Below are 144,179 nucleotides of genomic sequence, written 5' to 3' on the forward strand. Positions count from 1 at the left end.
GGCCCGGGGTTTCAGGTCAAAACAATCACTTGGGGTGCCTAACATTTGGGCATTTTGCTTCTGGTTATGAACAATGGCAGCCAACTACCTGCAAACATTGCTGGTGACAGGGAGCTGCCATTCCATTCATCTTTTCCCAAGTGGAGAAACCATCTGGTTTGTCCGGAGTCTAAAGTTGTTTTTTTGTTTTGTTTTTTGTCTTTTTTTATTGGCAGCCAAAGAAGCTGACAAATACTGGAAGAGCTTTTGTTTGTGAGTTCATAACCGTCTGCGTGAAGTCAATTGTGCAACCTTGCTATCTGTATCTGAGGACTACAATAGATTTCTTATAGCCCAAGACTGACATTGCCTAACTCAACCAATTCCCACTTCCCATAATCCGCTATATGAAATGCGGTGCCTGAAGCTCATTTAGCACAGAAATTCTGCAGTGACGTTTTTGGTGAAGTGTTTTATGCTACATCTACTGCTGCCATCATACAGTATGTCCATAGATTAATTTGTGGTCTTTTACCAGGATGAGAGTGGTGTCTTGACCACCTGATAATGTCGGCAGTATGAAAATTCTTATACAGATATTGAATTTGTTTTAGATGGGATTTATTGAGGCAAAGGGGCAAAATAAAAGAGAAGGAGTTGCACCGCGCAGGGTTGCACATGCATTTAGATTTTTTTTTTTCTAATTTCACAGGATAGATTCTTTTCTTTCCCCATGAGAGAACAAAATGAACCTTTGGAGAAAAAAATGAATGTTATCCAGGGAAGACTTTTGGGAGGTGGCATCAGAAATCTGCATGTCTTTTTTTTTTTTAAATGAACACATGATGACAAAACCTTTATTACTGATGGTGTTGTTAAAGGTGAAGTGAAGGGTTTATCACTGGAGGCCCGTGACCGGAATGTTGCTTTCTAGAATAGTACGTACACTACATAGACTTCCTGTGTGGTTGGATCATTGTGCCATATGTTTGGATCTGCTCAGTTCTGTCCACCATCTATGTGAATGAATCAGACAAACATTTGGTAACCTGGCCTGAGTCCCCTCATTTGTTTTAAATTAAAGGGATACTGTCATGGGAAAAAAAAATTTTTCAAAATGAATCAGTTAATAGTGCTTCTCGGCAGAATTCGGCACTGAAATCCATTTCTCAAAAGAGCAAACAGATTTTTTTTTATTCAATTTTGAAATCTGACATGGGGCTAGACATATTGTCAATTTCCCAGCTGCCCCAAGTCATGTGACTTGTGCTCTGATAAACTTCAATCACTCTTTACTGCTGTACTGCAAGTTGGAGTGATATCACCCCCTCCTTTTCCCCCCCAGCAGCCAAACAAAAGAACAATGGGAAGGTAACCAGATAGCAGCTCCCTAACACAAGATAACAGCTGCCTGGCAGATCTAAGAACAACACTCAATAGTAAAAACCCATGTCTCACTGAGACTCCTTCAGTTACATTGAGAAGGATAAACAGCAGCCTGCCAGAAAGCATTTCTCTCCTAAAGTGCAGGCACAAGTCACATGACCAGGGGCAGCTGGGAAATTGACAATATGTCTAGCCCCATGTCAGATTTCAAAATTGAATATACAAAAAATCTGTTTGCTCTTTTGAGAAATGGATTTCAGTGCAGAATTCTGCTGGAGTAGCACTATTAACTGATGCGTTTTGAAAAAAACATGTTTTCCGATGACAGGATCCCTTTAACTATACTACAAAGACTTTCTTTTGCCACGGTTTTTTTTCATATTTTATAGAATAAATGGTGATTGAGGAAGCAGTGGTTTTGGCAATTCCTTTTGTTGCAAAATTAAGATGAAAGCTAAGGATTTCTATTCCGCTATACTAGGGTTGCTAGGTCAAGCAGGACAGAAATACCAATACAGGATGACGACTTCGGTTAAATGTAATTACAGACTCATTGCTTATAAATGTAATTTCATATTCTGGAATGAGGTGTATTAACCATAATCTCCACGTTGTCATTTAATCCTACAGTGCCTGTCTCAAATGTAATGAAATTTAGGATTCAAATGTAAAATATCAATCTGTATAATAAATAGGTCTTTAGGTTCCATTTACATTCTGAATCAATTCCTGAGCCCAAAGCCCCAATGTTCCTTGGAAGCCATGGATATTAAACATAATAATCAAAGTCCTGGGTCTGGAATGTAAGTGATATGGATAGTGGTTCCAGCCTTTGCATTCCAGAATATATTTCAGAAAACACCATCAGGGCCTGTAACAAAAAACATGGCAACTGAACCCTCCCAAATTAAATGATCCTGGTTGTACTGCTCAAGTGTGGACTGTCGAGTGAGCTTGAAAATTGCATCTTAAATTACCGTATAGGAGCATTTATCTATGTGGCATTTTCTTTTATTGCCTAACCGTTATTGAAGCTTGATAACTAGTAGCTTTGACTGGTTCCATCATGTTTAATAACTGTTGATTTGGCAAAAGTTTCAACAATGTCACTTGGGACTTCAGAGGAATAAATGGTTTCTTTGCCATTGTCAGAATTTGCCCCTATTTTATAGGGTTTGAGACCTTTGCTATTGATTTTAAGATGAACAATTATTTGCAAGAGGTCAAATAAATGTGTTGCGAATCTTCTCTAATAAACATGTTTCTGCTCCCATTTAGGGCATCACAAATCCCTTTGCTGACTATCTTTTATGGTCTGTAAAAGATATGTTTTTTTTTTTTTAAAAAATGTTTAAAGCACTTGCAGTTGTTTATAGCACCATGTCCTCTTGGGCGCTTTCTTCTCCTGGAATTCTTCAGCCTATTGTGTGTGGCCAAATTATACAGTGTTGTACTGGATTCAGTGGGTTAGTCATGTTTAAGACTATTGTAACTTTACTACTTAAGTTTTTATTTTTTCTTCTCCAGTGCTTTTTGATTTAGGGTTGACGTAGAAGATTTTGACATTTTTAGGGAGAAATATATTGATCAAAACAACCTCAATAATTGTGGGCTCTCTTCCAGTGAACAGGTTTAGGAGGTGACGTGAGCCCCATCTTTGAAGGAATAAATAAGTAATTATTGTTTTGTCCATGTTGTCCAGCAGTGGTTTCAGCTATGACTTCCAGCAAACACCGACCGAAGAGGAGGAGGTCAAAATATGGTCGTAAATGAGCAGGTATGCCTGAGATCTATGCGTTTGGCATGAGGAAGACAAGTTATTGTGGTGGTTACTACTAAATAATTTGGTCCAATGAGCTGAATTGGGCTATACTTACAGGTGCATGGATGGGACGGTCTGTCTCACCATGTTGGCCTGGAATCAATGGGTCAGGCCCAATACAGGGACAGATTTGCAGATACCACCAGATATAATAAGACCATGTGACATCTGTCACAGTTGATCTGTTTTATAAATTCCACTGTACTTTGAAAAACTGAGCAAAATGCAATCTCTATAGATTTCCAGCCATGTCAGAGAGCTTTTCTGCTTTGTTACTAGGTACTAAGCTTGTCCTTCTTTTGTAGGTCACTGGATTAATATCCGAAGTTTTTACCTGTTCACCCTAAACATAAACCACCAGCCAGCATGTTTGCTGACAGTACGAGAAAGGTGAGTCCAGTGCATTAAAGTCTTCAGGGGAAATGCAGTGAACGTACCTGTATGAGAGTTCCAGATGACCTGTCGCTGTACATGGGTGTCCTGTTTGGATAGTTATGTGCAGCAGTTGTGGGTCTGGTTTTGCCACTTTTAAGTGCCTAGAAAAAAGAGGAATCAGATACTTGTGCTAGTTTATGCATTTTGTACACCTGTTTATACATGGCTCTTTCATTTTATCATTGGCTTGTGTAGTTTAGGCTTTCTTTAGCAGTGTAGCCAGCAGGCTTGGAAATGATTGCATAGTTGAGCTTCGGGAAAGATAAATATATGGTGCTCCTATACTAGTCGTTAAAGTGAACAAAAGGGCAGTCGGCCATGAAATAATAGCTACAATTAGTCTCCTTGGCTACCAGATAGCCCTTTGTTTATGTATTTGCACAGCACCCTGCAGAAGTGAAGTCCACTAGAAAAGGGGAACAAGGAAATATCTGCCCAAATACTTGTTGATTCCATCACAATCCTATCAACCAGCATATGACCCAACACTCTGACCTCACCAATGGGACTGATTCGGAAAGTAAAGTGTTAGCGACACCTTCCTCCAGTTCTTTAGTACAAGCCATTTGTCTGGCCTCTAGTCCTCCTATTGGGTCACAATTGCATTTACAGCAAGTTGCAGCCCCTATCTCTCCCTGCCTTGGTAGTTTTGTGCCCACAAAGGTCAATGAATTGGCAATTCAAACTTTTTTTTAACTGAATTGTCAGACTATATTGTTCCATGTATCGTAGAACCCATAATTAACGTTTTTCAGGGGGCTAGAAAAAAAAATTGTGTAAAATGTAAAATCAGGAAAATGTTTTATAAATAATAAGATATATAGGTTGGACCACAAAAAAAAAACAATGTAAAATGAGGAAAAACTTTAAAATCAGGTGAAGTAATATTGATTCCTGTATCACAGAGGAAAAAAAACTCTAATTAGAATCTATATTTAAATACATGGAAACTATGACACAAAGGACTTGAGAAGTCAGTGGGCCTCAAATATATATTCTGGGGATCCTATCAGGCCCGGATTTGTGGCGAGGCCACAAAGGGCCGGGCCTAGGGTGGCGAAGTTTTAGGGACGGCGTGCCGCCCAGCTGCAGTAGGAAGTCGGCGTTCCTGTGCTTGCGCGCGGATCGCGGCACTAGGATCGCAAGGCCTCAGGGCGCTGCCCCTGGATCCCATAACTGTGCAAATAGAATTGTCTGCCATTGCTGCCTCCCTCAGAACCTACTTATCACAATTAGCGTGTGTTTTACGGTAATAAAGTGTGTGTGTGGGAGTTAAAGGAACAGTAACACCAGAAAATGTAAGTGTTTTAAAGGATCAGTAACATAAAAAAAATGTTTTTACAGAACGAAAAAAAACCCACCAAGACGCATTTAACTTTAAATTCGCAAAGTCTTTTTCAAGAAATAACTTACTGATACTCCGCTTGCGCTGCTCTTCAGAAAAGGCAACAGGGTGACGATCCATTGTGTGCCGATTGATTTCTCCTCCCTGCTTTCCTTATAGAAGAAATCGAGCGCCGCACGATGGATAGTCACCCTGTCGCCTTTTCTGAAGAGGAGCGCAAGCGGAGTATTGGTAAGTTATTTCTTAATAAAGACTTTGCGAATTTAAAGTTAAATGTGTCTTGTTTTTTTTTTTGTTATGTAAAAACTTATTTTTAAAAAAAAAATAATTTATGTTACTGGTCCTTAAAAGTAATGCAAATATCATGTAGTGTTGCCCTGCACTGGTAAAACTGATCTGCTTGCTTCAGAAACACTACTATAATTCAATTAAGCTGCTGTGTAGCAATGGCGGAAATTGAAAAAAGTCTATATGGCACAGGTTAAATAGTGGATAACAGATAACACCATTATGTCCTACAGAGCTTATCTGCTGTGTAACCGGAGCTTTTTCTCCTTTGAATGGCTGCCCCCATTGCTACACAGCAGCTTATTTATATAAACAATAGTAGTGTTTCTGAAGCAAGCACAGCAGTTTTACCAGTGCAGGGCAACACTGCATTATATTTTTATTAGAATTCTGGGGGATCCTGGAGTCGTGGAGGAACATCATCACATCTACCCAACTCACATCGGCTAAATGGCAAGTCAGATGCTATAAAGAGGTAAAACTCAAGCGGCGAGTCCTGACATGACAATTTGACATTTCTATTTTATAACACAATAGAAGACATTAAAAAGGGAAAAGAAGTCCATAATACCGTTAATAGAATCTGCTGTGAGCTTCTAAATATTACAAATACCAGTAAAAGAAGTTATAAATTAAAAGATAGTGGCCTTTAAAGGGGAAGTAAGGCACTCGTGATGTGTGTGACAAAGCAATATTTTAAAGGGGTTGTTCACCTTACAACACTTTTTTCCCATTATTTTATTCTCATACTTCACCAGGAATAGACTTTCTGTTTTCTATCTGTGACCATTATTATAATATTGAAATGTAAAGTTACATTTTTACCTTCTTGTATCTTTCTGAAGCTGCTCTGGGTCACCGACCCTGTAACTATTGTAAATTGATAACATTTAAGATGGCCATACATACGGAGATCCGCTCGTTTAGCGAGGTCGCCAAACGAGCGGATCTCTCCCTGATATGCTGACCTGATCGTGGGCCTAGGGTCCAAAGATTGCATCACATTGAGCAGAATACGGGAGGTCAGGTCGAGGACCGTATCATGGAACAGGTGCAATCCGACGGGATTTTTAAACCTGCCTATATATATAATTTTTTTTTTTTTCTGAACAATCTAAAAACAATTAAACTGAACAATGTTTTTGGAAGCATGACATATGTCCCACTGCTTGGCCAACATCGCAAGCTATCTTCAACTTTGGTCCCATTTAGACAGTTTCAATTTGTGCTTCTGGCAAATAGATGTGGGCGTTGGACATGTAATTGTGTAGAAACAGAGAGGAGCAATTAAAATGGTCACGTTATAAGCAGCAGTGTAACATGTGGATGTAACTAGGATCTTGAATGACATTCCATATTTGATATAAATAAAGACACAAGGGTTGTTAATGTAGACCATGGACATGAGAGCAAAAGCTCACCCTTAGTGCTCACTTATAGAGAACTTTCATTGTGGGGGCTCCTGCCCTCTGTGTCAGATCTAAAATCCAGCAAAAGGTGTAGAACACGGCATCAATGCTAGGAATTCCTGTCCTATCCTGTTGGATTGTGCGGATTTTTGCACATTAAATAAACACACTTTTAATAATTATATTGGATGACCTGGTGGTATGACCTGGTGTCTTGTTTCTCTTGTCATTGGTGTAAATACCTTATATTAGCTTGTAACATCTACAGGGCAGGTTTTTAGGGTTTTGGTTTTTTTTGTAGCTATTGTATGTTTTGAAAATATTTCACTTGTGCTTAAAAGGAAGCACAGCAGTTCTGTCATGCTTTGTGGCTGAGATTGTAGCTCTATTTCTAACAGCAGTCTGACCACACTGCACAGAGATTCTACCTGAAACCTGTTTCCTTCATGTTATATCACTGAATGGGGCTGAACTTATATGGCTATGGCAAGGGGATGATTGCATCCATATAAAAACTCGCTACTCACAGTGGGTTGAAACACCATTCCCAGATTTCAGGGCTTTCTGGATAACAGGTTTCCGGATAATGGCTATCCTTTTTAAGAGTCTGACCGGGGTCCATGGAAGTTACTGAGAGGTGATAAAGATCTGAGAGTTCCCTTAGTGATGTTATCATCTGGACTGAGCTATAAAACACTTAATGTCTGTTGTGATCAAGCCTCTTGCAATTTGTTGTTTTTATCCATGCGCAGTGCTTTGATGTTTTGAGGCAACACGACTGTGAACAGAAAAGGGAAGGATGGTAATTAAACACAGATTATCTGCTTTAGATCTTATCATTCATTATATGATGTGCATCTGCATAGATAAGGATACAATGGCCTCGGGATTCAGTCCCTGCTGCTACTGTAACCTGAATGGCCAATGTCAATTTAAAGGGACAACTTTGTAAAAGTCACACTGGGATATTTTGCAGTGTTTTTCACTGGGAAATTTGGCAAAGACAAAACATACAGACACGGTCAGATTCGGGGAGATTTTTGGGACCCGTACCCGACCCGTACCTGCAATCCGCAACCCGTACCCGCAAACCGCATTTTTACCCGCTACCCGACCCACAAGTACCTTATCCGCGACCCGCTGACGATCAAGAATCAGGAAGTGCTGTCATTGTAAACCAGAAGTGACATTATCGTAAACGTGGCCAGAAAAAAAGGAGTAAATATAGCTATTAAGAAGACCCACGGCCCGACCTGCAGACCCGCGTCTATACCCGCACCCGGAACTTCAACCCACAGGGTACCGCAGCGGGTACCCGACCCGCTGCAGGACTCTTATCAGGCAGGCCTGCTAGAGTACCAAAGGATCTCCTGGTGGGCCCCAGCCAATGACAATTTCCTTCAAATGTTTATTTCCGCCATAATTTAATATATATTTCACATTTTTGTGTTTTTTCCACCTAACTGTTGAGTGGTCCCTTGATATCAGGTTCTCTGGCAGGCCCAGAGGTTGGAACTGGGAGGTGCGGAGACCCTCTATTTCCAGCCCTGCTTTTAGTTCTTAGTTTTTGATTGGGAAGGGGAAAGAGGTGGTTGAAAAAAGAGGCAGCGAGCAGGTGAGTTGAGTGTTGCCAGTCAACCGTTAGGGGAGTGGGAGGAGGGTTGCCAAGCAGCAAGGGGTAGAGAGAGGCTGAGAGAAGAGTTTCTGAGCAGGTATTATGGGTGGGTCGCCCTTATGCTTTTTCCCCACTCTGGTGGTTCCTTTGGAGGACCAGACCACTGCATCTAACAACTGCTTATAAAAGTATAAAGCAACATGTGCATGCCAAATGTAATTAAAAATCAGTGAAGTGAATGATGGTTGCAGTCTATTGGAATAGGGCATACTTGCCTCCCCTAAATTAGCAGTTAGAAGTCCCTGTCCTTAAGGATCACATAGCTTCTGTGAGATGGAGGAGGCTGTGACATTCACAGATGTTTCTGTAAAATCTCGCTTTTGCAGTATTGTTGGCAAGTTTTATTAATAGGCACATTACATCCGTATGCAACATGAGACTAAAAAAAGCCTGTGTATAAAAATATCTTCTGTGTTTTATTGGATAATAATCTTCTAGAATAAAACGGGATGTTGTTGTCACGGCAAGAGAACTGGCATATCTTAGCATCCTCCTCCTAGCTTTTATATCAGAGAGGACAATCAACTGAGAGGACAGGCAACACAGAAGAGGTGTAAATATGGAAAATACTTCCTCTTAAATGCCTGTGCATTAAATACATCAATATGGAGGAGTTAGTTGACTGATTGTCATTATCATCAACAGCACAGATGTGTCTTCATGTTGCACAGAGGCTGCCATCTGTGTTGTTAGGAGAAACCTGAACAAGTCCAGCTGTGCTGCCTGTACTATCACGACTGAACATTAAGACGACTTAATCTCTTGTTTGTGACAGTCAGAAGTGAGCAAAGTTCCATACTACGGACACATGTACTTGCTGCACAAACCAAGTGCAAATAGTAAAGGCAGCAAAGTTGTGGTTCAGTTCTTGGCCTACACGTTGGTGATTGCAAAAGTGACCTATGGTACATCTGGACAAGATATTTAAAGAACAAACTTTTGTCAAGTCTATCATTTTCCCAGTCCTAACGTATGGTAGCAAAGAACCCTGGACCATTCATGATTTCAATTGTGATGCTGGAGGAAACCTAAGAATCCCATGGACTGCACAAAGCACAAATCCGTTACTATCTGATGAGATCTAGACTGTTCTCTGGAAGGTTAAATGCTAAAGCGGATAAATTAATGTAATTGTAAGACATTAGGGCTTCATTACTCTGCTCAAGACTAAATGGTTGTTAAAGGCAAAGTCACATCAGTTTCTGTCAGAAATGCGAGGTCTCGGATTTGAACTTGGTTACTGAAAGATGTACCTGAAGTGCTAATGTCTGAAGGATCGGAAATAGTTGGACTTGGCTGGAGAAGATCAACTCTGGGCTAAAATAAAAAAGTTTAGAAGCCTCCTTCAGTGACCGATCAGACTTCTGATCATAAAGGAAAAGTAGTGAGTCACTAACACAAAGTCGAAGGCATAAAAATCACTTGTAGGGCTACATCCAGCCAAGGAAGCCTCCAACTGGCCAGCACTGGTGTAGATACGATTAGTAATGTGAACTGCAGTCATAAGCAGTAAAAATTAGGTTGCTTCCTAGATATCATATTCAAGTCTGGGATGCTCAAGGAACAAAGTTGAGAGTAATGTTCTGTGGGCTGGGGCAGGTAAATAGGTTCTGTACTTGGTCCTCTATTGTTGTTCTTGTACACTCTCTCTTTAGGAGACCTTATAATCTTCATTTGGCCTTAAATATCCCCTTTATGCCAATTACATTCAGATATATTTAGACACTGCCTTACTAACCTCTGACGTTCAAACCCAGATAGCAGACTGCCTAATAGCTATCTCTTCCTGGATGAACCAACGCCACCTCAAGTTCAACTTGGCCAAGATTGAGCTCATGGTCTTTCCACCCAAACCTAGCCCTTCTCTTCCTTTCACCATTACTATTAATGGCATGACTATAAACCCGTTTAACTTCGCACGCTGCTTAGGGGTCACCTTTGACCAGTCCCTCTCCTTCTCTAATCATATTAATAATACGTTTCTTCCTCCGCAATATAGCCAAGATACGCCCGTTTCTTTCCCAAACTACAGCCAGAACACTAATCCATGCCTTTTTCTTATCCTGTTTAGACTGTTGCAATCTCCTCCTAACTGGTCTTCCTGACTCCCATCTCTCTCCCCTCCAATCTTTCCCCTCCCTCTGCTACCAGGATCCTTCTGCTCTTTCCTAAAAGAGAACCTGCTCAACCCCAAATAAAATTCTTCTCTTGTCTCACTATACGTTCCTGGTCGTCTTCTCCGCTCTTCTCAGAGCCTCCTTCTCTTCACACCATCCACATCCACTGCCATCCCTCATCTCAAACCCTTCTATCTTGCTTCTCCTTCCCTCTGGAATTCCATCCCTGAATTCCTCCGTAAGGAATCCTCTCTTAATCTCTTCAAGAAAAAACTTAAGAGCCTACCCTTTGGACCACTAGAACATTAGCCTAGTCCTGTCCGTACTGACTATGCCTTACCTTGTGCACTTTTACATTTCCAATTTGTGCCTGTATGTTAGCCTCCCATCCACTTGACTGTAAGCTCTACGGGGCAGGGACCTCCTTCCCACTATGTCTCTTACCACACAGCACTTAAGCTCTTTGTCCTATGATTCTGTATATATTTATTATTATTTATTATTTGATTTGTCCCCCCCATGTATACTTTTATATATATATTGTACTTTTATGCACTTTACAGCGCTTTACGAATAAAGTTATACATACATACTGTATATACAAATAGAGCTGTTGCTTTCAAGGCTTATAGTTCTTTCATTTATAGTGGTTATAAATTCAATGCTGTATATCACTTTACTTTGCCTCATCTAAGCCACCTTATCCCATTCAAGTGCTGTTCCTATTATGAGGAAACAATGCGGGGAGGTGGTAAAGCCATCCTTCACTTCTGAGCATTTCTGAGCTAATCACCACTCTTGCTGTTTCTGCATATGCACCATGCCCCACATTTCTCATAGATTATTAAGGAGTGAAATATGGAGACTTTTGAATGTTGCCGTTTTCCAACTGATGGCAGTGATGGGCAAAATGTCTTGTCCCACATTACACATAGGGAGGAATTCACAAAAGTGTCGATAAAAACACAGTTCTTAAAGTGTCCGTCGCCAAACTGTAAAAAGTGCTACAAACTCACAGGTATAAATATGGATTTGTCTGAATTGGGCTGTGAAACTCTCGTTTATGCGCCAAAAATGTTTTCTCTTTACAGACTTAAAGGAACAGTAACATCAAAAAATGAAATAGTTTTAAAGTAATAAAAATATAAAGCAGTGTTGCCCTGCACTGGTAAAACTGCTGTGTTTGCTTCAGAAACACTACTATTGTTTTTATATATATATATATATATATATATATATATATATATATATATATATATATATATATATATATATATAAGCTGCTGTGTAGCAATGGGAGCAGCGTTTCACAGGAGAAAAGGCTCAAGTTACACAGCAGATAAGCTCTGTAGAACATAATGGTGTTATCTGTTATCCACTATTTAACCTGTGCCATATAGACTTTTTTCAATTTCCACCATTGCTACTCAGCAGCTTAATTGAATTATAGTAGTGTTTCTGAAGCAAACATCAGTTTTACCAGTGCAGGACAACACTACATGATATATTCATTACTTTAAAACACTTACATTTTTTGGTGTTTTTAGCCAAAATAATCCATCAACATTTTCTCCAACATTTTTGTTATGGGGGATACATTTTCGCGGGAAAAATGTTTGTATAAATGTTGTGGGTATGACGAATTCTCAAAAAGGTCGTACATACGATACAAAAAGAACCAACCCTAATTTTTAACAACATTTTTGGAAAATTATTGGTAGAGCTGGAAAACTGATGGTCTGAGAATAAGTTGGAACATTTTACCAACAATTTTGTGAATTACCCCATCGTGTTTTCTCTGCCAATGGAATAATGCCTATCTGCCCCATTCTGGACCTTGGTCAGCGGCCACACCATTCATATAGGACAGATTTCAGTTTGGAAATGATCAGGCCACAAATCCGCCCATGTGAGATGGAAAGGCAGAAGATGTACTCGCTAGTTCTTACTGAACAGTGGGTGGATAGGCGTGTTCTCACTTTATTTGCCCAAATAAAATGTAAAATCCATGAAAATACCAGCAGTGGTGCTTTTCAGCCTGAAAATGGTCTCCCGGCACATTCATGTGTCTTTCATTCAAGTCTGTGTGAGACGCAGCCATCTGAAAAGAGCCACGTGTGATATCAGTCTGTATTGTTACATCAACCACCAGCATCCCAAGCAGCAATGTAGTAAATGTTAATGAGCCTTTCGGATAAAGAGTATTTGATGCTGCTTTGACCTATGGGACGCTGGTTCAACAATGTCTGCCATAAAGCAAGACAGGGCTTTGTTGTGTGCCAGAAAGGAAATAACAATGGTCACATGAGTACAGGAATTGGATCCTCTTCATCATGCAAAGCTGAAAGTCATAGTAACTGTTTCTGCAGTGAAGTAAAAGTTTTCATTCTATATTTCTTAATCTGTTTACTGCAGCAGAAAATACTTCCCTTTAATACTTTTTGTGGGGAGGAGCTGCATGATGTCTATGAAAGCCTTGTTGGCTTCCATGGAATGGCCCTTGCCTAGTAGATTTCTGTGCTCCATCAACTGTTACCCAGATTGCTCCAAACCAACTGATCTGTCTCCCCTGACCTCTGCACCCAGCTGACAAGCTTTATCTTGCATGTAATTAAGTGCTATTCATTCTTTGTCAGAACCCTCACACCTCCCCCAGCAGTAGGGTGGCCTACTAATCCTAAATGAGTTTCTCAGTATAGACTTATCCATGTGCATAATGGTTTTAATAACTGATCTGTTTCTTGAGTTCTTTAGGCCAACGGTAGAGGGATGTTTTGACAACCACTGTTGCCCAGTAGAAAACGACTTGCCTTTCACAGGTGCATAAACACTGGCTTGAACAGTGACCCCCCCGGGCCCCTAGATCAGCAATCACATACCCAGCCTGCAGCCCCCTTCCCTGCTACACATGCGCATGCACACCCCACAAATCACTTTACAGGGAGACTCCGTAGTTACACTGAGGACAGGAGATTTGAAAACTGGTGCATCCCCCTATTAATGCAGCAAGCGAGCGGCATGTCACCCCTAAAACTTTGCCTCCTTAGTTAGGCCTTCCCCTCCCCCCAAATCAGGGCTTGCCCATAGCTGTTTTCCGCAGAGGACCTGGTGCCCCCTGGCACATGGAGTTATTAGCAACAATACTAATTAGATATTAGAAAAAAATAGATAGAAGGTGGATTACCAAGACAGTAAATTAAAATGTGCAATTTATTCGTCATACAAAATCTCAAACACTGGCCGGCCAGGAAACACAATGAATAAATTAAGAATAAATATGCATAAAAACAGTTATATATGCATATTTATTGTTAATGTATTCATTGTGTTACATGGCTGGCCAGTATTTTAGAGATTTTGTATGACTAATAAATTTCACATTTTAATAATCCAGGGCATGTGGGACAGGTGCCCTCTAGCTTTTGAGAGTCGGGTGATACAGTTATAAGGGCTGGACATAGTTTTGTATATGTCCATGTAGGGTTGGCACCCGGCTGGTGTTTTATCGGCCTAGCCGGTGAAACCCTACTTCATGTAAATAAACCATTTCTATAATAATATACTTTTCTAGTAGTATGTGCCATTGGGTAATCATACATAGAAAACTGCCGTTTTAAAAAATAAGGGCCGCCCCCTGGAATTGCACGATTCACAGTGCACACAAACTTACCATACATGTTAGGTCACATGAGCCAATTAACAGACAGTTGTGTCTTTTGCTTCCACACTTCTTCCTGTTACAGTTAGAGTTGTAGTATTTCTCGTCAGGTGATCTCTAAGGCAGCACACAGACCATCACAAAATGGGGGTTCAAGGCAAGAGATGTAAAAGGGCAATATTTACTTAAATATATAGACCAGTTTGTTAAGATTCTTTAATATGCCACTTAATTTGATATAAACTATCTGTTGCTCAAGTATTCATTTTGGGGGGTACAGTTTTCTTTTAATATCAACCCACCTATATTACTACTTACAGTTGCCAGACACACATCAACTTAGATTGGTCTCCATTCTGCGCACTTAGATTATTGCACCCTCGTTCTAAATGGCCTTCCAACCACCTATCCCCTCAACATTCTCTCCTATATTCTGCTGTCAAAATGCTCTCTCTTATTTATGGGTGCTGCTCAAAACTATATCCGTAACACTTATACCTCTAAACTTATTATGCTTGTCTGTAATATAACTGTATTGAGTGACTGGCTATAGCTATGTACAGGTCTAGACTGAGAATTAAAATAGGCCCTGGCATTTCAGGTACATAGAGGCCCAATCAGCCCACTAAATACTGGCTGGGGTGCCGGTCCCACAGGTATCGGGCCAGCCCACTCATCACTACTTCTTATGTCTTTCTGAAGCAGCTCTGGGAGATAGGCACTGACTCTGTAAATCTAAATTGATTCATGTAGTTGATACATTTCTTATCTTTGTCCCTGCTGAGCAGAATCCCTGAATTCAATTAGACTTGATACAATTTGCTATATTAGTTGATACCTTTCTCAGCAGCATCTGTCAAATATTAAACTATTGTAACAATTCAGAATCTGGACCTGAATTACTGAGCTGCCAAACTGAAACTCCAGAGGGCGGGAACATTACACTTTAAACCAGATTTTGGAAAAATGGATTCAAACTAATTGAAAAAAAAGTCTTTATTTCTGGTGAACTGAATCTGAAAACATCTGAACTGAAAAAGGTGTTTGGAAGTTGAACTGTTTGCTTCCAAATGCTTTTTTTCTTCCTTTTTCAGCTCAGTAATCCAGGAGCAGATTCTTAAGTGTTACAAATTGCGTCATTAGTTGATACATTTCTCCGCAGAATCTCTGGAGTATTAGCAACTTTTGTATCAATTCTAACAGCTGCCTTTAATGCAACCTAGAGAATCTGCTCAGCAGGGACAAAGATAAGAAATGTATCAACTAAATGTATCAATTTAGAACAGTGCCAGTCATAAGGTGAAAATGAAACTTTACACTTCAATACTGTCACATATAGAAAGTGATTTCCGGTGCACTAAAATTTAAAAACTAAACTGAAAAAAGTGCTGGAAGGTGAACAACCCATTAAAGACTAACACCTGACATATCTGGATTGTGGGAATGCACTTTTTCAGAGAAGCTGAGCCAGCAGTAAACCCCAGCACGGGGTCGGCACCACAAATAAGGGGCCCATTTACTTTGCTCGAGTGAAGGAATAGAATAAAAAAAACATCGAATTTCGAAATGTTTTTTTGGCTACTTCGACCATCGAATTGGCTACTTCGACTTCGAATCGAACGATTCGAACTAAAAATCGTTCGACTATTCGACCATTCGATAATCGAAGTACTTTCACTTTAAAAAAAACTTCGACCCCCAGGCTACTTTGCCACCTAAAACCTCCTGAAGTGCAATGTTAGCCTATGGGGAAGGTCCCCATAGGCTTCCTAGCAATTTTTTGGTCGAAGAAAATCGTTTGATCGATGGATTAAAATCCTTTGAATCGAAGGATTTAATCGTTCGATCGTACTATTTGCTGTAAATCCTTCGACTTCAATATTTGAAGTCGAAGGATTTACATTCGGCAGTTGAATATTGAGGGTTAATTAACCCTCGATATTCGACCCTAAGTAAATGTGCCCCTAAGTGTTGTTTAGGGTGGGTCCATGGGATACTGCTTGATCATGTGACATTTTTACCTACAGTAGAAATTAAAATGAGGTGCATAACTGGCTATTAACCAATAATCAATTTTGGGGTTGCAAAGCTACTGGACTCACTTGATTAGGGTTCGCTGAAAAAAAGTACAAACAACTCCACAGCATATGCCTGACGGGCAAAGTCTAGGAGGAGTATTCATGTAACATCTGTTTGGCTGGGCAGCCCCTGCGCTATATAAACATGTACATGTATGTTCTGTGCAAACCTGCATTCATCCATCACCCGGCAACAGCCTCATGCTTCTCATTCTGCTTAGCAACTCCATCCCTTCCTCCTATCATTATATCAGCTAATTATTGCACAAGTGTTGATTTGCTTATGTGTGTGACTGTGAGTGGATATATAGTTATTGCTTCTGAGTGTGGTGCAAGCTGCGGGTGTTGGTGGAAAGGCACAGGGGGCTATAACTGTACAGGTAGAAATGGGATTGTTGTGCAGGGAGGGAGTGCGCAGCTGAGCATAGACTGCAGTGTAAATAGTGTGTGAGATCTGTACCATGTGCACAATAGATGTGTACACAACAGAGGGGGTAGGGTGGCTGTTTGTGTGTCGGCAAGTTGATTTACACCATGTGGATTTGGGGAGGGAGGGGGAGATATTCTGTGTATAGTGTGGGAGGGGAATGTGTACATTATAGATAGAGGAGGGGTGACATTCCATGTACAGTCAGGGTTGGGGGTAGTATACACTGTAGATATAGAAGGAGAGGCAGACCATGTACATAGGGAAAGAGAAGTAAAACACTGGCTGTAACATGGGTCAATATAAACTGCCATCTTTACCCCTTCAGACTGTGTTGGTAACTTATTGGCCCGGGTATGTGGTCTTCAGGATGCACTGCCCAAACTATACCTGGCGGAAAATCATTTAGATATTTACCGGACCAATTAAAACAATCCTGTTAACAACTGCCAGCCTGCCAGGAACTGTGGGTGCTCCCCCCCCTGATCATGGCATGCTGGGGGGATTTGGTATTAGGTTTGACCTGTAGAGGAGCTTGGGGGCCCTGAGGTGGCAGCCCGGTGGCCTTCAGAAACCCCAATATGCCAATCTTAAAGGATCACCTTCCAATCACTTTTTCAGTTGTTGTTTTCAGATTGTTCCCCAGAAATATAGACTTTTATCAATTGCTCTCCATTTTTTATTTGTTGCCATTTTCCAAAATCTAAGTGTAAAGTATAATGTCCCTGTCTCTGGTGTTTCAGTCTGGCAGTTCAGTAATTCAGGTGCAGATTCTGAACTGTTACAATTTTGCAACATTTAGCTCTCAGCAGCATCTCTGGAATATTAGCAACTATTGTATTAATTTTAACAGCTGCCTTTAATGAAACCCAGAGATTCTGCTCAGCAGGGACAAAGATAAGAAATGTATTAACTAAATGTATCAATTTAGAACAGTTTACAGGGTCACCGACCCCGCCATCTCAGAGCTGCTTTGGAAAAATAAGACTTACACTTCCGTGTTAAAAAAGCGTTCACACATAGAAAGTGATTGGAAAAAAGGTTTTATCCCAATTGCTGTGGTCCAGAAGATGAAAATTTGATTGAATAAAAGGGAGGGGAAGAACGACAGTGGGCCTTGGGGTGCCTGCTATGTAAATCCGTCTCTGTACATACATAGGGTGCACAGTTTAGGGTGCAACCAGAACACTCATTTATTATTTCGGGGCACAACGCACTTTTTTTTTTTCCTTCTTTGCTCTTATCAGTTATGAGATTTCTATTGTATGGCCTGTTGCTTCTCACTAACTGCCCTACTACTTCTACATTATATATATATATATATATATATATATATATATATATATATATATATATATATATATATATATATATATATATAGTTGCCACCCGGCCGCTATATTACCGGCCTGGCCGATAAAAATGATGGTTGATCCCAATGTTATTAATAGGGAAAAAAGATAAATATATAGGAAGGCCGGTATTTTTTTTTCCAGAAAAAAGGTGGCAACCCTATGGCTACATGTTGATTGTAACAGAAATGTGCCCCTTCTTTTCACGTACAAGGTATAAGCTGTGCTATGTTATAGGGGACTATTAAAGTGTTCCAATAAGAGGGGATGTGTGTCAGTGAGTGTCTCCTGTGAGTATAAGTGTAACAGTGAGGGATCAATGACCTCGCGCAGTTACGCACAGTGCCAAGCGTTCTTGTGGCTGTCACCAGTGAATATAGATAGATCTATAATGTGTATGTGGCCTGTATTGCCCCCACGCTGCCAGTAGCGCCTATTTAGTGAATCCCACGTGCGTCACTGCCGCCTATTCCCCAGGTCTGTCCCCTGTTCTTATAATCTTTACTCCCCCGGTTTTTCGGCAGCGCGGCTCTGTTGGCACGTAAGATATGGAGCTTATCGGCAGCAGCAGCAGCAGTTCTTCTCCTCAGCCCTCTCTCTAGTCATTCTCTATTGTGCCGGCTACTGGGGCTCTCCTTTCTACTCCCTCCCTCTCCGCTCTGGCTGTTCCCCTCTCTCTCTCTCTGCGCTCCGGATCCTTTTCTACTCCACTTCGCATCTTTGTGTTTCTCTCTCACTTCCCTTTTGTTTGCTCCACATCTGTGCGGCGTGCGCTCCTCTCTCTCTCCTCTCCCCCTTCTCTCCCCAGTGCCGAGAGCTCACAGAGGCGCACACACAAGGTGAGTGAGGGCTCCCGGCTCTCCTGTCTCTTACTCTCACTTTGGGCTGCGGTGGGACAGTGAGCGTTTTGTGATTGTCACTGAGCGTTTTGTCAGAGTGCTTGGCACACGTGTGTGTGTGTATTTTACACGGTGATACTGTACATGTGTTCTCTCTCTCTCTCTCTCTGGGTGTGTACTGTGCATGTTGTGTGTCCATGTCAGTGTGTCATTCAGTGGAAGTGCATCAGCTTACTTGGATCCTTCCTTGCTTGTGTGCTTTTGGGTTGCACAGAATTGATTTTGTGAAGACTACAGAAATATAAAGGACTGGGTACATGCTTTTTTTTGTATAAGTGAAGAACCTTGAGCTGGACAGAAGGGATTTTTTGTGAAGACTGCAAGACTAGTGAGTATTGGACAGAATTGATTTTGTGAAGACTACAGAAATATAAAGGACTGGGTACATGCTTTTTTTTGTATGAGTGAAGAACCTTGAGCTGGACAGAAGGGATTTTTGTGAAGACTGCAAGACTAGCGAGTATCCGACAGAATTGATTTTGTGGAGGGAATGGTTAGTAAAGTATTTTATTCTGTAAATGCAGAATGCTTGGGCTGGACAGAAAATATTTTTGTGCAGGCTACAGGAAGAATAAGTACATGACTTGGTATTCTGTTAATTTAGAGCACTTGAGCTGCTCATTATTGATTTTTATGGATAGAAATCGTGTACATTTTGTGAATGCAGGGTGCTTAGGCTACACAGAAGAGATTTTTGTTTAGGCTAGGGAACAGTGTACATAACAAGTGTTCAGTGTGTGCATGTGGTTCAATTTTGTGCCAGGGCAGGAGGGACAGTGTGCTGGTTGTATCTCTCCTGTGCAAGGTTAGTACATGTGTGCAGGGCAGTCACGCATTGTATTTCATTGCAGTGTGTTCCTTTTCCCATGCACACGGCTCTTGTGTAGTTTTGCATGTGCACAAGTCAGGAAGAGCAAATGGTTGTGTTTCTGTGGTTGGCCTTTAATTCCCAATCTCCCCAGGCTGAGGGGGTTGCTGCAGCTGGCTGTACCACAGAGCTAACAGTTCATTCTTTTGGATCAAGTAAAACATTTTGCTGCTTGTGAGTGTGCGGCAGCCTTCATGCCCTGTAGACAACGTTACGGGAGGAGGTTTGCACCCTGGCTGCTACACTGTCTATATGGGTGATTATGGTGCAGAGATAGGATGTGTAAGTCAGGAGAGGGTGGCTTTTCTTACTCACAGGGGGTGGGGGGGTCTCTTTGTTGAGGGGGGAGGGAAGCCAAACCTCTGGGCTGTGGACAAAGAAGCAAGGGGGAGGTCTGGCCTGTCACTGATAATGAGCCATTAGCACTCACTGTGTGTCCCTGTGCTGGGCCTTTCTGTTGTGTGTATTCCATGTGTATTGTGTATGGCCTTGTGTTTGTGCTGAGAATTGATCTGTGTGTGTGTGTGTACAATTACACATTGCCTGTGCAGGGAAGTCTTAGTAGCTCCATATAAACAGTATGTAAATGTGCTGTAATTGTAAATGTTGGAATGAATTGTCTTGCTTTGTGCTTTAATTGTGTTTTAATTGTTCATTAAGATAAATTTGTGTATAAAAATGTATAGTCCAGTGCTGGGAAAGCTGTAGACTTGCAAATGTTAAACTACAGCTCTGTGCCCTTCGGCCCCACAGCCCTCTGCTGTCAAAGGGCAACTGGGAGTTTCATCTGGAGGGTTGTAAGTTTCAAAGACATCCAGGGTCTAGTGCTAATCAAGGGTGAATTATAGCTGCCCTACTTTATGTAAATATATCTTTCACTCAGCCATGTGTGCACGTGCCAAATAGTATGTGTCACATGTTAAGTGCAAGTGCTTTATTTACAAAACCTTCAGCAGCATGAGGGTTAATCTAACTTTAAAATAGTCCCTTGACCTGTGTACTGCAGCCAGGCGGTTGTATGATTGTGTGCATAGGAGCTGTTACACTTTGTCAAAGTTGTATGTTGCCCAGTGTTTTACAAACCGCCGGACCAGTCCATCGAGGTAATCATAGAAGTAGAGTCAGCAACCAGTTCCGTTGGCTCTTTGTGGCCCAGTTCTTAAAAAATCATTGAGTCCATATATAAAGCTTAGGGATCAGCCGCCATAGAAGAACTGTCATAACAATGTTTTGCTGAGTCTGCAGAATAACCTCGTTCCAACGACAGCTACTTTCAGGGACTTGCGAGTTGATGCGTCTCTCTCTCTCTCTTTTTTTTCTAGGAAGCCATACAGGAAAGCCAAGTGTATATAACCCTTTATGCGCCACCGGGCGAAAAGTTCTAAAGTACCGGCACCAAGATGAACTGTCGGTGGAGAATTGGGAATCTCCACCAGATACAATTAAGTTTGATCTCTGCTCGTTGCCTGTCCTGGGACAAGAGGAACATGGGGCGCTAGAAGGAGCTTCTGTAGAAAGGTGCAGCCAATTGAAGGGTTTGCATCCAAATGAAGGGACATAAACTGTGTTTCAGTTTTAATTGCTGGTTGCCATTGATTTATAGGACCAGATAACATTTACCCAGACCCCACACATACACAGGATAACCTCATGCTCTTTTAGCAAAGCTGGTATCGTAAATTTTGTCTGCACAGGGGGTCTCCACTACGTTGGCTGAAACATGATGGAGACTCAGCCGGCGTCCGTTCCATGTGTACTACCCCAAGATGTATATGAATTCAGTGAAGACCGAGAGTCCCTTGGGAGATTAAGAGTCTCTGAGATGCCAGCGGAGTTGAATGGTGGTGGTGATGGCAGCAAAGGTGACGGCGCAGCTGTCGTTGCCACTGAAGTTTCACAGCAATCCAATAAAAAAAGGAAGCGCTGTGGGGTTTGTGTGCCATGTCTGAGAAAGGAACCATGTGGAACCTGTTACAACTGTGTGAACCGGAGTACCAGCCACCAGATATGCAAGATGCGAAAATGCGAGCAACTCAAAAAGAAAAGAGTGGTCCCCATGAAAGGAGTGGAGGTGAGACGGTTTTTTTGTTGTGTTTTCCTCAGAATCTGAGCCCTTATGCTGCACACTTTCCAAATTTGTCCAAATGGCCCATAAAGTACTAGGTCCGTCGCAGCCCGGCAGCAGCGTACAAGTGTAATGCAAGCTGCAGGTTGTGAAGCTTAACTTTTCATTGAACAAACCAAACAATAAAATGTAGCCTTTAAATCTCTTTGTCCAAGTGGTGAATTTTAAAACGAGGTCTTGCTGGAGGTGAGGGCAGAAAAATTGTTGTTTCCCATACCGGGAGTCGAACCCGGGCCGCCTGGGTGAAAACCAGGAATCCTAACCGCTAGACCATATGGGAAGCTGTAATACATTGTGTGCGCTGTGGCTATACCAGTGTAATACAGGGTGTGTGCTGTGACTATAACAGTGTAATACAGGGTGTGTGCTGTAGCCATAAGTGACACCAGGATGCCATAAACAAAACACAAGTGTCGGCTGAAACACTGCGTGTTGCCTCTTAACTGACATAGCCGTTACTGATGTATGGCTTTGTGACAGAGCGAGTACTAGCCTTTTGTGGCACCGGCATTTTTGGTGTAGGAGGGGCTTCAAATCACTGATAGGCGTGTATGTGTGCGGAGGGGAATTACTGCCAATCCTACGTGTTTTTGTTTCTCAGATGTGACGTGAGAGCCCAGAAATGCCTGTCGCCTCACAGAAAAACCGATATCAACCCTTTGATTTGAAATGCCATGTACTAATATTTTCTACTTGTATATAGGGAGATGTTAAAGCGATTTGGTGAGAGTCATTTTTGTATGCGTGTGTGTGTGTGGGGGGGTGAGTTAGCGTTACTCAGCTATTTATTGACTGGTGGTTAAATGCATCAAATACTACCCCCAGGTTTCCTAGAAAAGGGCTGTGGGAATTGTAATCCGGCAGTGTCCAGATTAGGGTTGCCACCTTTTCTGCAAAAAAATACCGGCCTTCCTATATATTTATGTTTTTTCCCTATTAATAACATTGGGCTCAAGCATCATTTTTACTGGCCAGGCCGGTAAAATACCGGCCAGGTGGCAACCTTAGTCCAGACTCTTGTGTAAGTTATGGGGGGGGCAGAGTCTTCCCCCCCCCCACACACACAAAATTTACCATTGCTCAGCGGTTTCCCTAGGACAGGCACCGGCATTTTACTGGCCTGGCTGGTAAAAATGATGGTTGATCCCAATGTTAGTAATAGAGAAAAAAGATAAATATATATAGGGAGGCCGGTATTTTTTTTCCAGAAAAGGTGGCAACCCTAACAGGGACTGATGTGATATGTGTATAATTGCTCTAGAGCTTTGTCGTTTCCCACTGCAGTTTGATTGACTGGCGTTAACGTTGTGCCGCCCCCCTTTAAGGACCTTCTCTCGCTTACGCTCCTTTGGGCCGAGCATTTGTTTTTGTTGCAAAATGAAATCCAGCCTGTTGGAAAGAGCAATGGAAATATGAGAGGCACCGATAACCCTGGTTAAACATGCTTACACTGGGTTTACTGGTCAGGCCTCTCTTTTGTGTTGCCTGCAGTTGCCCTCCCCCGTTACTCCTCTCTGTCTTCCTCCCCCACCCCTCGCTGGAATGATTCTTGACGTGTGGTATAGACAAGCGTATCCTATGGCTGCCAGCTGGGTTTTAAATTCCCCACCCCCACTGCAAGCCACATACTGCTCCTATTGTGTGCGTCCTTCTCTGGGACTATTTTTTTTCTCTCTCTCTCTGCAGCATTGTGATCAGAACCTGGCCGGATCACTATGTACACTTAAACCTTTCCCAAGCTGGAGAGCATTGGCGTGAGCTGTAACTGCCGACCCCCAGCTGCCTCCCCTCTGCCCTGCCCTATAAATAACAATACAAGGGCTCTAGTGTGCGTTGGGAAATGACTTCAGATGGGACTGAGAGGCGGTCATTGCAGGGTGTAAAGCAGATTATTTCTTTAAATTGCTCACAGCCGGCATGCAGTAAAGCATTTGCTCTTGTTCCAAATATAAGTCTTTGTGAGCTAAACACACATTGCTCCATGTTCAGACTCCCTCGGTGCAACTGTCTGCAAATGATGAAACACTCTCGGGAAGCCTCGCTATATCAGCGTTGCATACATTGAGAAGCATAACGATATATTCTATTTCTAGGACATAAAAAAAACGAAATATTGAAACCATTTAATGATCTTTTTATTTTGAAAAATCGTATGAATCGTATGAATAGTACGTTTTCAAGGCCTTTGTCTTTTACACCCTGTTCTTCCAAAGCTCTAATAATAATAATTCTGGGCATCCCGCAGACACCCCAGTGCTTAAGGCAATTTATGAGCTGTAGTTCTGGGACATCCAATGGACTTTATACTCCCCGCTCCGGCAGTGTTTTTTTGTACCCAATATGCAAGAATTCACTCTCTCTTTTTCTTTTTCTTTTGTTGCCAGTTGAAGTCCTGATGTCCACAATAGCATCGGGTCTCTATCTTTTTGTTCAACTCATCTTCTATATGTCTCATTTCTATTGAGCTGGGCAAGCCGTAGGATATAAAATAAGTTCCGTGCATTTTCAGATGGGCCAGTCGGCCGTAATATTTCCCAGGAAGCCTCTCCCTTCTTGAATATGGTAACCTGTTGATATCCGTCATGCTGCCTCCTTTTCAGGATCCTGGCTTCGCTCTGGCCTCTCACTGACAATTCGGTGGAAACTGCCTTACTTTTATCAGCCCTTTATTTATCTCTTCTCCTCCTCTCGTGTTCACGGCCTTCCTTCGTCACAACGATACTCTGCTGCGTGTCAGTGGACCAATCACAGATGTGCGTCAGAATAATGACTCATAAGCCTTTTAGTGGCAATGTCCTTAAGTTACCTCGCAGGGCAGTTTTCCGTCTTGGTCCACTAGGTTACGCTGCAGAAAACATGCGATGGCACAGCAAAGCAGAGCTCTAGATTCTTCTCCAAGTGTTTCCGATCTGCTCTATACTTAGTTTGACAAGTTCCTCTCTCTTTCTAGTAACCTGCATGGCACGCTTTGTTGTTCTGACAGGGACGCTAATCAATTGTGAGGTGCCATCAACAAAGGAGTTATTATATCCATGTTCTGCATCAAAAATGCTCCAGCTTGTAGACTGGCACCTATCACTATTCGTGAGGACAATAACTAGTTGGCATAATATGCATCTATAGGATGCATTGCTGTACAGCATTCATGATAAGTTCACTTAATAGATGCAGGATTGCTAGTAGAATTTCCTGATTTATCCTTTTGTCCGAGCTTCTATAAAATATGTATATGCTGAATGACCGGTTAGTAACTAGGTTAGAATTATCTTAGAATAGATTCGAAAATTAAGCTGATTGGCCTGACAAGTGGATCTCAATGGTTGGTAGTAAATTCATTCTAACGTTGAAGGGAAGGATTAGCAGAGGTGAGGTTTATATCTGGAGTAACCAGTAGGGTTGCCACCTGTGTGGTATTTTACTGGCCTGGCCGGTAAAAATGATGGTTGATCCCAATATTATTAATAGGGAGTAAAGATAAATATATATAGGAAGGCCGGTATTTTTTTTCCAGAAAAGTTGGCAACCCTAGTAACCAGCTGTGTTGCCGTTGGATCACAAGAGGTTCTGTTGAACTGAGGATCCCAAGGGGCCCCTACAAATAGCAGTAATCTTGCTACAAACAACCCAATGGTATTGCTGTAAATCCTTGACTTCATCATTGGAGTAGATGCTAGACCCTTCAAATGAATATGTGGAGGGGGCGGTAATAATTTTGTTTGAGAGTAATACAACACAGCCAATTCATTTTGAGGGAGCAGATTTAGCTTTGTTGTGCTTCTTTCTCCTTTCTGTAAACATAAAAGCTAAGCATAGAATTTTTATTGCACCTTTCCTACCCCCCCTGCAGTCAAAAACGTCTTTGTGCTTGACCTCTAAATTATTGCCTATTATCTGTTGTCGTCAGAGGTGGCAAGTTTCACAAATTCACCGCTTTCTCCTTGACTGTGCTGCTTGGGGTAGCAAGCAAAATGCAAACACTCATTAGTGATAAGGAGATGTGTGAACATCTTGTCTTCCCAGCTCCCAGCCATTAACACCCTAATCATTGCTGTTCAGTGGGGTGCTCCAGGCTCACGAGCAGCTGATAGACATCTATTGCATGCATACATAGAACACTGGTGACATTTTAGCAGTATTGTCTCTGCTAGCTATAGTAAGACAGAACAGCCTCCCCTGGGAAGCTTGGCCTGGGACCCAATCAAGTAGAAGCTCTTCTTTCTCTTTAGATTCAAGCAGAAGAGTTTCCCATCTGTGGACAAGGGAGTTCAGGGTTAAGCTTGGGAGAAAGCCCATTTACCAGAAAGGGTAGTCTGGCAATCACTGAAGGGAAGATAAGATTATTAGGATTTTCATCCCCCAGTGTACAGAATCTGCTTGGTGGTAATTTCAGTTGGCTTCTCTCTCCCCTCCTACTTCATATTCTTGCCCTGCCCACATTCTCAGACAGTTGGGCTGTCACAGCATATTTATTTGTGGAATGTGTACTGCAGTATTATAGTGCATATACCATACATACAGCACAATGTTCTGTTAAAAAAAAAATATATATATATATATATATATATATATATTTTTTTTCAGTTTTAATTATATTATCTTCTTCCTCCTTTTTTTTTGTTTAATAAAAAATAATAATAATAATATGGAATGGTGTTCCCAATGCTATAAATATCTGTATACAAAAAGAATAGCTCCAAATACAATAGAACAGCATCCACAAGCCACTAACACATCTATACTGTCTTGTCTGTATATTGTGGTGTCATTCTTGATGGGTTCTTGGAATTGTCTTACGGTATGGTTGCCTTTCATTGGCCAATCTTACACAACTAGTGCCTCCCATAGTAACTGAGCAGCAATATTGAATAGACCCTCGTTCATATCCCACAATTTTCAGCTCGTGGTGGCACATGGGGTAATGGGACAAAGTGCATTTGTCAGCCAAAACGGCCCTGTCCATCTGTCAGTGCTCAAGCAAGTGGGAAGGTTCAGTTGTCACTATTCTCGTGTAAGTTTGCACAAGTGACGCTCTATATTAAATAACAGTAGTTATAATGGCAGAAAGGAGTGTTTTGACTGCTGACGTTTACTGCCCAAAGATGGTGGCAGTAAAAATGTCACATTCTATTAGTCTTGACAAACTAAAAACCCAATTCACAACTACTTTCTCACAGAAAATGACATGAACTGGTGAGATGGGAGGGAAAATAGGAGCTAGAGAAACTGATGACTGGCAGTCATCAAATCTGTCTGCACTGCAGATCTCCCATGGATACCCACTGGGGTTTGCACCATTTTTCCGTTATCCAAGGGAGTATCCATCTACTCCAGCTGAAACTCCCGCCACTGTTCATGTGCATCATGATAAGTCAAATTCACATCCATGATATTGAAGCCTAAAAAGTATGCACTCAAATCTTTTGTTATTGAGCGCATGACAGTTATTGTGTGTGCCCTACCTATAGAAACCATATAACAATGAGGATAATGTCTCTATTGTGCCTGCTTTAGGGGGAAGCAGTGGGCTTGCTGTGTGATGCACATGGTGCTGATGAAGAAGAGCTGCTTCTGAATAAGAATGTCAGGATAATCTCACTCTTTTATTTAAGGTCTTCTATTGTCCATTTGCTCCTATGGAGGGACTAAATTGCCCTGGTAACACAATGCTGTAAAACCATAGGATTTCTTCTGAAAGCAAAAGTAAAAGGTGACCTCAAAAACAGCCCAGCCAGGGCAGAGGGTGTCCTAAATGCATAATAATGGAATACGCTGAGCAGATATGTGGGAAATCATCTTAGAATTCCAGCAGTCCTATATATGTGCAAACTGACAACTTTTACTTTTGTCAGGGTTCTAAATACAAGTTCCTTCCAATCCACTTTCCAACAATGACTCGAGAAGGGGTAACTTACTACTGTTTTTGAGGCTTTACCATTCTGACAGAACAGCCAGGTAGAGTACATGGACAATTCCAAGTTTCCTTTTCCCAGGGGAAAAAAAAAAATTTACACTTTGTTTTTCAGTGTTGGGTGTTGCCATATGTTTTGTGCTAGGTAATTTGTATTATCGTAATACAATGTGATCAGGCCTTATTCACATATCATTGGGGCTGGTAAAATCCTATCATCTGAGGGCCTGCTAGGATTATGGTTGTGGTTCATGCTGGATCACTCATTTTGTTGGTCCTGGTGTCAAATAATCACATGGTGCTGATGAAGAAGAGCTGCTTCTGAATAACAATGTCAGGATGAGGTTGTCTATTGTCATTTGCTCCTATGGAAGAACTAAATTGACCAGATTATTTTTTTGTTTGTAGAGGCTAAATAATAGCATTGCATGCAAACTTCTTGCCTATGGTTCAGTAAATACATCAAAGCAGTTTCACATGGAAAGCCTTTGATGATCACATGAAAATGTATTATTTAGGGTTTTGTATAAACGTTAAGAAAAATAAAGCATGAAAACCTATTTTAACGTATATAAAATGCAGCCTGAATCCATAACGAGCTTATTAAATCCTCTAAGATTGTGTGATTATTTTACCCCTGATCATTAAAGCCAGAAGAACATGATATGTTCTGCCAATAGACATTTCTGTTACATGTTTGTAAATTCAGCTGCAGACCGCAAACTTAAGTGAAAGCCGGCAAGCGACTGAAGGACATACAGAGACCTTGCAGAGTCTAGATTTTCTGAGTAGGATCTGTTGGGAAATGTTTTGGTGCATGAAGGGAGGTCAAGACGCTCAGGCAGGATACCTCTCACATGGCTAATTAGCCTATGGCATTAAGCCCTCATGAGCTCCTGGTGCATTCCTTGTGCAGACCAGGCCTACAGGATTTAGGTGGCTTGTCAACTTTCAGCGGCAGAAACTAACTCACCCTTCAGAAATTTCTGCTGCTGCTTTTCGTGACAGAACAAGAAACTTGTTTCCAGAAAAACAAGGTGAAAGGATCTTGTGCTTGTTCAGAGGGTCTGTACTGAGTTGTACTTTGAGCATCAAGGACTCAAACATTACTCTACATTTAAGCAAAACAAGGGTAGTTCAGGATTGTTTATACTTGTCCCAATACCATGGATACTGGAAATGACCAAATCCTCTGCAGCTGTATTTATCTGTAGTGGTCAATTACCTGTCACACACTTTACTGAATGGTACTAGAAGGTACTGAGCTAGGCAGAATTTAAGAGTGCTCAGATTCATGGCATCTTAGTATAATTTCAGAAATGGTATATTGACCATCTACAAAGGAATGTGGTGTCCCCAATAGTAGCTTTGGTGTTAAGTCTTGTGATGGGGCTTAGTATCTTCTTTTGAATTTGTCTGTTTACACTTCCTTAGACAGAGGAAAGAGGAAATATACATATTTTCTGCCTGAGGCTCTACACTCTGTCTAATCAGAAAGTGGTCTTGACCATTTGGTCCAATGTAGGTGTCCCTGCTGTATCTCATTGTTTATACCCCGTCTCCTAACATTACTGAAAAAATACTTTTTTGTAGCTGCCTCCCTTCTTGTGACTTCAGAATTAGCTGTTGACCAGAAAAACTGCACCATGCATTTTCGGTATGATCTATGCTGCTTGTAGTTGCTCTCAGACTAAAGCCATGCCTGTCAGTGGAGCTACACATGGGAGCGAATAAGAGCGGATCTGGATAGAAGTGGACCATACGCACATTGTGCCCTAAGCCTATGATCTAGGATGGGTTACTCAGACCATTGCCTAGTTCTCTTCTAATGTTCAAAACTCTTTTCTCAGGAGCTCAACCAATAGGCTCAGAAATGCACTGAGCATTTTTCTCCATATGGCAGCATAGTAATTAGAATTCACCAAATCCAAGCCTTGTTTGCAAGATTGTGCAGAATCTGCCTGGCCAAACCAAATCCAAACCCTAATCACGTAACTTGGACCAGTAACATAAACATTTTTTTTTAAAAAAAATTAGTTTCTACTTAAAGGGCATGTAAAGTTTAAAATAGAATAAGGCTAAAAATGCTGTATTTTGTATACTAAATATAAACATGAACTTACTGCACCACAAGCCTAATCAAACAAATGATTTATGCTTTCAAAGTTGGCTACAGGGGGTCACCATCTCGTAACTTTGTTAAACATCTTTGCAAGACTAAGACTGTGCACATGCTCAGTGTGGTCTGGGCTGCTTAGGGATCATCATAAACAAAGCTGCTTGAGTTCTGCATGGCTGGGAAGTAAGGCGGGGGCTCCCCCTGCTGTTCATAAGTATGATTGTTTCCCTGCTCAGCAGTTAGGGACCATCTGACAATTCCTATCCACAGCAGTAAATGAGGGGAGAATTTCACTGCATACAGTCAGGTTTCTTATAAAAACAGTACACAATTTTTAAATAAACTATATTGGAGATAGGTTTCTTTTTCATTAAAGAAAGTAAAAATGGGATTTTATTTTTACCTTTACATGCCCTTTAAGTAGAAACAAATTATTTAAAAAAAAATTTTTTTATGTTACTGGTCCTTTAAGCGCATGTCTAATAATGAGTTTTTCCATTCACATTTTGTTTACTCGTAAAGGGGTTGTTCAGTTGTTTTCAGATTGTTCACCAGAAATAAAGACTTCTTTTAACTGCTTTCCATTTTTTACTGCTTTCCCAAAATTGAAGTTTGAATGTTAACAGTGCTGTGTCTCTGGTGTTTCAGTCTGGCAGCTCAGTAATTCAGGCGCAGATTCTGAACTGTTACAATTTTGCAACATTTAGTTGATACATTTCTCAGCAGCATCTCTGGAGTATTAGTAACTATTGTATCAATTCTAACCCAGGAATCAAATAAATGCATCAATTTAGAACAGCTATAGTCGGCGACCCCTCTCCCAGAGCTGCTTCAGAAAAATACAATATAGTGAACAATGAAACTTTAAATTTCAATATTAGAAAAATGGTGAGAAATAGAAAGTGATTGAAAAGAGTTTTTTTATTTACAGTGAACGATCTGAACACAACGGAACTCATAAACATGTTGGAAGGTGAACAGCCTCTTTAATAAACTCATGTCAATCTAAGCTTGAACTTTGTACGCCCGTATTATGTCGATCTTTATTTAGAATTGTCTTTATTTCCAGAACTGTATTGGCGAAGGTTCGCTCGCTACATGTCTGCTGTGTGATACGCTGTTCCTTTAAGCTGTAGCCGCGCACCGTTTAGACGCACGTTACGTCGTGCTGGAGTCCCTGCGTTTTTTTTTCAGATTCCTAGTTCATTCCAGGTCACCCAGATCCCGCTTGTTCGCCCTGTCTTCCCGGCTTCTGGGGTTCATTGTTAAAACCCGGCCTGTGTATAGAGGATTTTCCACCATGATCTGCACACGGTTGCGTAGGATTGTCACGAGGGATATGTAGACACAGACACATATCACTTCTTTCCATTGCCATTTAAATACTGGGTGTGGGTTATTCATCTTGTGTAATACACACCCTGGGTCCTTCTGAGAAAGGTTTCCTGTTTCATAATCTTTTGGTTTAACTCCACAGATGTAGGCTTCAGTGCTGGCAATGTACTGGTTAACTTTTCCGCTGTTAGAGATCCTGCTCTGACTGTGAGTTATTTAAAGGCTTTTCTGAAACACCCTCTAAAGTTAACCCTCATCTAGCAGTGCGGTTACCAGCCACTAGTGCTTATCTGCAGACTTTCTGCAATCCTTGCCCTTCCTGCAAATCTATTCTTCATGTCCCATTATTAGTGGAAAAATGATTGGCGTAAAATGTGGGCTCACCATAGGCTGGTGTGGCCGCTTCTCTTCCAGCGTTCAGAGGTGGTACCCTGCTTCTGCGCCACCGATATTGGGGCTGCTGGCACCGATTGAAGATGGGATAAAAAAGGATGAAGGGATATCAAACCAAAGCTTTCCAGCCCCCCTGACAGCCTATAATTCCAAATTGTAGTTAATAAAGTTTGATAAAGTATTGTATTCTGTAAGGCTATTGACTTTGTGCTGTCCCAAAGGACACGTTTTAGGGGGCTACGTTTAAGGACTTGGGTTCTAAATCCCCTCCCTTTCCAATTTTTAAACCAATACAGCTATTGTGGCATATTTTTTGCATAGATCTAAAATGTAATATATAAATTAGTGGCATGGTTATTTTTTTGTAGGCCAGTATCAGTATGTAAATATACAGTATATTGAAACAAAAATTGTTGTTCTAGCTGGAAATATCACAACTTATATACTTATATATATATATATATATATATATATATATATTTATATATATATATATATATATATATATATATATATATATATATATATATATATATATATATATAATACACAAGAGCCATGAATATCCTGTAAATTATTTTGTTATAAACGGTGCTTAGTGATGTCGTCGGTTATAATCGAAGCTTAGTGATGTCATTTCTGTCACATGACTCCATGAAACTTGTGTATTATAATAAATAAAGTACCCCCTGTTGCAAAATATTAGGCTATTTGAAATCACCATGGAGTTCCATGACCTGTATAAAAACACTCGGCCGATGGTCATGGAAATTCTCAGTAACTTATAATAGCCTTATATTTTACAAGAGGGGGGATTTTATTCACCATATATAAAATGAGCCCCCATTTACGTGCCCATTCAGCAATCTCCGATTAATCTGAGGATATCCCTGAGCTCTTATGTACAAACTGCAGGTGGGAATGAGACTGTCTGCCAAATAGCCTTAATGCACTTTTTGTGTTTGACAACAAAAATTGTTTCAGTTCCTACTTAAAAGCAACAGAAATAATCAATTTGCTCTATCTATCTATCTATCTATCTATCATCTATCTATCTATATATCATCTATCTATCTATCTATCTATCTATCTATCTATCTATCTATCTATCTTATTTATCTATTTATCATCTATATATCATTTATCTATTATCTATCTATCTATCTATCTATCTATCTATCTATCTATCATCTATCTATCTATATATCATCTATCTATCTATCTATCTATCTATCTATCTATCTATCTATCTATCATCTGTCTATCTATCTATATATCATCTATCTATCTATCTATCTATCTATCTATCTATCTATCTATCTATCTATCTATCTATCATCTGTCTATCTATCTATCTATTATCTATCTATCTATTATCTATCTATCTATCTATCTATCTATCTATCTATCATCTATCTATCTATCTATCTATCATCTATCTATCTATCTATCTATCTATCTATCTCAGTTATCTATTTATCTTCTATCTATATATCATTTATCTATTATCTATTTATCTATTATCTATCTGATCTATCATCTATCTATATCTATCTATCTATCTATCTATCTATCTATCTATCTATCTATCTATCTATCTATCTATCTATCTATCTATCTATCTATCTATCTTATTTATCTATTTATCATCTATATATCATTTATCTATTATCTATCTATCTATCTATCTATCTATCTATCTATCTATCATTTCTCACAACTATGTATTTTTCTATTCACATACACTGTAAATATGTTTATTTTGTGACATTGTAGTCTAGCTTTGAGCATTTGTGTAACATGCCGCCGACTCCATTTGCTCTTATAGTCCAGTCCACAGATTAAGGCAGCCTCTGAAGGCTGGTAGAGAAACCACATGGTCTGCTCTCTCTCTCTCTCTCTCTGTTGAGAAGGGAGAAAAAAAAAATCAGCATTACAGCACCCAGCCCCCACCCACTCCCCACCCTCTCTTTGCTTGGGCTCCCTACTACAGCAAGAGCTGGGAGGGGGCGCTATGTCACATATCATGTGTTGGGGGAGGTAGGAAAGGAGAGCTACTAAGAACTCTGTCTTATGATAATGATCCCAGCGTCTGGCAGAAGGGGGGGGGGGCAGTAAGAGCAAGTGAGGGAGGGAGTTAAAAAAAAAAAAAAAGCCAATGCACCAGTGTCTTTATAGGAGCAGACCTAAAATGGCTGCCCGTAATCAACTGTGTTTTGAATCTGGAAGGCAGATTCTTTAAACAAAAGGTTATTGTTTAGGTCTGTCTGCTTCCAAACCTGCCCGGCCGTTCAGGGGCTTAGGGTTATACACAGCGGGTATTTGGGCCATTTTCATGAATTTTGTACCAGCAGCAGCTTTTCCTAACCCTCTCCTTTCCACTCACCCCCCTGACGTGCAGTGTATGTGTGTATATAAATATTACACACACACAAGGATGGCTTGCCCATTTCTACGCTCTTGTGATCTTGTATGTTGAAGCTGGAATTTTCTCAAAATTTTTTTTTTTTTTGGCCTTAATTTTTTTTTTCTTTGTTTTCAATATTTTCATTGTAGGCTGTAGATAAGGACGACGCCAAGAATCAGGCAAAAGAACAAGTGCCCAGTGTGAAGGTAGGTGCACATTAACCCTTTCCCTACATTATGTTAAATACAAATGATGGTAAAATGCCTACTTTTGGGATTATAAAATAAAAGAATTAAAAAGTTTGCTTTAAAAAAAAAAAAAAAAAAAAAAAAATTCACACCGAGTGAGACTAATTAGCTGCAGAAGCCTGATCGAGCAATAGTGAAGGTTATAAGGGGTAAGAAACGCCTTGTTTTGCTGCCTGTGACAGCTAGCAGTATTACATACTCAGAATTGTTAATCCCTGGACAATCTTGTACTTTGCCCACAGAAGGAAAGGGTTAATAATGCTGCTTTTCTGTGTGTGCGCTATACATAGAATGTCATTGCTGGATTAGTCCTGCTGCAGCCACCTTTTTGTTTGCCTGATGAGAGCACTTATTTGTTATTACTAACGCTGCACCAAAGATATTGCATGATTCAGCCATGACGCTGCCTCTGCCTGATACACACACGTTTGCCCTTGGTATGTGACATGGTCACCCCCATTTTGTCTTTGGGTTATGCTCCGTTTCTGATGGCTGTCGACCTTTGAGCGTAAAGCGGGCGAGACCAGTTGATACTCCGTTCAGAAATATGCCTTGCTTTTCTCCAGGGCTGTAGAGAATGCTGGGATTTGTAGTTTTGCAAACGAAATAACCCAACATGTCTGAACATTACACGGTGAATAGACAGATGTAGGTCTTCGGTTTCATTTTTATAAAGTTCAGCAGTCAATAGCCATGTTCACCAGAAGGCTTAACCAAAATAGACACTCCGCGCCGCCTGCGATAAAGCTGCCGTCAGAACTGGGGAATAAAGCCAATAACTGCCAATAAAGTGTATTCACTTGTCTTACACACTTGTTCTTGTTTTTCCATTTGGTTCACCGATAGACCGTTCCTTCTTCATGGCCGTTAGCGATATCGTGCTTTATCTTGTGCATGGTTCTTGGGTTATACGAGCGTATGTTTGTGTAAACAACCTGAAAAGTGCAAGGTCCATACCTGGAAATCCTGCTTTTCAGTTATCCACTGGTTGGCATGTCCTTGTCCGCTGGTTCTCCGACTTCACTGCTGCTGCAGAGGGTTAATGCATTTCAGCCTAAGTAACAGGTTGTACCAAGCCCGAAGCAGAAGTATTAATAGCCAGGCGGAGAGGCTTTTTTGCTGCTTTTTCCGTTGTGCATAGTTTGAAGAAGAAAAAAAAAAAAGCGAACGGGCCTCTTGTTCTTTCTAGGAAATCTGTTTTTACGCCACCCATCTCCTGGCAGGCAGATCTTGCACTCTTTCGACGTCTCTGGCGGAGTCACAGTTCCCCATGTCACGTGAGACTTTAGTTTACAAACATTGCAAAGCTCACACGTCATACTACGGGCAAACCACGCAGTTCCCGCCTGCACTCCAGTCCAGGAAAGGGAACGTACCTTTGTGGCGCTGTCCGCAGAACGGCATAGTTGTGGAATAAAAGGAAACAAAAGTTTGGAAAATCCCCTTGATTTCCGAGAGGTTTCCGTTTGACTCGGAGAAAGATTATGCTCGCATCTCGCTTTTAGCCTGGAACCTGCATGGAAAGACTGGAGGCCTGTGAAGATGTGTGTGCGTTCGCCATGTAGCAAAATATGTTGCATATTCTACATAAAAATCATCTGAATGACAATGTTGATGGCTCCTAAAAGATCACATTGGGGATGGTTCCTAACTCACTTATTTCAATTCAGCAACCTGTATATCTGTGAAACCAGAGAATACGTTGTAAGACCCTACTGTTCCAGTAGCCTCTGCATCTCTCCCCTTTTCCTTGGGGTGTTGCTGTCAAATCTTCACACAAATACTGAGGCTATTAGGCAAGATTGTTGGCTAACCCTTGCCCAAAATAGGGTCTCTTTGCTCTCTTTGCCTCTCTGTTTGATCAGAATGGATTTTCTGGATCTGTGCAAACTACCCTGCAAACTCCTTCTGAAATACCACTATTAAAATCACCATAATCCAGGCAGCAGTTGAGAAGGGTATAATAACCTGAGCTGGCATTGTTGTGGCCGAATATAGTTTTTTTTTTTATTTATATACAAACTTTTGATCACTGATAGCGTATGGCTTCTTAATTCAAAGAAGATTTAAAACTTTTATAGATGGCAGGAACATTAAGCCCTTTTGCCTGTTTCGACCATACTGCCGCACATGACAGTTTGGGGATCAGTTTTCAACAGACAGTCATGCAATCCGGTCACTTAGCAAATGATCTGTCAAAACTGAAAATTGAATCTGCTGATGGTTGCACATGATGCATTAATAGATGAGGGGCCGCAGCTTGTCTTCAACTTCATACTGTTCTCAATGTACAGGTTGCCGCCCCACAATACAGCCGTTCATGTGTATGGCCATTTGTGTGATATCCATCCTTTTGGCCTCCAATCACTTGCAGTTTGTTGAGAATCAGCCCTTGTGAGACTACCTAAAAATGGGGGAGCAAAGTCTCCTTCAATTGCCATGCTGTATCTTCCTTTAGTTGGGTGGAAATAGATTTTCTTGGGAAGGTTTCTTTAGATTTGGTGTTTTCTTGCCTTTAAAACCCCTTTTTAGCGGGGTGTATCAGGCACCTTCCATGCAGCTCTAAGCAAACATAACAACCGTCAAGCCAGCCATTCTTGTTTGCAACATGGGCAAGTCTGAACAGCACAGAAGAGTTGTTAATTATCCATGTTTAACTATCTAAGCAGAGCATTGCTCCCAGTCTCTGCGCCTCAGGGAGGAAAGCCCATGGAAGGGTCCACAGGTGCCAGATGTTTGTTACATGTTCACTGAACATGTAACAAAGTTGTATTTATGTTGTGCCAATGTATACATGCAATTCAGGCACTTTCTTTCCACCTGCCATTGACTGCCATAGAGGGAACAAGTGGATATTGGGCCAACAATGTGCACTTCAGTAAAACCTACACCAGCAGAGTTAATGTTTGGTGTCCCATTTGCCAGGCCCAGACTGGTATGCTGTGGCTTCTGCAAAAAATGCTGCTGTAAGTTGTCATAGTAAATATTTATTGAGATTGTGGGTGACTATTTTGAATTCCAGTCTGGACCTGCCATTCACTTATATATGCCTTTTGTCTTTTGTAGCTGGCTCTGTTATTTGTACCTTGTACTCTAGCTGTGAGGAAATGGCTATTTTGTTGTACAAATCATCCCCTCCAGCATAAGCCTGCACCTTTGTTAGCCACATCTGAGACCTTTAATTTGGGAAGTGTTAACACCCATTTCTGGCTTTCTTTGATTTGCATGAAAACCTCTTTACTCTGAGTACAGAGAGGATTGAAAGGACAATGCTATGCAGAATTGAACTTTTAGGAAGAACTATTTTGTAATTTTATACAATAAAGAACAAATATTGTGATTGCTTTCCAAGAACCCAGCCAGTCTGAACATTGATCTGACTACAAGGGCTGTCTTTAGAGGTTGTCTCAAGCATATAAATTAAGACTTTCTCACCCATGGCTTTTGGCAAGCTGCAGCCTCCAGTACCATATAGCAGTCTTAATACAGTCACACTCCCCTTCCCAGAGACTATTATCCCACTGTTACTTTAGACACCATCTCTCCCTACTATACCTGCTATCCCACAGTCACACTCCCTTCCCAGAGACTATTATCCCACTTCTACTATGGGCACCATCTCTTCCTACTATACCTGCTATCCCACAGTCACACTCCCTTCCCAGAGACTATTATCCCACTGTTACTATAGGCACCATCTCCCCCTACTATACCTGCTATCCCACAGTCACAGTCCCTTCCCAGAGACTATTATCCCCACTGTTACTATAGGCACAATCTCTCCCTACTATACCTGCTATCCCACAGTCACACTCCCTTCCCAGAGACTATTTTCCACTGTTACTATAGGCACCATCTCTCCCTACTATACCTGCTATCCCACAGTCACACTCCCTTCCCAGAGACTATTATCCCACTGTTACTATAGGCAGCATCTCTCCCTACTATACCTGCTATCCCACAGTCACACTCCCTTCCCAGAGACTATTATCCCACTGTTACTATAGACACCATCTCTCCCTACTATACCTGCTATCCCACAGTCACACTCCCTTCCCAGAGACTATTATCCCACTGTTACTATAGGCAGCATCTCTCCCTACTATACCTGCTATCCCACAGTCACACTCCCTTCCCAGAGACTATTATCCCACTGTTACTATAGACACCATCTCTCCCTACTATACCTGCTATCCACAGTCCACACTCCCTTCCCAGAGACTATTATCCAGTGTTACTATAGGCACCATCTCTCCCTACTATACCTGCTATCCCACAGTCACACTCCCTTCCCAGAGACTATTATCCCACTGTTACTATAGATACCATCTCTCCCTACTATACCTGCTATCCCACAGTCACACTCCCTTCCCAGAGACTATTATCCCACTGTTACTATAGGCACCATCTCTCCCTACTATACCTGCTATCCCACAGTCACACTCCCTTCCCAGAGACTATTATCCAGTGTTACTATAGGCACCATCTCTCCCTACTGTACCTGGTAACTGATTATCATAGCCCCTTTACAGAGGATGTAGTCTATATTGTTCCTATAGGCACATCCTTACTATAATATACCTAGATGCAACAGCTCATTCCCGGAGGCTATTATACCCACTGCTATTATAGGTGACCATTCTATACTTGCCCTTACAAGACACCGTTATCCCCCCACCATTACTATATGTCAGAGGTTCTTGATATGTTTCATTTTGTTAAAATGTTTAGTGTCTGTCCTAGATGACATGGAGCAAGAGCAGAACAACTGTTTTGTGGTTCAAGGGGCCCTGAAGCTAAGAAGTCTCAACCTCAGTTATAGTTGCTGCCAGCACAGTCAAGTACATAAATTACATTTGTCATTCTTTTTTTACAGCCTCTAGTCTAGGGTATAGAGATCCACTCTGTATGTGGCCAAGGACCGTCTGCAATGATTGGACCTCTGAAAACTCTATTTCTTGCTATCAAAATCACAGTGGGGGTTGGTGCAGGTGCTGCAGGGACTGTCCAGTTGAAACAAACTTGTTTTCTCTCTAGCCAGTAATATGTTAGCTATTAACACTTTCAGCAAACAGCCTCCTGCATCTAGAAATTCCAGGGCAGATTACTTTATGGGAGTGGCAGGTCACACAGACACAACAGGCTAAACACAGGCAATGCTTAAAGATAAACATTGAATAAAGGATGGAAAAGTGGAGACCATGGCTGTCCAACTGGAGGCCCATGAGCTATACAGATTGCTGTTTGAAATCACATCATGTTCTGTTCATTTTCTAAGACTTTTATCAGAGAAATCAAGAAGCACCACCCTAAACTTGCTGAAACCCATCTACAAACCGACTGTGCCATTCCATTTGATTTAGATCTAAAATCCTAAACAGGCTGTCATAAATGTTATGCAGTCATAATGTTTGACCATATAGTTAAAATGTAACGGCTCTGTATCTGCTACAAGGCTAAATGGAACTGTAGGGAGTTTCCATGTGCCCCAGAATGTTGGTGTTAACTCTGCTCAAATCATCGACCTTTGAAGCTTTTTATGGTCTAATTCAGGAGTTGAGAAGTAGGTGTCCTGGATGACAGGCCAGTCTGTTAACCTCACAGACTGTTTACAAACATATTTTCTCGCTGTCTTAATGTGTATAAATATATGGACACTGGACCTCAGCTGTCAGAGATATTGAATGTCTTCACCATGAATGTCTGGAATTAGAGCCACCAGGCAACTACCAAGAGATGGCGGAATTACAGAGAGCAGTCGCCTGTGATCAGCTGCCAAGAAAGTGTGCTCAGTAACACAATACCAACTGTCAAGGAAACAGACTAGTAAGTCAACACTGGATGGCAAGGACACAAAAAGAAACAGCGCAACTTATAGGAAAAACAGGAAATAGCCCATTTCCTGAAGTAGCCGTCAACTAGTACCAGCGTACACTCCATCAAAGGTTAGAGATGGGGGCGTAACTAGATGTTATTGGGCCCCACAGCAAATTATATTTAGGGCCCCCAACATGTCCAGAGGTTGTCCTGTTTTTACCAATTGATATTAAAATTGCTAATTAATTAGAGACTCATTGGCCCCCTATACCACCTGGGTCCCCCTACAGTTGCAGGGTCTGCTTATTCTGTAGTTACGGCCCTGGTTAGAGAGCCTGAATCTCATAGCATTCACCATTTCATTCTTTATCAAAGTCCCTAAGAGCAGCTCATGCTAGAGCTATGCAGAGAAGTCCACGGTGCAATCCTCTAACTCAATATGACACACTTTGTTCGCTATGCCATAAAATGTTTAGGCACTGAATTTAGATTAAGAGCATGTGTCAATAATACAGTAGAACCCCCATTTTACGTTTTTCAGGGGACCAGAAAAATATGGTGTAAAATCCAGGAAAATGTAAAATCAGGGAAATGTATTATGCATAATATATAGGTCGGACCACAAAAGAACAATGTAAAATGAGGCAAAACTTAAAATCAGGGGATGTAAAATTGAGGTTTCACTGTATATACAATTCCCACTAAAATCATACTTTCATATCTGCTACTCAACCAATTTAATATATGCCCATTCCAAACCTTGCTGCTATAAACTTACGCAGGATGCCAACTTTTTATGTCCCAAGGCTTTCCTGCTGGCATGCTCCTCCATGCCCTCTGGTGCAGGTAAATGCTTTACCATCATATAGACAAATACAAGAGTCCTCTGCACTCAACCCATTATCAATATATTTAGGACACTGAGACATTTTGTGCCTTAAGCTACTAAAAATGCCTTACCCTTTAAACAAAACAGGGATTGTTTGTCCATATATTGCAATATATTTAAGCTGGTCAACTACATCAAACCATCCTTTACCATCCTTAATTCTCACTGGAGCAGCCACTGTAATAAAAGTCACATATCAGTATATGCCACCAGGTTGTGAGTGACACTGACTTTTAAGGGCAGAGACACACGTGGAGATTCGGGGAGATTTAGTTGGCCGGCGACAAATTGCCTCTTCTTCATGTGACTAATCTCCGCAAACTGCCTTCCCGCCAATTAGAATCTAAATCACAGACAGGATGGCACTCGGAGCGCTTCGTTTTGTGAAGTCGCCCAAAGTTGCCTCATAATGAAATTTTGGGCGACTACCAAAAACGAATTGCTCCAAGTGCCATCCCGCCGGCGATTTAGATTCTAGCTGGCGGGAAGGCAGTTTGGGGAGATTAGTCACCTAAAGACGAGGCAGTTAATCTCCCCGAATCTCCACGTGTGTTTCTCTGCCCTAAAGCCACTGACACACGAGGAGATTAGTCTCCTCTAGTGGAGTCGACTCATCTCTCCTGAATGCTTTCCCACTGGCAATATATAAATCATTGGTAGAAAATATACAAGTCACTTTGGCTTTCCCAAGTCGGCACATGTGGAATTTCGGAAAGCTGAAGTGACTTGTATGTTTTCCTACAAGTGATTTATATTATTGTTGGTGGAAAAGCATTCTGAGAAGATCAGTCTCCCGCACTAGAGGAGGTAATCCCAGGACGACTAATCTCCTTGTATGTCAGTAGCCTTAAGTTAAACGCACTGCAAAAAAGCAAAACAAGTTCCTTAAAGGACCAGTAACATCAATTTTTTTTAAAATGTGTTTGTATGATTCGAAAAAAAACACCAACACAAATTAAACTTTAAAATTGCAAAGTCTTTATTAAGAAATAACTTACTGATTCTTCGCTTGCGCTCCTCTTCAGAAAGCGATCGGTCGATCCATCGGTCAATGCTCGATTTCTCCTCCCTGCCTTCCTTATAGGAGATAGCCAGGGAGGAGAAATCGAATGCCGCAAGATGGATTGTCACTGGGTAGCCTTTTCTGAAGAGGAGCGCAAGCGGAATTTCGGTAAGTTATTTCCTAATAAAGACTTTGCGATTTTAAAGTTTCATTTGTGTTGGTGTTTTTTTTCGATCTATACAAACTAAATTTTATTTAAAAAATTTGTTACTGGTCCTTTAAAGCTGCACCTGCATCTAGCCAGTGTTCCATTTACAATAGATATGGAGATAACTAAGGGCTCCGCAACCCTGTACGGATGCTGGTGTTTCAGATCGATGTATTCAGAGGAAGAATTGAAGGCAAATATCATGCAGGCTTAAAATCAAATGCTCAGTGAAAAACTAATTTTTTTTATCATCTCAGACTGGGAAGAGAAACAGAGGGTTAATATCTGCCTTGCTGATAGAAGCCTGGGACATGCAGGGTTCTTCATTTAATAATTAGTGTGGATCAGAGATTGCTCTGCTGTTGGCATTTAGCTTCAGCAACAAGCCCCGGTAACAAGTTTTCATAGTTTAATGTCTTGCTATGGTAAGACACTTTGTAAGGAGACGGCAAGCTTCGTTTGACCAGGGTCATTGTCCCTAAATGTATTTAAATTTTAATTTAATATGAAATAGTCAATGGCTGAATATGTTTTAGGATATTTTATGACGTTCAGCCATTGGAGACGTGCCTGCCTCTCCTTGTTTGTAACTCCAGGGAAACTGCCCTGTTTATCTGCTGGACTCTGTAGCTTACAGAGCAGCTTGAACACAGCAGCAGATCCTGTTGGCGCTGGCAGCAAAATACAGACCTGCCTGACTGGTTTGTGGTAACAGGTGTGGTTCTAGAGGTGGAGAGAGAGCAATGGGTGCAGCTTTTGCTCTTTTAAAGAGAAGTGAGGAGGTGTGTGCCATGATCCCTTCAGCCTGACTGTCCAGAATACCCTTGTGAAAAAAGCATGTCAATTTAGTCAGTTGGCTTGGATCGGTGGGGTGGCCAGGTAAGAAAGGGTGTGGCTGGAGGTGTGACTTTTTCTTGAGCTTTATAGTGGGAATCTTCAATAGTCTGCAATGATTCTAGGCTGAACTAGATTGAGTGCAGTGAATATCCCATGTGAGGTTGGGAATATCTGAAAGTGATTTTCATCTTTGGCTGTATATGTTTTCCTGAATGCACACTGGCATGGACTTTGTGTCAGCCTAGCATCGATTGGTCAATTTTATTTAAAGGGAGGATCTTTAGTGGGACCGGCATTGCCTTTTATGGATTACCGCTCTTATTTCCAAGGATTATAGGAATGGAAATGTTTTGTTGTATTTTTTATCCGTTCATTTGTTCATAATTGTTTTGTCCTGCACAGTAGGACATCATCGGTGGTTAAATAGATGCTAGTTGTTTGTATAGGCACAATCGGTGAGATGTATAGAAAATGTTACTGGTGCAAGTGTAATCATAATAGAACCCTTGTATAAAGAAATCAATGGAATCTTGCTCTGTCTTGATCAGACTTTTGATTACTGCAGCCAAAATCTTTAAGGGCAGAGATACGCTGCGATTCTGAGAGATTAGTCAACCGCCGACAAATCTCCTCCTCAGCGGCGTTCCTAGAGGGGGGCGGGCCCTGGTGCGTGATGCGCAGCCGGGCCCCGCCCCCCCTCCGTACAGATTTCAGTGGCGTGCGGCGCTGCCGGGTGGCCCTGAGGGGGCACCCCCTGCTCCCCCGGTAGTTCCGCCACTGCTCCTCCTCTTTGGGGATGACTTATCTACCCAAACTGACTTAGTTTTCCGAAGTCGCACGAAGTTGCCTCATGAGGAAACTTAGGGCGACTTCAGAAAACGAAGTGCTCCGAGTGCCATCCCACTGGCGATTTTCATTCTAACCGGCAGGAAGGCAGTTCCGGCAGATAAGTCACCCCGAAGAAGGAGATTTGTCGCAGGGCAAATCTTATTATTAAAGGTAGACTTGTTATTTCAGTCAAAACTCAAATTTTTATGTTGAAAAAAAATAGAAAAATTCAATTTTTTTCTTTAAAAAAAACTAGGGAGTTTTTCACGATTTATTATACCCCGAAGCTGGAAATAGCTTGAATCCGAAAATACACCAACTAAAACATGTCAAGGTCATGTATAAGGCAATGGCTGAGGTCCATTGAACCATTTGAAGATGTTTGTAGCCTTCATGATGTTCAAGTTTTTTTGGGTGGGTTTCGCTCGAAAACTCAACCAATTTGAGATTTTTTTCACTGAAAACTCCATAAATTCGAGTTTTTTTACCCCGACTACACTGAGTTTTTTTTATACTCAAATTTTTTCTTAAATTAGAAACCATTCGAGTTGTGAGTTCATTCAAGGTCTAAAAAACCTCACAAAGCTCGAAAATTTGAACTTCGATAAATAAACCCCGTAATGTCAATTGTCATTGAGAAATAAAGTCCAAATTTTCCTTTGTTCAAGCTAAGTTCTTACTGATAACTATAACAAGAGAGGGCCACATCAATTGTTCCTTTTCTAAAGGGATTTTTTTGCCCCAAAAATTAGAGCATTTTTTTTAGAGGCCCCAGAAATACCGGTGTCTGGTAGTTTCTATTAAAGTCCATGGGAGGTAGCACTGGTGGTTCTGGGTGCATCTCCCCCCTGTGTGCCATAGCCCTAAGGATGGTTCTGCCTGCTGATGCCGTGTAAATGTTGCAGATTAACCCATGGGCAGAGTTTCATATTTGATCTGATCCACTGGAACAATGACTTCGCTATCTGTGTATATTTGGGCAAACTGAGAAATAGGTAAAACATTTATATCATTCTAATTATTTTGGAATTAAAAAAAAAAACTCTGTACCTTAACTCAACTAAATACACAGATATAGATTTTATGTGAGAAGGCAATGTTGTACTACCAGCAGCATAATGGGTGTGGGGCACGTCGTTTACATTTCTGCAGTGTAGTTCTGGAGTAAACAGTTGGGAGAGTTCAGTTCTGGCCAAGTATCTGTTGCCGTGTGTTTTTTTCCCATGTATAACTCTATTATCAGTTACCTCCACCCCTCTGAAGTTTAGCACACCAAGTCTTCTGCCCCTCCAGAGCCATTGAATTGTGATCCTCTGTGGAATGAGCAACAGTTAAGAGACCAGAGCATTTCAATGGCAAAGATTCATTTTCAATAGAAAGGATTAAAACAAAACATATAGCAAAATACAGAGCAGTTTGCCATTATATGTGTTCTATAAGGGTATGTGCTCATCATTTGAAAGCAATGTTCTTCGCTTCCCGAGTAGCCTTTGATGAAAGTGATCTAGAACCTGGTGTCTGGAACCTGCAGAAACCAAATGTGAACAAAGTGTAACTGCTAGAATTCTCTCTCTTCTTTATATGCCTGTCACAGCCCTGTTTTTACTACTTATCTGTTACAGTTCCTAGTTCAAAAAAAACAAATGTAAAAAATCTAGATCCTGACTGATATGAACATTTTAGGGTTAGTTCACACGAGGAGCTTTGGGGAGATTTAGTCTGCTGGCGACTAATTGCCTCTTCTTCTGGGCGACAATCTCCCCGAACTGCCTACGGGTGTCTTCCCATACGCTATAATGAAAAGTCGCCTGCACTAAAGCACATGTGGCTCTTCGTTATCTGTTGCCCAAAGTTTCCTCGTGAGGCAACTTCGGAAAATGAAGCTCCAGGTGTGCTTTACGCAGGCAACTTTTCATTATAGCAGATGGGAAGACACCCGTAGGCAGTTCGGGGAGATTGTCGCCCAGAAGAAGAGGCGATTAGTCGCCAGCCGACTAATTCTCCCCGAATCTCCTTGTGTGGACTAAAGGTCCCCATAGACGCGACGATTCTTCTTTGGTGAACGACGATTTCAGCGCAGTCCGACCAATCCGTCAAATTATCGTGCGGTTAGTGGGATTCGAACGATCGTACATCTTACGATTTTTCAGCCGACATCTGATCGGACAGGTTTAAAAATCTTTATCGGTCCCAGTGCAATCTATCTATGTTTGCAGGGACAAGCAGGCAGCTCCCCTATGTTTTCCTGGCAATAACTCCTTGGTCTTTTTAGTTGATGAACACATTGTACATTTAAACGATCATTTTGAGATAATCAGGGTCCCACGATAACGATTGAATCTTTTAAAAACCTTTACATCTATGGCCAGCTTTACCCTTATGGAGACTGGTCAGATTCTTGATGGACCTCTTGGTAAATAGCACCAACACACCATGTCTAGTATAGTATAAGGATAGTATAAGGTGCTTAAGCAGATAAAGAAGTTAGTTAGAGAAGCAATTCTAAGCATTCTAAGTCTGTAGTGCATTAAAAATCAGTAGTAAGACCAATGTGCACTTACCCTTAGCTCAGAAGCTCTAGGAAGAAAGCAGGGAACTTTTAAGCCCCATCCCTTTAACATACACCTGTAAATCATTCCCTGTTTTAAAGGCTGAATGGCAGCTATAGGCAATGTTTGGCTAAAAATTGTACACGAAACGAAAAGTTTTTTGTTTAACCCACAGTGTAGGTTAGACCGAGCGCTGGTGATTTCTTTCTATATCTTGAGAAGCAGTTCAGATCATTTGAGATATCTGTCCAAGAGGATAGAACAATAGAAAGGTTACCATGGCCCCTTCTATGGGATCCATGCATTCATCCCTGTTCGATACTGAAGAGTATTTTCCAGTGGATGCTTTGACATGAGTCCAGTTAGATTTAACAATGGCTTCATAATAAACAGAGTTGGTACGACGAGGGTGCCTGGGGATTGAGTGTCATGACATATGTCGTTTTTCCACATGCCCTACTCCACATTCCAGTATAGGTTAGTCTAGAAAGGACATTGGTTAGTTACACAAGAACAATTTTATCATTATTAACTTACTACTTTCAATAAGGCTGCTTTCAAGCCTTTCTGATATCTCATTTTAGGGGTGAGTGTCCCTACTCTTAAATTGCCCCTCTCCATCCTTCCAAAGATGCGTTAATGGGAGTGCAACCATATATGCAACATAAGAAGAGCTTGTCACACTTACTGAATATTTGTGCTACAACTACCGTCTTAGTAGTCACCTCTGCCTTAGATTTTGCATGGATTATATCAGACCGCAAAATTGTATCCCTCTGACTGATGTGAATGGCATCTCCCAGGACCCGAAGATACCTGGATACTATGGTATATTGGATATTATTTTGCCAAATCCCAAAAAGAGTTAATGGAGAGTAAGAAAGTGATGGAACATGAACATACCAGGATCTACTGGGGGCACTGTAACCTGATATACTGTATATTTTTGTTTATGATTACTCTCTGCTTGTTGAGACCAGGATAGATCTGTGGAATGCAGACAGAGAACCCTGTAGAGAGGGCGTTGCTGAGGCTGCATCCTGAGAGGAAGTGGATCTTGTCAGATCTCTGCATTTTCTCAGTTTATTTCCACTGAGCATTCATCTAGCACAGCACCCACAGGTTGGCTCTAATCCACTGCTTTCAGAACTGGACCTTTGCTGAAATTTATGCACACGATTAAAAGGCAGGACCATAATACTCAACTGTGTGTAACATGGCCAAGCACATGTCTCTTCAGGGTCAACGCAATCTCTCTCGGAAAGTTACTGATCGACCACTAAAACTGGCTGGCAGTTAAAGTGTAATCCAAATGGGAACAGGACCCAACGTAAATCAAAACAATGAGTTTTCCCTTGTTTATGAAGTGGGATGTAGGAAGTAGATTTAGTAATGATTTGGGAATCTTCTGTTAATGTGTAATAAAATCCCTTCTACGCTGCACTGCCATGGGAACGAAGCAATACGACCTTTTGTTAAGGGAAAAATAAACCATATTATAAACTGGGTGCATTTGACTTTTTAATAGGAAGCCACTTTATTCTTGTGGCAGCAACTTTCTCTAGCGCCATTGGCCGAATCCATTTCACGACTTACAATAAATAGGTGGTGGTCGTGCTGTTATTTCATTTGAGTGGTTTTAGGAATGTTAAGAACTAGGGGAAAAGGGTATGGAGACACATCCTACTATTCACATACATTGAAATTTATGGTACAGGTATGGGACCTGTTATCCAGAATGTTCGGGACCTGGGTTTTTCCGGATAACGGATCTTTCCGTAATTTGGGTCTTCATGCCTTAAGTCTACTAGAAATTCATTTAAACATTAAATAAACCCAATAGGCTGGTTTTGCTTCAAATAAGGATTAATGATATCTTAGTTGGGATCAAGTACAACCTACTGTTTTAGTATTGCAGAGAAAAAGGAAATCATTTTTAAAAATTTGGACTATTTGGATAAAATGGAGTCTATGGGAGACAGCCATTCCGTAATTCGGAGCTTTCTGGATATCGGGTTTCCGGATAAGGGATCCTTTACCTGTATATTCTCAGTTCAATGAATATTTTGTTTTGCATTTCATGAGTAAATCTGTTATGTCTGTGCACCTATACATAATTAGGTCAGCTTACGGCATCAAACTTCCTTCCTTCTTTCTAAAAGCGTGAATCTTGATGAGGGTGGGAAATCTGTGCCACATATACAAGGCAGTGGCATCTTTTAGGTCACACACGCTTCTCTACTTTGAAATCGTATGTGCTATGTAAGTTATTGTGTTCTCACGAATCCTATTGTGCAATTCCTGTTGAAGCTTAAAGTTACTCTGCCCACAGTGTAGACACTGGGCAAATTGGTGTTTTCTTTACTGGTGAAATATTTACAGCTTTTGAGACTTCAAAGGGTAATAGCACATTGGTTGTATTCTCGTCTGGCGTACATACAGCACCGGAGAAGTCGATCCTCCGCTTTCTACTATCTAAAGGTGTGTCTTTCCAAATTACCATTTGATCGTGCGCTTGTCAGGCTGCAGATTTGATTTTGTCTGCTGGTGTATACACTAGTGGAAAATCAACAATATTAGGAGTCTCCATCAGGCATTTTATCTGCCACCTTTTTAACACTGTATAGGTGAATCACTGTTTAGTAGAACAGTAATGATGAAGCTATCGGTAGAGATCTGTTGGTGATTAGATAGAAAAAAATAATGGTAATAATGTGTTTTTTTGCTCATATACACACCGCGGAGCTGGAGCAAGAAAGCCTGAAGTGATGGGAGTTATGCAGAAATGGAATGTCACATTTCTAGCACATGATGGTGTTGTATACAGGTGTCGTATTAAAACGGGAATGACGGCTAAAACAAGTTAAAGGGGCAATGGCTTAACGTGTTTCTAAGCATATAGTATGAGTAAACTGAGATTAACCCCTGCTTCAGAAGAAGGTTATTCATTTTATGTATTTATTAAGGTAATAAATCACCATTTATTTAAAGGAGAAGGAAAGGCTTTGTACACTTGGGGGTGCCAAATGTTAGGCACCCCCAACTGATTGTATTGACTTACCTGAAACCCCCGTGGCCGTGATCCTATCAGCAGAAAACTGCACTGGCCTGGAGTTATACCAGTGAGCACCGGATCCTCTTCTGGCGTCTTCTTTCTTCAAATTTCCCGGGCAGCCGCATGCGCAGTTTAACTAAATAGCCGACTTTTTTGTTAAAGTTCAGCTTTTCGTTCTACTGCGCTTACGCAGCCGCACGAAGGAAAGAGTAAGATGGAAGAAATCTTGTGTAGAATTAAAAAAGGCTTAAGGAGTGATTTACTAATCAGAGAAAATTTTTTTCCAGCCTTTCACTTGCACAAATTATTTGGGAATAACCTTCTTTTACCACCTCACCTGGTCACTTGCAGTAACATTACAGTCTTCTGCTCGCTGTAATTTGCACCCGAATTACATTTAACACTAGTCATTACAAAGCATTGAAAATACACTGAATTACCTAATGAACATTATTCCAGTCCCTTGAGTACAAGGCTGGTTGGTCAGTGGTGGATACAGTATTCTGTTTCTTTTTGGCTTTACTGGTCCTTTAATAGAATCAAACATATATAGGCTATCACCCTTGCTGTTAAATGCCTCTGCTGCTAAAGGAGCTGGTATGTCTCTGTATGCAAGTTCACATAATAAAGGCATTTTAATGACAGAGTAGATAAGCGCTATTAAAAGTCTGAAGTTGGGGCAGATGCCTCTCCCAAAAAAACTTGAGAGTTGTAAAGAGAAATAATAAATGTAGATAACGGATATTTCTTTAAAATATTGACACATTTTTCTCAAGTATTTTGAGTAGCTCAAATAGTAGTGCCAAAGCATTCAAAAGCGTTAGCTTGGTTAATGGATGTTCTTGTCAAATCTTGGAAAACATTACCACTTTGAGGACCTTACTGTCATGAGGTCTAGTCATAAACAGATCTTTGATTTTTCAGATTTTGGCTTTATATTGTTGATGAAATTCATCTTTTTTCGCTCTTAGGCCAGTGACACACTAAGCCTTATCTCCGCTTCCATCGCAACACAGGTAGAGAACAAGCCAAAGCATTCTATCAAGGCATTGCATTGGCCTACACATGGAACAGATTTTGGCTTGGAAGCACAAAAGTATGCATTTTTGTGCCAAAATCTGCTACATGTGAACTCTGAGGCCAATTCTGTAACATGGCTCAGAGAAAACACTTAGTGTGCCACTGGCATCAGGATTATGGGACATATGGGGCATTTTGTCCTGCTATTTTTTAGCCTTCAGAGAAACATCTGAAAACACACGTGTTTCATCTGAACTCCATACACTCCTTGCTCCAGTACAGGTGCTTTTTAGTGCAAAAATGCTAATACCGGCTGACAGTGCCCGGTGTGAAATAGATGCCCAGTTGTCCGTCAGCCATATGATTTTAAAGTCTCCTAAAGCACTTTTTTCCCCAATACCTACACAACGTAGAACCGCGTCTCTTCTTGTATAAAGCTTTTTTTGGTGAGTGCGGCAAGAAGTCACCTGTCTGGCGCTATAAATGAGCCACCTCGTCGCTCTGGAAGTATTGCAGCTAAGGAAATCGTCGCCTTTTTGCGCTACACAAGCTTTGCCCAGCTTCTGATTGGCAGTCAGGAATACGCAGGCATAGAAGGGTGGACTCCGGTTTATCTGCCAGGGCTTTTCCAGATTACATCATATGGAACAAGGGAATGGGAAAAGAATGGTGAGCACGCTCTGCCTTTCCTGCGCAAGGGGGACTCGACGTCCACAACCAGAAGCGAACATTTTGGGGGAAATCGAATCTCATCAGCTTCCTTTTTTCGACGCAGGGTTCAAGCTCGAGCGTAATGGAGAGAGAGAGAAAATATTTGCAGCTGTGCTCCGCTCCTTTTAACTGAGCTGGGTATGCGCACAAGGTGGCCGGGGCGAGGCACGATGCCGGATTCCAGTTCACTTGCATTTAGCTGGTGCTCATGGAAAGAGAATCCCATTCCCCATCTTGTACTGACTGCTCTTATGGTAGATTGCAGCAGAGAGAGCTGTGTGCTGTTAGCAAAATGTACGTGTGCCGTTTGACAGGGCTAATGGCCCCTACAGCTGTTAGAAGGGGGGAGGGTGAGGTGTGTGTAGGCTGAATCTCTAAGCAGCTTCCTGCTCGCCACTTCTATTCTCACGTCTTTTTTTAAAGCCCCAGGACTCTTCTTCCCTCTCCGGCTTCCTCGCTTCTCTATTTCTAGTGGATTCTTCAAATGTAAGTTCCCCTTTTCTTTCATATATCCAAGATTTCTCTCTCTTCCGCATTGTTTGCTTTTAACCCTGTGATTTCCTGAGTAACCAAGTCAGTACTTCTCTTCCCTGCAGAGGTCCTTAATGAAGAAAAAAAAAAACAATACATTAGTCGAATCTGAACAAAGTTACACGAGATTTCAGATAAAGCACCTGTCTCGTGGTCACTTTCTGCGGTGCCGTGTGATTGATGTGGGGCAAAAAAAAAAAAAAGCTGGCTTTTTTTTAATCGCCTAAAATGTCATTTATTTAATGTATTTAATTGTGAATAAAATCCTCTAATGACAATGTACTTTTTATTTATGAAATTCAAAATGTAATACATTTGAAAAAATGTTGTTTTGTCTTTTGAAAATGAAGAAGCAGAATGGAGAATAAAGGGCATTTAATTGAGGGCACGTGCAACCGCTGTTATAAAGGATTAGCAAGGATCAGGGAAAATAGGTGTGATTCTCCTTTTAGGGGGGGAAATATGCCTTTGTATGCAAGGCAAGGATGTGTTGTGCATGCTAGAGAGAGCCGTGTGCTGGGTATAGAGCCGAGAAGAGACGCAGGGGATGCACAAGCCTCTGCTTCATTGTGCTGCACTGCCAGAGACAAAGAGGCAGCAGATGACTGATTGCAAATGCTGGATAAGAGAGATTCTATTGGCTTGGATAATAGAGCTCTGTTGCTATAGAAAGTGCCCTTTCTTTAACTCCTTACAGTTAGGGTGAACTGCCAGGAATTGTGAGGCAAGACATTCACTGGGGTTACATGCACCTTTGCCAATTGCCTCTATAAATTATAATACGTAGAACGGTAGGATTTAAGTTCATTTTAGGAATCATGATTTCCTTTTGTTTTACGTTTTTGTTTATTATTTTGTCTGGCCATATATACATGTGCTTAAATAGGTCTCGACCCTTACACATAACCCTGTTTGAATACATCATGGGATATAAGTAAGTAAAGGCACAACGTATTAATACACAATATGATGAATTTGTCTGGAATTGGGAGTAGATATTATAGACCACCATCTAGTCAGTGCTTTGTCTTTAATGGTAAAAAAGGTTTTGCAGTGGATTTTTTTTATACTTGTTTCCTGGGGATTGAGTATTGGATTGACTTTGTCCAGTTGGGAAGCCATGACAGCCTTGCCTTTTTGCACCTAGTTATTTTGTCATCATTTGGGTGTGTGGCTTCAAGGCAATGGTTGCCTAATGCTATGTGCCAAAGTTGCCTGTATGTATGTGAGGATGTTCTTGTAATGTGGTGAATTTTCTCTCCATGTAAATTCACCCAATACAGTTGGGGTAATGAAAATCCTTGATAGAGAATTTACACCATAAAATGGTGTAAATGGGATAATTGCAGGGGAGGGGAGGTGGGTAATGAGATTATTGGCAAGATAACTGGTAAAAATTCCTTCTTGTGCTCTTGGTAAATTGGAGAAAATTAACGGAGGAAAAGATGAAAGTGAAGTTAATCCACCAAAACCTGTTTTAAGGTGGCCATACACATAGAGATTCGCTCGTTTGGTTATTTCACCAAACAAGCCCAACAATCGGATTATAATGAAGGGTAAACGGGTGGTCGGACGGGATCTTTAGTCGACTTTCGGCCAGATATCGATCAGGGAAGCCTGTCGGAGGGCCCCATACAGGGGCCAATAAACTGCCAACTCTGTCTGTCAGCAGCTTTTATCAGCCCATGTATGGCCACCTTTACTCTCCTTTGGTAAATTTTAAATTCTTGGTGAGAATGAAGGTTGATACGATAGCAGGACATAGTCAAACATATACAGCTTCATAAATGTGGTGTCTGCCCTCCATTGGGTTGAAAACAAATGTAGAGCCTGTATCAGTTACAAGAATTATGGAATCCATCATAAGAGAAGCTAATTTGATTTCAAATCTGATAAAGTGTATTTTTCCACAAAAGTCATCCGGAATGAATTAAAAGGCTTTTCCATCTTTTACAGAATATTTTTATTCATATTCTAAAATTCATTTGCTTTTGTGACACAAGGAGGAAATTGCTTACTATTAACAAGATCAAATCTATGGCTGAAAATTTGCATCACTCAAAAAATCATCCTTTACCAGAGCTCAAAGGAAAATGTGGGTTGCATGGTCTCCCCATGCATTTGGTTATGTACCTTCTAAACTCTGAGCTTTCTGGTGTTGCAACTAGTATGCCAAGAGGAGCAGAAGCTGTTGCTATTTCTTCATTATGTTTCATCAAAAGCAAGTTAAACTGGGTTTTAATAATTCTAATTATTAATTGTGTCATGTTATATCTGCGTTTCCTACATTGTTGCAAAATAGACAAAAATATATCAAGAGTTACTTAAGAGTAATCATTGGCAAAGCCCCATTGATATAACTTAAGAAACAAATGAAAAACGAAAAATCTGCAGTTAAGAGAGTTTTTTTGTACATTTTAAGCCTGGCAGTTGATCACATTGCCATGTGGTACAGTTGTTTGGCTTGACATTTAAGATATCAGTTCTCTATAGAGCAGGGATCCCCAACCTTTTGAATCTGTGAGCAACATTCAGAAGTAAAAGGAGTTGGGGAGCAACACTAGCATGAAAAATGTTCTCGGGGTGCCAAATAAGGGCTGTGATTGGCCATTTGTTAGCCCCTATGTGGGATTGACAACCAACATTGAAGCTCTGTTTGGTAGTAAACATGGTTTTTATACAACTAAAACTTGCCTCCAAGCCTGAAATTCAAAAATAATCACCTGCTTTGAGGCCACTGGGAGCAACATTCAAGCGGTTGGAGAGCAACATGTTGCTCACGAGCTACTGGTTGGGGATCACTGCTATAGAGTATGACCCACCACATGTCAGGTTTCATCATCTCAATAAAACTTAATTACAGAAAAGTTCAGGATTAGGTCGAAGCCAATCCTTCTTTAGTAGGTTTTGGATTCCGTTAAATATATAGGCCTTTCTGAACCCAACATGAGCCCTTACAATTAGGGATGCGCCGAATCCAGGATTTGGTTTGGGAATCGACCTTTTTCAGCAGAATTTGGCCAAATCCTTGTGCCTGAGAAACCAAATCCTAATTTGCATATGCAAATCAGGATTCGGGTTCAGTTCAGTATTCGGTCAAATCTTTCACGCGGGATTCAGCCGAATCCCAAATAGTGGATTCCGTGGAATCCCTACTTACAATCACATGCCTGACCACTCTGAGAGCGGTGAATTTTTAAAGCACCCCTTCCCTATTATTTAGCTAATTTGAATGTACAAATTAGGTTTGGGATTCCTTTCATATCCTTTGGATTCTGTATTATGAGAGAGTGAAAAATGGATTTTGTGTATTCCTAATAACGAGTTTTATCCAGCTCTTTAAAATTGCATAATTTTACATTTAGATCCAAGTTGGCTGAACACAACCAATAAGTGCACAACCAGTAGAAAATAGTGTCCTTTGCCCAAGGGGCACAAAACACAACTCTTCAGTTGTCTAAGAAAAGATTTTGTATGTGTAAAAGGCATATTTACACAAAAGATGTAGCCTTGCTGTAACATATCCAAAAACTGTTTAAATGTAAGATGCATGTACAGATATAAGACAAAACACTAAACATGATTAACTCCATTATTCATTTCTAGCATTTTCCTCACTTCTACTAACAGCTCCCTTCCTATCAAACCACATTAGTTAGTTGTTCGTTATAGTACGATACATTCTCTGAAGTCAGAGGGAAAAGAAACTTTGTAATGAAATATTGACATTGAAAAAAGAGTGTATTTTAATTGTAATCTAATTCATCCATCATGTGTTGATGTCAGGAGTCATTGCAGCAGTGTGTTTTCTTTTCAATGATTTTAGAAGAGGGCTTTTTATTTAGAAAGAAGAATATCTTCATATTTGGATACAAATAATACTAAAAAAAACATGAAGAAAACCGTGGCAAGTTGCAGTTTAAATAAAAAGGTTACCATGATCTTTACTGCATGTATATTCTACATTAGTTATGTTTATGTAAAGAACATTAAAAAGTATTCCTGATTCTCATGTATATATTTATGTTCTCTACCTACAGAACTGTTCTGAAAGCATTTTAGTTGATGGACCCAAAACAGACCAAATGGAAGCAGGGCCAGTTAACCATGTTCAAGAAGGAAGGTTGAAGCAGGAATGTGACTCTACCCTCCCAAGTAAAGGAAGTGAGGATCTAGCAAATCAGTTATTAATGGAAGCTAATTCGTGGCTTAGCAATACAGCTGCTCCTCAGGATCCCTGCAACAAGCTCAACTGGGATAAACCCATCATTCCCAACCATATTGCTGCTAATAACAATTCAAACCTAGAAGATGCCAAAAACTTAGTTGCATTCTCTGCTGTGGCTGAGGCTATGTCTAACTATGGCATGCCTGCATCAGGGACCCCCTCTTCAATATCAATGCAGCTATATGAAAAGTTTAATTATGAGACAAACCAAGACAACTCTGGGCACTCAGAAGGCAATGCTCCCTCATGTCCCGAAGACCTAAACACTCTAAAAGAAGCCCTTGCACTTGCAAAGCATGGTGTAAAACCACCTAACTGTAACTGTGATGGCCCTGAGTGTCCTGACTATCTTGAATGGTTGGAAAATAAAATAAAATCTACAGGTAAAGGTTCTCAGGAGAGCCCATTCCCCAGTCTAGGTCAGGTCAGTAAAAAGCTGGTGCAAAAATCATACCATAAAGAACAGGTGCTAAATCTAGAAAATACAAATGTAACATGTCCTTCAGGCAACCTTCCATTTTCTCAAAATGCACTGAGTCTTGCTAAAGAAAAGAATATAAGTCTACAAACGGCCATTGCCATTGAAGCTCTTACACAACTATCATCTGCACTTCCACAGACAAACAATGAATACCCCAATGCTCCTTCCCAACCCTTAATAAACCATAATGATCAGTTAACTCATTTTCCCACTGCTAAAGGCAACCAGTTACCTATGTTACCCCTATCCTGCAATGAACTGTTCCAGAATCAGCAGGCCCAATTATACACTGGCAAAAATGCACTTCCTGTGCCCCAATCTCCAAGGCAAGCCTCTTGGGAACAGAACAAGAAACCAGGTTACCAAGAATCAGAATACATTCCTGAGAACTTATCTCAAAGTTCTTCTGTGTTGCCCAGTGATGCTTCTACCCCACAAAAAAAAGAATTCCTTCAGCAGTGGGTCCAAAATGCTGATCTTTTGAAGTCTCCATCTGATCCTATGACAGGGTTGAAGCAATTGCTTGGGAACACAGATGAGTACATCAAGTCTGCATTTAAAGGGCCAGAAGGTTTGTCCAAGAAAATAAAAAATGTGAAGTCTAAACATACCATTAAATCCATTAAAAAAGAATCTGCTGACTTCACCAAAATGTCACCAGATCAACAGCTGTCTCAGCTTCTTCAAGGAAATGACTTTCATCGTAATACCCAGGCTGCACTTCAGCAGCATCTCCACCATAAACGTAATCTTTTTGTGGACTCAAACACTATGGAAGCATGTACCCAAGAACAGCAAAACTGGTGGGTGCCGAATTCTCAACAAGCTCCAGTTTCCAAGACAACAGAGAAGCCTGTTAAGGAGAGGAAGAAACGGCGACAATCTCCTTCACAAAAGCAAGTGGAACCAAAACCCAAACCACCACGCAAGCAAGTGCAAATAAAAAAACCCAGGGTTAAGGAAGGAAATGCAGTCTTCATGCCTGTGAGTCAAATAAGCCTGGATTCTTTTCGCAGAGTGGAAAAAGAAGAGAACCAAGTGAAAGAATTGGATCTTGAAAACTCTCTTCCTATTAACGTACAACCAGACCTACTTGGGTCCCAGTCTATACAGCTGACTGGATCACAGGCAAATCTTGAAAATCAAAAGACTGTAAACACTCAGGAAACGTGCAATGAAAATCAGACTAGCATTGGAAAAGCCAATAACTTTGCACTTTGTGTTAATAAGACTAATTCTCTTGTTGCAAAAGGTCGATGTCCAACACCTTCCACAGGTGATTCCAGCTCTGGACAAGGTGATTCTGCCAACCAGCACACAAACTTGACTGATGTTCCCGGGCAAAATGACCTTAGCTGCATTGATGACAAGTTTGAAGATCTCATAAAGCAGTTTGCAGCTGAGTTTGGGGAGGATTTCTCTCTTCCAGGTTCTGAGGTCCCCTCTCAGAATGGCGAAAGACCACCAAAACAACAAACATCAGGAGTTCCACAGTTTAAAATGCCGTTTCCTTCCCAGTTACCATCTGAGAATGCCACCCATTCCAATCCTGCACTTTCAAATAATCTTTTAACACATAATGCGTCTCATAAGTTTGATAGTCTGTTCTCATCAAAGTCTCCCAAGCAGATAAAAATCGAATCTTCTGGTGCTATAACAGTGGTGTCTACCACATGCTCCTACTCAGAGGAAAACCAACATCTTGATGGAACTCCTACAAAAAGTGAACTGCCTTTCAATCCTACTCTTAGTGGGTTTTTGGAATCTCCACTCAAATATCTGACGTCTCCAACCAAGAGCTTAATCGATACACCAGCTAAAATGGCTCAAGCAGAATTTCCAACATGCGACTGTGTTGGTAAGTGTTTCATCACTTTGGATCATTGAATACTGGCTTATTTCATCCAATTATGTCTTGTTTTCAAAGGGTGCTGAATGTCACTTTCTGTTTTTGTCACTCTCACCCACCCTCCCAGTATTGTTCCTTAACTACTTAAGCTGTCTGTCAATAGCTTCATGGTGCTTTTAGGGATAACTAACTCATGCATGGGTCATCTGCACTAACATACCAAATCCAAATTAGGTTCTTGGCTTTTTTATTTGTTCTCAAATTGATCAAGTACTTGTTATGAAGCCTTCCATAGACATTCTGAGCCAGCTTCCTAGATGGTTGCTATGAATTAAAAAGCCAGTTACCTAGTGATTTTTTCTATCTTCCGTGGTTTGATAAATTGGCCAGTTCACACATGGTGCAGTTGAAAATTGGATTGTCTGTGGCTGGAATAAGAACAGGAACAGAGAAGATGTATTTCCGTTTGTCTAGTTGATAATGTTTTGATCTGTGCATAATTTGGACTGCCACATATTTAGCGCGAGGGGGGAGGTTGTTGGACCAGTAGCACCAAAATAATGCTTTTATTGCATTTTCATTTGTCTCCTAATTTAGAGACAATATATTATCCTTAGGCAGCTGAGTCAGATTTATGACATAATGCAAATATGGCCTAATTCATTAATAATATTGGAAATATTTCTGACAATTTGGATAGAAGTCTGGTCTAACTTATAACTCCGAGATTGGAGTCATTACAAATTGTCAGGCCAGGTTTGAGGGATACTTAATTTAAACTTTTTAGAAGGCCTGAATGTCAGATTAGTTGTGTCTGACTTTTTTTTTTCTTGACGTTTCACTTTCTGACATCAGTGGGCAGAACTGCATCCATTTTGTGCCGTCATGAGATATGTGTCTTCCCATTTTGTACTATGGTTAGTCATGTATAACCCCTTTCTGATGTCACTCTAACTTTTTGTTTCTCAGCCTTCTTATGGACTTGTACAAATTGTGTGCATGCATATGGAGGGTGTATGGAAAGGGCTACATGAATATTGTTAATTGTTTTCTCATATCTGCAAACAGGTTTATCACACTAAAACATTGTTTCTGAGTAGGGATGCACCGAATTCACTATTTTGGATTTGGCCGAACCCCCGAATCATTTGGGAAAGATTCGACCAAATACCGAAGGGAATCCTAATTTGCATATGCAAATTAGGGTTGAGAAGGGAAAAGCATATTTTAGTTCCTTGTTTTGTGACAAAAAGTCATGCGATTTTCCTCCCCGGATTCGGTTCGGCCGGGCAGAAGGATTTGGCCGAATCCTGCTGAAAAAGGCCGAATCCCGAACTGAATCCTGAATTGAATCCTGAATTCGGTGCATCCCTATTTCTTAGTCATGCTCTGTGGCTAATAATAAGTGGGTTCGGCACCCAGCTACATTTGTGTGTGGCTTGTGTTTTAGGCCTTTGCTTATTATGGTAAAGCCCAGCAAAGCATCCACACCACATAATAGCATCCTATATTCTCAGCCACAATGATGGTGCTCGTCAGGTCTGTAAAAGTTGGTAATGGGTAGAAGGTCATTCAGTACACATGTTCTTTGTTGGCCCTGTTTTAAAGGAGAGTGCATTTTGGCAACTATAAGTTACTGCTAGTGCTGTGGATCCTCTTTAATTTCCAAGTGTGAGAATCTCTGGTGTGAGAATGTGTTTTGTATGCAGATAATTCCAATACATTGTTTTTCTTCAACACAGACTAAATGAAAGTGGAATTGAAAGCCTAAAGGAAGATGTGCTCAGACTGTAGCCCAGATGGTAACTCAGTATAATTCTTTGCCAAAGCAGAGGGGCACATTAAGTTGATCTGTTTTTTGGCTCCCGAGTCAAGGATTGGATCACATGATGTTTTATTTATTAGTATAGATTTAGTTCACTGGAACTATAATAGGTTTTATATAGTTGTAACCCTATGCATCAGTTTTTTTGTCAAAACAGTTACTAAAGGGAATCCACTTTTAGTTTTTGTTTACTGGCGACTGTCGCCTATTCCCATGTATTGGTTTTTCAGTCCTCTGAAACCAAATGGCTAATTGACTGCTCCAGGGCCACTGATGTTGCTGTATATGTGAAACAGCATATTGTTTTAAGTTATATCAATGTTTTCTTATGCACATAGTGAGGTTTCTGTTGTGAATATTGGCCAATATTAGCAAGACAGCTGTAAGACTGTATTTGGTTTGCCACTGTCAGGCAATCGAATACCCAAAGTTTGCCTTTTCCCTAAATTTCATTTCCAGACATTTTGGTTCCTGCATTAGATTACAGTGATTGATGTCGTTCATCCAGAAGCTGACTTAACAGGACACTGTGCCTCTCCCCCAGCAAGTGTGTTGTAGATTACAGCTGATTTAAGGGTTTATAGCATCTATCAGCAACTGATAAGGGTTTGTCAGCAGGAGTAATATAGGGTGTGTGCCGTGTAATGCTTTGCTTGGGTAACTCAAGGTTCAGCAGGGGTTGCTCTTTGATCCCAAGCACTAAATTATTCGCCTCTCTGGCATCCAGTCCAGATTCATGGTTTGATGTCAGAATAGCAAAACGTTCATATTTCCTTTCGCACTGCAATATTAAGACCCCTTTCAATGGGTTTGAGTGAAAAAGTTACATGTTAACATAGGAGCAGGGTTTCTATAGTTTGGTTGTTTTATGGTATCCGATGCTGTGTTGCCTACCCCATGCAAATGGAATGAGACTATGCACAGTGCTACCCAATATGTTGGCGCTAAATAAATACATGTTAATAATAATAATTTAGAGGTGGATAAACAAGTGACCTAGAGGTGATTGTGTCCCTTACTCCATTGCAATGGCATTTTGTCGCTACTGTGAAGCAATTTAAAATATAATGCTACCAACACAAGGTAAGAATTGGTCAGCCAAGTTCTAAGACAGTCCAAACACACCTGACATATTTAATGGTCTGTAGATGTACTGACTTTCAAATGAATTGGGTTGCCTCTTGCACGATTGAAGTAGATGGCTGGTCAAGACAGAAAGCCATGATTAATATTTGGGCTACAAGTCAACTGCAAGGACCCACACAGCTGTTGACTGTTAATTGTCCTATCAGTGGCTAGAATTTCTCTTGTCAAGTAGATTTAAGAGTAAGTTTATTGTCGTTTCATCCATATATGTTTGTACAGTACAAAGTGAAACGAATGGTAGCCTGAACAATTGAACTCTCACAATCAGGTCACGGGTGATTGGAAAGAACAGTCATTCTGGTCAGATGAGTGCCTTAAGGTGCCCATACACTGACAGATCCGCTCGTTTGGCAATGTCGCCAAACGAGCGGATCTCCCTCCGATATGCCCACCTTGAGGTGGGCAATATCGGGCTGATCCGATCGTGGGCCCTAGGGCCCAACGATCGGATCCTAACGATGCCTTAACGGGCGGTCGGATCGCGGGACCGCATCAATGAATAGATGCGGCCGCGATCCGACGGGATTTTCTGTCCCATCCGATCGAGATCTGGCAGACTTTTGGCCAGATCTCGATCGGTGAAGCCCGTCGGGGGGCCCCATACACGGGCCAATAAGCTGCCGACACGGTCTGTCGGCAGCTTTTATCGGCCCGTGTATGGCCACCTTTAATCCGCATGCAGGAGGTATTTCTGTAGGCAGAAGTTGCTGACTCCCACGGGCTGAACAACTGCAGCTGTGTATTGCATTCATTGAAGTATATGTTTATAAGGGCCAGACAGAACTCTGCTGTAAGTCCATGTCATGAGTTTATTAATTGTGTATACACTTCCAGAAGCCTCCCCCATTCACAGTCCTACAATCAGTTGTATCTTAAGTGTAAAGAGCAGTGATTAAGACTTTTGCAGTGGAGTCCGTTCTTCTGTACTTATGGAAGCATCTTGGCAGTTGATCTGAATTTTCTTGATCACATTGGCAAAGAGTCACTCAGTTGGCAACCTATGGGTCTTTACATGTATGGCCAGCTTTAGTGCATGTAATAACAGTTCTGCCAACATTCTGTATGCCCTGGACTGCTTATCTACTTTGCCACATGGTTGTGGAGCAGATGGTACCCAGATGAGGATATTATACCAATAATTCTCTGGAGATTTAGGCAGACTGGGCTACAAAAATGCCTTAATGACACACATGCAGTGCCCCTTACCTTCAGACTGACTGCCCACTACTTTAGTGCTTTAGAGTCACAGATCATATTCAGCATCTATATATCTGTGTAGGATGTTAATTCTAAGGACAAACAAAATTCATTGCATTGTGGTATTATAATTATAATTCCATCTTATGGATAACATTACCTTGGCCATTCTGTGATAATAAACTAAAGTGAGGTTTAAGCTTTGTATGGGACACTTTTTTACTGTGAAGGTTTAATGTAGGGACAGACATGAGTAAATAATTGTAGATGTTTTCATAATTAGAACTAATATATAGTCTATTCATGCAACTAAAACCAGCTGGATGATAGCTGCCAGTATTTTAAAGTCTGAAATAGCGACTTCTCAATGATTTATCCACTGGGAAATTGAAGCTGATGCAGTGATAATACGCTGATGCTAGTGTCAAATGAGCGCCTTGTCCATAGGGATTAATTACTGCCAGAAAGTCGACCAGTATATGGGTAATAGCCCCCTATGGGACTCGGCACACAAGAGTGCCAGACATTTGATCATGAGCTTAGCTGGGAATATGCCACCTGCTTTGTCTGGCTTATGGGCTGGGCTAAGTAGTCTGGTACATAATGCAAAGAGTAAAAAAGAATGCTGACTTCTTTAAAAAGGTAAATAATTCTTTACGTTTGGATTATGTATATATATATTTTATGTTTTTGTGCACCCCTTTCAAATAACATTATACAATTACACTCAAGAAAAGGTTTGAGATGAGGAAGAAGGACCCTGCTCCATAAAGATTAAAATCTAAATTCCTCTGATCTTTGCAACATACCACTGTTCTCTAATTCCTTTCAGTAATACATAATTCCTAGGTGTATGATCCATCCCCTACGTGTTCATTTTTGAAAGGAATATTTTTTAGTGCTGCAGTTGGAGATATATATAACGGCACCCATTGTAGTTCTTCCTAAGCACTGTACTTGAGACGCTTCACCAAATTATAGGAATTCCTGGACATTTACTGTAGCTATTCCTCGAATGCATGTAGAAAAACCTCTGTCCGTGCATGCTTTACCCTTGAACTTCGGCTTGCGTTGCTATAAATGACTGCAGGCAGAGTGTAACAGCGTGTAAAGCAGTCTACGATTGGATCTCTTCTCTGGAATGCTGCAGGAAAGCCATGTGCTATGTGTAGGGCATTCCTGTAGGAATAAGGAGTGGGGGTTGCATAATAATGCGCAAAGTATCTTGTACACATCAGTGTGGGGTCCATATTGTACTGAAACGCCCAAAATTAGCTGGCATATCTAGATTAAAAAAAATACATATAAAGATTAAATTATATTATCAAAAATACTTCTTAATTTAACTCCCGCAGAGATAAAGATCCACATATTTAACTAGACTCCGATGTTAATGTCCTAAGGCTGCCTGTGATCCTCAGAAACCATGTCCCCATCACTGCTGAAAACAATGCAGATTAGTGGGAGATGTAGTTCAAAGACAGAACGTATAGTTCTGTCTGTGGCACAATATGCACGTTAGAGTTTAAATAAGCTATTTTTTGGAGGAGGAGCAGGAGGCATAGGGATATTGGATGAAAATAATGTTTATTAAATGGCAGTTTCTTATAAACAGAAGCTGTTCCAGTGAGCAAGCAGTTTTTCTTTGCTCTGATATGTTCATTGACGGGTTTATAGGGCGCGAGTGCTGCAGAGTAATATGGCTTTCATTATTTGCTGCAAATGAGCGGGTACTTTAAGGAAAAATGCATATAAGCATCAACAACTAGCACATTTTAGCCCAGGCTTGGGCAAGTCCAAACTGAGATTTAAAAGACATTTCAAGTACACAGAGCTATGGCCTCCCATGGCATCTTAAAGCAGCCTCTCTCTGGCATTTGCCAGAATTTTCAGATTGTTAGCCCAGGCCTGGCAAATGCACATATACTTGATTCACATGTAAGGATTATTTATTTTAGGTTTATTTTCCCAGGGAGTTTTATTTATCTAAATATGTGTTTATTCATGCGCAATCTCTCATCTCAGCAACAAGAGGCAAAGCAATGGGTTGCAAGGGACAACACTTGAGCCCCAGGACATGATGGGCACAGTATATGATCTAAAAAAAAATAAACCCACTGTAAGATAGGCCAAAGCACAATCCCATATGTAGGGTTTAATGGATAAAGCTGGCCATAGACACAAAGTAGCAGGAATCTTCGTTTCGTATGATTTTCTGACCGTGTGTGGATTGTCCTGACTTTTTGTGCCATGACGATCGGTCGTTTGGTCGATCTGACAGGTTAGAAGATTTCTGTTGACTAACGATAAGATCTCTGACGACATCAATGGGAGACTGTCAATACTATTTGTCGGACTTTCGTATGATTGCTGTCTTTGGATTAATGGCCAGAACATCGTCGGATTTTTACTATTTTATTTAATCTGAATGGTTAGTGGTAGGTTGGGAGATTCCTCGGACATAAGGATATATATCTGCACATCTAAAGACCGCTTAAGGGTATGTAAGTGATAAGCCTACAGGCTTAATGGACAGATATTGTATGACTGACCATAAATGAAGGTGGACACGTTCTATTTTACTATATACATTTTTTGGTTGGCATTAAAACTGTGATCCAACACGCTTGCTGAATGATGTGGGCGTTTGGTGTAAATACAGCTGTGCTCTTTTTTTTTTCTAAAAGTTCATTTTACTTTGAATCCCAGACCATTGTTATCATGGGTGGATATTACTTCTTTTCCTTTTTAGATCATTAAAAATAGCTTCAAAGTATGGTCTCTGTTGGAGAAGATCCTAGAGTGCAGTAAACATGCATGCGATACAGTGGTACAGTGCTGTCAGATACAGTATTGCTTTATAAATATTTCATAACGCAGCAGTTACTCAGTAGCCTTATTTTGTAAAAGGATAGGATGACATTTCATTTTCTTGGGAATTTTAGCAAGTTATTGTGCAACCTGTGTCTGTATGAGATGTATGCTCTGTTTTTCCCTGGTGATATTGAATTAGGCACAAAAAGCAGAACAAAATGCCACAGAGAGAACAGCATTCTGCTGGAGAATAGATCAATAAGGCAGCCATAACAGCAGCTGACTCAATGGAAGGCAATTACACATTTAATGTGATTAGAGTTTAAAACTCAAGGCTGGTTGCATGCAATAAAATGCCTATGCCGCAACGCTGCTGGACACATGGAGTATGGCTAATGAGTTTTCTGTAGTATCAGGGTTCCTGCCCATGGATGAGAGGAAGCTGACAGCAGCTAATAAAGGCACATAAACACTTTACCTCTGCTGTGCCTTTAATTCAGGGGGCTATAATGTCACTGAAGCAATTGTCAAATTGGTTTTAAGGCTGTGGCACATGGTATATTTCTGGGCATTTTATAATTTCGTAGGAGAGTGATAAAATGCTCACAATTGCTCATAGTAAACCAATTTCCATAAAAATATAAGCTAACCCTGCACTTATAACCATATCTCTACTACCCTTAACCGCGAACCCTTCTTGGCCAGCTGTTGTCGTTTGTTATATAAACGATCCTCTGGCATAAATTGTATAACTTGCCAAACAGTGCTAAAGAGACATATTTCTACCCTTGACCCCTGTACAAAACAAAACCAGGGATATATCCCAGACTTTACTGCGACTGGCTGATATTGTACAGGCCCAGTCAGTATGCAAGCTGTCCGCTTTATTTCATCTTCCAAATGCCTAAGATTTGAGTCATCTTATTATTATTTATATAGCGCCATCATCCCCCCCCTTCCTAGCGCTTGACAAAGTAAAGGGATACAAATACAAGACCAAACCCTTTATATATACAGAAAAAAAACATTTATAGCAAAAACGATTCACAGTTACTAATGGATAGGACAATGGAATGGACACTAGGGGCAGGACCCTGCTCACGAGAGCTTATTTAAACAATTTCTACTTTTTATATAGATTAATGTGTGGCGAAAAATAATCTATTGCAGCACACAGGACATTCTTCTCAATTCCAAAATCTTAATCTGTAATCTAACACACAGAGTTGGATTTGACCCCACCAACAATAAGACCGTGCTAAATATTGTAGGTGTAATATTCGCCTACTATAGAAATAAGACTGGGCTGGTGGCAACTGACTTGGGCTAAGGACCACTAGTCAGATCAGTCTGACCCTGAGCCCAGGATTAGGGTAACAGCCAAGATAACCTTAAAATATAGACACATTTGTAGTTTATCCTTTTTAAACCATGTTCTTGCCCACCAAAAGGGTTGTCCATCTTTGAATACAATTTTAATATAATGTAGAGAGTAATGTGTCGAGACAATTTGCAATGAATAGAAAGATCAATAATAAAAAGAAACCATAAAACTGAAGCCTCACAGAGCTGCCGAGGTCAGTGACCCCCACCTGAAAAAGTCAGAAGAATAAGGGAAATAATTTAAAAACTATAAAATGAAGACCAGTTTAAGGATTCACAATACTACAACATACGAAAACATACTCAACTAAAACATACTAAAAACTACTCTTTCTTAACTGCAGTACATTGGCAGTGGCATTTTTTTTTTTTTGGAGGTTTGACATTGGTAAAAGGTCTAGTGATAATTTTGGCCCACCCCCAACCTACCCAGTCAAAACCCTTGTAATCTTGGTTATGTCCCTTTTGTCACACTATAAGCCTTCTTCCATCATAACTACGGTTGCCACCCGGCCAGTATTTTACCGGCCTAGCCGGTAAAACACCTGCCAAGGCTGTGATTACAAATTTACCTGCCCACCCGCAATCCCCTGTAAACTTAGCTTTTGTCCTGTTTGGAAATCGCTGCTTCCTTTTACATCATAGCCCTGCCCCTTTGACATCACCCCCGCCCCTTTGTACCCACCCCCCCCACCAGCCAGTTATATAATTTAGCAAAAGGTGGCAACCCTAAGTATAACTGATCATTTTATGTTCGAAGGCAGTGGCTCACAGTGCAAATTTAGCCATGATTATGACAGCCCAAACACGTGGCAGCAAAACTAAACCGTTTACAGAGGGTAAAACTGTATTCAACAACCCGAGATCCCTAAACCGCAATATCTAGTGTTATTCAATAAGTCAAAGGGACCACAGATGTTGGAATGAGCAAGACTGTATTATGATAGAAGCCCGGTGTCTTTCAGTGTCACTGTTCCTTTAGCATTAACTTATCTCGTCCACTTTTTCTAAAACATAAACAGCCTGACGGATCATAGTACTATCCAAATACACAAGCCCATACACACCCAGGCACTCCCCTAAATATTGCAACATGCTGTTATACTAATTTATCTGTTGTTGTTTTTTAAGACATCATTTTCTGTGTGCATGTTCCTCACTGAATGAATCTGTTTGTGTTTTGCAACATTTAAATGTGTTGCACAATCATTTGGTGAAACTATATCCCTGATGTTTAAGGGAAAATGGAGGACCTAGATAATCCGCATAGGATAGCATTTCACCAGACTGTGGGCTCGTCTATGCGGAGTTATTATGGCTGTTAAGCAGGAGGTCATTCAATACAGATCAATCATTTTCATTTCTGTTTTTTGTGTGTTTTTGCAGAACAAATTAATGAAAAGGATGAAGGCCCGTACTATACACATCTGGGTTCTGGACCAACAGTGGCTTCTATCAGAGAGCTAATGGAAGAGCGGTGAGTTGAATGCTTTATAGTATCCATGCTGCAATTACGTTTGCCTACTCAACACTAGATGTTTTTTTTTTTTTGCAAATTGCTTGTTTTGGGTAATGAAATAGGGCAATTAGGCCATGTTAAGATAGCAATGCATGGAAAGAGCTATCATTGCTCAATTTAGCCTCCAAATATTAGTCCAAAATAGGATAAAGTGATTGTTGGACCCATGGTCCAATGATCAGAACAATGCAGACCCATTAAGGGAGGACCATATGGATTGGCTGATTCAACACCCACCAAATGGATTTTTAGATCTGGAGTATCAGCCAGATGTGTAATTTTACCTATATATATATATATATATATATATATATATATATATATATATATATATATATATATATATATATATATATAGTCCAATAAGCCAACATCTTGGTCTGGAAGAGCCAAATCAGCAGCTACATTCAGACTGTTGCATAGTGAGCTTTACTACACAAGCCTGTATGATTGGCTGACAGCTTTAGGGCAATGGCACACCAGGTGATTAATCGCCATCGATAAATCTCTACTACTGTGGGTGACTATACTCCTGTAAAAGCTTTCCCATAGGCAGTAATGTGAATTACGAATGGTAAATACCCATGTAACGCTTCAGTCTCCCAAAATCGCTTGAAGTTTCCTCTTGGGGCAACTGGCAACTCATTTCAGGGTGATGTGTGCAATTAGCAATAATATCAAAGCTTTCAACTTTTCCTGACTAAATGAACCTTATTTTCTGACGTTCAAGGTTTGGAGAGAAAGGGGAGGCAATTCGCATTGAAAAGGTGATCTATACAGGAAAGGAAGGAAAGAGCTCAAGGGGCTGTCCTATTGCGAAATGGGTAAGTTGTTACAGTTAAATTATTGGCGATAATTAGTAGCGTTTTCTGAGACTCGACCACTTGCAGTATGTTATTTTCAGGTTATACAGAAAATATTTGTTTCAATCTTTACTCATGGAAAAAATATTCTAGCTCTTGCCTAAAAACTGTTAACGATTTATAATTAATAATAATAATATTTATTATCACATTTAATAATAAGCAATTAAATTTCATTTATTTTCCTTTGAATTGACAGTTATAAGTGGTATTACTACATATCTCACAATTTTACCTGGAGAAAGTCTGAACTTTTAAAACTTGAATGTCAAGGGATAGGATACCCCCTCTTGCACTGAGCGGCTATGAATAGCCCTGTTTGTAGAATTCCCCTGTCTGAGGCACCTCCACACAGCTCGCAGGCATTGCACCAGAGGAAGTCCAGGCACTCCGAGACAAGAAATAATACATACTACATTGTGAAGTATCAGAACCTTCACCAGTTTCTGGCTGCCCGGCAGTGCTTAACATAGTCAAAGCAGAATAAAAAAATGTTTTTGAGGAATCATTACTAATAAATATATTGATGATGTGATAGTGTCGTATTTGCCTCCCATTAGTCCTGTCCATGAACATTTACTCTAATTCAGGGGTGCCCAAACTTTTTGCAACGAGGGCCAAATTTGGTGAGGTGAAAATGTGTGAGAGCTGACCATTCAGCCCGACATTCTTTGAACCATTAACATTAAATTACAGGAATCGAGTAATCGTAGCAGTAATATTTGGGCACATTAGTGAAATGATCTGCCACTTGGTCTATACTGCTGCCTGTGTGCTGAAGGTGTTAGTAATAGACACGTACTGGAACGTATTGACGCCATACTTCTATAGTTTACTGTACTGGCTTGTTAGAACGTCTATTGACACCTTCAGCCCTAAGGAAGTATGCGAAAACAGCGCGTCACTACATGTCAGTACGTGTCTATTACTAACACCTTCAGCACACAGGCAGCAGTATAGACCAAGTGGCAGATCATTTCACTAATGTGCCCAAATATTACTGTTATGGGATTCCTGATCGCATTGTGCTGGGGGGGGCCTCATTATTATTTTCATGATGGAGGTTGAGGGTCGGTGTAAATTTGAAATTGGCCCCCGTGCCGCACTTCGGACATGCCTGCTCTAATTACAACATTTGTGCTTGCCTGCACTCTGCAAAGCATATACATTGCTTGCCTATAGCAGAGGAAATGGTTTCAGAAAGGCAGGGTAGAGGTGAGCCAGGGACACCATGTTATTTCATTCACGTCTTTTCTTTCAGTGACTACAGGAAACCAACATCTCTTTACACTGTCTTTTGTATTACTACTATGTGTGTATCTAGGCCAGCCAGTGAATGAGCCTTAATGTTCTATTTGTAAATGTCTCTAAAAATAGATACTGTTCTCTTCCTTGTGAGCTCATGCACTTAAAGGATTAAATAAAACTATGCAGCATTGTACCACTACTGTACGTCTTCTGTGAAACAGCCAAAATGGTAATGCTTGTTTAAAAGTACTTACAACAATAAAATGCATGTCTATCTACATGGGCAAAGTCCCCAAAATATACAAACAGCAGGTAAAATAAGTATTGAACATGCCAACAGTTTTCTCAGTAAATATATTTCTAATGTGGCTATTGACATGAAATTTACACCAGATGTCGGTATCAACCCAAGTAATCCACACATCAAAAGAAAGCAAAACAAATATATCTATACATTTTAAGTTATGTGGAATAAAGTGGAACGACAAAGGGAATAAGTATTGCACACACTTACTCAAATGTATTTAATACTTGGTAGAAAAGCTTGTGTTGGTAATGACCGCTTCAAGACGCCTCTTGTATGGAGAAACTAGTTGCATGCATTGCTTAGGTCTGATTTTGGCCAATTCTTCCACATTCTTCAAATCTTGAAGGTTCTGGGGCCTCTTCTATGAACTCTGATCTTCAGTTCTTTCCATAGATTTTCTCCATAGAGATCTTGAGAGAGCTCTTTGCTTTTACCCATCATTAGATGCTTTTTGTGTGATACCTTGGTAATAAGAAACCTTTTTATAGGCCATCAACTAGGACTAAACCAGCTGAAATGAATTTGCACTGATAGGGGGAGGATTGGTTTCTAAATACTGACAGATTTCAGCAGGTTCCTTGGCTTTCCATGCCTTTTTGCATCTCCTTTTCTTCATGTGTTCAATACTTATTACCTGTGTTATTCCACTTTATTACACATAACTTAATTTATGGACTTATATGTTTTGATTTCTTTGTATTGGGTTTACCGACATCTGGTGTACATTTCATGCCAATAGCCTCATTAGAAATATATTTACTGAGAAAAACGTTGACCGGTTCAATTCACTGCTGAATTGTTGTCCTCGTTGTTAACCTTAAAGGCAGAAAAGCAAAATATTGCATTCTACTCCCAACTTTGTCCATTTAGGTTCACAGTTTAGTTGCTTTTCTATGTAGAATACATTCCATTATAACTAAGTCAACACTTACTTTAAAATGAAAAATATAAAACAGGGATAGGAAAACTTCAACATTCCAGGTGTTTAGGAACGAGTTGGTGTGGAGTTGGACCAGTAGTAATAATTTATGCAAAAAAAATTTCTTTGCGCAAATTTAATATAGCTTTTGTGAACCCGGAAAGTTTTTAGCGACCACTTCAGCAGTGGAAAAAATATTAGGAATTTTGTGCGCAGTTTATGTAATAAAACTTCTTACTGAAAGTTATATTTGCTCCAAAAGATTACATCCCCTACAAGCATGACTTATAAAAAAATTTGCAATGCAGTTGCCGTCTAATGAAGAATATTACATTGCTAAATGCAAATTTATATTCTTGTTTTTGCAAATTGTTTTCTAATTATGACTATTATTACATTTTCCCCTTAAAGGGAAAATTCTGACCCCATTTCGACACCAACTTAATCAGGCGTGTGTAGTGTAAACACTGTGAACTTCCAGAGATAAATGAAAAGTGTTTTATTTTTACACAGACATACCTGACATACACTACTTTACCAGTTCTTCCACCCCCCTAGAGTCTCACTGTAATGCAACCCCTCCCTTATCTTGTTCCATTGTGAAGTGATGTATTTTGGGACTTGAAGTCCCTCTGCCTTCAAAAAATATGTACATCACCCACTAAGGAAAGCAGAGGGACTTAAAGTCCCAGAATTCATCACTTTACAATAGAACGAAGTGAGGGAGGGGGTTGCATTAAGCTGGTCATAGACACAACGATATAATAGTACAAAACGATTTTCGGGCCATGTGTGGATTTTTCGTACAGTGTCGATATACATATACCATTCTCTATGTATATCTGGAAGTTCAGATACTGTTTTTGCCTTTTCTGCATAACCCCAACTGAATGAGCTCGTCAAAAAGGGGGCTTTGTTTTCTCATTAAAGTGGTCTCTTATTCTCCTTGATGAATTCAGAGCTCTCTTTGGAATGAAGCCTGTACAACCACTGAAAGGAAATTGTCTTTATTTGTTAGGTTATTCGCCGGCAGAGTGAGGATGAGAAATTGATGTGCCTGGTCCGGCAACGGGCAGGCCACCATTGTGAAAATGCAGTCATCATCATCTTAATTATGGCATGGGAGGGAATTCCTCGCGCTCTGGGAGATTCTCTGTACGATGACATCAGTGGGACGATCACCAAGTATGGAAATCCAACATCACGGAGATGTGGCCTGAATGATGAGTAAGTAGTGGAACTTTCCGTGCACCTTGGCAATGCTTGAGCTTCACATGATGCTTATGTAGTGGATATTGTGATGGTGGCAAAGTGCTGGAATATGTGAGCAAGGGTTCTAGGGTAGTCCCTTGGGCACTTCCAGCTGCCGTAAAAAAAAGTTACTTGAAGCAAACAAACGTGGCATATTTAGTCATCTAGCCTTTGCTGAAGTACAACTACAGCTGTGAGCTATAGAAGACTAGCTTGAAGCGCCACAGGTTATAAAAAAACATAGTGATTACAATGTTTAATAGTATGTAATCCCTTTTTTGGGGAGTAAGGGTATCTCTGTCTACCTTTAAACAGGCTGTAATGTAGTAAACAGTCCAGTAGAGGGACACTTGGAGACTGTTTGATATAATAATTCATATTATTATAGTATTACAACACAAGCTGTAAGATAAATAATGTTGAATACTAACTAGCCTGTTGCAAGCACTACATCCTTCATCATCATAACATCCCCATTCCAAAATAATTTACGCATATCCTGATGCCTCTTTTTCAGCCGAACCTGTGCATGCCAAGGCAAGGACCCAAATACCTGTGGTGCCTCTTTCTCCTTTGGGTGCTCATGGAGCATGTACTTTAATGGTTGCAAATATGCTCGTAGTAAGACCCCCAGGAAGTTCCGACTCATTGGAGACAATCCCAAGGAGGTAGTATAAACTATCAATTTATTTCCCCTGTAATGTTTCTGTTTGTTTTGACTTGTAACCATGTGAGCAACACAAAGCAGTAACCAATCAGACTGTAGCATTTACTGGGTAGCAACATTTGATTACCCAAAACCACAGTAATATCAGGTTACTATGGGTAACTAGATGTGGGCAAACTTAAGACTTTTATGACATTACTACATAAAGATTTAGGTTCTGGAAATACATAAAAAAAATAACCTTATAATAACAAGGTCTTCTAATGAGCAACTGTAATATATGCTGGTGAATACGTTTCAAAAGTTATGGCGGCCCTCAAAGATAATTCAGCTATGAGCTGCTGGCCAAAGGGTCCTGGGGAGTCGCTGCTCAATGTAAAGAATTTCAATTTTCAATTTGTGACATTGTTAACTGTATTTGTGTCTTTTATAGGAAGAATTCCTGAAGGACAGCTTTCAGGATCTAGCTACAAAGGTTGCTCCAGTATACAAGATGCTTGCTCCTCAGGCTTATCAAAATCAGGTAACCTACTAAGTTCATGTGGATATCATTGCTATTCCATATCGTTTTATCATTCTCTCGACGAGGTGGGTCTTATACCAATTAACACAGCACAGCACCAGATGATTGCCAAGTGTTTCTAAATGAAATCACTTGTATCAAATAAGGATTATGCCTTGATAATATTACTTTTTTACCCTATTTTGCATTCTTTTTTTACTTTAAGGCTAATAATGAGGACGTTGCAATAGACTGTCGGCTAGGTCTCGAGGAGGGACGTCCATTCTCTGGGGTGACTGCATGCATGGATTTCTGTGCCCATGCTCACAAAGACCAGCACAATCTATATAATGGCTGCACTGTGGTAAGTTGTTTACCTTTAATTATGCTTGTACAGGTATGGGATCCATTATCCAGAAACCCATTATCCAGAAAGCTCCAAATAACGGAATGGCTCTCCCATAGACTCCATTTTATCCAAATTTTAAAAAATGATTTCCGGTTTCTCTGTAATAATAAAACCGTACCTTGTACTTGATCCAAAATAAGATATAATTAATCTTTATTGGAGGCAAAACCAGCCTGTGGAGTTTATTTGGTGTTTAATTGATTTTCTAGTAGACTTAAGGTATGAAGATCCAAATTACGGAAAGATCCCTTATCTGGAAAAACCCAGGTCCGAGCATTTTGGATAACAGGTCCCATACCTGTACATAATTTTCTGAGAGCCTTGTTTCACAACCTTTAATGAACCCCCCTCTAAATAAAAAATATCAGATGGTCATATTCTAATATTAGGGCTGTAAGATGTCTGGAGAGGTGGGGGGGAATGTGTGGGAACATGAGAATGTTCGATGCACATTCAGGGCCGGATTTACATAGTGTGCGCCCCTAAGCCTGCTGCCGTTTGTCGCCCCTCTCCCCTCCCCTTTATTAGTGCAAATTTTCATCATCTGGACTGGAGCAATGGGGATTGGTGCACTGGAAATTTAAAAAACGATTGTATCTCCAGTGCATCCCCAGTGTTTTTGAATCAATGTGTGGTTGGGCAGCATGCCGCCCCCCTAAAATCCTGCCGCCCTAGGCCCGGGCCTAGGTGGCCTTTCCACAAATCCGGGCCTGTGCACATTTTGGGAAAATATAGTTGTGATGCACTGAGGAGAGATTTAGCGGTGGCCTTTAAAATGCAGATCCTATGTTTATAAATATTTGTACATAAACAAATTTGGTACATAAGTTCATTCCTATTAGTAAATTTTACAGCAAAGAGTTTTTACCTTAAATTTCTAATGTAAAGAAGAGTTACGAAGTCCTACATTGAATCTTAAACATTTCTTAGAACAGTGACACCTGCTGTTTAGTACAGATATTGGAAATAAGAAAAGACTAGTCCCTAGACTAAAATGGGTCTTGGTATTGATGACTTGTCTGTTCTTTAAAATGTGATTGGTTCTGAGAACAGAGAACAAATGGTTTCTAATCAGGTTAGGTCCTGGATATCCTCTGGCAAACCCAAGTTTGAGTGCACCTAAACGCATTATCAAACAGATTCCATTATATTATGCGTGGTTGTACTCACAAGTGTTCATAGTCACCAATTGAGCTTAGTTTTACTTTTCAGTGCTATCCTGCCACATGAGCTTCCAGTCTAGGTATTATTAGAACTTAGAGTGTTCTTTTATTACCTATGGGGGTGAGTTTGTACAGGCGCAAAACCCAGATGGCATGTACTGGTTACCTGTTTGGAAGAATACATCTTGTTTGGTTGCTATGGCTTACTGCTACTGGGCAAACTTAAGTGTCTTTTATTATATATGGGTGACTTTAACATGAACTCCTGTTGAGTTTGTCTTTAACAAAGCTGGCACCTTATCTGTGTTCTGTATTGTTAATCCCAAGGTCTGCACTCTGACTAAGGAGGATAACCGTATGATTGGCAAGATTGCAGAGGATGAGCAGCTCCATGTACTTCCACTCTACAAGGTTTCCACGACTGATGAATTTGGGAGCGAGGAGCGTCAACTTGAAAAAATAAGGAAAGGAGGAATCCAGGTGTTGAGCTCTTTTCCCCGGGAGGTGCGCAAGCTTTCAGAACCAGCAAAGTCTTGCAGGCAGCGACAGCTAGATGCCAAGAAAGCCGCAGCCGAAAAGAAGAAACTCCAAAAGGAGAAACTGGTCTCTCCAGATAAAACCAAGCAGGAGCCATCAGACACAAAGACATGCCAGCAAAACCCAGGTGCACAGCTTGACTGTCTCATAAGCAAAAAAGTTGTAATTAATAGAGTGGATTTGTTTAAATAAATATATCACAACTTATTGTGCATCTGCACCATAAGGAAATGTAGAATAAAACACATTTATCTTAATAACATATTCAGGGTACAGTCAAGTTTAATAAAAAAAAAAAAAAGTAGCTTACATAGGAATTACCTATTTAAATTGTCTTCATATTCACAATATAATTTCCTTTAAATTGTCTTCATATTCACAATATAATTTCCTTTAAATTGTCTTCATATTCACAATATAATTTCCTTTAAATTGTCTTCATATTCACAATATAATTTCCTCCCTTGAATGTACAGAATCCCTACAGGGGTGTGCTCAATGATACAGGTATGAGACCTGTTATCCAGAATGCTTGGGACCTGGGGTTTTCCGGATAAGGGGTCTTTCAGTAATTTGGTTCTCTGTAGTTTGTCTACTAAAAAATGATTTAAGTATTAATTAAACCTAATAGAATTGTTTTTGCCTCTAATAAGGATTAATTATATCTTGGGTTCAAGTACAAATTATGGTTTTATTATTACAGGAAAAAAGGGAATAATTAAAAACAAAATAGAATTGTTTGATTAAAAGTGGAGTCTATGCAGCATATCCTTCCGTACTATATTTTGTTGATATATATATAGTTTTGTTTATTTTGTTTTTGATTGTACACTTGCCTATTATGCTTTTTTTTATACTAATATGTGTGTAATATTGTTCTGCAGGTGTTCCTCAGCAGCAGACAAAGCCTTGTGTAAAAGTGGAGCCTTCCAATCACTACAATACCTTTAAGTACAATGGAAATGGAGTTGTGGAGAGCTACTCAGTGTTGGGCAGCTGCAGGCCGTCTGACCCTTACAGCATGAACAGTGTTTACTCTTATCATTCTTTCTATGCACAACCTAACCTGCCTTCCGTGAATGGCTTTCATTCAAAATTTGCTCTTCCTCCCTTTGGATTTTATAGCTTTCCTAACAATCCTGTGGTCCCCAACCAGTTCATGAATTATGGTACAGGTGATGCAAGAAACAGTGGATGGATGAATAATTCTTTTGAGAAAAAGCCAGAGCTTCAGTCATTGGCAGATGGAATGAATCAAAGTTATGGGAGTGAGTTACCGGAGCAGAATTACAGGAGATCAAGTGAGGTACCACACCACTACAGCCTCCAGAATTCCAACAGTCAAAAATCAGTTGGGGTTCCCCACCGGACTACTCCTGCACCAATGGAAACCACTCCATTTTCTAATGTTCCCTGTTATAACAAAGTCATTAAAAAGGAGCCAGTTTGTGATCCTCTTGTAGATCCTTTCCAGAGATCAAATAGTGTCCATTCGCAGAGCCCAGGAGTAAATCACTCCTTACAGACCAATGATCTGTCGTACAAAGCTAATGGTGCTCTACCATCATCAGGAAGGACTAATAAAGAAGGTCCTTGCAGTATGTTTTTGCCCAGTGATAAAAATGGTCTAGAAAAGAGAGATTATTTTGGTGTTCACTCAAATGTCCCTGGTCTGAAGGAGAAGCAGTGGACTCCCTATGGAATTGATGTTCCAGTGGGACAACGTGATTCACTTGACTCACAGTGTTCAGGAAAAGTATGGAGCTCATGCAAGCTAAGTGATAGTCCAGCCGTCATGCCATCCACTGTACAGGATAAGAACTGGACTGGTAGACAGGCCAGTCTTAATCAGGGAGTGAAGGAGCCTATGCCATTCCAAGAAAAGCTCTGGAATTCAGTTGCTGCCAGTGGCAGATGCAGCACCACACCCAATGACAGAAGTAGCGTCACCCCCTGTGCTGAGCTACAGGACAAGAACTGGATGTCTTTTCCTAATCCAGCAGTAAACTCTTTGAAGACTGACTCCAGCCAGAACCACTGGGATCCCTATAGTCTAGATGATAATATGGATGATGGCCAATCAAAGAGTGTAAAAGAGGAGGAGGATGAAGAGGAGATCTGGTCTGATAGTGAGCACAACTTTCTGGATGGGAATATCGGAGGTGTGGCTGTAGCCCCAGGACATGGCTCTATCTTAATTGAATGTGCAAGGAGAGAGCTTCATGCTACCACTCCTCTGAAAAAACCCAACAGATGTCATCCAACTCGAATCTCTCTTGTATTCTACCAACACAAGAACTTAAACCAACCTAACCATGGACTGGCACTTTGGGAGGCCAAAATGAAGCAGTTGGCAGAAAGGGCACGAGTAAAGGAGGAAGAGGCTGCCAAGCTAGGCATCAAACAGGAAGTAAAAAGTTTGGGTAAAAAGAGGAAGTGGGGTGGTGCTGCCACTACAGAAACCCCACCAGTTGAGAAGAAAGACTTTATCCCAACCCGACAGGCAGCTACTAGTTTAACAGATTCTACTACCACTGCATTCTCTTATGCCTATACCAAGGTTACGGGACCATACAGTCGCTTCATATGAGATTAAAATAGCTACTCTTGTGGCAATTGTACCTCAGCTAATCCACAGCACTGTAATACATGGTGCTACTTTATGGTGCTTTTCACTTGTGTGCTGCCCGGAAATCCCGTGCACACCTCCCAGGACCTCTCAGCAAGAGAACTTTTACTGTATCTTTTTTTTCTTTTTCATTAATCTTAAAAAGATTTATATTTCTGCGTTTTTTTTTTTTTAAACATGTTTTACACCAGATGACGGGAAGAAAGCCGAGAAAAGAAATCGCAGCATCCCTTTATGACACAAGCTCCCCACACTCAGATTTTTAACATTTGAACATTTATTTATTCGATGTTTTAAAATAATGGTGCAGAATTTCTAGCTTTTTTTCATTTTAAGCTAAACAAGAATCATGATTGATCACCAAAAATAAACCTCAAATGTAATTCTGGAAACTTTGCAAAAATATCACCTGGCAGCAGGCTAGATACAGTATCCCTTTTGAAATGATCATGTAATAATAATAATTGCAAAAGTCTGTTTTGACCACTTTTTAAGAATTTTTTTAAATGGTTGCAAAATCTGCTACCCACAACTGCAAGAATACAGATGTTTTCTGGAAACGACGTGGTAGCGTACAGATACCCTGATTTAAAGCAATAATTTCTGTGATTTTAAGAAGATTTCTAATTTATTTGTTGTAATACTCTTGTTTTATAATAGGTATAATATCAGATTCGTGTTTTTTGAGATCAAAGTAAATGAAATCCTGAGTCCACAGTTTATGCCACCGCTAGCATCTGTATTTTTAGCCCGTGTTTTGGTGCAGCAGATTAAAAAAAAAAAGTTTTAAAATGGAATGACAAGGAAAAAAAGGGTTACTGTATCGCCCATCCAATGAGAACTGTGAATATCTACCATTGCTGTTGGGAATTTGATTATTGGTTTATATGGTGCTGGCAGAATTTGGGCATTCTTTGTAATATTTATCAACGGAAATGCCACACAGACCAAATATCCTAGATTTTCCTCCAAATGCGACTTTCTTTAAACTTTGTTAGTAGTGATTGTGATTTTGAGTCCACTTAGTCACCCTACCCCCATCTTTTGGGGTGAGTGTATAGGGCATTGGTGTGGGGGAGGGGGTAATACTTTTTGGGTCATAACCATTATGGCAAAACAGTGGTGCTGTATGTAGGATTACAACACAGGATATTTAAGAAAGAAAACAAGAAACTAAATAAAAAAAAAAGGTATTTTTTAAGTCCATGGGCAAAATATTTAGATTTTTTAAAGTAATTTTATCAGCATTCACAAAAAGAGTGTCAGGTTGTGCCTCAGTAGGAGTAGGGTATAAGGGTGAACTTAAATAGACTTTAAGAAGAAAAGTATTTCACATCAGCACTGTTAACCACTCCAGCTGCAGAGGGGTTAATTTCACAGAATGTAAATCTCTAGGTAAAAAAAGAGGCAGTTTTGTGTCTAGTAATTTTACACTTCAGTTTCCTTATAGATTTTAAACGAGACGCACGGGAACGGATTCCACGCGGTCCAAATATTTGAAACAGTCAGTTTGTAAATAGCTTATTTTTCTGTTTTATAATTTTATTTTAAAGCACTTTTTTATCCTGCTGCAAACAATTGGAATAGATAATGGGAGAATGTATATAGCGGTAGAATATTTAACACAGTGTGTCCGTCCTACCAGTTACTATATCTGCATTTATAATATTTTTTTGGCATTTCTTAGTTTTTGTAAAATAGGGAAAAAAGTTGCTCTCATATTGGCAGGAGCAAGAGTTCGTATCATAGAAGAATGAAGCTTAAATCACACCATGAACAGACTGTACCACATTGTTGAATGATACAGAGATACTTCTACAGTAGACAGTGCGAGTTAAAGATCAAGTCACCATAGTCATTAACTCTACTGTCCAAAGTATTACTCAAAATTTGGGCTATTATAATTATTAGAGCAGGAGTTTTATGTGATTATTTCTAAAGAGCCATGACCCTTCTTGATGTAGTCGAACCTCAGTATTCAGACTGGCAATGTCATATTCTGCTGTTTTTGACATAAATAATTGATTATCCTACAGATTGAATCCATGCCCTTGTGTAGCACAGTTCAGTTCTTCCAGACTCTTGCCCATGTAGCATGTTTGCCAGAGAACAAGGTATATCATTCAATGCAAGGGTTTGAAAATATGTATGAGGGTGGTTATATCATGAGTAATGTTCTTTTTTATAAAGAGTCCTGTATTTTGGGAGAAGCCACTCGATTATTAGAAAGCATTCCTGTTTTAATGTAGTGTGCTGTACCATTTGGAAAAAAAAAAACTACAGGTCCAAACCTTGAACTGGATACTAAATGTAAAAGAGTTTTATTCAATGCATTTTTATTGGGGGTCTGAAATTTGATGTAATTTGTAGCTTGGAACTGCACCTTTCTGGAACTGACCTAAATTATCCACAACTGCTTAAAGGGATACTGTCATGGGAAAGCATTTTTTTTTTTTTTCAAAATGAATCAGTTAATAGTGCTGCTCCGGCAGAATTCTGCACTGAAATCCATTTCTCAAAAGAGCAAACAGATTTTTTTTATATTCAATTTTGAAATCTGATATGGGGCTAGACATATTATCAATTTCCCAGCTGCCCCTGGTCATGTGCCTGCACTTTAGGAGAGAAATGCTTTCTGGCAGGCTGCTGTTTTTCCTTCTCAATGTAACTGAATGTGTCTCAGTGGGACATGGGTTTTTACTATTGAGTGTTGTTCTTAGATCTACCAGGCTGCTGTTATCTTATGTTGTGATAAACTTGTGATAAACTTCAATCACTCTTTACTGCTGTACTGCAAGTTGGAGTGATATCACCCCCTCCCCTTTTCCCCCCAGCAGCCAAACAAAAGAACAATGGGAATGTAACCAGTTAACAGCTCCCTAACATAAAATAACAGCAGCCTGGTAGATCTAAGAACAACACTCAATAGTAAAAACCCATGTCCCACTGAGACACATTCAGTTACATTGAGAAGGAAAAACAGCAGCCTGCCAGAAAGCATTTCTCTCCTAAAGTGCAGGCACATGACCAGGGGCAGCTGGGAAATTGACAAAATGTCTAGCCCCATGTCAGATTTCAAAATTGAATATAAAAAAATCTGTTTGCTCTTTTGAGAAATGGATTTCAGTGCAGAATTCTGCTGGAGTAGCACTATTAACTGATGCGTTTTGAAAAAAACATGTTTTCCGATGACAGGATCCCTTTAATAACACGTAATGAGTAAGCAAATAAAAATGATCTTAGGTGTCTTACAGATCACGGGTGGTTAGTTATCAGTTACTTTTGAGAATTGGCTTCATATATACCAAGCTGATGTGTCTTGAAACTCCAGAAGGCCTTGTCCTTCTAATTGTAGCATCTGTGTACAATAAGTTATATAATTCCCATTGACAATTGTAAAATAGAAATTAGCAGATATTACCCCTCTTTGTGAACCAGCAACTCCATGTTGCATTATCTCAATGGTGCTCCTCTGTATGATGGCCTCTTAATGTCAAGCCTTGATACTATTTGCATACTGAACAAATATCCTGGCCTACTAGCCAAAGGGTGCTGGAACATGAACTTCAAATAATAGTGTCTTGTAAATATAATTGATGTTTTAGAAAGTAAAAAGATAATAGTGATAGCTTATTTTTGATAATTGCTCTGCTAAACTCCCCTCTCGCCCTTCTCGGAGATTCCTTTTGTGAAAATAATAGTGGTGTTTTAACTACTAAATTATTTATCTAGTGTCAGTAGTTCAACCCAAATAAATGAAAGCTAATTTGTAAAAAAAATAAATAAATAAGGGGGGGGGAATGTATTTTTGACCTGTAAGGTTGCTACCCAGTATTGTAGTTAGTGCACCGTTACCAATGTGTGTCTGTTTTACTGAGATTCACTTAGGGTTATTTATAAAGTGGTGCTATGGGGCAAAATGTGTTGTTCTTAAAAAAAAAAAAAGCTCAGAATGGAATGAATGATTGTGTGGAATTGTGGCTTTAGAAATAATCCTGATGTGTTCAGCAGTTGATCACAGCAAATAATATATCGAATATAATGTTTATTCATGTCACCACCTTAGATGAAATCGAATTGGATGCATAGAAGTCAAGAGAGTAACGCAGGATGTTAACAACATGGAGTCTATAGAACCAACGCCTACCTCTTTCTCCTTACGACATGCCTTAAAGGAATGTTTTAAATATACGCGAAGGAGGTTCAAAGCCTTAATAATTAGCCATGTGCAGAATATCAGAGAACCTACATACTAAACCGGGTCTGCCAACTGCTCTTGAATTTCCCCAAGAACGTTGTCTGTCCCTGCAAAAAGGTCTATTCCCCTGTGTTTCTGATAAATAAAAATACTGGTGCTTAAGTCCACAAACCTCAGACAAGATCTGGTTTTAATCTTTTAATCATTGCCGAGAATTATACAAAGTGGTAACTGTGATTTAACATGTAGTGGGTAAAAGGGAGATAGGGGTCTGTATGTATCCAGATGTATTTTTGGAAGAAGACATTTTAAATATTGTGGCAATGTTTGAAATCTTGTTTTACACTACATCTAGCCTACCTCAGAATCCTTTGCTTAACCCTCCAGCAGCCAGGCGCCCGAAAGAGAGAATCTGGCAGTGAAAAGGGTTTGAATGCGCATGCCTCGCACCATGATCTATGCATAGCTCCGCAGCTGGATCAGCGTCTACAATGGTGTATTTTGTAATTAATGTACTATCGTTTTTTCTATAAAACAAAATTGTCTCAATCAGCCCCATTTTATCATGCCTCGTAGTAAGTGAACCTAGTTATTTGTGTCTGTCCTGAGTATTTTATCCGAAAAGATTTGTAGGAGCGAGAAAATGTTACTTTTTCTTTTTAACCAAGATTATTTTCCCATCGTCCATCTCTACTACAACATATATTTACGGACAGAAAGTGAGCTGACAAAAATGACTTATAAGAAATTCCTTTATCCAAAGATAACTGTCCCAAGGCTTTTTTCAATAAAAAAATGTCATTTTATTTAATTTAGCATTAAAACTCGGATACAAACAAACCCCACCAGGCCCACCTTACGCGTTTCGCACTCTCCGGCGCTTAGTCATAGGCGTATCTGTGAACAGCGTGCGAAACGCGTAAGGTTTGTATCCGAGTTTTAATGCTAAATTAAATAAAATGACTTTTTTTTATTGAAAAAAGCCTTGGGACAGTTATCTTTGGATAAAGGAATTTCTTATATGTTATTGCCTGAGAACTGGGGCGAGTCCCTTGGGCTTAATTAAATGGAAATCAGATGTGGACTCCCAATTGATGTATAATATATGACAAAAATGACTGGCTAGTTCTTATCTGCTGTTTAAAACAAGATATTATAAAAGGCTATTATGGATTGGATTTGGCTTCCCACTATATGCTCATTAGGGCTGTAAATTATAAAAGAATGGGGTGTGAGCAGTCATTTTTTTCATACACTTTCCATTGAAACGTATAGCTTACGTTGTGCATCGTTGAAGCCAGTACTTTTTCTATTGTAGACTGTGTACTACAATTTAGCTTCTGCTTATGAATTTGAAGTGTATTTATTATGGGTGAATTTAATTATTATTCTGCTATTAAATTTCCTCACCAATATCAAAATAAAACATGTATTTAGACCACCCTGGTTTGCATGTCAGAAAGCAAAACATTTCTTTAAGGGCTCAAGACCACTGTGTTTTATTGCTTCCAGAATTTTTGTGAAAAAACGAAAATAATTCCTTTTTGGCTCGAAAACATTAACCATTGTTCCAAGCCCATGTAATAGGTGCTGGCTTGGCTGTTACTTAATCTGGTGCAATTAAAGTTGAACAAGTGTGAAAAAATATATGTGCAAATTAGTTTGGCCAAACCAAACCCATAAAATAACCAGGCTTTCCTTCGTGTGAGTATGGGCTGCACATTCCACCTTCTGTTTGCAAATTGTTGTTATGTAAACAACTGCTTTATTTGTGAGCCTAGATAAAATGTGTGCTTTAACGCTATCTTTGGTGCTTTAGCTAATGATGATAACCTCAACTTCCAGCATTCTCTGCAGTAGCTGGAGAGTTCAGCATTTGCTAACCTTGTTCTGAGCTGAAAAATATGGGAATGATCTTAGGGTAAGGCCACACTGGGCGTTTTGGGGAGATTTGGTCACCTGGCTACTAATCACCTCGTCTTTGCGGCGACCAATCTCCCCAAACACCTTCCCTCAATCTACGCCGGCTAGAATTAAAAAATGCCTTCACTTTGGGCGACTTCGGAAAACGAACTGCCGTGTGCGATTAGCGCCGGAGTTTTTTCATTTTAGCTGGCGCAGAGTGAGGGAAGGCGTTCGGGAAGATTAGTTGCCGCAAAGACGAGGCGATTAGTCGCCAGGCGACTAAATCTACCCGAATCGCCAGGTGCGCCCTTAGCTGAAGAAGGAATGCGTTCGGGGAGATTGGTCGCCGCAAAGACGAGGCGATTAGTCACCAGGCGACTAAATCTCCCCCCGAATCGCCAGGTGTGCCCTTACCCTAAGGCTGTATTACTATAGCTGACCATACGCGGGCCAATAAAAGTTGCAGACAGACTGAGTCGGCATCTTATCGGCCCGTGAATGTGGCCCTCTGACGGGCTTCCCCGATTGATATCTGGGCGAAAGTCGGGCAGATGTCGATTGGGCAGGGTTAAAAAATCCTATCGGATTGCATCTGTTTGTACATGCGGTCCTGAGATCCGACCGCCCTTATTGGCAGAAAACGAGCGTATCGCCCTGTGTATGGCCACCTTTAGAATGAAATTCCTCATTCTTTAATCATTCTAAAATAGTACATGGGACTTGTGGTGGGCAAAATAATTGTACCCTTGCAGTGACAGTGGCCTTCCTTATGCGACTGAAGCAAAATTCTTTGGTGCTTTGTTGACAAACTGTGCCCAATAAATTCTGGTAAGGGGTTACAAAGTTTTAATGCCTTATGTTGCAATCAGTCCTAATGCATGAGTTCCTTCTATATTGAGAGCACAAGGCTCAGACTGCAGGGTTTGCCTCATAAAATGAGTGGGATAGTACCTAAAATCAAATTAAGTACAGCAACTGTCCCGTGTAAAGGACATTGTCCTATTATTGGGTCACTGTGATTAGGAGAAAGTGACCAGGGGAAGCAGAAGGTGGCAATGCGGTGAGAAATGAGTTTCAGCTTGGTGCTTTATCATTGTAACTCCTGTGCACGGTGCTACTGACAACATATAACCTACAATGGGGTATTAGAAAATATTCTGTAATCCCTGTACTGCCAATCATGGGGTCTATACAATGTGGTTAGGCTTTTCAGAACCAGTTTCATCTATGAATCCTCTACCAGAGTCTGACTGGTGACCAAACCTAGCAGGTGCATTTATGGCCTTTCCCTGTAGACTTTATGGATTTTGGTATAAACAGGCCTTTGGAGCTGCAGCTGTTTTACCTGTTACCAAAATGAATTCTAGATACATAAGTAAAGGTGTCTTCTGTCCTAATATACTGTGATTTTTATGCTTTAAAGGGACAGTATTTTTTTCATTTAAAGTGGCTTTGCTATTCCCAATAGCTCAGGAATCAGGTTACTAAGCACTCTGTCTCGTCTTGCAATTTAGATTTGATTTTTAGATCTGGGTATATGAACAATCAACACAGAAAACTCTATATATATATATCTATATATATATATATATATATATATATATTCTGTATTATGTTGATTGAAAGTCACCCTAAAGTGTAAAAAACGCATGAGGCCTTATCCACTGGCAAAGCTATATCTCGGTGCTATATACTGGATTCCATAGTTAACCAAAACAAGAGTAAAAAAAGAACTCTTATTAAAAGGCCAAAAAAATACTGTTCCTTTAATGGTTGTTAAGCTAATTTGTATTTTAGTCAACTGTGTCTGTATTTAACACTCAGGGGCTGATTTATCAAAGGTCGAGGTGAATTTTCGAATGAAATAAAATTCGAAATTAAGAGCTATTTTTTGTGTATTAGGGAATAGTCCAAATTCCATTCGAATTTGAAAAAAATTCAAATATTGAAATGTATGATGTACAGTCTGTTTAAAAATTCGAATTTGGACCATTCACCATCTAAAATCTGCCAAATTGCTATTTTAGCCTATGGGAGACCTCATATTTTGGAGTAAATTGGTGGACTTTGAAAAATCGTATCGAATTTGATCCATGCGCTATTACTTCAATTTGTACAATTCGTATTCGGCCAAATACAGACCTATTCGATCGAAAATGGACCTATTTGATCAAAAAAACAAAACTTAATTTCAGTTGGTCTTTTGGAATTCGAATTTCGCAGTTTTTTTTCAATTCGAAATTCGACCCTTAATAAATATGCCCCTCAGCGCTGTCACTGGCTTTGTGTTGATCCAAGGCTTCTCTATGAATGACTACAATAATGCTGGATACTGACCAATCCCCTCCCAGTCTCTATACTTCCTCTGCTTGGTTCATATAAAGACTTCTTGTCTCTGCCCTGTCTTTATGTATTTCCAAAACATCTATGATTTATTTTTTTTGTGTTGGTGCTATGTTTCTTTATTTGGATCTGCATAATTTATTTAAAATTGTACAAAAAAGAATTATTATGTAAAAATTGCTACAACCTTTTTCCTGAAATACCTCAATTTCACTTTTTTTCCCCCTGAGTTTAACATGTCCCATATAATCAAACTCTTAAATGAAAACCTGTAAATTTTCCTTTCTGGAATGCGTTTACGGCATCACCATTTATCGAAATAATCATATTTTAGATGTAGCTAAATACAACCTCCCGTGCACAGTTATCTATGCCAATATGTTGAAGTGGATGTTTATCGGAAAATAAAGGGAATATAAAACTTGCCTTGGAGTGAGGCGCGTTTTCCCTTTGTGCTAAAAGTAATGACATTTGTCGGGAAGCAAAATTTTATCATAAAGAGCCATCAAAATCATGACCGATTTAGAAAATGTTTTTCTTGTTATAACATCCAATCTTGCACTAAGAATATATATATATATATTTTACATTATTGTTAGCTATGAATGACGTTGATTAAAGGCGGATAACACCAATAAAGATTTTCCTATTACGGGAGAGAATGCTGCAAAGTAGTAAAGATGCCGAGATATATATATATTTTTGTGGTGTCAAATGATGAATTTGTGAGAAGTGAACATGTTGTTTTAGTCTCGCTACCAAAATATTCTAAAGTCAGCCCAAGAATATTGCATTTTAGAGATGTTCCATGCAGAAGATCTTCCCCTAGAAATAGTTTTTGGTAGGCTGGAAAGCTTAACACTCCGCATAGATCTATATTTATATATTTGTTTTTGTTGTTATCAGGGATAATTCAAACAGACCTTTTACCACCAGGCACCGTTTTACATAATCAGGGATATTTCTCAAAATCCACTCGTAAAAAAAAAAACGAAAACGATTTTAGCTTTGAAATTCTTTGTGTCAAACACAGGTTTAAAAAAAAAAAAATGTACATTTTAGGTATGGCTCGTTCATTTTATACTTTTTATGTATTTGAAATCTTCTCTGTGCTTGTTGGGAGTGGTGCAACACATGCATTGTTTATACCACCAGCATTGGAAAGTATTAAAAAAGAAAAAAAAAAAATATGGGAAAAAAACAGGTTGGTTTTGTGGCATAAATAAATGCAGTATAGTTAGGTAGCAAATAGATGTTGATGTATTTGATTTCATTGTCTTTAAATTCACTGGTTACCGGGTTCTCCAATGGATGTAAAACTCGGAAGCCACACTTGAATATATCTCAACTTGTGACTGTGGTTACTTGAAAACTCATTTTATTTTGGGGTTGATCAGATGAATGATAGATTTTACAATGTCCTAAGGCAAGTAGGATTAATGTGTATTAAACTGCAGATATGACTAGTACAGTAAATTGATGCTGATAATTTTATTTTGTATAATTTTCCATGTTTTTGTACTTTTATTTTCCTCATTTCATTTTCCCGTGTTCTGTATATTTTTTTTTTAGGATGCTTACAAATTCCAAGTATGAATCTTTTTTTTCCCCCCCCTTTGTTTTTATTATAATTTTCACAAACACCTTGTTTGTGAATTGTACTATTCCTGATAACTAAAATATTGTGGGTGTTTTAATAAATTTTATATTTATTTTTTGCACTCAAACTGTTTCTTTTTTTTTCTTGTTTTGGAAATTTCTGAATATATTAAATGTTTAATAAACAACACTCCTGCGAACATTTTCCGCTCTCGAGTCTTTACATTATAGAATGAAATGCCTAGTAGTGGTTGTAATGTACACTTGTTGGATGTTTATATTGTAGAACAGTTTTAACACTCAAAGCATATTTCTGTAATTTTTCTTGATGATTTTCCCCAGAATAGTAACAGACAAACTATTATTCTAGTGTATATACATATATATATAATCTATCAGAATAAGGGGTAAAACCGATTTGCTCTCCAGCTAGAAGGTCAGTCAAGGTTAGTCATTTTTCCTAGATATTCTTGGTACAGATTAGGGATGCACCGAATCCACGATCGGGATTCGGTCAGGATTCGGCCTTTTTCAGCAGAATTCGGATTTGGCCGAATCCTTCTGGCCGGCCGAACCGAATCCTATGAATGGGGAGGGAAACCAGGCGACTTTTTGTCACAACACAAGGAAGTAAAAAATGTTTTCCCCTTCCCACCCCTAATTTGTATATGGAAATTAGGGGTCAGATTCGGTTCGTTGTTCGGCCGAATCCTTCGTGAAGGATTCGGGGGTTCGGCCGAATCCAAAATAGTGGATTCGGTGCATCCCTAGTACAGATATGGGATCCGTTATCCAGAAAGCTCTGAATTACAAAAAGACAGTTTCCCATAGACTCCATTTTATTTTCAGCAGGATTCGGATTTGACCGAATCCTTCTGCCTGGCCGAACCCTAATTTGCATATGCAAATTAGGGGCAGTGAGGGAAATTGTGTGACTTTTTGTCACAAAACAAGGAAGTAAAAAATGCTTTGCATATGCAAATTCGGATGCGATTCCAATCTGTCGTGAAGGATTCGGGGGTTCGGCCTAATCCAAAATAGTGAATTCAGTGCATCCCTAATTATATCCAAATAATCCAAATTTTTAAAAATCTCCTTTTTTTCTGTAATAATAACAGTACAGGTATAGGATCCCTTATCCGGAAACCCGATATCCAGAAAGTTCCGAATTACGGAATGGCTGTCTCCCATAGACTCCATTTTATCCAAATAATGATTTCCTTTTTCTCTGTAATAATAAAACAGTAGGTTGTACTTGATCCCAACTAGGATATAATTAATCCTTATTGGAAGCAAAACCAGCCTATTGGGTTTATTTAATGTTTAAATTAATTTCTAGTAGATTTAAGGTATGAAGACCCAAATTACAGAAAGATCCGTTATCTGGAAAACTCCAGGTCCCGAGCATTCTGGATAACAGGTCCCATACCTGTACCTTGTACTTGATCCTAACTAAGATATAAGTAATCTTTAGTGGAAACAAAGCAGCCTATTGGGTTTATTTAATGTTTCTAGAAGACTTAAGGTAGGACGATCCAAATTACAAAAAGATCTATTGTCCGGAAAACCTTAGGTCCCGAGTATTCTGGATAACAGGTCCCATACATTTACTATGACTAATGACTATATCTGAATAGATATTGGTCCTTCAAATGGCAAACACAAATGAAGTGCACACTCCACAGGCCGAGTTAATGATAAATACACAACATTATTTCACATGTTATAGTGGTCTTGAGTAAAAATCCTGACAATCGCTGTTAGAGAACAGACCCAAAATTATATTCATATATTTGGACATACATTTATTTGCCCTACACCACTTAACAGGCAATTGATTTGCTTTTTGACTTCTCAGTGGGAAAACTCGTTGCCAAGTGTGGAAAAAAACGTTGGTTACCTATGTATGCAAACACATCATGTATCTCATAAGGGAGGAACTCCACGGACGATTTTGGAGCGCTCCGATAGGCTGCACAAAAACGCAGGTGTCAAATCGGATGCAACGGAAATAAGGTAAGTGAATGCATTGTCGGATGGCGTCGCAGCGGTGATCCAACGTGACACGACTGTCGGATGCAGATGCAGCATACGACAGTCCTGTCAGATCAACGATGCGACTTCAACCGACATTTCCATTACTTACCTTATTTCTGTCGCATACGACGTGCCGCCTGCACGGAACGCGTGGAAATCATCCATGAAGTCCTACCCTAAGGGTATTATATAAATTAAAAGGGGCATGACCTGAGGAATAAATAGCATGAACATGAAAGCATGAAGGTTATAATATATGATTTTCCCCCTTCAGATATACTACATTTTAACAACAGAAATCTTACTATCACTAATTATACATGCTTAAAATTAAAAATTTCACAAATGAAAAATACATTTTTAGACCAGGGGGACTCTGACTGGTGAATGGTCTCTATGAAACTTACATATGCTTTGATTATATATTATACACACACAGAGCATACAAACATTAACGGCTTAATTATAAGGGTGTTTAAAAAAACTGGCATTAGGATACACTAAATTGCAACTTTAACAGCGTAGTACGTATTGCGTGGCATTTTTACACTGTGCTGTGTAAAATCACATATCTAAGTGTAAAAAGAGCTATTGGCTGGAAAAAACCCTGCATAATAAATGGGGCTGAGCTATTTACACAATATTTCATGCCAGAATTTCCTAAATGTATCCAATTGATTTAAAGGGGCTCCCTTGTTCAACGTGAGTTCATTGAATAGGCCTTGCGCTGATCTTGCTTTTTGCCTTGTTGGTTTAATAATAAAATGTGTTCGTATTTGTTAGTTTTTGAAGATAAACTGGGAAATTAAAGCTAGAAAAATAACACATTTAAGGTGTCCCTGCTCAATAGAGCTTTCTAATTTAGAGTTCTACAACGGACTTGCAAAAAAAAAGTGTACACACTTATATTATATAAATATACCCAAAAGACTGACAATGAAATGCAGACGCTTTTGATGGTGTTCTTGTACCCATGTTGATGCACAGGAACACTGAAAGCAGAGGGGAAAAGGTCAAAATCTATTTTCACTGAATTAATGTCTTGTATTGTTCTTGGGCATCTGTGACAAAAGGAACTAGTTTTCTTTGAGCTGTTGTCTGCTTGATAGCAGTGAACCAGAATGACACTTTTTTCCTGTTTATTTAATGCAGAACACCATATTAGAATACTGCAGGCTGGGACACAGATGCCCATATGTAGGGGAACGAACATTAAAGGGATCCTGTCATCGGAAAACATGTTTTTTTCAAAACGCATCAGTTAATAGTGCTACTCCAGCAGAATTCTGCACTGAAATCCATTTCTCAAAAGAGCAAATTTTTTTTATATTCAATTTTGAAATCTGACATGGGGCTAGACATATTGTCAATTTCCCAGCTGCCCCTGGTCATGTGACTTGTGCCTGCACTTTAGGAGAGAAATGCTTTCTGGCAGGCTGCTTTTTTCCTTCTCAATGTAACTGAATGTGTCTCAGTGGGACATGGGTTTTTACTATTGAGTGTTGTTCTTAGATCTACCAGGCAGCTGTTATCTTGTGTTAGGGAGCTGCTATCTGGTTACCTTCCCATTGTTCTTTTGTTTGGCTGCTGGGGGTAAAAGGGAGGGGGTGATATCACTCCAACTTGCAGTACAGCAGTAAAGAGTAATTGAAGTTTATCAGAGCACAAGTCACATGACTTGGGGCAGCTGGGAAATTGACAATATGTCAGATTTCAAAATTGAATATAAAAAAATCTGTTTGCTCTTTTGAGAAATGGATTTCAGTGCAGAATTCTGCTGGAGCAGCTCTATTAACTGATTCATTTTGAAAAAAAAATTTTCCCATGACAATATCCCTTTAAACAAAGTAAGTGTTAAAGTGTTAAAGGAGTGGTTCACCTTCAGGTTAACTTTTAGTATGTTGTAGAATGGCCAATTCTAAGCAACATTTCAATTGGTCTTCATTATTTATTTTTTTATACTTTATAAATTATTTGACTTCTGCTCCTGACTCTTTCCAGCTTTAAAAAGGGGGTCACTGACCCCATTTAAAAACAAGTGTTCTGTAAAGCTACAAATTTATTGTTATTGCTATTTTTTATTACACATCTTTCTGTTCCGACCCTCCATATTCTCATTCAAATCAATATAGGGTTACTAGGGTAATTTGGACCCTATCAACCAGATTGCTGACACTGCAAACTGGAGAGCTGCTGAATAAAAAGCTAAATAACTTAAAAAAATCACAAATAATAAAAAATGAAAACCAACAGCAAATTGTCTCAGAATATCGCTCCCTATGTCATATTAAACTTTATTTTAAAGGGGTTGTTCACCTTTAAATTAACTGTTAGTATAACTTGGAGAGTCATATTCTGAGACGATTTGCAATTGGTTTTCATTTTATATTATCTGTGTTTTTTGAGTTATTTCGATTTTCATTCAGCAACTCTCCACTGTGCAAATTTGCCAATCTGGTTGCTAGGGTCCAAATTACCCTAGCAGCCATGCATCCATTAAAATAAGAAACGAATATGAACAGGGGAGGACCTGAATAGAAAAAGGAGTAACAAAAAGTAGCAATAACAATAAATTTGTAGTTTTACAGAGCATTAGTTTTTTTAGATGGGGTCAGTGACCCCCATTGAAAAGCTAGAAAGAGTCAGAAGAAAAAGGCAAATAATAAAAAAAAACTATAACAAATAAATAATAAAAGATGCCATTTGAAAAGATGCTTTTAATTAGCCAGTCTATAACATACTATCAGTTAACTTAAAGGTGAAGCATCCCTTTAAAGGAGAAGGAAACCCTGTATGAAAAAAACCCGTACCCCCCACCCCATGGGAGCAGTTAGCCTGGGGGGCCTGGGGGGAGGAGGGAGGGGGGTCTACGTGGGGTGGGGGGTACGGGGTTTTTTTCTACAAGGTTTCCTTCTCCTTTAAGCCAGACGTACTATAGTTTATTAGGCACTGGATTCATCTCTACCAGCCCAAAGGCTCAGCAGCCAATGATGGTAATAATCCATGTGTCTGAAGTTGGATTCTATAGCTCCCCAGCTTCCTTTAATTCCTGTTAGGGCAGTGGCTAATGGGGAGAGCTGTTGCCGTAATTATTTATGCACAACTGCGGCCAACAAACCTCCTTGAAATGCATCTATATCATTGAAATCGCTGACAGAATTTATTAATTCTTCTGAAGGTGCCCGACGTTGCCTTGGGTGGAAACCGGGCAATTTTGTGATATGTTGGTTTTACTGCTGATTTCAGTTATTTACAATGGAGCTGCATTTTCGGGAGATTTGTTGCCCGCAGCCATGCATAAATAATCGCTGAACCATCAGCCACTGCCCTTACATTGAGTAGGAGAAAGAATAGCTAAACAGTGTAATTTAGTAATAAAGACTGCCATAAAATCATGTTAGAATCCCTTAGATACAATCAGTGCAGCCTTTTTTTTTTTTCAATTGATCTCTCTATTGAGTCCTTTCACATTTTCATCTATTGTCCCCGTTTGCAGGAATACAACAAATTGGTACCAGATTATTCAACTGAATTTGGATATCTGCAGTGCTGACCAACTGGCAATAAAGACGTGTGGCGTTAGTTCAACACAAGGCTTCAATTTTAGGCCCTGTATTTATGGCCAACATCTGGCCCTATCAAAAGTCCTTAAACTCAAGCCACCTATAAGGTATGGTGCCAGTAGGGTTGCCACCTTTTCTGGAAAAAAATACCAGCCTTCCTATATATATTCCCTATTAAAGTGGACCTGTCACCCAGACATAAAAAGCTGTATAATAAAAGTCCTTTTTAAGCTGAATATGAAATTTCTATTTTTTATTAAAGCATTCATAGTTGTTGACTCATTTAAAAATCTCAGCTGTCAATCAAATATTGTCTGCCACTTCTCTATGCCCTGGGCAATTATAAGTAATATATGTTGTTGCTTTTACATGGTGCTAAAAATTAATATTATCTTTAAAAATAGCCCCTTTATTGGAGCTCCCTATAGATGTTCTCTGATCCCTGTCTGGGTTTCAAATGAGGGGTGGGCGTGTCCTAACGGTCCCTGCCAGAAGCACAGTAGGAGGGGGACAGCCAATCACAGCCCAGCAGTCACACCAGCACAAACAGGCTCCAGTTTCCTATCAAGTCCAGCTAGCTGCTGATTGGTTCCTGTCCTACAGTGCAGTGAGCTGAGTGTCGATGGCTCCCCTACACAGCCTGGGAATTCAGGGAGAAGAAAGTGGAAGAGAAGGGAGGAATTAATAGAGTTTTTGCAGAAATATTCAATAAATCAGCTTGAAACACTGCTTTTTTTAAGCTCAATTCTTTTATATCTAAATGATTATAACACACTGGTACATTCTTATTTTTTACACAATATGTATCCTTTAACAGTTCTTCTCTTTGTGCATCATTTGAAATCCTGGCAGGGAAAGAGGGACTAAACACTAATGTTACAAATTGTAACAACTTCTCCACAGCTTACAGACAGCATGCAGGAACTACATACCCCATAATGCATTGCACTGGGATGTTCTGTTCCTTATTGAAATCACATGTGCAGGGAATTGTGGGGTTTGCACGATGCAGGCTGAGGACAAATGGCTGTTGGTACAAAGTAACAGTAGTGAGCAAATTAGTCAGACAGAACAGGAGTAGAGCAGAGGGCTTGGCTTAGGGAACTGTTCCGAACCATTAGAAATCATGAAAAAGTCTGCATATTTTTTAAATTGATGTATATTGCAAAGTTGCTTGAAATTATTTTTACTTTTCAAAAAGCTCAAGTTATGTTTGTGTAGAGTTCCCCTTTAATTATTTTCCGCCTTTTGACTCCTTCAAATGGGTGTCGCTGACCCAATCTAAAAACAAATGCTTTGTAAGACTACACATTTACTGTTATTTCTGCATTTTTATGATCTCTATTCATGGCCTCTCCTAATCATATTCCTGTCTCTCATTAATCGGTAATTTGGGCCCTAGCAACCACATTGCTGAAATTGCAGACTGGAGAACTGCTGAATAAAAAGCTCGATAACTCAAAACCCACAAATAATGAAGAATGGGAAACCGTTGCATATTGTCTCCCAATATCCCTCTCTAGATCATACTAAAATGGCCTGGGGTATTATTGAGTGCTGGGTTGCCTTCTTGTCAATACTTTCATGGATTCCTTGCTGTTAGTTAGGGCTGTAGTAGGGTAAAGTTGTAAAATCCAAGTTTGTATCCCAGTACCAGGAAACAAGATGGCAGCCCTTACCAGAATAGTTTTTTTATTAGAGAAAATGGGTGCTAACCAGGGTCTAATGTTAATGATTACAGTAATGGGTGGGGGGCGGCGCCTAACAGGTTGAAACACCCCAGTGATAAAGCCTTTCCTTTGCTTTAAGTGGAGATTAAAGACGCACGCAGCAGTCCTGTTGAAATTTATATGAAACTGCGAACTAGTTATCAAGATCATGCAGAATTTAGGTTTATGGGATATCCAGCCATCCAACCATTGCAGTCCAGATGTTTGTATCTGCAGTGCCCACCTTTCCTGCGCCAGTAAATCTATAGGATAGAATAGATGATGATGTGCAGAATGTTAATACTGCTACAATCTTGGCTTGAGTATAGAGTACTTGCTCAATTGCTTTATGTATCTGCTGTGTTCACAAACTCATATTTGATATGTTTGACCCACAGACCTGTATCAGCTGCATCACAAGCAGATCCTTTGCTTCTGAGGGAGAGGACAACTCGGGTGCTGAAAGCCAAGTTTCCCCAGGCCTTACATGTTAGAGTAGTTGATATTTCAGGTAACTTCATGAAGTTACTTAGTCAGAATAGGCAAAGCTGAATAATATGTTTTCACAAATTATATTTAAATTTTTTTATTTGTGGTGCAGAATATTACTGACCTTCCTAGCTAGATTCATTAGTAAAATAGCTGTGGAATGATGGTGTCTTCTCAAACAAGATGGGTGTTGGATTAATGTAACGGGGGAAAGGTGTCCATTCCTTTTATACACCATACCAATGGTGACCCCCATATCGTATCCATTAGTTTGGCCTGTGGGCCTATTGGTTCGATATATTCTATGGGGCTGACCCGTGCACCTTTAATGCATTATGTGGAATTTTTAAAATACAGATGGTAGGGGTACAGTTTGGTAGGGGATTGTTATAGATTAGCTTCAAAAAAGTCTCCAATAACATTTATGGGAAATAATGCTCTTTCTGACTTGGTTGTGGAAATCAACAGTACTACCTATACAACAACTAAAAAATAAGATAAACTGGATCCTAATGAATAAGAAATTGACTTGCATTGTAAACCAGTGTTCCCCAACCAGTGGCTCGTGAGTAACAGTGGCCTTAAAGCAGGTGCTTATTTTTTGATTTCAGGCTTGGAGGCAAGTTTTGGTTGCATAAAAACCTGGTGTACTGCCAAACAGAGTCTCCAGTTCCGAACATAGGGGCTTCTAGTAATCAATCACACCCCTGATTTGTCACCCGAGGAATGTTTTTCATGCTTGTGTTGCTCCTTAACTCTTTTTACATTTGAATGTGGTCCGCAGGTAAAAAAAAGTTGGGGACCTTTGTTCTAAACTATAAGCAAACAGGATTTCAAAAGATATGGGACCCATGGGTACTTTAAGCCGGCCCCATCTGTCTGATACAACCAGGGCCGCCATCAGGGGGGGACAGGGGGGACAAGCGTACCGGGCCCAGGCATGAAGGGGGGCCCGGCAGCGCTGCATTTTTTTGAAGATCCGGGCCCCCCTTACGAGCGCCCGAGCCGTACGTCTTGCCTCTTCAGTGCCGAATGCGGAAGTGCCGAAAAGCCGAAGCCGATGCGACGAAAAGACCCGAAGTCACGGAAAAAGCCGAAGTCCCGAAGTCACGAAGCGCCGAAAAGACCCGAAGTCACGAAAACAGCCGAAGCCGAAGTCCTGAAGCAGCGCAAAGACCCGAAGTCACGAAAACAGCCGAAGCCGAAGTCCTGAAGCTGTGAAAAGACCCGAAGTCACGAAAGGAGGCGAAGTTGAAGTACTGAAGCCATGAGTTCAATTCTACTGAACACCAGTTTGTGTTTTTTTTTTTTTTAATCCCCTGGCCACCAATGTATTATTTTAATATTCTATAGGCCCCTGCCACCAATCTTTTTTTTAAAACTTTTGTTTTTGGGGCCCCAATTTTTTTTTTAACTCGTAAGGGGCCCCTTGCCACCATTGTTTTTTTTTGGGTTTTTTTTTAAAAAAAAAATTAATTTTCTTTTTGGTGGCCCCAAATTTTTTTAACTTGTAAGGGGGCCCCTGCCACCAGTTTTTTTTTTTTTTCAAAAAAAAATTATTTTTTTTTTAAATTTTTTTTGGGGCCCCAATTTGTTTTTAACTTGTAAGGGGGCCCCTGCCACCATTTTTTTTTTTTTCAAAAAAATTTTTTTTTCTCCAAATTTTTTTTTTGGGGCCCCAATTTGTTTTTAACTTATAAGGGGGCCCCTGCCGCCAATGTTTTTTTTTTTTTTCAAAAAAAAATTAATTTTTTTTCAAATTTTTTTTTGGGGCCCCAATTTGTTTTTAACTTAGAAGGGGGCCCCTGCCACCAATGTTTGTTTATTTTTTAGTTTTTTTTACATTTTTTTTTGTTGGGGCCCCAAGTTTTTTTTAACAGGGGGCCCCTGCCACCAATGTTTTTAAAAAAAAAAAAATTTTAATTTTTTTTTTTTGGGGCCCCAATTTTTTTTATAAGGGGGCCCTGACCATCAATAGCTTTTTACAACTTGTGTGGGGGGGGGGGTTACTTTTTTAGCGCTGATGTCTGTGTGGTCTTTTAACTGCGATGTGGGCGGGATATGGGGCGGAGCTTGGTCGTCAGTGTGGGCGGGGCCCAGGGGGCCCCAAAAATGTTGTTGTACGGGGCCCCGTGATTTCTAATGGCGGCCCTGGATACAACCCATGCCCTCCTCTCTAATTCAATAATTAGATATGGAAGATTTCCAAGAGCTAGCAGGCACACGGAAAGCCAGAAAGCAGGCAGGATTACCACCGAAGTCCCCCATCCAAGAGATATTACAGAACAGGCAATAGTTAGTGATAAACTACCCAACGGAGATTAAAAAAATAACATGATTACGTTAATGGGTATTTCCCTTTGAGAACCCAGAGACCTAGAGAAAAATTATAGGAGGAACCATATTGTATTGTCTGAATATTGTGATTATTATGAATACAAAGCTTTGATAATTGTTCGACTTGAAATTCTGTACACCCTGGATCCATAGTCGGTAACAATCCAGGACTGGACTACTGGAAGCAACCTGAACCATCCCTTCCCCCCAATTATATTATTTTGACCCTTCCCCCTCCCACCCCAAACCAAGAGACACAGGACACAGAAATCGTTAAAAACAATGTTGGCTTTATTGATGCTTCCACCCATACATGTGTAAGACGGCATTTAGCAAAACATTATTGCTATGTAACTTATTATCGGTAATAAACAATAAAAAGTTTGGAAAAACAAAAACAAAACAATGCTCTGTCTGAATGTGCTGCTGAAATCTCTAAAATGCTGAAATCAAAAGTTGTAACGGTGCCTTCAAAATTTCCTAATTTCACAGATTTTTACATCTGTTCTAGGTGGCTGTGGAGCAATGTATGAAATCCATATAGAATCTGAAGAATTTAAAGACAAACGGACATTGCAGCAGCATAAGATGGTGAATGAGGTAAGCAGATGTGTTGTGACCTTCTTTCTGGTGAAGTTTCAGCCTCCCTTATCTGACTTGTGGTGTATGGAACTAAAAAGCAGATGTCACCTGAGCGCTCATTTAGGAATGCACATACACACTGTAAAACCTAGCAGTAATTCTAGCAGGTTGTATCCATGAACAAAAATGACTTGCCAGATGCAAAGAGACGTCCAGTAAAGTTAGGTTGAACTCGCCAAAAAGCATGTGGATGTGCACCAGCCCCAGACTTGAATTCAGAGGTTTGAAGAACAGTTAAACACACTGGAACATAATAAATGAATGCAGAAGATGTTTCCCATTGGCTAATATTTGTTTAAATAACTATGTACTTCCTTTATGTCACTATGTACACTATGATTAAGTGTCCATGTTAGGCATGAAACGCGCAAGGCTGTACTTTATGTGAGATGTAATTCCAAATAAATGTTCTGCATTAGTTTATCACATGTTCCAGGGTGCCTGCCTGTTCTTCAAACTTCCGGTGAAAACTGACTTGTGCCAAGCTAATTAAATGCTAATTATTTTTACTGACTACTTATTAGTAACTCATCTCTACTCTGAAACAATGCCTGGTAACTTTGTGAAAAGCATAAGCTCATTTACACCTGTATTTGCATTTACTGTATTTTTTCCTTATGCTGTAAAGAACACACGAATTGTGTCTGAATTCTGCATTTGGCACTTTGTTGATAAAGGAGCCCTGTGATCCATTTGCAGCTATCAGTATGTATAAAGATGCCCACATTACCCTTTGGTTAAGCCAGAATCTGTAAGTGCCAGTCAGGGCCTGTGGCATGGGGGCTCTTAGCAATCTCAACATACATACTTCTGAAAAATGGATTTCATAAATGTAAGCCAATCCACCTAAACATTGTTCCATGTGGGTTTCCTAAGGAGGCAGTTTTGCCCAATGACAGTTAAAGGGCATGTAAAGTGTAAAATAGAATAAGGCTAGAAATGCTGTATTTTGTATACTAAATATAAACATGAACTTACTGCACCACAAGCCTAATCAAACAAATAATTTATGCTTTCAAAGTTGGCTACAGGGGGGGTCACCATCTTGTGACTTTGTTATACATCTTTGCAAGACTAAGACTGTGCACATGCTCAGTGTGGTCTGGGCTGCTTAGGGATCATCATAAACAAAGCTGCTTGAGTTCTGCATGGCTGGGAAGTAAGGCGGGGGCTCCCCCTGCTGTTCATAAGTATGATTGTTTCCCTGCTCAGCAGTTAGGGACCGTCTGACAATTCCTATCCACAGCAGTAAATGAAGGGAGAATTTCACTGCATACAGTCAGGTTTCTTATAAAAACAGTACACATTTTTTAATTAAAGTATATTGGAGATAGGTTTCTTTTTCATTAAAGAAAGTAGAAATGGGATTTTATTGTTTTGCCTTTACATGCCCTTTAAGCCCCGGAGACCAAAACTGCACATTCTAGATAGGCCCTTAACGGAGAACTAAACCCCTGTTAATCAAAAATCCCCATGCCCTACCGTCCATTGCCCCCCCTCACTGCTTTCTCCCTCCTTAGTAACTCAGTGGAAAAGTGTCCCTGTCATGTAGCTTGGCATATTCATGCAGAGAAGTGCAGCGGAGCTCTCCAGCGCCATCTTCTGTATCTTCTGGTTCCTCACAGAAGTGAGCATTGATTTTATTTTTTTGCCTTTACATGCCCTTTAAATAGCTTAATCATTTGATTAGGCTTGTGGTGCAGTAAGTTTATATTTAGTATACAAAATACAGCATTTCTAGCCTTATTCTATTTTAGACTTTACTTCCGCTTTAAAGGAATTGTTCAGTGTAAAAAATTAAAACTGGGTAAATAGGCTGTGCGAAATAAAAAAAAATATTTCTAATATAGTTATTTAGCCAAAAATGTAATTTATAAAGGCTGGAATCAGTGGATGTGTAACATACGAGCCAGAACACTACTTCCTGCTTTGTATCTCTCTATGTCCCGTGTGGCCCCCCTTAAAGGGATTCTGTCATGCTTTTTATGTAGTTTTTATTTCTAAATTACACTGTTTACACTGCCAATAATTCACTGTACAATATAAACTTTCATTCCTGAACCAGAAAGTGTATTTTTTTAAGTTGTAATATTGGTGTGTAGGTGCATCTCAGGTCAGGTTTTGCCTGGTCATGTACTTTCAGACAGAGCCAGCACTTTAGGATGGAACTGCTTTCTGGCAGGCTGTTGTTTCTCCTACTCAATGTAACTGAATGTGTCGCAGTGGGACCTGGATTTTACTATTGAGTGCTGTTCTTAGATCTACCAGGCAGCTGTTATCTGGTGTTAGGGAGCTGCTATCTGGTTACCTTCCCATTGTTCTGTTGTTAGGCTGCTGGGAGGGGGGAGTGATATCAATTCAACTTACAGTACAGCAGTAAAGAGTGAATGAAGTTTATCAGAGCACAAGTCACGACTGGGGCAGCTAGGAAACTGACAATATGTCTAGCCCCATGTTTTTGATTTTGAGCTCTTTTAAGAAGCTGATTTCTGTGCAGAATTCTGCTGGAGCAGCACTATTAACTGATGCATTTTGAAAAAAACTTTTTTTCCCATGACTGTATCCCTTTAAAGTCGCTGACTAACTCAGAGTTAGAGAGCTGTAAAGCAGGAAGTAGTGTTCTGGCTATTATGTTAGACATCCAGCCACTCCAGCCTTTATAGATTGCATTTTTTATTTTGCACAGTCTATTTACCCAGTTTTTATTTTTACACTGAACTGTTGCTTTAATGCACTTATCCTGCATTGGATGGTCATAGTACTGGTGATACAATGCATTGCCTTTTGCAGTCGAAAGATTTTCAATTATTCCATGATTACTTTGGGATCAGATTCTGACCATAATATTGTACAGGTATTGGATTATTATTACAGAGAAAAAGGAAATCATTCTTACAAATCTGGATTATTTGATTATAATGGAGTCTATGGGTAGGACTCCACGAGAGATTTTGTCGCGATCACGCGCTGCGACAAAATGCTTGCGAATTGTCGCATGCGACAAAAAAATAAGGCAAGAGATAGAATTGTTGCATGGTGTTGCAGCGTTGATCCGATGCGATCCGACTGTTGGATGCAGACACTGCATGCTGCGTCTGCATCCAACAGTCGTATCAACGCTGCGACACCATGCGACAATTCTATCTCTTGCCTTATTTTTTTGGTGCATGCATTTTGTCGCAGCGCATGATCGCGACAAAATCGCTAATGGAGTCCTACCCTATGGGAGATGGCCTTTCCGTAATTCGGAGCATTCTGGATTACGGATCCCATACCTGTACTTGATCAAAGTTAAGATGTAATTAATCCTTATTGGAGGCAAAACAAGTCTATTGGGTTTATTTAATGTTTACATGATTTTCTAATAGGTATGAAGGTAAGGTATGAAGATCCAAGTTATGAAAAGATCTGTTACCTGGAAAACCCCAGGTCCCAAGCATTCTGGATAACAGGTCCCATACCTGTATTGTTTTGTGCCCACAAGTTCATTGTTGTGGCAGCTTGTTTGAAATGACCATATTAGCCAACATTTTATCTGTTCTGGTTACAACCAGCACAACAAAAACATTTATCATTATGTGGTTGGCGATACAAAGATCCCGCCACATATTTAGGTATACACCTGAGTTGTCATTAAATGGGCTGACAGTGGCGTAACTACCAGGGGTGCAAGAGGTGCGATGGCACCTGGGCCCGCACCCTCTTGGGGCCCACCTGAGCCACAATAATAGATATCGTGGGTGGTTGGGCAGGGGGAGATTGTACAGTGCACGCAATTCATAGGAGGGAGGGCCCGACAGGGGGGCCCGGGTGCTCATCCTATACCACGGCCTGCCGGTGAGTTACGCCACTGTGGGCTGACAAAATAAATATTTTGATATTTTCCTCGTCCCCCAAATATTTAGGCACTGCAAGAAGAGATTAAAGCCATGCATGGACTGAGGATATTTACCACTGCTCACAAACACTAATGAGGACCTCAAAAGGAAAGTAGCCAAAAATATCAGAATCACACTAACAATGAAGTCGGAAACTAGAACACATCCAATGCTTCCGTATAATCCTTTTAATACCATGTGATGCTGCACGGCAGGGGAATGAGTGGATTATTTATATATGTTTTCTCTGTTAAATGTTTATCTGAAATGTATTTAAAAATATATAACCCAGGCTCCAAAAAACAGTTATCTTGTTTTACCTAAGATGCACATAATAAACTGCAGACCTTGGCTTTAGAGATCAGGTCAGTATTTTGTGTTGTGTGTTTGCCTGTTAATTAGCAACCCCTTGTAAGTGTATACAGGTATGGGACGTGTTATCCACAACGCTTGGCACCTGAGCTATTCTGGATAAGGAATGTTTCTGTAATTTGGAACTTCATCCCCTACGTGTGCTAAAAATCATTTAAAGGAGGGGTTCACCTTGAAGTTAGTATTTTATAGAATGGCCATTACTTCACCATTGGTCTTAATTATTTCTTTTTTATAGTTTTTAAAGTATTTGCCTCCTTTCTTTTGACTCTTTTCAACTTTCAAATGGGCATCACTGACCCCATCTAAAAAACAAATGCTCTGTAAAGCTACACATGTATTGTTATTGCTACTTTTTATTACTCATCTTTCTATTCGGGCCCTTTTCTATTTATATTCCAGTCTCTAATTCAAATCAATGCATGGTTGCTAGGGGAATTTGTACCCTAGCAACCAGATTGCTGAAATTGGAAAACCACAAATAATAAAAAACGAAAACCGATTGCAAATGATCTCAGAATATCACTCTCTACATCATACTAACCATTCATTTAAAAGCGAACAACAAACCCAATAGGATTGTTTTCCCAACAATAAGGATTAATTATATCTTAGTTGCTACAAGGTAGTTTTTTTTTTTTTTTACAGAGAAAAATTATAGGTTTTAACATTTTGTATTATTTGACTATAAAGGAGTAAATAGGAGACAACCTTTCTGTAATTTGGAGCTTTCTGGGTAAAGGGTTTTCCAGATAACGGATCCTAAACTTGTATTGTTAAAACTGCTCCACACACTAAAACGGATTAAAGGGAACATATACCCTACCATATAATACGGGTTACAGCAGAAATAGGTAATTATTATTTCTACTTACTGCTCCGTCCTGGGTCTGGCCGACTTGGCTATCATTTTATACGCACATCAGCTCATTTGCACTTCTCCTGAACGTCAAAATTACGCTCATTTATCCCCAAGGGATGTAAAGTCAAAAAAATAAAATCTCATTTTAACTTCTATCTATCTCCAGTTTACTTTAATTAAAAAATGTGTACCGTTTTTATAAGAAACCTGACTATATGCAGTGAAATTCCCCCTTCGTTTTACTTGCTCTGACTGCTGCAGATAGGAAACCTAACTGCTCTGCAGGAAAACAATCATTATTTTAAACTGAAGGGGACCTTACTTCCCAGAACTCGAGCAGCTTTGTTTGTTTCCCTATAAAGCAGCCGGTGACTGTGTAGAGATTTGCATCCACAGACCCAGTGTTGTCTGTATAATATTTGTTTTATTAGGCTTCTGGTGCAGTTTATGTTTATTATACAAAATACTAGGGATGCACCGAATCCAGGATTCGGTTCGGGATTCGGCCTTTTTCAGCAGTATTTGGATTCGCCCGAATCTTTCTGCCCGGCTGAACTGAATCCAAATCCTAATTTGAATATGCAAAAAAACATGGAGCCAATTGTACAAAGCTGCAGAATATTTTAGCATTTTAGAAATGCATGATAACCCATAGATTAAGAAACCCAACTAACTAAAAGTTTGTCTCCAAGAATATTATAGTAGTCGGTAGACAGTGGCATACTGACCCTTTTTTTTTGTTATTCTTAGTGGTTGTGTTTTGCATTTCTCCAATATAGAATCGAAATTATCTGGTTGATAGAATTCCACTTGACGTAGCAAACAGGCAGTGTGGTTTCAAAAGCCAAACCTGAAAACTAATATAAGGTTACCAGTTTTGAAAGTGAAATCCAGGGCCAAATATGTATTTGTGTTGAGCTTAAAATGTCTAGGCTCGTCTAACCTCTCTCTAACAGTGGCCACTGATGGTCACATCCACAGATCTTTTTCATATAAACGTCATTTGCTTTGTTCATATTTGTGCCTAGAGGCTGTCATATAATGCACATTACCACCAGGATCAAACGGTAATACAGTTCAACTCTAGCAGTATTTCTATGGTTTGTTTTATGGTAACCATGTCCTATTGGCACTCTTTGTTGTTTAGAAGCCAAACATCTTCAGTACCCAAAAACTCTGTATAAATGTAGTAACAGCTTCACATTTAGAGGGATGCTCAGGGGCGCTCCACCAATGAGGCGAGTTGAGACACTTGCCTCAGACGGCAGCACCCCCCTGGTTGCCAGGGGCGGCAAAAATGGCGCTCCTGGTAACTAAGAGCCGAATTTCCGTAAATTCGGCTCTTCTAGCGACGTGGACTGACCCCCGTCTGGCGGCGCTGAAGGTGAGTGACGTGGGGAGGTGGCAAAAACTAAGGCGGTAAATTGGGCAGGATCGCCCCTGGGGGTGCTTCACCTTTAAGTTAACATTTAGTATGTTATGAATTGGCCTTAATTTTTTTTTTTATAGTTTTTGAATTATTTGACTTCTTCAGACCCTTTCCAGCTTTCATATGGGGGGGTCACTGACCCCATCAAATAAACAAATGCTCTGTAAGGCTGTAAATATATTGTTACTTTTTATTACTCATATTTCTATTCGGACCTATCCTATTCATATCCCTGTCTTATTCAAATCAGTGCATGGTTGCTAGAGTAATCTGAACCTTAAGCAACCAGATTGTTGAAATTGCAAACCGAAGGGCTATTGAATAAAAAAACTAAATAATTTAAAAAACACAAAACCAATTGCAAATTGTCTCAGATTATGACTCTCTACATCAAGGTAAACAACCCCTTTACTGCCAAATGCATAAATGTTTTCTTTCTAAGCCAAGTTAATTTGGTCTTGGTAATGTTTGTATATGGATAGAAAACTGGGCATTGCCGAGGGTTGAAACTGTTAGCATATTTACGCACCGGTCGTCTTTTTGTTTTTTTTTAAAAACCGTAGCAGACTGCATTAAAAATGCTGCAAATATCCACGTGTGTCAGGGACCTAAAGGTTTGAGTTGATGGATGTGAAATCCTTGCAAGGGGACCTGGACAGAAAAGTGGCAGATTAAACTCAGTGTTGATAAAATGTAAGTTTATGCATTTTGGTATTAAAAACTATAAAACCCACATCTATCCTTAACGGGATTACGTTAGTAAAAGCCTTGATGAAGAAGGCCCATTGGGAACCATAGAACAATAAACTTAGCTGTAGCAAGCAATGCCAGTCAGCAGCAAATAATCGTCCTGTATTAAACAGAAGAATAGATTTGCAGGAGGAGAGGCTCATTTTTCCTCTTTGTAAAGCACTGTTAAGGGAGAACTAAACCCCCAGTTAATCAAAAATCCCCCTTCCGTCCATTGGCCCCCCTCACTGCTTTCTCCCTCCTTAGTAACTCAGTGGAAAAGTGTCCCTGTCATGTACCTTTGCATATTCATGCAGAGTAGCACAGTGGAGCTCTCCAGCGCCATCTTCTGTATCTTCGGATACTCTTCTTTTCCTTTGGAAATCTTCGGAGCTTTCTGCGAATGTGCAGCAGGCACGGATACCAGAATGGACTCAACTGCACATGCGCGAAAAAGCTCTGTGCCGGCGCTCACTTCAGCAAGGAACCAGAAGATACAGAAGATGGCGCTGGAGAGCTCCGCTGCGCTACTCTGTATGAATATGCCAAGCTACAAGACAGGGACACTTTTCCACTGAGTTACTAAGGAGGGCAAAAGCAGTGAGGGGGGGGGGGGCAATGGACAGAAGGGAATGGGTATTTTTGATTAACAGGGGTTTAGTTCTCCTTTAAGGGCCTATCTAGAATGTGCAGTTTTGGTCTCCAGTGCTTAAACTAGGGATGCACCGAATCCACTATTTTGGATTCGGCCGAACCCCCGAATCCTTTGCAAAAGATTCGGCCGAATACCGAACCGAATCCTAATTTGCATATGCAAATTAGGGGTGGGAAGGGGGGAAACATTTTTTACTTCCTTGTTTTCTGACAAAAAGTTACGCGATTTCTCTCCACCCCTAATTTGCATATGCAAATTAGGGTTCGGATTCGGTTCGGCCTGGCAGAAGGATTCGGCCAAATCCGAATCCTGCTGAAAAAGGCCGAATCCTGGCCGAATCCCGAACCGAATCCTGGATTCGGTGCATCCCTAGCTTAAACAGGATATTAAAGAGGTTTTTAATCTTTGAGAACTTTTAGTATGATGTAGAAAATTATATTCTGAGACAATTTCCAATTGTTTTAAATTTATTATTTGTGGTTTGAGTTATTTTGCTTTTTATTCAGCAGCTCTTCAATTTGCATTTTAAACAATCTGGTAACTAGGGTACAAATTACACTATCAACCATGCATTGATTTGAATAAGAGACTGGAATATGAATAGAAGAGGCCTGAATAGAAAGAGGAGTAATAAAAAGTAGCAACCACACTAACATTTGTAGCCTTACAGAACTTTGTTTTTTTTTTTAGAAGGGGTCAGCAACGCCCATTTAAAACCTGCAAAGAGCCATAAGAAAAAGGCAAATAATTATAAAACTATAAAAAATAAATCATGAAAACCAATTGAAAAGTTGCTGGGTCATTCTATAACATACTAAAAGTTACTTTAAAGGTGAACCTCCCCTGTTCAAAGTGCACTCATAAAGGGGAAAGTCTCAGTTATGAGGAAAGGTTGGGATTGCTTAAACTGGGGAGATGATAACTGTATTCAGTAAATATACATTACGTAGCTTCATGAAGGGCTGGCTGCCCTTTTAGAAAGTGAAAAAAAAATACGAAGTTACTGAAATTCACTCAGTACAAAGTTGTTCCACATTTTAATTGGATAACCTAAAAGGTTAAAAATGGGTAACATTTCTTAGCATTCACGCAATTAGGGTCAAAATATGTTTTATTACAATGCTCATAAAAACCAAAACATTTTGTTTTTACAGAAATAACCAACTCTCTAACTTCCACATTATTTGAAAGCATACAGGTATTAAAAGTCTTTATGACTCTGGCACATGTGGAATTGATATGTAAAAGCAATCTTCTAAAAACTTTGTATAAATGGTCCCCTTCCTATGGACTAGATAAAAGCAGAATATTCCTCTGCACCTGGGAGTGTCAGGCCCAAGAACTGAATGGCCACAGGTAGTAGATGTGTCTGTCATGCATGTGCTACACTGCCGTCTTATCTAAAATTCAGAGCCAGCCTTTTAACATGAATATCCAGAATATGTGCCTATTTATAGAGCCCACATGCAGGAAAATAATATGAATGGAGAAGGAAAGGTACAGAAGCGTTTTATTGCCAATAGATTAGCCACAATAGTGCAAGTTGTAACACTTTATTTATACTGCAAAATGCTTTACCACACCCGAGTAAACAGCTCTAGAAGCTCTCAGTTTGTTTAGGATAGCAGCTGCCATATTAGCTTGGTATGACATCACTTCCTGCCTGAGTCTCTCCCTGCTCACTCATAGCTTTGGGCTCAGATTACAGAAGGGAGGGGGAGAGGAGCAAACTGAGCATGCTCAAACCCTAACCCTGGAGGTTTAAGCTGAAAACAGTAAGTCTGATACAGAAGCCCATGTGTACACAATAGAAGGAAAGAAATGCAGTGTTTCTCTTGACAGAGGACCCAGAGCAGCACTACTTTGAGGGTTTACTGGTGTATTTATATAGACTTTTCTGATAAAGCTTACTTACTTTTAATCTTTCCTTCTCCTTTAAGGGCAACGACACACTGGATGCTTTGCCATTGGGGTTAAATAGTGGGCAAATATGCTCTATTATTTGTCTGCAATGGAAATCACCATGGGTAAACTACACAAATTATGCAAAAATAATTTCGGAATCAGTTTGATAATATGCGTAGAGTACCTGCTGTGATTTACGTTGCATGCAATGGCACTCATTTCACACCTCGTTGTGCAGTTTTAACACGTGTTAAACTAAGGGAAATGACACAGGGCAAAGCTCTGAACAAGCTGGTGCTTTACTGGTAGATTCTTCACATATAAATAAAATAAAAAATGTGCCCCTTTCTGTCAATGTAGTGGTCATTGCTTTCTCCTGCTCTGATAAGTGTTCGTTCTTTAGGTCAATACAAAAAAAAAAACCTGAAGCCACAGTATACATGACTAAAACAACTTTGATTATATTAAGCGTTGCTGATGTAAGCCAAGTTTTCAGAATCTTTTTGTCACCTTCCATGATAATATTAAAGGAAAACGATATCCCCAAAATGAATATTTGAGCAACAGATAAATCATATTAAGTGGCATATTAAAGAATCTTATCAAACTGGAATATATATAAGTAATTATTGCCCTTTTACATCTCTTGCCTTGAACCACCATTTTGTGATGGTCTGTGCGCTAACTGTAACAGGAAGAAGTGTGGAAGCAAAAGACACAACTCTGTCTGTTAATTGGCCCATGTGACCTAACATGTATGGTTTGTTTGTGTGCACTGTGAATCCTACGATCCCAGGGGGCGGCCCTTATTTTTATAAAATGGCAGTTTTCTATTTATGATTACCCAATGGCACATACCTCTAGAAATGTATATTATTTTGGAAATGGTTTATTTACATGAAGCAGGGTTTTGCATATGAGCTGTTTTATGCAATATACATTGTTTGAGGGGTATAGTTTTCCTTTAAATGGCACAGCTGCAGACAAGTGGGCTTTTCTATGTTTAAACTCCTGCTTGCATTGTGTCTTAGGGCTAAACTACACTGGAGATATTGCAGAATGGTGTCAGATCGACCGATCCCAAGTCAGATGTGTCAAAATATAATGGGACGGATACAAAAATCTGATGTATAATTTACATGGAAGATTTGCGGATGCTCCATGCTGCGTCTTCATCTGACAGAGAAAATCTACGGTAATCGTTCATGACTGCCTTTTTCTTCTCTTTGAAATACATTGGATTTCAGATGCAACTATCGGATCCGACTTAACATTACAGCTATGGGGATCAGAGTTTGATGCTGTTGTGTGGCAAGATAAGATTAATCTGACCCACAAAATCTCCCATGTAGTTTAGCCCTTAGAATCAGTTTTTTTTTTTTTATTTAAGGCTCTGAGGTAAAGACAAAGTGCATCTAAATTTAGGAAAAATATTCATTTCACCACACAAAAAAATGACAAACTAAAAAAAAAACAAGAAAAAAATTCAGTCTCTACATGTTTCTTTGTGGCTACCATCCCGCATTGTAAAAAGGTTTCTAACACGCCAGGCCAATAACAGTTGCTTCTATCAGCAATTCTGTTCTATGCATTGTTCAGGTCTCTTACATTTTGCATCTCACTCATTTTCTTCATACAAAGTAATGTATTGGAATAGATTTTTCTAGCAAACACTAATTTCCTATTTATAAAAATATATTTTGTTTCTCAAAAATAGCCCAGTTTTAAGAATACAATGTATGAAGAAGGTTTGTTTATAGCACGCACACATTTGTGGATTATACCTACCCAACTCGTACAAAACAAATGCGTATGAACAACAGCCTGGCGAGCATTAGACCTAAAAACATAAAGCCGACGATCACAGTGATCCCCCCATAAGTGGCAGTGAGCAACACACGACTAAGAAACTACTGTAATAAAGGAGAAATGATTTGCACAGCATTTTCCCCCACACAAACAAGCCTTTAAGGAGTCAGTTTTTCCACTGCTAGCGAAGTCCTGCAATAAAACACAAAACCAGCTGAGCAGTCGCAGCACAAGGATCAACAGAAGATGAAAAACAAACGTGCGGAAACTAAAGTGCAGCACGAGATGGACAGGAATATTGTAGGCTGCATAGTTACTTGGAATAGCAAGGGTTATATCTGGCACCTCTGTGGTGAGGAGAACAGTGGAATCCTAACTATTTTCCAGCAAAATACAAAACAGCAAACGTGAATGAGCCCAAAATTCCATTAGGCAAAGCATTTCTATGAACGTGTACACTAATAATAATGCAAGGCAATTTATCACTTTTTAAGTTTTAGTATTTAAAAAAAAATAAGTGGAAAATCTTCAGTGAATACTCTCCCCTCAATAGTGGCATCAGGATTTCCCTTCAGGTAGCTAATGGTTTCACGGCAGGAAAGAGAGAAGACGAATGGGATTGATCTCGGCTGAAAACCAAACTTATCTATCTTTGGATCCCAGCTTTTCAATGAGTTCCTGAAGAGGAGCCAGCTCTCTGCGGTCAATCAGATTAAATTCCTAGGGGAAGAAATACAAAATATTAATGTATCGATATACAATATATAATATTTTGGTAGCTTTACAGGCTAGCACACGAGGTTAGGCACAGAATCAAATAATGGAGGTATTTATTTCTCTTGTCAAAACAAACAAAGGACATTCTTATGAACATAACACTCACTTAGCAACAAGTGCTGAATTTTTCATTTGACTTGGGCAACAATAGATTGTTATAGCTGAACGGTCTGCAGCTGGCTACCAGTAGGTTTTTCTATCTGCATTGCACTTGTATATATACAAAAATGACTTACTGGACCCTTTAGGTTAGAGTCCTGCTGCGGGTTGGGTACCCGGTGGGTTACCTGCAAAAACCTGCGGTACCCTGTGGGTTGCAGGTAGAAGTTTCGGGAGCGGGTATAGACGCGGGTCGGCGGTTCTCAGGGTTTGCTGGTCTTCTCAATAGCGAGTTTTACTCCTTTTTTCAGATAACATATACTTCCAATGATGTCACTTCCGGTTTACAAGGACAGCACTTCCTGTTTTAGTCCCTTTTTTCTGATCACGCCAACTTCTTATGATGCCACTTCCGGTTTGCAATGACAGCACTTCCTGTATCTTTATGGTCAGCGGGTCGCGAATTGGGTTGCGGATAAGGTACTTGTGGGTCCAAGTGGCTAAGTATGCGGGTCACGAGTTGGGTTTAACCAATTGGTTCCTCGCAGGACTCTACTTTAGGTAGGGTTGCCATACATTTGACAATGTATCATTCAGCATCCAGTAATATATAACCCAGTCAAGTATTGTTTCTATTCGAAGATGCCACTTCCGGATGGCATTACTTGATAGTACAGGTACTGGATCAGTTACCAGGAAAACCATTATCCAGAAAGCTCCAAATTACGGAAAGGCCATCTCCCATAGTCTCCGTTTTATCCAAATAAGCCAACATTTTTCTTTACTGACAATTTGTATTAGTTTTCAACAATACAATCATTATATTGGTATATAATGGTTTAAATTGTTGCAGGTATACTCATTGAGTTAACCAAAATTAACTCATTGAGTTAACAACTGCATATGCTCCGAAAGTCACGGAAATTTTCATGACTTTCGTCCCGTTGTTTGGGACCAGAAGATTACTCCAACTGCGCATGTGCCGAAACGCCACTCTGCTTCTGAAGTTTGCCGAAGTAAAGAAGATGGCTGCCATGAACTCCTGAGGACAGAATCTGCACAGAGGGGTAAGTAAGAAGTTAGGGGCAATTGCCCCGGGTACCAGGTAGGCTGGGGGGAGGAGGGAGGGGGATCTAGGTAGGGTTGCGGGGTAGGGGGTTTTTAAGGTTTGGGTTGAATTCTCTTTTAAAAAAGATACCATTCGAGGTAAAAAAAAAAAAAAACTAACACTAGACCTTTGATGAATAACCCCCTTAAGGTATGAAGATCCAAATTATAAAAAAGATCCTTTATGCAGAAACCCCCAGGTCCTAAGCATTCTGGATAACATGTCCAATATACCTGTACTTTAAAGTGGTTCCCAGTTAGGATATTTAATCAAGTATTGTCTTCTGGGACTGATTTTGCTAGTGTATCTGAAATCTTTGCCATAAAGCAGAGGCTCCTAAATGGAGGGGGGCTTGGAACAGTTGCAGGGCACCCAGTCTAAAGGCCAATAGGGAGAGAGTTGGCCATTTCCTCTCCTAGATATTCTTTAAACTAACACTGAAAGAAGGATATTTTTTGTGCTCATTTCATGAGTTAAGAGTAGCACAAGCCAAAGTTTTGACCTTCAAGGGGGAGTTTGACAGCCACTGCCATAAAGCAAGATAGAACTGCTGTTGTGCTGAACCAGAAAATTAGTCCCCTTTGCAAGCACAAAAAAAAATGTCAATTGAAAATTAGTGAAATAAAACTTATTCGCAAAACTATACATTACTTTTCACATTGCTTTTAACTGTTCTGATGTCAGTATCCCTCCAAAGAGAAAAAAGTCCCAATTGTTCTCTTACCTGTACAAAAAAAATGAAATGCTTAAATGAAGTGTTGAGATGAGCTTCCTCCTGTAGCTGCATCACAGCGTCAAAGTGCTGGTGGTAAATATGGGCATACACTCGGAACAAACGCTTCAGGATAGTCTTTGCCACAGACATGAAGTTCTTGGGGAAAGGAACACCTGCCACAGACAGAGAAGTCAAATCTAAACCAGCTTACATACATATACAACACACAACGATTTTGTGTGACTTTAAACAGAGTTTAAGCAGAATTTGTCTCAATTTGTAGAGCTCTAGGGAAAAAGTTATGAACATGGTTACCCTAAAGGCCAATTGCAAACAATGCAACTTAAACATTATCTTCTGTGACATGCAGCAGCATAAATATTTCCAAGCCTGATGTATGGATAGCCTTTCCTATGCTAATTTTAATTAAAGGCTGACAAAATGTTTATTAATTGCTAAAGGGTGTCTAGCTTTCTGCTTAACGAATACCATCTATAGAAAAGAAGGGAAATCAGAAGTTGCTAGGAGCTTGCATGTAATGTGTAACCGTAGTGCTCACTGGCCAATGGATTCAGTTTATTGTATGTATGGAACTGGGCTTTCCGCCTAATGGATCTTTCTATAATTTGGATGTCCGTACCTTAAAGGGGACCCGTAACCCAACAAAAATTATTCAAAATCCTATTTTGCAACATTAGTCAAGCAAAATGAACTTTAATTACACTGTGTAATTTTTTTTAATCTTGTTTACATCAGTGTGGGAATTCATAATTATAGCAAGCAGGCAGGAGCCATTTTGTGGACACTGTTATTAAGACAAGTCTTGTATCATCTCAGAATCTTGTTTATGCACCAGAATGGGGGACCTGATGTCCATCCCCATGCCCTGGTTACACAATTAAATGGTGAAGAGAACGGGGGAATGTGGGGAGAGCAGTGACATCTAGGAAGTGCTGAATGGAAAGTGAAAGTAATTGTCTGCCCCTCCTCTATGCCAGACAATATTTGATTGACAAGTGAGATGTTTAAATGACCTTACAACAGCTATGAATGCTTTAATAAAAAATAGAAATTGGATTTCATGTTTAATTTGAAAAGGACTTTTATTATACAGATGTTTGTGTCTGGGTGACAGGTCCAGTTTAAGTCTACTAGAAAATCATGTAAACATTAAATAAACCCAACAGGCTGATTTTGCTCCCAATAAGAATTCATTATATATCTTAGTTTGGATCAAGTGGCAGTTAGGCAGGTTAAAAAAAAATGTTCAACTTGATGGACGTGTGTCTTTTTTCAACCTAACTTACTATGTAAGTGCAAAGTACTGTTTTATTATTACAGTATACAGTACTATTTTATTATTATTATTATTTTTAAAAAATTTGATTACTTGGATAAAATGCAACCTATGGGAGAGGGCCTTTCCGTAATTCTGCGCTTTCTAGTTAACAGGTTTTTGGATAATGGATCCCCTACCCGTATAGGCATATTGGATATACGTTTTACTGTAATGGCTTATACTACTGCTACTCAACTTACCGATTTTTGAGGGGAAAAGCGTCTCATCATCAAGTTGGTCCTGAACCCAAGTCATCAAATAATCAATATATTTTGGAGCAGAACACTTGATGGGTTTCTTTATATTGGTACCATCCGCCCAGTGGTATTCATATCTGTAAAAAAAAAAAAAAAAAATTATAATGAGCTAAAATATCTATTCAGATGGGCTGAATTACTGGGAGATTCCTAAACTAAAATTGCAGCTCAAATAACTTTGGCTTCAACTCAGAATACTATTCTCAGCTATTCAAACAATGTAATTTTTCTTGCACTCTGTAAAGGGAAATAGTATGTTTTTTTCATATATTCTACTTAAGGCACACAATGTGCCCGTATCATTTTCGTACATGAATAACAGAAGCATTATATACAAGCTCCAGGCCACAGTGTGGGTACTAGCTACTTCAACCTTCATGCCTGCTAAGCACATATACTCATGTAACGACCAGAGCTGCACTCCTATAGTTATCCATGGAGAATGATCGCTTCAGTCCAGACATACTCAAAAGGTATAAACTGTAAGGGGCAGATTTATCAAGGGTTAAATTGAAAATTAAAACATTTTTATGGTCAAAACTGTCAAATTTGACTAGGGAGTTATTCAAATCCAATTCAAGGTTTGTTTGTTTTTAATTCTAATTCGATTTTTAAGATTTATCATACTCTGGCCCTTTAAGAACTCAAATTCGACTATTAGCCACCTAAAACCTGCTGAATTGCTGTTTAAGTCAACGGGAGAGGTCCAGGAATCAATTTTGAGTTGTTTGCAGCCTGACATTCAAGGTTTTTTTTTGAGAAATAATTTGATTCAAGTTTTTGCCCATATTAATTCACCCAAGTTTAAAAAATTAAAAAAAATTTTTTTTTTTAAATTAATTTCGATTGGTCAAATTTCGGGAGTTATGGGACTCACATGAATCTGAAATTCGACGTTTGATAAAAGTGCCTCAAATTTAGTTTTATGTAAAAATCCATACCTTCATACTTTCCATGTAATGGGGAAGTAAATCAAAGATAACCCCTAGTAAAAATGCAGGTCAGCAGAAGAATTTTCTGTGCGCCAAAAATAGGCAGCCTGGTGGCTCAGCTGGTAGCCCGGATCTGAGCATCAAAGAGCAGCACAATCCTAAGGAGAAGCTGGATTTTTACTGCTATATTTCCACTAGGGATGCACCGAATCCACTATTTTGGATTTGGCCGAACTCCTGAATCCTTCGTGAAAGATCCGGCCGACTACCGAACCGAAACCGAATTTGCATATGCAAATTAGGGGTGGGAATGGCAAAACATTTTTTACGTCCTTGTTTTGCGACTCCTTCCCCTAATTTGCATATGAGAATAGGATTCGGTTCAGCCGGGCACAAGGCTTCGGCTGAATCCAAATCCTGCTGAAAAAGGCTGAATCCTGGAAGCTGTGCATCCCCAATTTCCACAACTGAGATGCCACATGTCTTAAGGCTAATGCCATACAGTGAGGTTAGTAACTGGTACTTGCAGATGGAAAATAGGTTTGTTTTCTATAGGCAATTACCCTATTGCTTCCATTAAAAACAATAAAACCTATATCCATCTAGTTATAAGGAGCCAAAAGATTGTCTGCTCACAAAATTATCACAGAAGTTCTATAGCACAAGGGAGTTGTGGCCACGGTTTTCCTTACTGGAAGTCAGTGCTGGTCAAAACATCCCTTCCTTCCTGCTATTTAAATGTTTCGGTCAATAGAACCTGGGAGACGAGCTACTGTTCTTACATTGTTCTGTAAGGAGATAAAAAGCCATCTGTTCACTAACCCCTAAAGGTGTGAGTATTGCAAGCTAAAAATAAGTTCTGCTCAAATGTAGAAAGATCAACTGACAGAAATAAAACTCCGACACCTTCTTGTAACAAAACAGTTGCAAGCTGACAGTTTTAAAAAGTCACTTGCAGAAGGCTGTTTACATGCCAGTGGGGGGCTAAAGTCACACTTGGAGGCACATTTATCAAAGGTCGAATTTCGACTTCATCGGTTTTAAAACTCTCAAATACAATTCAAAATGTATTCACAAAATCCATTTTTTTTTTATACTCTGTCTAATTCGAACGACCCAAAAATTTTAATCGAATTCGAGGAAGGCTGCTAACATCTCCAAATTGATCCCTGCACCCCTACCATTGAGTAATTCAGCAGGTTTTAGGTGGCGAATAGTTGAATTGAATTCAGGGCCAGAGTATGATAAATCTTATAAATCCAATTTGAATGTTTAAAAAAACAAAATTTGGATAATGACAGTTTTGACCAAAAAAAAAAAATCTAAAATTTGAAATAGAATTTTCAATTTGACCCGTGATAAATCTGCTCTCTATTGAAGCACTTATATACACTTTAAGCAGAATTGTCCCACAACAGTGAAACGTTGAAATTAAGTGCTTGCATGTCATGTCAAGTAACTTAAAGGGGTTGTTCTCCTTTCAAACACTTTTATCAATTTAGTTGTTTTTAGATTGTTCCCCAGAAATAAAGACTTTTTTCAATTACTTTCCATTATTTATTTTTTACTGTTTTTCCAAAATCTAAGTTTAAAGTTGAATGTTTGTGTCTCTGGTGTGAGTCTGACAGCTCAGTAATTCAGGCGCAGACTCTAAACGGTTACAATTTGCAACATTTAGTTGATCCATTTCTCAGCAGCATCTCTGCAGTATTAGCAACTATTGTATCAATTCTAACAGCTGCCTGTAATGAAACCCAGAGATTCTGCTCAGCAGGGACAAAGATAAGAAATGTATCAACTAAATGTATCAATTTAGAACAGTTTACAGGGTCAGCGACCCCGCCTCCCAGAGCTGCTTTAGAAGGTAAAAAATAACACTTTACACTTCAATATTAGAAAAACGGTCACATAGAAAGTCATTGAAAAAAGTTGTTATTTCTAGTGATCTATCTGAAAACAACTAGTTGTTTGAAGGTGAACCACCCCTTTAACCAATATTATTCCTGGTGTTGCTAACCCCCCCCCCCCCCAACAACCAAAATGAACATCAAATACAGGCATCAATGAGAAATGAAATTTAAATTAATGCAGCAACATCTACCAATAACTAGTGAATACTGTACATTTCACATGACATTGGTATAACCTACTCTGATCTTATTCTCCGGATTTAAATGTGCCGGTACCTCCATGAGCCAATAAAATCATTGCAGAATTATGTTAATAACATCTGACATATTCTATTAATTCTAATGACAATGAATTCTGCCCTTGGTATAAACTTTCTTACCTGGGTCCAGCTGACATGACTGAGCACGTGGATTCAGTGCAGAACTCGGTTATTGTCCCATAAAGCATGTTAATCTGATTGAAGAAATCCACAGCTAAGGAGTAAAGAACATGCTGAGTAAATGACTTGCATCGCCAGCCTAATCATAATATGAACTGAAGGTATAACAACCCCTTGAGGGTTGAAACGTGTAGATGTCTATATTGATGCAATTTGCTGTGAGTGCTTTCACATTGGGACTATACTAATTTTTTGGTTAGCACCCGGCCGTGACGTTTTTGGAATGGTGAGTGCCCGTTATAGCTGGAGATATATAGATATAGAATATATATAGATAGATATAGAATTAAATAGATATAGAATAAATATAGATAGATATAGATAGATATAGAATTAGATAGATATAGAATTAGATAGATATAGAATTAGATAGATATAGAAATAGATAGATATAGAAATAGATAGATATAGAAATAGATAGATATATAATATATATAGATAGATATAGAAATAGATAGATATAGAATATATATAGATAGATATAGAAATAGATAGATATAGAGATAGATATAGAGATAGATAGATAGATATAGAGATAGATAGATAGATAGATAGATAGATAGATAGATAGATAGATAGATAGATAGATAGATAGATAGATAGATAGATATAGAGATAGATAGATATAGAGATAGATAGATAGATATAGAGATAGATAGATACTGTAGATAGATAGATAGATACTGTAGATAGATAGATAGATAGATAGATAGATAGATAGATAGATAGATAGATACTGTAGATAGATAGATAGATAGATAGATAGATAGATAGATAGATAGATAGATAGATAGATAGATAGATAGATAGATAGATAGAATGCAGGGTGGGAGCACTCCAAGGATTTTTTTTTTTTCCCCTGAAGAAAGTTCCTGTACGGAACTGAAACGTCGGATTTAATAAACCTGCTTTATTTGACACCTTATCTTGTTGCAAAATCCTTGGAGTGCTGCCACCCTGCATTTGTATCCATTTTAATTCGGATTAGCACCCAGGTTGAGCCTTTGTATTTCGGAGTGCGGAACATGTGCCTTTATGGAGCCCCATAAAATAAGCAGTTACTGACTCATATCCATAGACAGGCCAGGCTGCACTTAGTGCCTTGTGCCAGACTGAAATCCAGCATTAGACAGTTTAAAGCATGCCCGAGCAAACATGAAGTGCAAACTGTGGAACATGGGCATGACTACTTCCCAGGCTTGGTGCATGCAACATGGCACAGTGAGATAGCGGGTGGCGGCCCAGTGTAATCGTGGAAAAATGCATTCCTCCATATTTTCACACAATTATGCAATTGCGCTACATGAAAAGCGCCCCGTCTGCTGCTACACGTAATTAAATTTGTATAGGGAGACTGATAAATGCAAACATGCTTTTGATCTTTGCTGCCTCAAGCTTAGGCTACTCTCACACATGGTTATTTCTCCACTGGCCCCAAAACACTAATTTTGACATCTGTTGCTTAACAATAAATATTTCCTATACAGTCGAACCCCCATTTTACGTTTTTTTAAGGGGACCAGAAAAAAATGGTGGAAAGTCCAGGAAAATCTGATATCAGGCAAATGTATTCTGCATAAGATATGTAGAATATAAAATGAGGGGATGTAAAATTGAGGTTCTACTGCAATTCTATAAGACACAACTGAGAAACATTTCTTCTTTGCAAAGCAAAATACAAGGCCTATAGAATTCAGAGCAATATTTAAGACCCCCATTCATGGGCCGATAAAAGCTGCCGTGTGTGGGGCCATACGATGGGCCTCCCCGATCGATATCTGGCCTCTCAATCGGCAGGTTAAAAAATCCTACAATGCTACATAACATTAGTAAGTAGTAATTCTACTCACAGGAAATCACTCACTTGGTGACCAACCCCTACTGATCTCATTTGAGCAACTGCACTCAACATATAGTGGCCATAACAGTATCACATAACTAGTTGCTGAACTGGAAATAGGAATATTTGCACAGGTTTGTTAAACATGCATAAAAATCTCTTGTGCAAACATTTGAATTGTCTCCTCTAATAGAGCCAAGAGTGTAAATAAACAATGTAAGAAAAAAAAAATGTCCTTGCCAATTTATAATCTTGTACATTTTACGTATGGCATTGACCTCTTGCAATGGTAAGGACACATTGACCCCTTTACCCTTTGTTGGGAGAATAATCAGAGCTTCCTGTGCCAAGCTGGTTACACTCACAGATCTTTCAGTTTAGTAAGCTCTGCATATGGGACTAAAAAATAAATAAATTCATGTCAAGACTGAACAAAATAAAAATCAATAGACACTGCAGTACTAGTGGGGTAATTTATGAACACTGGACAAATTAGCAAATTTGTGTGGCAGGCATTAAAATAAAACACACAGAATAGCAAGCGGGTTGTTTACTCATAAAATAGCAAGCGGGTTGTTATTGCATAAACTCGGGTGGACAAAAGCACTACCTTCCTATTCTTGAATGGGTGTGCACGGGATCAGCCAGTCAGCCACACACAGAGTGGATTTCAGCACAGAAACTCTTTAAACATGTATTTTTGGGGTGAATTCCACTGTATGCATTACACTGGCTTAGTGTCTGTCAATGCACACATTTAGAAAGCTGAAGCGGCATATATAAATGATCCATCTACCATTAGCCTTAAAGGAGAAGCAAGGTCAACAATCGCTTGGGATGCCAAAAGTTAGCACCCCCCCCCCCGCAAGTTTATTCAGGTATCTGATAACTTGGGCCAGTGATCCTATCAGCAGAAAACTGCCCCAGTCCTGAGTTTCTTCTAGCAAGCACCACTGAGCAATCCTCTTCCTGCTCCTTCTTTCAGCATCCAGGTGTGCATGCATCAGCTTTTGCACTCTACTGCACATGCCCTGGCCCCAGGGTAGTGAAGAAATAAGTAGTGTAAGAAGCCCAAGGTATAAGGTGTATAAGTGAATACAATCATTTGAGGGGAGCCTTACTTTTGGCAGTGATTATGACTTTCCTTCCCTTTGAGTTAACTTTTAGTATGAGTAAGGGCAGGACTACACGGCCGATTCCGACGCACTGCGCAAAATCGCAGGCGTCTCGTCGGATGCGCCTGAAACAAGGTAAGTAATGGCAGTGTCGGATCATGTCGCATTGTTGATGCGACACGAATGTCGGATGCAGACGCAGCGTCTGCATCCGACAGTCGTGTCGCGTCACATCAACAATGCGACACGATGCGACAATTGAATTACTTACATTATTTCAGTCGCATCCGACGTGACGCCTGCAATTTTGCACAGCGCATCGGATTGTGGGCCGCCTAGTCGTGCCCTTAGAGAGTGATATTCCGAGTCAATTTGTAATTGGTTTTCATTTTTTATAATTTTTGGTTTTCGAGTTATCCAGCAGCTGTCCAGTTTGCATTTTCAGCTATGTGGTGGCTAGGGTCCAAATTACACTAGCAACCCTGCATTGATTTTAATGAGAGACTGGGATATGAATAGGAGAGGGTCTGCGTGGAAAGATGGGTTAATAAAAAGTAGTAATAACAATAAATGTGTAGCCTTAAAGAGCGTTCGCTTTTAGACGGGGTGAGTGACCCCCATTTAAAAGCTGGAAAGAGTCAGAAGAAGAATGCAAATAATTAAAAATCTATAAGAAATAAATAGTGGAGAGACACATTTAGTATCACATACTGAAAGTTAACTTAAAGGTGAATCTGGTGGCTTCATGGAATGCTCTTTACGCTGAGTATAACCAAGGACAAACAGAACTTGTCATCACTCTCTACACTTACTATTAACTGCGATCCACTCATTGAGATCCTCTCCCTCGGGCAGCATTACAGCTTGCCTAAGGTTGCCGCTTCCGAGCGTCGCCTCTGCATGTTTCAGCAGCTCGTACTGATGCGACCCCTCCGGGATGTTCTTCTTCGGTTTAAAGGTTTTGGACGATCGACTGCTGCTGAGGAGGAAAGATGTTAAAAAAAAAAAAAAGTGTCATCAGCTGTCAGTAGTAGCCAGTCTACATCCCTCCTACTCCCAGCATTCACTGACTGCCCTTGGATATGGACTCTTCTGTTCTAAACCAATATCAGACCTCAGGCTGCACCTCCCCCCACATTCCTCTATAAGGAGATAGCCAGCTGATAGCTGCAACTGACATGGTCCTTACTGTACTAAGAGCTCATGAGAGTGACAAAGTAAATAGGGGCTAGGGAATGACGTATAAAAGCGCTGCAGGATACGTCAGCACTTAGCATTCCCCTAATAGGCTCCGTGAGAGTTGTAAGGGAACAGCATGAGTCAATCCGGTAGGACACAAAGGAGAATTAGTAGTAGAAGAGTCTTTTCCGCTTCGATATAAACTCCCTTCGGGGCCTCCCCTTATTTCCTTCCCCTCCTGCTTCTCCTTTCCTCACTTTCCCTCTCGCACTTTTAGTTCCGCCTTCCCAGGACTCACAAGAGGAAGCTCATGTTGCCCGGGTGATGGAGAGACAAATCTCCAGCCCGGTCACCGACAGCGGCTTCTCAATACAAGCACGGAGAATACAGACACGAAACTCTCAGAACACACTTCCGGCCGAGCGCACCCTTACACTGGCTCTCGCGAGATCACAGGGAGCGAACGTTCCCCGCCCCCTCAGAAACCACGCCCATTGATTTCATAAGACGTTTGCGGAGACGAGTTTCCAGTCTTTGGGCGGAGAGTTTAGCTGTACATTGCGGTGTAACTGCGCCTCCTTCCAAGGGTTGGAAGATGCTCCATTTTTAGGGACACTTTTCCCAGAGTTGTCAATAACTCCAAAAATGGATTCTTCCGAATTTCCCACCTTCACCCACTGGTCTCCTGAAATTCATTAATTTCCCACACAGTTCAGTCACCAATCACATGTAGGGCACATACAAAGTCAAAGTAAACTTTATTGTCATCTCAGAAGTATACGAATACACAGTGAGACGAGACGACGTGGCTCCAGCTAGTACATATCACAAAAAGGCACTTAAAAATACACAATAAATATGTAAACAAAATATGCAATATATTGGCATTATGTGGCATTATTGACCCCTCCTGGAGTTACAACCTTTGCACTCCTTGTCTTCTTTAATTACCCTTTAGGGCAGGGGCACACAGGCAGATTCGGGGAGGTTTAGTCGCCTGGCGACAAAATGTCTCTTCTTCGGGGCTACAATATCCCTGAATTGCCTTCCCCTTGCCTTCCGCCTGCTAAAATGAAAAATCGCCTGCGGCAATGCACTCGCGGCGCTTCTATTAACGAAGTCACCTGAAGTTTCCTCATGAGGCGACTTTGGAAATTGAAGCGCTGCGAGTGCCATTGCGCTGGCGTTTTCTCATAGAAGGGGGGAGATTGTCCCCCTGAAGAAGAGGCGATTAGTCGCCAGGCGACTAAATCTCCCTGAATTTGCATGTGTGCCCCTGCCCTTAGAACAAATTCCCATTAACTTCCACAGACCATGATAAAATGTTGTTGTTTTTTTGTTTTTTTTTAACCAAATGTACCTTAAAGGGGTTGTTCACCTTTGAGATAACTTTTAGTATGATGTAGAGAGCGATATTCTGAGGTAATTTGCCATTTGTTTTCATTTTTTTTTATTATTGAAGGTTTTTGAGTTATTTAGCTTTTTATTCAGCAGCTCTTCAATTTGCATTTTAAGCAAACTGGTAACTAGGGTCCAAATTATTCTAGCAACCATGCATTAATTCAAATAAGAGACAGGAATAAAAATAGGAGAGGCCTGAATCGAAGGATCAGTAATAAACAGTAGCAATAAGAATACATTTGTATTCTTACAAGGGGTTTTAGAAGGGGTCAGTGACGCCCATTTGAAAGCTGCAAAGAGTCAGAAGAAAAAGGCAAATAACTATAAAACTATAAAAAATAAATAATGAAAACCAGTTGAAAAGTTGCTTAGAATTGGCCGTTCTATAACATAACAGTTACCTTAAAGGAGAATTCAACCCTTAACTAAAAAAAAAAACCTACCCCCTACCCTACGTAGACCCCCTCCCCCAGCCTAGCTGCTAACATGGAGAAGAGCCAGTAACTATTTACTTACCCCTCGGTTCAGATTCAGGGATCTCAGTTCACAGCAGCCATCTTCCGGGTCTTCGTGTCTTCTTCCGACGCTTTGGCAATTTCCATCTATTTCGCAGCATCTGCAGTTGTCGCGAACAGGGAAATTGCTCCAACTGTGCATGTGCCACTTCGCCAGATTCAGATTACCGAAGACCCAGAAGATAGCTGCTGTGAACTGAAATCTCTGAATCTGCTTAGGGCCATTATCCCGGGTTAGCAGCTAGGCTGGGGGGATGGGGTAGGGCGGGGGGGCTATGTAGGGTAGGGGGGTAGGGGTTTTTTTAGTTAATGGTTGAATTCACCTTTAAAGGTGAACTACCCCTTTAAGGAGACTGAATATTTTTCATTTTCACGCCTACCCCTAGTTGCGGCCCTGCCCCAAGCTGATCATGGGTTAGAGACAGCTTGCAGCTGTTCTATGGAGCAAACTCTCACATTACAGCCGTGAGGGGTCTAAGGGCTTGGAGTTGATGCTCATAGTGCCTGGTTGCAACTGAATTACTTGGGATATATTGTGCAGGTCACTCATGTGTGCTCTCTTTATGCAAATACTTTCTAGTTTTTCTTGCTTATCACACATAGCTGACAGGTCACTTTGCTGTACAAGTGGCTAGTTTCTGACTCCAAATGTGGTGCCTATTTTTGCTAATGGCTAAACTAGACAAGTGAACAAACACCTGAATTGTAAATAAAATAAGGAACAAAGTAACTGTTACTTTTCCTGGAAGTTTATCATACAACTGCAGCCTGCAGGCTCCTTCTCATCAGCAAGGACAGATGTTAATCATGATGTTCCTATCTAAATAGAACACACACATAGGATGAGCAGAACCTTAAATGTTTAAAATTTGTAATACATCTATAGTATAAAGTCAAATCAGCTGGGCTTGCTGTGTTTTCTTTTTCCTTGAAGACGTTTCACTAGTCATCAGACTGGCTTTCTCAATTCAGAATGACCTGTACAAAAATATTTGTAATTATATACGCCGGATTCTTACTCCATTCAGCATAATCTGTTTAGTAAAACCAGCATGGAGTCAGAGAGGCAAAATGTTGATTGTATTAGCATGATTGGAGCTATGAGGTATTATTAAACTGTCAAGGGAGAGGTGCTAAAACAGCATTGTATGTTGCAGACAAAAGACTTGCACCCCTGCCTCTGTTCAAACTTGGTTTTTCTATTTTCATATATATGGCTTTTTTAACCAATCCTCCTCCCTGTCTAGAATGTGAACTTGGCAGTCTACAAATGTGTGTCCTTTTTCCTTTAGCTGTGGAGTCCTGAACAGAGGAGCTGGCTCTTCTGTGCTGCGCAATATGTTTGTGTAACAGTTGTTTGTTTTTTCCCCCATACAAGTCCGAGCACTCCTCACTGCATGGAACACAGAACGCTACTCCTCTTTTGTTTTGGTATTGGGTCTTTTGGATGAACCAATTGTTGCCTCAGTGTCTTGCTGGGTTTAAAGCAGACTGGGTGTGGTTTTTGCTTCTCAGTTTTTTTGGACACCCTAGAACTATACAGGAGGAACAAGTTATTTCGTCTGTCCTGCTTTCCACCTTCATTGGTAATTTTGGTGTTGTTTATTCTCCTGGTTTTAACAAAGGTCCATTCTGGATACCAGCACATTTTAAGGGCGCCTCTGATGCTATGTGTTGTAGTGTTCTGATAACCCACAGTTTTTGATCTAATGCAGGGCTGTCCAACTGGCGGCCTGCTGACCCCCCCTCGCTTGTGTGGCCCCCCACGTGAAAGTATGCCTGTTGTTTCTGTTTATCTTGTGTAAGATTTTAAAGGTATAACTACAGAGATTAACTGGCCCCTGCATTTTTAAACCCCAAAAAAACCTCAATTCAGAAATTCAGACTGTAATCCCACCTGCATTGTTCACACCTGTGACGCCGATACTGTTCACACCCTAAAACCTGTACTGTTCACACCTGAGACCCAGACTGAAACTGCCCACATTGTTCACCTGTTCACACTCATACAAACGGCTGAAGGGGCACCAGCACTGTGTCACTCTATGTAGTAGTGCTCTGTTTTGCCTATGCGCCCTGTGTGTGCGGGTACAGATGCTGGTCGGCGGTCCTGTGGGTCGTGGGTCAGGCCACGTGGGTCTTCTCAATAGCAATTTTTACTTTTCTCTCATCATGTCTACCTCCGACGATGTCCCTTCCGGTTTACAATGACAGCACTTCCTAATTCTTGATGGTCAGCGGGTTGCGGGTCCAGGTTGCGGATAAGGTACTTGCGGGGTGGGTCCAAGAGGGTAAGAATGTGGGTTGCGGATTGAAGGTTGCGGGTATGGGTCGGGTTCCAAAAAATGGACCTGCGCAGGACTCTACCCTGCTCTGCCTATCGAACATAAGCTTGTTATTTGTTCTGGGGGTCTGTTAGCATTTGAAAATTATTGTTAGGGGCCCTTAAGGTGTTTAATCATGTGCTGGGGGTGCTATGTTATCTACAGGGGAGGATGAGGCATATGGATTTAAGGGTATGTGTTAATATAGTGATGAGTGAGTGTGTGTATCTTGTGCGTGCTTGTAAAATCCTGGGAGTTATGGGTGTGATGTTCTGTATTTTCAAACAAAGGGGCTAGGATGTTGGCTAGGTATTTGGACATGTTGTAGGTCACAGAGTTGGTGCTGCTGACAATTGTTCTGAGAGGGGCCCCTTCCTTATTTACAGTATCTTAGGAAGTCCATGTAGGGGTTTAACAAGGGTAGAGGCGATGATACTGTATGTAGCCCAATCAATACCTTGTCTTTGATCACAACACAACATCTCTACTTGTTCTCATTTTAATAGGAATAATTGTATTCCTTTCTGCTTCCTTCCAGTCACAGGACCCTAGCCATCTTTAAGAACACAATTAGATATTATAAATTATCTAACTTCAGTGATGTTGAATGTTATCTTAGCTCATCATCTTTATTCTATACTACTGCAGCACAGTGGTGAGATAGGAGAACAAAGGGACTTTAGTTCACAGACACTTTTTCAGTAGAAACTGAGCCACAGTCATGTTTGAAAATTAATTTAGACCAGGGCCACACAAGGGCTGCTCATCAGATCAATTTGGCCCTGCATGTGGATGGTCCACACCTGGATCCATTCATTGGTGACCTCACCAAAGGAGCAGATCTGAAAGTATATGGACACCCTAAGTCAACATGTACTTGGAAAAAGTCAAGCAGAAAGATAGTGATATCATTTTCAAAATTAAAGAACATGACATTTTGTTTGCACTAACTAGAACTATATGTTCACAGAGGTGGAGATTGGAGAATGAAACTAGTAATGAAGTTCAACCCATCCTCATATAATTATTACATACAGTAACATTGTTAAGGTTATCAAATACCCATTCTGGTTTACTCAATTGTAAATCATGTCTTAAATTCTTGATATTTAACACATCGGTGTCCAGCATGGTGCAAAATCACTCAGACAGGCACCAGTACTTTACAAACAAATTTAAAATTAGAGAATGTTACTCTGAACCTAACCTCTGGTCTACTGCTAGATGCAGCTTATAAACAGGCCAATAAAGGTTCCCAACTAGATCCCGTCAACAGCTTATTGGCCTGTGTATGAGGCCCACCAGGAAATCTGGCAAACCAATACTTGATTGAAAATAAGTCAGATATTAATCGGGCGGTATTGAAAATCCCATCGGATTAGAAACACAACGTCAGGTGTTGATGTGGTCATCATCTTCAGAAGCCCCTCTGTCTGTGTATGACCAACTTGTCATTGGGTTGTGTTGTTATACCTCTCTCTTGCCAAAACTGAGATTTGAAATAAAATCCTGCATTTCAAAGTTATACAGACTATGAAATGGCATATACAGTACATTTCTTTAGAAATTAGTATATTTCAAATAACTTTTTTTTAAAGATTCCATTAGTTCCCCTGATACTCTCAGATGTTCTAGGCTCAAGTAACCAATGTGCGAATCTTACTAATACAGCATTGCAAGAGTTACTACCTACACCTGCACAAGCTCACAAGGAGAAAAATAGCTGGAACCGGTACAGTGCTGTTGTAGCAGAATTCAGCAAGTTTGTTTCTTGCCAGAAGTACAAACAGCTAAGTTGGAGGATCACTGTGGTATCAGAGATACAGAATATTTCATTTATTTAGGAAAGAAAAAGGACAAGGAAAGGTTACAACCACTGGGCAATGCCAGTTTGCTGGAGGAATGGTGGCATAATTTTTTTTTTTATATTTGCTGGACACAGGCAACTTTTCTGGTCATTATGATTGTTAACCTCAGTCTCTGTGGCGGCTCTCCACTTTGTTAAGAAACACCCTGCCCCAGGGCTGGGCTGGTGCTACTTTCCACTGAAAAGTACAAAGCTGCTGGGACTATTTCTATTATTTCAGTAAAAGTCAGAATGCAAATGTATGCATAGGTTGTGATTATTATAATTTTACATGATCCACTGGAGGGCAGCAATACTGCTAGGTACAACTCCATTTGAAGAATTACAATTTCTAGCTGGTGCTTAAACCTCCCTCTTGGCTGTTGGGATCTCTGATAAGGAATCAATACATATAATATAAAGAAGAGCCATTAATATACTATAACTGATATCCTTAGCATTGATGCTTAGTGATGTAATTTGTGTCACAAGAGTAACAGAGTAACATAGTAAGTTATGTTGAAAAAAGACAAAAAGGCCATCAAGTTCAACCTTTTATGTCTATATATAACCTGCCTAACTGCTAGATAATCCAGGAGAAGGCAAGTAACCCCTCTGAAGCATCTCTAATTTGCCTAAATGGGGGGAACATTCTTTCAATAATAATATAACTAATGAATGTAATGAAAGTCACCATCAAGAGAAAACACTGTAGGGGTCATCATTAACTAAACCAGGGGCCTGCAGATTGCAGCCTTTTTTTGCACTTTGCTCAGTGCTTTTGACTTTTCAAATGAGGCCTTTTACAATACACTCAGGTCAATCTTGCTCAATCAATAATTGGCAGCAGTATCTACCTATTGCAATTCAGAACTACAACTCCCTGTCCAGTACAGTCAAAATCCCAGCACACTCCTAAAAACATTTGCTAGTCCCAGCTGGAGGCTGAATGTGGCAGATCTGTCCAGAGGTTCTATGTAAAGGTGGCCATACAAGGGCTGATAAAAGCTGCCAGCAGACCGAGTCAGCAGCTTATTGGCCCATGTGTGGGGCCCTCCGACGGGCTTCCAAGATTGATATCTGGCTGAAAGTCGGCCAGATGTTGATCGGGCAGTGCTAAAAATCAGTTGGATCGCAGACCGCATCTGTTCGTTAATGTGATCCCGCGATCCGACTGCCCATATTGCCTGCATTATGAATTGTTCGTTGGGCCCTAGGGCCCACAATACAATCAGCCCAATATCACCCACCTCAAATTGGGCATGTCGAGGAGAGATCCGCTCGTTTGGCAAAATCGCCAAATGAGAGGATCTCTACGTGTATGGCCACCTTTGATGTATATCAGTGTGTCTCTTAATTTAGTGTGCCTTTTGCATGATATATGAGAGGAGAGTCAAAGGTGTCACACACCTGGCAGAGGTGCTCAACCCGGACTGGAGGCCTGTACAAACAGGAGAAGAATGAACTCTTTAATTTGCTGGAGTGGACAGGGGAGTTCCAGACCATTACAGTGAATGAAGTGTTGCTTTGCTTAGTTGCAGGCCCGTCTGAATTAGCAGTCTGTGGATTCTGGCAAATACCAGATTGGCTGCTGTAAAATGCCATAGTCAGTCACTGTTTAATGGGCTGGTGGGGGCTGTTTGGGCCTCTGTAACTTTAAAATGTTAAGGCCTGTTTGGAATCTCAGTCCAGGCAGTGGTGTTTCTGATACAGGAGCAGCTCCTGCAGCATTGCAATTGCACTCTCCTACACTAGAAAAGGTACTAGAAGTGGCTTTTTGCCACCCCCCCCCCTCTCCCCCAACACTTAAAGGAGAATTCAACCCTGTAGAAAAAAAAAGATTCGTAGTTGTGCCAGGCGTAACTTCGCCGCACTTCGCCAGGCGTAGTTTCGCCAGCACTTCGCAAATTCACTAAAATCCGAAGTTGCGCTCAGGGGTAGCGTAAGGTTGCGAAGTTGCGCTAGCGTTGATTCGTTGAGCGAAGCGAAGTTACGCTAGCGATGGTTAATTTGCATACGGCGCCAAATTCAAATTTCAATGGAGGAATATGTAGCTGCACTACAAATGCCTGGGAAACCTTCAAAACATCAAATAAAATGTTTATTTTGCCCTACACATGTGCCCACTGTATAGTTAAGTTGCCATGAGTTAGGAAATGTAGGGGGGAAGGAGGGGAGCCCCAAAAAAATGTTCCATCTTTTTCAGCCTATCACCCATAATATAGAAAAAACGCCAGCGTTTTTTGGGACTTAGAAAAAATTTGAACTTTTTTCGAAGAAATCCCTATCTACTCTATTGCGCTTTGCCTGGTCTGAGGTGGCGAAGGAAGTCTAGGTAGCGTTCAGAACAATGCGGGCATTAGTGAATTTGCGTAGTTACGTCCGTTCGCGAGGTGTAAGGGTGCGAGGTTACACTAGCGAAGTTACGCCAGCGTCCGTTAGTGAATTTGCGAAGTAACAAAAATGCCCAACGCTAGCGAATCGAATTGACGCTAGCGTTAGGCGCTTCGGCGCATAGTGAATTTGCCCCATGGAGATCCACTTCTCTAGTCCGCCTACAGAAGAACTACAGGCTGAGAGCAGCAGAGCCAACACTCCATGTGCCCTAGGCCTTAGTTTACACTAACAAGAGGATGTTGTGTCTGCTGCATCATGACTAATTACTAACCTTATTGCCAAATGACTTGTTAGGGAGATCACACTAGATTGATGATCATCCACTTCAGCTGGAAATCACTGCATTGTAGTAAAGCAATGGCACAAACTCTATACTGCTAACTTGTGGGATGATTACTGCCTAAACAAGAATAGGTTGCACAAGTGCAAAGGAAAACTACCTTTTCCAGCCTGGAGAGACAAACGGTCAAATGCAACACCTTTATCTAAGCTTTTTCCGTAGATCCTACACCCGCTTATCACTAGCACAGTAAGGCTAGGTAAACACAAACATTAGTATAGTTACCAACGTCAGCAGTGGAACTTTGCTGCCGGACTATTCCATCCAGTCTACACACCTCCTACTTTTATTGAACTATGACAGCCCTCATTATTCTGCATAAAGGAAAAGAAAATTACTTGTATGCAGATGGTACAATACAGTTATAAACAAGGATACACACACACACACACACACATATATATATATATATATATATATATATATATATATATATATATATATATATTGGATATATATATGTTTCCAGTCACAGATATGTTTAAGCTATAGGTTTCTGACTGTCAAGAACCTGATTAACTGCACATATGACACTTGTGTTAGTAACCGGACCCCCACAAATAATTTCCCAACTCCTGGCGGTGGTGTTTTTCAGGGGCTCAGGTATCAGGTGGGAGGACAAACATATGAGTGGTGTGTCTTAGGTTAGTCATGCAACATTTTTTAAGGTGGGTGGGGGGCACATATTTTGCTATGACAGCCTTCAACAGCTCTGGCTTTATCAATACATACAGCAATAGTGTGACTGATGGCTGCTAATGGGGCATGGCAGCCTGATATTAAGCAGTCTTAAATAGCATTTTTTATAGATTAAAAAGTGCCCAACAGAATACTGGCATAGTTTTTTTTAAACAATGCCATTTAAATGTGCCATACTACTGTTCAGTCCCTGGGCTCAGTAACCTGCACGGTTTATTTTCTGGGCTAGATGATCAATACTTAGTCACATGGCATCTGCAGACAAAATTGGCAGTTTCGACAGATCTATGATCAACAGAATCACAGAATGCCTGGTCTGTAGAAAGCAGCCCCCAAGCTAATATACATGCCAAGATGGTTATGGTTGAAAGTGGCCAACTGCAAAGACATATACAGCTAGGTTAACTAGGGCCTACTAGGTTTTTTTTTTAAAATACTGGCTTATGAAGTGTTTCAGTTACCTTTCTTAATAACATCAGCACTATTCATATTATATTCAAGCCAACTTAGCCAGACCAGAAAATTACAAGCCGTTTGGCGGCCCAGGCTGGAATACTCTTGTTTAACAGGAACCAAAACTCAAAAATACCAAAAAATAACTGGAATATGTTTTGTTATTGCCATGAACTAAAAATGTAAACAATAAAAGTGGTCAGACGAGGAGCACGAGCATGTGTGTGGTGTGCGAGTTTGCAGTCTCATCTGTGTGTTTGCGGCCTTATTTACTTTTTTAGTCCACTTCCCATACAAATTCCATTTTTTTCCGTTGGCCCCTTATTCTGGTTCTAAAGAAAAGCATTCTGGTTATATATATATATTTAAATGAATATTTATTTTGTTAAATGGCAGCCTGCCAGGAAAACACGCATTCAGGACAATGTATGACTGCAGCCGACCCTCCAAATTAAAGGGATACTGTCATGGGAATTTTTTTTTTGTTTCAAAACACATCAGTTAATAGTGCTGCTCCAGCAGAATTCTGCATTGAAAAGAGCAAACAGATTTTTTTTACATTTAATTCTGAAATCCGACATGGGGCTAGACATATTGTCAGTTTCCCAGTTGCCCCCAGTCATGTGACTTGTGCTCTGATGAATTTCAGTCACTCTTTACTGCTGTACTGCAAGTTGGAGTGATATCACCCCTTCCCTTTCCCCCAGCAGCCTATCAACAGAACAATGGGAAGATAATGAGATAGCAGCTCCCTGACACAAGATAAAGGTGGCCATACACGGGCAGATTAAAGCTTCCGATATCGGTCCTTTAGACCGATTCGGCAACTTATCTGCTTATGTGTGGGGGCTCCCGACGGGTCCTCCCAATCGATATCAGGCCAAAAATCAGCCAGATATCGATCGGTCAAGTTTGATTTTTTGTACGATCCAGGACCACATCGGCTAGTTGATGCAGTTCTGCGACCCGTCGGAGCCTATTCGTACTATTGCAATCCGATCGTTCGGCCCCATGGCCGAATGTTCAGATTCATCGATATTGCCCAGCCGTTAGTGGGCATATCGGGTCCGCTCATTTGGCAACCTTGTATGGCCACCTTGACAGCTGCCTGGTAGATCTAAGAACAGCACTTATTAGTAATATCCAGGTCCCACTGTGACACATTCAGTAACATTGAGTAGGAGAAACAACAGCCTGCCAGAAAGCAGTTCCATCCTAAAGTGCTGGCTCTTTCTAAAACCACATGACCTGAGATGGCGCCTACACACCAATATTACAACTAAAAAATTACATTTGGTGGTTCAAGAATTAAATTTTATATTGTAGAGTGAATTATTTGCAGTGTAAACAGTGTAATTTAGAAATAAAAACGACGTCATAAAAATCATGAGAGAATCCCTTTCAGCAGCTAAACTTTAAAAAGGGGAAGAACACGCCGCCTAGTTTGCAACCCATTTTGGGGCCCACCCCTTTAGCCTACGCAGCCAATGACAAAACAATCTGCTTAATCTCATCCTAGGTAGCGGGCAAGGCTCTTAGCAACAGTGGGCGTGTTACTCGCGGTGACGTCAGCGAGTCTATATAACAACCGCTCTCCAGCGTGGCGTCCCCTTTTAAGCTTGGTTGTAGTAGACACCGGTAACTCTCCAGCTGGCACCATGGCAACAATTACATCTCTCCGGGTTCTGTGCTGCGCTGTGAGAGCCCAGGTTCGGGCGATCCACTGTACCCCGTGCAGGTAAGTACGAGCTCCTGCTAGTGCCCTTGACTTAGTGAGGCTTGTCCTACCCATGACAGGATCCCCCTCTAGTCTACAGATTAGATCTGCCCGCCAAACCAACAAAGGCAGCAGTTTAGTGCTTACCCCCTATTCTCCCAAGTCGAATGAATACTCCCGAGCGTCATTCTCGGTTATTAAACAGGAGTCTTACATCTGTCATTGTAAGGCGGGGGTTATTAGAGCCAGGGACTGCCAGCTGGGAACCGTATCAGTCTTAAAAAGGGACAGGCTTCGGGAATTGCCTGAACTACAAATCCCAGCCTCCTCTGCGAGAAGCGGCGGTTTAAATGTAGAAGGAGCTATAGTTATTACTTTATAGGGTGACTTGTATGTTGGTAGATCTCCTCTGTGCTGCTAGTGTTGTGTACACGTGACGTGTGTGTGTATAGAGGCATGGATGTGTGCATGGGCTAATCTTATAGATCTAGTATTATGGTAGGATGCTGAATGGAACGTCAGGGACAGGAAGTGGAGCCTGGCTGATGAAATCCCTTTTGCTGGTTGCACTGCCTTTCCTCCCTCAGTTCTCTGCTGCCCCTCCCATCTTAAAGGGGAAGTTCACTGGCTCCTCTGCCATTACATGTGTATTTATAGACCTAATCGCTTCATGTTCTCCCCAGCCTGTAGCATTTGTACTTTATATTCATCATTGTCAGGCAGAATTATCTTTCAGCCTCTCTAAAGAGCACTCTCATCCCACTGGGACGGGCACAGTTACATAACATTGCAGCCATGATTTATTTTTAATGAAAATAGTCAGTGTGCCGCAATAAATAATATTTACAATTAGTAAGTGCCGCAATAAATATTTACAATTAGTATGTGCCTCAAACCCTAAATAATTACTATTAGTATGTGCCGCAAATCCTAGATAAATAATATTTACAATTAGTATGTGCTGCAAACCCTAAATAATATTTACAATTAATATGTACAGCAAACCCTAAATAATATTTACTATTAGTATGTGCCGCAAACACTAAATAATATTTACAATTAGTATGTGCCGCAAACCCTAAATAAATATTTACTATTCGTTTGTGTCGCAAACTCTAGATGACGGGCACAGATACATAACATTTTAGCCATGATTTATTTTTAATGAAAATAGTCGGTGTGCCGCAATAAATAATATTTACAATTCGTAAGTGCCGCAATAAATATTTACTATTAGTATGTGCCTCAAACCCCAAATAATATTTACAATTAGTATGTGCCGCAAACCCTAAATAATATTTACAATTAGTATGTGCCGCAAACCCTAAATAAATAATATTTACTATTCGTATGTGCCGCAAACCCTAGATGAATACTAATTACAATTAGCATGTGCCGCAAACCCTAGATAAATAATTATTTCAATTAGTATGTGCTGCAAACCCTAGATGAACACTGATTACAATTAGCATGTGCCGCAAACCCTAGATAAATAATATTTACAATTAGTATGTCCCGCAAACCCTAAATAAATATTTACAATTGGGATGTGCTGCAAACCCTAGATAAATGTATAGTTGGTATGTGCCGCAAACCCTAGATAAATAATATTTATTATAATTAGTATGTGCCGCCAACCCTAGATATATATTTACAATTAGTATGTGCCGCAAACCCTAAATAAATAATATTTACAATTGGGATGTGCTGCAAACCCTAGATAAATATATAGTTGGTATGTGCCGCAAACCCTAGTTAAATAATATTTATTATAATTAGTATGTGCCGCCAACCCTAGATAAATATTTACATTAAGTATGTGCCGTATACCCTAGATAAATAATAATTCCAATTAGTATGTGCCGCAAACCCTAGATGAATAATAATTACAATTAGTATGTGTAGCAAACCCTAGATTAATAATAATTACAATTCGTATGTGTAGCAAACCCTAGATGAGTAATATTTATGATTAGTATGAATACACACTCGCTAAGAACTGTGTGTGTATCGGCAAAGGAGCCTCAGCTGCGATGTATAGGATTTCTGTATTTTTGTCGCAGAATTTTATTACTGTTAATTCGTTCTGGAGGCACAGGAGCAGCTGGGGAGGAGGAAAATAGCAATGATGGAATTAGAAGTGGGTAACCCTAGTCATTTATTTTTGTGTGTGCGGTTCCTAGACTCCGTTCCATAGGGCTAAACCGTAGAGGAGATGGGAAAAAGTGGATAGGGGCGGGATATAAAAACTGTTGGTTAAAGTGATACTGACACAAAATATTAATCTATATTAAGAGTTACATATTGATTACGTTGATAGTTTTTTGCTGATAGTTCTGCTTTAGTAAGTGTTACTTGAAGTTCCTAAACCTGACTGTTTTGCCAACCGGACTGTCAGCCTGTCAGTTAGTTTCTAATGCTAACAGACTCCTGCTGCACAAATATGGACGCTCCCTCATACAGGAACATGGGGGTAAGAAAGGTAATGTAAAATCATCAGGCAAATATTTTTGTGGCAAAATTATAAATAGCATTCAAATATAATGTTATGATGGATATAAAAAAGGGATATTTTCTGGTTTCAGTATCTCTTTAAGAACATAATAATATGCCTTTTAGGGCAGGTCGCTGTTTATTGCAGAAATTACATAAACATTGTCAAGTATGGAAATAACTAGGCTGCTAAATAGTGACTTAACCCCAGTGCACGTACTGTTCTGACTACTAGTTTCACTCTTTCCACTGTGGTGAGCTTCACAGACTGACTTTAAATACAGTAACCAGTGGAAAATATGTACAGTATATTCAGCTAGTCTCTATGTAGTGGTGCACAGGATGCTGCTCAGTTGGAGTGAACCATTTTGTTCTACTGACACATGCAACTTCAGGGGCTGCATAATGTTCCTTCATCAGCCGAGTACTAGTAATAGCTACAGACCTCCACATGTGAGACTATTTGACAGTAAGGGCCAGTCCACACTAGGAGATTCGGGGAGATTTTGTCGCCTGGCGACTAATCGTCTTTTGAGCGACTATCACACCGAACTGCCTCATTGTTTTTCCCTATAGGCTACAATGAAAAGTTGCCTGCGCTAATGCACACGCGTTGATGCGTTTTCAATAGTCGCCCAAAGTTGCCTCAGTGAGCCAGGTCGACAAAATCTCCCCGAATCTCCTCGTGTGGCCTTACCCTTAGGGTACCATTATTATTAACACATAATTATAAAGCTCCAACATATTCCAAGAACAATAAATGGGTATGTACACTGATCATACAGATAACATATAGAAAACAAATAACCAGTGTAAGAGATAAGGGGGCAGATTTACTAAAGGGCGAAGGGACTAACGTTAGCGAAAATTGGCGTAACTTCACTAGCGAAGGAGATAGACTCTAGCGGTAATTCACTCCCTTACGCCTGGGGAAGTTGCACAAATGGACGTAACGAGCAAATTCACTAAGATGTGGATTTTACTGAATGTTACCTCTTGCGCCAGACTTGCCTTCGCCACCTCAGACCATGCGAAGTGCAATAGAGTAGATAAGACTTCCTCAAAAAATATTTGAAATTTTTTCTAAAACCCAAAAAACGCTGGTGATTTCATTTTTCAGGGTGATGGGCTGCAAAAGATCGTAAATTTTTTCTGGGGTACCCGGCTTCCCCCCTACATTTCCTAACATATGGCACATAAACTATACACTGGGCTCATGTGTAGCGCAATATAACAACTCTCTTAATTTATTAAGGTTTTCCAGCTTGTGTAATGTATTGGCTGCAACATATACGTCCATTGAACTTTAACTTCCCGTTGTTTGCAAATTAGCCAACGCTAGCGCAACTTCACTTCGCTTGCCGCAGTAACATTGGCGCTACTTCGCCAGCATCAGTGCCCTGGACACAACTTCAGATTTTAGTGAATTAGTGTTGTCCTGGTGAATCTATCTATGCCTGGTGAAGTGTTACGATGTGAATTTGCCCAATAGGGTTCCCTGCCCAAAAGAGATTAAAATCTGAAGAGACCTGCCTTCCTACTTACCTTGAGGCTTTATGGCTGTTTGGAGCCAGTCTGTGGTGCGAGGGAAGACAATTAGATGGTAAGCCTGTATATTTGGAAATATAACGCTATCCCCATATGTGCCAGTGTTTGGGGCATGGGCAGATGAGGAAATGATTGACTGTCAGTCAAAAAAACCAGGACGCTATAAAGGTGGAGGTCACTCTGTCCCTTTCAAACAGTATCCACCAGTTTGTTATGGCTTCTTTGATAGCAGTACCAGTTATAAAGTTCTATTTGTACAGCTGGTGTTGTGTAAACAAAATTGTAGTTTATGGTCTGTGTTCATAGTAATAGTTGACTCCTCCTGAGCTAATGATTAATCCCGTAATTCTCTCTACAGTTCTGGTTCCGTTCCATGGCATTGTTCTAGAGACGAGTCAAGGTTTCATTTTTGATATCTGAAGCTGATCATTGAAATCCATTAAAGAAGGTTGTGGGCTGGAGGAACCCATATAATTATTGAGGGGTGGTGTTTCCATTATTAGGGAGGGTCTGTATAGCAGCTTTTATCAGGTGGGACCTTTCTCTCACAGAAGAATATGAGACATGATGCTCAAGTATATTGGAATGGTAGAGTGGCACTGGACTGGTTCTCAACCATGCATCCCCAACCAACCATTTTAGGGGAAAAAAAAGTAGGGATGCACTAAATCCAGGATTCAGTTTTGTATTTGGCCTTTTTCAGCAGGATTCGGGTTTGGCAGAATCCATGTGACTGGCCAAACCAAATCTGAATCCATTAAAGTCACATGCCTTTTCTTCACACAAACAAGGAAGTAAAAAAATGTTTAACCGTGCTCTACGCAGTTCCTTGATTTGCATATGTAAATTAGGTTTCGGATTCAGTTCGGTCAAGAAGGATTTGGGCGAATCCGCAAAATATTGGATTCGGTGCATACCTAGAAAAAGTCACCCTTTTTTCACTTGGAAGGTTGGGGGATTGAAGATTGCACTACCTCGGTGCCTGCTGACCACGTGCATGTTTAGGGGATTGGTATTTTTCCACCGAAAGCCTGACTGCTTTGCAAGTATTCTGTGGGCACGCAACCTGATGCAGTAGTGATGTGCGGGCTGGCCCAATACCTGCAGGACACATGCACAGTGAATTCGGGCAGCGTACAGGTTTGGCCAAGCTCTTATGGCCTCCTTCTCACTGAAATCTCCACTGCTGTAACTCTCTACGTCCCTGCTTATGTTTACCCTAGCTGAAGCTGACTGGAAACCCTTGTGTTGCTGCTAAATATAAATGGGATGTTTTAAATGTATGTATTTAGTCTAAGACCTGAGATGTCAGGAGCAGTTAGATCACAAGCTGCTTGTCGCTCATTAGGTTTCAGCTAGTCGATGGGTCACTTACAGATGCTTCGGTTTAGTGCTGAATACGGGTGGAAGGCTTGAAAATCAATATACAGATTGACAAGTATATGGTATGTTTATACATAGCAGGGCCTGATAATCAGACGGTGACGTGTGGTGTATTTGGTCACTATTACCAGTGGGGATGGCAACTGGTTCAGTAAACTTAAAGGGGTTGTTCACCTTCCAACACTTTTGTTCAGTTGGGGTCAAATAGTTCACCAGAAGTAAAGATTTTTTTCCAATTACTTTCTATTTTCTATATGGGACAGTTTTGCTTATATTGAAGTGTAAATTTTGATTTTTCACCCTTATTTTCCTAGCAGCTCTGGAAAAAGGGTCGCTGACTCTGTAGACTGTTCTAAATTGATACATTTAGTTGATGCATTTCTTATCTATGTCCCTGCTGAGCAGAATCTCTGGGTTGCATTAAAGGCAGCTGTTGAAGTTGATACAGTAGTTGCTAATACTCAAGAGGTGCTGCTGAGAAATGTTATAACTAAGGGGGGTTATTTATTATAGGTGAGTTGTTTTCCCAAAACATTTTTTCAAGCGTAGTTTCACCAAAAAATTTAATTTTTCGGGATAAAAAAAATCTAATTGTTCAAGATTTTTAAGCCCCGAAGTTGCTTAAAAGCCCAAATCTGAAAATACTCCAGCTAAAAACCTGACAAGGCCAATATCAGAGGTCCCTTGAACCATTTGAAGATGTTTTTTGCCTTCATGATTTTCAGCTTTTTACGCTGGTTTGTGCTCGAACTCCATCAGTTTTTTCGCCTATAACTCGATCAATTTGAGGTATTCGAGACTTTTCCAAATCAGTTTTTTTTTTCTTTTTGCAAACATTGCACAAACAACGGTTACAATTTTGCAACATTTAGGGGTTATTCATCAAATAATCTCAATGTTGCAAAATTGTAACCGGTTAGATTTTGCACCTCAATTACTAAGCTGCCAGACTAAAACCAGAGACAGGAACATTAAACTTTGATTTTGGAAAATGGAAATCAATTGAAACAAGTCTTTATTTCTGGTGAACAATCTGAAAACCGCTCAAATGAAAAAAGTGTTTGGAAGGCGAACATCCTCTTTAAAAGTCTAAAAGAAACTGTGGATAAAAAAAAAACACTTACTCTTAAATGAGCCCTTATGTAGTAAAGTTTATTTATCATTAAAGGAAAACTAAAGTGTAACTAAAGTAGGCTAGAAATGTTGCACATTTTGGGCTTCTGTACCAGCCCAAGGCAACCACAGCCCGTTAGCAGTAAAGATCTGTGTCTCCAAAGATGCCCCAGTAGCTCCTCACCTTCTTTTCTGCTGATTCACTGCACATGCTCTGTGCTGCTGTCACTTACTGAGCTTAGGGACCCACTCACAATATACAGTACACATAGAATAGAAATGTCACAATATAAGGCTGATTAGTAATTAATACAGATAATTACTACATGGCAGCACAGAAACAAGTGCAATTAACATCAGAATTTAATAATCAGCCCTGTAGCATCAGTTTATATTACAGGTCAACATTATTTTCTGTTTGATAATTTGCGACGACCCCTAAGCTTAGCTTCTCAACAGCTGCTCAGAGCCCACTGAGCATGTGAGTATCACAGACACTTTCCAAGATGGTGACCCCCTGTGACAAGTTTGAAGTCCTGGATCATTGCTGCTATTGACAAGCTGAAACTTTAGGCTGGTGCAATAAGGTCGTTCTATAAAATATGGCATTTTTAGCCATATTTATTGTTCGGGTGTAGTTCTCATTTAAGAACCTGCAGAAGAAGCTGCATTGCAGGTCAAAAAACACTTTGCCACTACACTGTTGCTCTTAAATGAGCCCTTATGTATTAAGGTTTACTTATGCTTAAGATGGCCATCTGCAGGGAAAGCTGCTTCTTCGAGGTCACCAGGCAAGTGCATGTTTGGGATGCCTGGGTGGTGGGATTAATTGGACTTGTCTAACGATCTTATAGGCTAACAGTGATATGACATAGGGACATACAGACCCACTGGTAGAGAACTATCAGTTGCCCAAAGTGGTTTTAACTGATTTTATTTAAAGGTTCCTTTAAGTTCAGTAATAGAAGTAGCAGTGGCCTTGCCAACCTTCTCTATAATTAGCTTGTCTCTTGGGTCTCTCATCCCCTAATGGGAAACTGTTTTACATGGAGCTGCCATCTGCAAATTGCAAGCTATATTTTTAGGTCACACATGTGCTGTAAATATACAGTATGTATGTCTGGGTCACACGCTGGATTTTTGTGCTCATACTGTGATCTAGAGAAACCCTAAGCTTCCATTGCTGAGAAGGCCTTTTTTTTCTTTGGTCCGTGTGTATTGTATTGCTGAAATCAGTCCAGGCAGCATGTGCTTGTTTGGTCCTTTTAAAGTTTTATGTCCGTGTTAAAAGGGACATAGAACCAGTATTTGCTATTACATTATAAACCTCTACTAATACTAGGAACATGTCTTTCATTTTGTGCTCTTTTAAAGGACAAGAGTCAGTTTGTTAGGCACCTTGTTGAAAATATAATCATTAACTTTGGGCCATGGGCCAATACTTCTTTTAGCTGAAAAACTCACCAGCACAGGGTACCTTCTACTGTTATACCCTGAATGCTGAATTTTAGGTTAATTTCTGCCATGCAAGTCATCCATTCTTATTCACTTCATTCAACAGCCAGTTCATGGTTTTATTTACTGCCTAAAACAGAAGGATGTCTGCATGTTATTTGCTCCGATAATCTGCTCATTTTCTTTGAATGGTACTGTACTAACGCTGAGACTTCGTTTTTGGTGCAGGAATGAGGCAGTCGTCATCTCTGGCAGAAAGCTGGCAAGGCAAATCCGGCAAGAGGCCCGGCACGATGTGGAACAGTGGGTGGCAGCCGGCAACAAGAGGCCACACCTCAGTGTCATTCTTGTTGGAGACGACCCTGCGAGCCATTCCTACGTGTTAAACAAGACAAAAGCCGCTGCAGACGTGGGTGAGTCAGTACCTTCCACACCTTTTTTCCTGTGACTTATTAATGTGGCATTTATAAAACCTCCAGTGTCTTAAAGGAACAGTAACTCCAAAAAATGAATGTTTTAAATATATAATGTAGTGTTGCCCTGCACTGGTACAACATGTGTTTGCTTCAGAAACTCTACTTTAGTTTATAGAAACAGGCTGCTGTGTAGCCATGGGGGCAGCCATTCAAATCTGGAAAAGGAGAAAAGGTACAGGTTACATAGCACATAACAAATATTTATATCAAACAGTGGGATTCTATAGGGCTTATCTGTTATCTACTGTGTATCCTGTGCTTGAATGGCTGCCCCCATGGCTACACAGCAGCTTGTTTATATGGTACAGTACATTATATTTTCATTACATAAAACATTTTATTTTTTTGGTGTTACAGTTTCTTTAAACTCTGTACACTTAAGGTTTTTTGTCACCACCCTGTGCTAATAAAGCAAATTCAGAGCTGATAAGCTGGCCATACACTCTTATTTGTCCTGAGTGCCGGTATTTTTCTTCTTATCACGTGTTGTTAAGGGTGCCGATCCCCTTTTTTACCTGACCAATTTTGTCGTGAGAAGCCAGGGTGTGCTGGTGGGTTTGGAATTGGGACATTTCTCTTGATCTGATTGATCATTCACATCTCAAGGCCAGTGCAAATCTGTAACCTTCAGGCTAGCAAATTAATCACGTGGGGGGCCATGTAAACATGCTGACTGAGCATTGGAAATTGCTACAAAATGTCAGTGCTATATTAAAGGAAAACTATACCCCCAAAATGAATACTTAAGCAACAGATAGTTTATATCAAATTGAATGACATATTAAAGAATCTTACCAAACTGGAATATATATTCACATAAATATTGCCCTTTTACATCTCTTGCCTTGAGCCACCATTTCCTGACTCTATCTGTGCTGCCTCAGAGATCACCTGACCAGAAATACTACAACACTAACTGTAACAGGAAGAAGTATGGAAGCAAAAGGCAGAACTCTGTCTGTTAATTGGCTCATGTGACCTTACATGTGGTTTGTATGTGTGCACAGTGAATCTTACGATCTCAGGGGGCGGCCCTTATTTTTTAAAATGGCAATTTTCTATTTGATTACCCAATGGCACATCCTACTAAAAAAGTATATTATTATGATAATGGTTCATTTACATGAAGCAGGGTTTTACACATGAGCTGTTTTACTCAGTATCTTTTAATAGAGACCTACATTGTTTG

At 40.1% G+C, this 144,179-nt stretch overlaps 3 protein-coding genes and 1 non-coding gene across 12 annotated transcripts in view; 2 read left to right on the plus strand and 2 right to left on the minus strand.

Annotated features, from left to right (window-relative positions):
* Positions 1-1,681: 1,681 nt before the first annotated feature.
* On the plus strand, positions 1,682-80,950 carry tet3.L (tet methylcytosine dioxygenase 3 L homeolog). 8 transcript variants are annotated; one of them, XM_018253379.2, is made up of 13 exons: positions 1,682-3,142; positions 3,493-3,577; positions 21,061-21,809; positions 34,175-34,231; positions 55,762-58,288; positions 68,031-68,121; positions 68,894-68,987; positions 72,519-72,727; positions 73,269-73,419; positions 73,852-73,941; positions 74,147-74,284; positions 75,820-76,156; positions 76,914-80,950. In XM_018253379.2, the coding sequence occupies exons 3-13, from the start codon at positions 21,459-21,461 to the stop codon at positions 78,617-78,619; spliced, it is 5,751 nt and encodes a 1,916-aa protein (XP_018108868.1). In that variant the 5' UTR covers positions 1,682-3,142; positions 3,493-3,577; positions 21,061-21,458; the 3' UTR covers positions 78,620-80,950. The 8 variants fall into 8 exon arrangements, with proteins under 8 accessions (XP_018108868.1, XP_018108870.1, XP_018108867.1 ...); XM_018253378.2 differs by lacking the exons at positions 1,682-3,142; positions 3,493-3,577 and adding an exon at positions 18,396-18,810; XM_018253380.2 differs by lacking the exons at positions 1,682-3,142; positions 3,493-3,577 and adding an exon at positions 18,871-19,198.
* Positions 22,072-22,143, minus strand: trnae-uuc. Its single transcript has one exon. It is a non-coding gene; the product is annotated as a tRNA-Glu (tRNA).
* A 27,468-nt stretch (positions 80,951-108,418) lies between the features above and the next one.
* Positions 108,419-123,284, minus strand: mob1a.L (MOB kinase activator 1A L homeolog). 2 transcript variants are annotated; one of them, XM_018250836.2, is made up of 6 exons: positions 123,129-123,284; positions 122,464-122,630; positions 118,637-118,730; positions 115,358-115,491; positions 113,828-113,991; positions 108,419-111,839 (listed from the first exon to the last, which is right to left on the minus strand). In XM_018250836.2, the coding sequence occupies exons 1-6, from the start codon at positions 123,140-123,142 to the stop codon at positions 111,762-111,764; spliced, it is 651 nt and encodes a 216-aa protein (XP_018106325.1). In that variant the 5' UTR covers positions 123,143-123,284; the 3' UTR covers positions 108,419-111,761.
* An 11,156-nt stretch (positions 123,285-134,440) lies between these two features.
* Positions 134,441-144,179, plus strand: part of mthfd2.L (methylenetetrahydrofolate dehydrogenase (NADP+ dependent) 2, methenyltetrahydrofolate cyclohydrolase L homeolog) — a 15,704-nt gene continuing 5,965 nt past the window's right edge. Inside the window, 2 exon segments of the mRNA NM_001091754.1 lie at positions 134,441-134,543; positions 142,743-142,927. Coding sequence (NP_001085223.1) covers positions 134,464-134,543; positions 142,743-142,927 — 265 coding nt within the window. The 5' untranslated portion in view covers positions 134,441-134,463.

Source organism: Xenopus laevis, chromosome 3L (assembly GCF_017654675.1).
Source record: "Xenopus laevis strain J_2021 chromosome 3L, Xenopus_laevis_v10.1, whole genome shotgun sequence".
In the NCBI taxonomy this organism is placed as follows: Eukaryota; Metazoa; Chordata; class Amphibia; order Anura; family Pipidae; genus Xenopus; species Xenopus laevis.

Bases quoted from the DNA above. Each gene is read 5' to 3' on its own strand.
- tet3.L (XM_018253379.2), top strand. From the start codon at position 21,459: ATGATGGAGACTCAGCCGGCGTCCGTTCCATGTGTACTACCCCAAGAT. The intron at 58,289-68,030 runs GTAAGTGTTTCA...GTGTTTTTGCAG, and splicing joins TCCAACATGCGACTGTGTTG to AACAAATTAATGAAAAGGAT. The intron at 74,285-75,819 runs GTAAGTTGTTTA...GTTAATCCCAAG, and splicing joins TATATAATGGCTGCACTGTG to GTCTGCACTCTGACTAAGGA.
- mob1a.L (XM_018250836.2), bottom strand. The intron at 118,731-122,463 runs GTAAGTGTAGAG...TTTACTCCTTAG, and splicing joins TGAGTGGATCGCAGTTAATA to CTGTGGATTTCTTCAATCAG. The intron at 115,492-118,636 runs GTAAGAAAGTTT...TTTTTTTTACAG, and splicing joins GTCATGTCAGCTGGACCCAG to ATATGAATACCACTGGGCGG.